This window comes from Camelus dromedarius, chromosome 15 (genome assembly GCF_036321535.1).
Source record: "Camelus dromedarius isolate mCamDro1 chromosome 15, mCamDro1.pat, whole genome shotgun sequence".
Classification (NCBI taxonomy): domain Eukaryota; kingdom Metazoa; phylum Chordata; class Mammalia; order Artiodactyla; family Camelidae; genus Camelus; species Camelus dromedarius.
In genome coordinates this window covers 4,103,796-4,247,974 of record NC_087450.1, presented here as the reverse complement: position 1 = coordinate 4,247,974, position 144,179 = coordinate 4,103,796, and the positions used below count along the sequence as shown (strand labels likewise).

Sequence of the window (144,179 nt, the reverse complement as noted above, 5' to 3'; positions counted from 1 at the left end):
TTCTAAATCTAGCTATCATGTGCATTTTTTTCTTTGCTTTTGTTTTCTTAACTGCTAACAGACATTTTTAATTAAAAAATAAAATAAGGCCCCAAATAGGATAGAACATTGAAGAGGAAACAAAATTAAAGGGCAAAGACAGAAAAATTATAATTACTCTACAAAGTTAATAGAAAACATACACTATGGATCAGATCAGCAATTCTCAGTAACAGCTAATTGAAACCTGACCATGAGGTAAAATGTCTCTCCTGTCAGGAGACGGCCAACAGAAAACAGAATTAAATCAACAAACTAAAATTCTAAGTCTGGCGAGGTAGAGAAGTCTACCAGCTAAATGTGTTTTCTTCTGGAAAAGAGGGAGACACACAAGATCTTTTCTGTGGAGCCTGAGCCCAGGTGAGGACGGTGAAGTGAGCTCTGTACGTACCCAATTAGCAAAGTGAGTGATGAATAAAGAGACATGAGCTTTGATGACAGAGATGATACTACTATTCACTTGTCCTGTAAGTATATCTTCACGTTCAATGATCAATACCTCGGCATCCTCAGGGATTGAGATTATAGGAAAATGCACAGCTCGGGCCTAGAACTCCTCTATGATTGGGGCACTGCACTTAGATGATTCAAGGGCACCTCCAACTCCACCTGCAAATAGCTGATTTCACGGTGCTCCTCCCATAGCCGTCCTGCCCAGGGCCCCTTGTCGGGGTCAAGGTCTCTCTGCCTCTCCCAGCTCAGTCCCATCACTCATAGATGTGACTGGGCCCCTCCTTCAGGGCCCAATTTCCTCAGTCAACGAGTCCCACCACCAGCACCTCACCTACCAGACTCTCACTGGCACTCCCTCAGCACTAACTCTGTGCTGGGGACCACACTGCACATTGCGCACACGTTATCTCACTGGATCTCCACAGAAGTCCTGGGAAGTCGGTATATCACTGCTTCAAGTAATAAGATAAATTGTTTCACTTCCTTGAGTGTGTCATCCAAAGTGACACGGCTACTGAGCCACAAACCTGGGACTGAAAATCACTTGAAAATTGAACACTGCTACACCTCGCAGCCACCCTACTCTGACTTATCACATCACCTCCTGCCGAGCCTTCTAAATGTTTCTAAGCATTCTACAAGACAAAAGTGATCTACGAGAGCACCCCTCTCCCCTAATTAAAATCTGACAATGACGTTCCACTTCCCTTAGGAGAAAGCCACACCGGGCCTGAGCACAGCCCAATGGCCCGGCATCCGCGTACCCTGCTCGGCCGCGCTGCCTCACCCACCACGCAGCGCTACATGTGCCGTGTCCAGGACAGGGATGCTGACTCCGTACAAACCGGGGCTCGTCTCACTCAAACAATGATCACCCTCTTCAGTGCTGACTCTCAGAAAATTGTTTTCTCTGGATGAATCAATATCTTTTTCCTTACAACTTCCCATCATTGATAATGAGCTCCCCCCAAAAGAGAGAAGAGCTAATCCTCAGACTCCTTATCTGTAAAGTGTGAATAACAAGGAAATATGAGAGGTGTTAAGCGAAATAATATTCATGTGAAGCTAAAGGACAATTCCCAACATACAGTAAGCACTCAATATGTGCTTACTTAATATTAATAAGAATATAATGCATTCCAGCAACCTTAAATCAATGCTTTATGGCTTTGTCCAAAAGACTACTGACAAACTATTGGACGAACACCTTTGAGCAGATCCGCCCAAGCGTACTGGGATAGGTAAGCCTTGACTCCAATTACAGCTGCAGCCAACCAGCACTACGGGGCAGGGGCAGTTTGCTCAAACTCGTACATGTTGCTTGAGCATTTAATTGTCACTAATGAATAAAGACAGGTGTTCTTTAGTCAAAACTCCTGAAACATAAATCTTCAAAGATTGATGCAAATTAGTTTCAAGTACAACACTCTCACTAGAAATTATTTGAAAATTATAGTCTTAGCTCCTCCACACATCGAAAGGGCATTTTCTTAATGTATCTGACTATATACACTGAGAGGATTGTTTAAAAGAAATTAAGATGAAGCCATAATGAATAAGCTTTCAGTATAATCTGCACAAAGCCCCACCCAAGGGTCTCACTTCTCACTTCCACATAGGTGTTCAGGTAGCTTAACCTGGGTCTTGGTTTCTTATGACACGGGGGTGGGAAGAATTGTGGATAGATTTATGAAGCAAATATAAATCTAGGGTATTTGATGTGTAGGAATGCTAGAAATAAATAAATTGATATATAGTCCCACCCTTAGGAAGCTCAGCCTTTCCAATTACAACAGCACTAAAAATAAAATGAGAGATACATTTATCAAAATTTTACAAGATTTGCACATTGAACATTTTGAAGTATCACCAAAAAAAATTAAAAGATCTACATATATGGAAGGCATCCCATGTTCATGGAATGGTAGACAATATTGTTAAAAATGTTAAGACTCCCCAAAATGATCTACAAATTTAATGGAATCCCTATCAAAATTCCAGCTGACTTCTTTGCAATAATTGAAAAACTGATGCCAAAATTCATATGGAAGTACAAGGGAACCAGGTCAGCCAAAACAATCTTGAAAAAGAAGAGCAAAGTTGGAGGACTCACTCAAATGTTACTACAAATCTATAGTACTCAAGTCATTATGTTACTGGCATAAGTTTGGATGCATAAATCTATGAGACACAATAAAAAATCCAGGGGGGAAAGTTACATTTACAGTCATTTTTCCAGAAATGTGCCAACAACACTCCATTGAAAGAATAGTCTATTCAACAAATGGTGCAGAGACACCTGGGTATCTGAAGGCAAAAGAATGAATCTGGAATCTGGACCCCTGTATTTTATTTAACAAATAAAATATTAATTCAAAATGGATCACAGACGGAAATGTAAAAAGTAAATGTATAAACTTTCTAAAAGAAGACATAGTTTAAATCTTTGTGGTCCTAGGATAGGCTATGGCTTCCTAGATACAATACCAAGAGCACAAGTGAAAAAAAAGAAAGATAAAATGGACTTCATCAAAATTAAAACCATTTGTTACAAAGGACATCATCAAGAAAGTGAAATGAAAGGGGAAGGGGTAGCTCAAGTGATAGAGTGCGTACTTAGCAAGAAAAATAAAATGAATAAATCTAATTACCTCCCCTAGAAAGAAATTGTTTTAATGTTTTAAAAAAGTAAAGTGAAACGACAATCTGCAGAATAGGAGAAAAATTTTGCAAAGCATATATCTAATAAGAGACTAGTATCCAGGATATAAAACAAATGCTTACAACTGACCAATACAAAGAAAATCGACCCAATTTTTAAATATGCCAAGTATTTAAATAGATACACAATTGGCCAATAAGCATATGAAAAGATGCTCAGCATCACTAGCGAAATCAACATCAAAATGAGATCTGATTTTACACTCACTAGGATGGTTATAATCAAAACATGGACAATAACAAGTGTCGGTCAGGAGGCAGAGAAATGGGAACCCTCAATACGCAGCCGTTGGAAAGGGGCAATGGTAGAGCTTCTTTGGAAAAGCCTGGTGTTTCCTCAAAAGGTTAGAATTATATGGCACAGCAATTCAACTCCTACATATAGAGTCATACCTCAGTATCCTCGGGATTTCGTTTCAGGAAACCCCCACCCTGGATATCATAATCCAAGGATGTTCGAGTCCCTTTACAATCAGACATCTGGATCCATGAAGTGGAAACTACAGATATGGCGGGCCAACTGTACAGCCAACAGAATGAAAATATATTCTCACAAAACTTGCACATCAATATTCATGGCAGTATCATTCAGAGTAGCCAAAGGTTACAAACAATATCCATCCATCAATGAACGGATAAACAAAATTACCAAGAATAGTCCCACAAACTTTTGGTCATTGAATCTTTGACAAAGGAGGTGAGAACATACAATGGAGTAAAGAGAGCCTCTTCAGAAAATGGTGTAGGGAAAACTGGACAGCTGCATGTAAATCAATGAAGTTAGGCTACTCCCTCACAGCATACACAAAAATAAATTCAAAATGGCTTAAAGACTTAAACATGTAGACAAGACACTATAAACCTCTTAGAAGAAAACATAGGCAAAACATCTGACATACATCTCAACAATGTTTTCCTAGAGCAGTCTACTCAAGCAATAGAAATACAAGCAAAATAATACAAGTGGGATCTAATTAAACTTACAAGCTTTTGCACAGAAAAGGAAACAAAAAGCAAAACAAAAAGACAATATATGGAATGGGAGAAAACAGTTGCAATAAATGAAACTGACAAGGGCTTAATTCCCAGAATATGTAAACAGCTTTTACACTTAATAAGAAAGAAAAACAAACAATTCAATTCAAAAATGGGCAGAAGTCCTAAAGAAACATTTCTCCAATGAAGACATACAAATGGCCAATAGGCACATGAAAAAAATGCTCAATATCATTATCAGAGAAATGCAAATCAAAACTGCAATCAAGTCTCACCTCTCACCAGTCCGAATAGCCATCATTCAGAAGTTCACAGATAAATGCTGGAGAGGCTGCGGAGAATTGGGAAGCCTCCTACACTGTGGTGGGAATGCAGTTTGGTGGAGCCATTGTGGAATACTGTATAGAGGTTCCTCAAAAGACAAAAAATGGACCTCCTATATGACCCAGCAATCCCAATCCTGGACATATATCCAGAAGGAACCCTAACTCAAAAAGACACTTTCACCCCAATGTTCACAGCAGCACTATTTACAATAGCAAGACATGGAAGCAACCTAAATGTCCACTGAAAGATGACTGGATAAAGAGACTGTAGTATATTTCTCCAATAGACTACTGTTCAGCCCTAAAATAATAACAAAATAATGCCATTTGCAGCAACATGAATGGACCTGGAGAATGTCATTCTAAGAAAAGTAAGCCAGAAAGAGAAAGAAAAATACCATATGAGATCGCACACATGAGGAATCTTAAAAAAAAAAAAAAAATCAATAAACAAAGACACAAAAAGATAAACTTATCTACAGAACAGAAACAGACCCAGAGACATAGAAACCAAACTATGGTTACCAGAGGGGAGAGGGTGTGGGAAGGAATATATTGGGAGTTCAAGATCTTCAGATACTGAGTATGTATAGAATAAACCGCAAGTTTATACTGTATAGCACAGGAGAATATATTTAATACCTTATAGTAACTTATGTTTAAAAAGAATATGAAAATGAATACAGTTATGTTCCTATTTAACTGAATTGTTGTGCTGTACACAAGAAACTGACACAACATTATAAACTGACTAGACTTCAATGAAAATATTTTTAAATAGACCAAAAACGAAAAAAAAGAAAAAGGATATTATGAAACCAAAAGAATAATGTACTGACTCAGGCTACAATATGGATGAACCTTGAAACTTTATGCTAAATTAAGCCAGACACAAAAGGACAAATAGTGCCCATTAAGGTGAACTGTTTCTAAGCGTTTACTGTACTACTTCTGTAAATTTTCCGGAGATTTGAAGTCTGTCAATATCAAAATAAAATGTACTATTCATTAAAATCATAAAACGCTTCCTCACAGGAGGGCTTTAATTATTAAATGCAGAAATGCATGTAAAGCTCCTGGAAAAACACTTTGCACGTCCACACACAGACACTGCTGTCACTGCTTCTCAGAGGGTGGTGCCAGCGCTGATGAAGGCTGCCTCCACTCGCTGCCCTGCAGACAGGAGTGAGGGCCTGGGCTCTGACAGGCAGGGTGAGCGTGACCCTGGGTCAGACACAGCCATGCCCCAGACTCTGCGTTACCCAACTTTCTTATACAAACTGCAACATGTAATGTAAACACGCTACAGGGATGTATCTTACAACACAGGGAATACAGCCAATGTTTACAGTAACTATAAAAGGAGCATCTATTGTACACCTGAAAAATATCATTTTAAATCAGCTATATCTTTGTAAAAAATTAAAAAATAATTTAAAAATGTTATCACTTTAATATTCAATTCGGTTTTTAAGTAACTACTAAACAGCTTAGAATGTATAAAAGCATTTAAGTGTGCTGTTTGTTTACATATTTATTTACTTTCAGCCTCCTGCTAGAAGAGAAATTAAACAATTTTTTTAAACACACCTTAACAACCATAACAACAAAAAGGCAAAACTGAGAGTGAAGAGAAATTGGAGATTCAATACTTAAATGAAACCTGGGGGAGGTAAAGTCATAAAAATGGATTCCCTGGAGTCAGGGCAAGTGTTAAAGGCCGACTAGAAATTCAGCTGTAAGATTCTTGGCAGCTACAGCAAAAAGAAAAGATCATGGGGGGGTGGTAGAGTGTGTGCTTAGCGTGCACGGGGTCCCAGGTTCAAGCCCCAGGGCCTCCACTAACAGATAAATACACCTAATTACCTACCCCCCCAAAAGAGTCCCAAAGAAAAGAAAAAGAGAGATTTCTTTCCAAAAAAACCTGATATTAAATTTGGATTAAATACTTAAAAAAAAAAAAGAAATATAGAAAAGATGAGTGACACTGTGAAGGAAAAGCCCAGCTGGGCTAACGAGCTAAGTCACAAATCTAAGTGTGATAAGTGTCGGTTTACTGATCTAACTATTGCTGGGCTAACTCGTAAATCTGAAGTTTAGTGTCACTTTACTGGGCTAATAACCTAACTCGTAAATCCAAGGTCAACAATTGTCAGTAACGTGATCTGTTCCAAAATCATAAGCTTCAGTGTACTGATTCCTTGCTTTTTGTTGTTTGAGCCTTATTGGCTAATAGACCCTTACTTGTAATTAACCCTATAGAACCTCATGTGCAGGTCTTGGAGGTGCTCAGAGCTTCGGAACAGGAGCCCCTCTGAGCCCGCCAGCATAATAAATCTCAGTGCTTGTTTCTTGGCTGGCCTGTTTTTTCCGTAACAACACAAGCGATAATGCCCTTGAGATAAATATGTGATGGCTGCTGGCAGGTCCCCATGTCTCAAGTGGCAAAATCTGAAACATCCTTCTCACCACTCAGAGTCATCATAAGCTCACTCCACACTTCCCGCTGTTAAATGCAGGAGCACAGGCAGGGCCCGGCCTTTGCTCTCTCTGTGTCATCACAGTGAGACAGGATGGAAGGGGACAGAGCACAGCCATTCAAGGAAGGCCACAGCAATTAACATCAAAATGGTGAAGGATTCAAACCCCAGTAGGCCTTGAGGCTCAGGATGAAGAGATTTAACTTCTAGCAGAGCTTGAGCTTCATTATACACCCATTGTAATAGTAACATGGTGAATAACATGCCCCAAGGTACCATGGCATTCCCAAGGCTAGCCACAAAATGTCAAAGGGTGGGAAATGGCCAACTACCCGGGAATCCCAGCCCCTTGCCCTTAGGCTGTTCCTTCTACATATTAGCAAATGAAACCACCAAGCCCAAGAAAACGAGCAACACAGCGCCACCTCGCGGTCACCCCTCTCTCTCCCTCTTCGGAGAAAGCCCACACTCTGTGGAGTGTGTACCTACTTTTAATCTGAGCACCCAAATCCCACACCTCGTGGACTTTCTGTTGCCTTTCAATGTGTCTCTGTGAATAAATCTACATTTTCTCAACACTGGCTTGCTCTTGAATACTTTACTGCACGAAGCCAAGGAACAAAATCTGGTGGGACACATCCCAGGGGCTCAACCAAAGCCTGGGACACAGCCCTTCTCATGCCCCACATCTGTTTTCTTGTATCAACAGGACTGGGTTGTGAAGGGAGCTCTGAGGCCCCAGCTAAGGGACAGAAGCCACCCCCACGGCTCGAATTGGCTGGCAGCCTCTTCCCCAGCAGGGGCCTTGGGGTCTGCCCGGTTCTCTGTGTTTCTCTGTTGTGCTGACTCCCCAGCCACAGAGCGTTCTCCCTAGGCCTGTCCCCACAAAACCCTTCTCTCCAAAATACAAGCACATCATGTCACAATCCTCTTGTTCAACCAGGAAATGCTTAACCCACTTTTTCCCTCCACAGTAAACTACCTAACTGTCCTCCCTCCCATCCCAACACTTCTTTCTTTGTGAGAACTCTGCACTCCCCACACACCATCCTGAACGCAGGTGCCTTGCTGGCTGGGACCGAGATGTTTCAGTCTCACACAGCGGGCATCCTTTCACTTTCCCCTTGTTACCATAAAAAAGCCTTTCCTGAGTCACCCACAAATCTGATTCTGAACTTCATAAAGTGCTGAGATTGCAGTCACTGTGTGCATAACTCCCAGGTTTTGACTAAGTTTCCTTCACGAGATCTTCATTAACGAGCTGCATCAAGAAGTCGAAAGAGGAATTATCTTACATCAGAGCGGAGGAGCCTGCAAGAAATTTAAATGGTTTTCAAGAGAGAGTTAACCAGGGACAGACAGGTCGCAGGTCCTAGTCAACAGTGTCATGAGGCAAAATGTTCTTCAAAGACTCAGAGTGGCTTCTGAACATGGAGTCGGCAGGGAGGAGGTGACACGCAGTGAGTGGGGTGAGTGACACAGGGTACGCTCCCCCAGCTGGGGAAGAATTGGATTTTGTTCTAGTTTTCCAAACAATTTCTTAATACCTTTTTCTCCTATTGTCACATACCATTTCCTATGATTTAAGAATATCAATGTCAGTCATTTGGGCCGCTTGGGAGAGGCAACATGATGCCATTCACAGGGCTGGGACATGACAGCCACACCAGTCTAGGTTGAAAGACCAGTGGGGGTATTTCCATGGTGATCACGGGCATGCAGCAAACTCCCCAGCTTCAATGACCTCATCTCAAAGGTGGGGCAATAAAACTACCAAGAAAAGTGCGTGATGATTATGGAAGACATCTGTTTACTAGGTAAGTGCCCGTGACAGCTGCAGCTTAATGGGGAATGAGTATGATTAACAAGGCCCTGTCTACCTGGCCACACGCTCCCTGCCTTCCTGCCTTGGTGCAGCAGCAGAGTTTGTTTAGCTGAGATGAACGCCCCCAGAGCAGCCCCGACGGGAAAGCTCGCAGCTCTGCATTGTGAGGCGTGTTCCTTTCCTTCTCAGTGCTGATCACAGTTTGCTGTCATCTGTTTTTATGTTTATCCCTTTTGTAACTTCCTCTCCTCCAGAGATTTTGCTCAAGCAGCGCAGGGCCAGGTGTGTCTTGCGGCCTGCCCGATATTCTGGGCTGGGAAACAGCCGACCATACATCTGGCTCTGGTGCTGAACGGAGAGGGCAGAAGGCCCTGGGGCCCATGCTGAACCGAGGCCCATGCACCCAAAATTATGGTCTGACTTTGGGCAAATTACACAGTCTTCTTTACCCTGAGATTCCTCATCTGTCCATGAAAATAACTGGCCATGGCACACAGAGTTACCAAGATTAAAGGAAATCACCAAATTCACAACATATTCAAGGGGCTACCAGTGCATCCTCAACAGACAAATGCTGCCTTTACGGCTCTGACACATGCCAAGCGGGGCGGCCACACACAGTGAACACTGCTAAGTGCTTCTTGTGTGCTACAATACTCTTTAGAACTTACAACAATCCCAGGAAGAAACGAATATTATCATGCCCATTTCACAGATTCACCAACAGGTTAAGAGAGGTTACATTCTACTCCAAGGCCGTATGGTGAGGAAATGGCGATTTATACTGGAATCTGGGCCCAGGCTTAGGCTCCATCTCTCTCCCATCCACCTGACCACTTGCCTATGAATTCCACCTGTCCAATACACAAGTTTGCAGCCGGCCAGCTCTTAAATGCAATGTGTGCCACCATTTGTCAATGTTGGTTAATTACCATAAACTGTTCCCAGAAACCACTACAGAAAAGAAACGTGGACTTAAGGAATTCTGCATTGCGTTCTCCTGTAATGTGCAGAAACCCTTCAATACACGACCAAATCCAAATGTATGCTTCCTCCATGTTTATGTTTGCACACGGCTTATTAAAGTAGAATATACCTGCAGTAATTTCATCTCGGTTGCTTTCCAAGGTTGCAGATTATCCATAATCAGTCCGTGAATGAAAATACTACAATGTGAATGAAAATACTGCAACCATATTCAGTAAACAAAGAATGCTGAAACCAAGTCATCAGCGGCTGCTGCCACCCCCCAGGGAGGGCATGCCTGCAGCCCAGCCTCTCAGCCACTCACAGTGGTGCCCTCTGAGTGGACTCAGAGTAAGAAAGGACAGGATACTGGCCCTAGATACCTAGGTACCTGCCAAAGGGATGAATTCAATGACACAAATATTTGCTTCCTCCCATACATAGAAAAGCACTAAATACTTGATCTTGAGATATCTGGTTTTCTTTAGATAACAAGCAATATTTTATTGTTCCAACTACCTGGTCTTTCTTGTAAAACTTCTATATATCCTAGCTCCTCCCCTACCTCTTGGGAGCAGTCCCTCAGAGTGATCTGAGAGGTTGCCATCCCGGATCGAGTCCTCCAGCCAAATAAAACATAACTCTTAACATTTAGGCTGAACGTTTATTTCAATGAAGTCCCGGAATAGACAGAACTCATCAATTCTGTAATGGAACACACTGGATCAGGAAACAAAAGCGTGTTTTAGTCTGGGAAAACTACGGTTTCCTCTTTCTTCCAGTCATTATACAATCCCACCAGAACTCATTAATTTGCTGTCTGCTCATCTGGCAACCAAACTCAGAGAAGAGTCAACTCAGCAGAGTGCTCTACTCGGGAGAACACCCCGCAGCAGCACTGCAGGCTACCTGTCCTCCTGCACGCTCTGCTGACCCTTGGTGTCCTCCGTGACGACCAGGACAACGGAGCTGTTCCCAACAGCTGCGAAGTCCCACACGTTAAATAAATCATTTTATTTTATACGATATTTTACGTATATACCCATCTCTGAAAACAGCTTTGCTAGAAGCCCAAATCTTCAGCATCAATCTGCAAAGGCAAATCCGGTCCGCAAGGGAAAACAAGACTTAAGACGAAGCTAAGGCGTCCAAAGTACTCTCAACAACCTAAGGCCTCCAAAGTCCCCTGCAGGACCTTCAACCAAACTGCCTGCAGGCCTGCAGCTGCAGGCGGCAACATGTCTGCTTTTAAAGCAACCCCTTCCTGCCCTCGGGCACTACAATGTCCCTCTACGCCCTCCCATCTCAGGGTAACAGCAGCCGCTGCAGAACCTCACAGGGCAGCACTGACAGGACTGGACAAAGAGGATCAGAGCTAAACTAAGCCTTCTGATGACACGAGCTTGTCACTCTGTCACTTTACAGATGAAGATATATATAGAGAGAGGTGGGGTGATCTTGCTCAAAGTCACACAGCTAATAAGTGGCAAAGTCTATAACTCTGCTCCTCCCTCCGGTGTGACGCCCCAGCTGGGACGCCCACAGGGTTCTCTCCTGCCTGCCGGACCAGTCCTTTACTGTCACTCATAAAACACCACAGGGTCTGACCCTAGCCTAATTTTCAGCATCTTTTCCCTGCAGTCTCGCAGGAACAAGGCGGTTCGGGCCATTGTATGACTTCTGGCTCCCAGAAGCCTCCGTGCTCAGGCTGGTCTTGCCTGTGCATCCAGCACCCTGCTCAGAGGCTCTTCCTCCCCGGCAGGAGGACGTTTCCACTCTCCGCATGACACCCCCTCAGGAAAGCCCTCTTCTCGCCCTCAGCTCAGCAGGTGTCCCAGGCCACATCCCGAGCTGCCCCATTAGGACTGCGGGTGCCCAGGTTTGCTAGTCAGACCAGCAGCCTCAGAGCCAGGGTTTATGCCCGGGTCACCCTGCAAACCTACTGCCCTCCTCACATCCCCCAGCCAGCAGGTCACCTGAAAGTCGCAGCAAGTGCCCCACCAAATCCCGAAGTCTCTTCATTTGCCAGCACCGCTGATGACTGGTCTCCAAACTTTGGTCAGTTTTGCACAAAACAGCAGCTTCCACTGTGAAGCAGGGGGTTTTCTCTTCTGCTCCCCATCCTTACTGGAAACGTCTAGGGAAATGAAAAGGCCTTTTCTCAACCCTTTTCTGATGACACCCACCCACCCACAATACTCACATGCTCAAGAGCTTTGGGTAAACCTGATTTTGTTTCCCTTATGCTAAGGGGCTCAAAACACTGCGGGATTCTTTCTCTTTTGAGGGTATTTTTACTCAGTATATCGGCTTTAATCTGTTTTTGTCTCTCTCTTCAATATCCCTAGAAGTTGCCACTTCTTATTCCCTTCAGCAGCCTCCCTCCCAACATCTAGTCTAGGAAATCAGCTGTGATGAGGGGCCCGGGGTCAGTCACAGAAGACGCAACTAAGGCACAGAGAGGTGACATAATTTGCCCGAGAAGATCAGCTTCAAGCCCCAACACTGTGTGTCATGTCCCTCTGTTTAACACTTATGGTAAGCAAGCGACCTTTTTGTAGATTATGGTTATAAACAGATGAGGTATGAAAATACATACATGGACACACATCAACTCTAAGATATTCATTAACTCCACTATTTTGTTTCTATTTATTTTATTTCTATTAAAAAAAATTAAGAACCTCTGCAGTCAATATAGCAAAATGTTACTGGGCTTTAAATACAGAATATAGAGGTTTTAAGTGTGTCATTACTCATCCTTATTTGTATGTTCACAACACAAACTGATTTGAAAGTCTCTCTCCCCTCCCCCTACTCACTACTGGCTCTCACCTGAGCTCCAAAACCACACATCTAACAGCCTTTCACTTTACACACAGCTGAACTTATCAGTTATCCCCCAGAACTCCCTCAACAGATTTCCCTCCTCAGAGCACAGCAGGACCATCATTTACCTCATTAATCCACCCAGAAACCTGTTGCTTACTCCATCCTACCTTCACAGACATCATTCATCCTTTCCTTTTTACCATCTAAACATGCCTTCAATCTGTTCGCTTTTACCCGCTGACCATCCAACCGCTCAAGTAGAAGCCACCAACACTGCCCACCTGGACTCACGAGTCTCCCAAGTGGCCCCAAAGCCACTCTCCCCTACTTGAGACAAATGGGATTGTGTCACTCCCACGCTTTTAGGACTGTTTTCAAACCCACTGTTCTTAGAAGAAACTCCAAGTTCTTCACCTGATGAATGTCTTTGCCATCAAATTGTCAGCTCAGGGAGGGGAGGACACGCCCTCTCCCCTAGGACCTGCCCTCTGCCAGAGCATCAGCTTGGGAGGACCTGCTGAGCTACACCAGCCTGTATTCTAACCCTGGTCTTGAGTTCTTAGCAAACTGCTTCAACTATCCATACAAATCCAAGGTAGATTAGAAAGATTTTAGTTGTTGAGCTAGACTATTGATTTGGGGATTTTGCACTAGCAACCTGCAAGTACATGTTCTAATGATTCTGTCTTCTTAAAACCACACCCAGATTTAAGTAGTATTTGTGGAATGTCTTCGGAGTAAAAGGGACTGTACTTTTGCAGAATTTATGTTTTATACCATGAACAACCCGGACAGGGTCACAAATGGAACCCCCTCACAAGTGACAGAAGACGGTGACAGGCATATAGCAACAGGTCACAAAGATGGTAAGAGCAAAGTTGTTTCTCCAACCCCCCAAAAAATTTTTGAAAGAACTGAAAACTCTGAATTTTGAAAGTAAAATACTATCATATAAAGAAATAAAATAATCCTCTTCATCAGTGTTTCAAGATCTGACTCCAGAAATTTTAGCATGCCATATTGAATCCTAGCACAGAAAAATCAGATGGACTAGTGGTGAGTAAGTTCCAGGAAAACTGCAGTAAGTCCTCCACTTGTAAAAGGACATAAACTCACCTGTCGAAGATGAATGTAAACCGCATTCTGGAGAAATTCGGAAGCTCCCAGGCTCTGCTTCTGGATGGCAAGGACACGGACAGCTTTGAAGCATGCTTCTAACTCAGTCACCAGCATTCTTACACTGCAGGGGGAAACGGAGGCCCTCAGTCAAGAGCAGAGGTGTTCCTGTCGTGTCTCGCAGGCCGTACCTCGGGGACTCAGTGCCCTGCAGCAGCCCGGCCCCAGGCGAGGACCCGCAGCATGGCCCACCCAAGCAGGAGGTGCACTGGGCTTGAGAAAGCCCATCCCCGATGGGGGCAAGAGTGGCTGGTGGGTTTGAGTGAACCTATAAATGCCCGTAGAAATATGCCTGCATTCATTCAAGTGATACAAGCAACAGTAGCAGGCTATTTAACAAAATTTCAACTGTCAGTGGAAATTTACCATTCCTTTCTGCTTGTCCCCTGCACTCTGAGACAGGCTTAGGCTCTCTCACACCGGCAGCTCTGATGCAATAGTTGTGAAGTCGTTTTACTTTGCTGCAAGTGTCCTCGCTCCCCGTGTGGCTGTGACTGTCATCTCTTAACACAGTCAGATGTCTTCCTGGATCTCTCCCTGCGTTCCTTGCTCCTGCTTCTCAGATCCTAAGATAAAGGGCAAGTGAAGACACATGACCAGAAAAGGCACCGTGGACTTGAACTAAGTCCTCAGTGATCCCCTAGGTGAGTGCTGCCCACCCCTTACCTTCGATTCTCAAGGTTCTGCCCAGGGTGACATCCAGACAGGAGAGCGTCCTGGGCCAATTAAAAGCTGTGTGACTTGGGCCCTGGGACAGGTGCAGGAGCTGGTTCCAGAGCCGTGCCCCTCCCCACCTCTGCTCCCCTCTCTCCCAAGGACCCACTGCCAAGCCCCCAGGTTCCCTGATATTCTGTCCTTCTCTTGTAATCTAATCCAAGCCCTTTTCCTCTTCCTTTATTCCCTAATTATCACCAGCTGAAGTGGTTTTTCAGTCACATCTGAAAAAATTTCCGGCAGCTGAAAAAGAGGTCTCCAGAGGTCAATGCCCATATGCTGGTTCCTGAAGAGAGCCCCTGGTTATGGGGTCCCTCACCAACACCCACAGGGCATCAGACATGTTGCAGAGTCGACCACCCCCAACAAGAGTTTGCTGTGACCCCAATGCCCGCACAGCATCCCTGCTCTCATAAATTTATTTGGCCCACTTATCCGTTACTAAGAAGCAAAAGTAAAAAAATTGCTCATGTTTCTTACTAAAATTATTTATGAGGTGGAAAAAGAAATTGTAATAGAAAAGAATAAATTTGACTGCATGTTAGATCTGTTCCTTTGGCTTTAAACCTTTGCTGTTTTCTAGGCTCAGACTTGGTAGCTCTGTACCTTTTGTAAAAGAAATTTGCCTTTAGGCTGAAATATCCAGGAGAGCCTATTCTCCGGGCTCTGATCTTTCACGATGTTAACTCTTCTGCACTTATATAGAGATGGCAAGTTGCAAAATAGAGAATCAACTTTGATTTTTTTTTGGAGGTATTAGAGGGGCACCATGATTTGACCCACGTGGACAGCTGCAAGAACAAAGATTTCCAAGGAGAAACAATTCGTACCGCAAGAAGTTTGCAACAACCAACCACATCCCCGCCCCTTTTTAGTATAGAAGCGGACTGATTTCTGACTTGGGGGAGACGGTTCTCCAGCATGTCATTCTGCCATCTTCTGGGTCTGCCAGCTTTTCAAATAAAGTCACTATTCCTTGCTCCAACACCTCAATCTCCCGATTTATTGGCCTGTCATGCAGCAAGCAGTACGAGTTTCGAATTGGTAACAAGATGACTGCATTGGAGGTAGTATGTCTCCACTCTTTCCTCGTTTCCAATATGTAACATGCACATCATTTATGATCTAGTGCAAATAATTCAACAAAGACTACCACAAAAAGAAACTACACTCACCTAGCTATCAACACTGAAGTCACAACCTATCAATTTTATATGCTGTTTAACAACACAACTAAAAAACCTAACATAGGGAATTGATTCCACAGAAATAAAATTATTTCTACTCCTTCAAAACCTTTTTTTCTTTTCTATTTTATTTTGTTTTGCATATTGAAAAGAAAAAAAAGACAAATCATTTTATTTCACGTATTTTGTTATAGCTACATAATTTAAATACTACAAAGAGATTTAAATTGCAATAAAAAATTGTTCATATATTGTACAAAGATATATACAGAATCAATGTGGATAAAGAAAGGAATGGACATTTACTAAAAATCCACTGCACATCCAGTCTTTTACAAGCATATCCTGGAATATAAGCTCTATGATCCAGGGGTCACCCACCTGCATTCTCACTGCTGAGTCCCTTAGTAATCTTCTACCAAGGCACCAGCATAGAACCGCACGATCAGTATTTTCGGTATAAATGAGTGAATTAGCTCATTCAATTCTAAAACAAAAACCCTAAAGTAAATACTGAACTTATTTACAGATAAAGAAAATTGGGCACAAACAAGTAGAGTTTCTTCCCCAAGTTCACAAAGCTAATAACTGGTAAAGGCAAGATTTGAACTCATCTGTCTGATTCTAAAAACTAAGGTGGAAATCCCTTATGACTGGGGAGGGTCCAGCAGCACAGCCTATCACCCTATCTTTGTTCAGATCTAGCCTTAGACAGCCTGAGACAGCACCCCATTCCTATGGAACTTGAGAGCAAATGATAACAATAAGGATTTTATATCCAGTAGTTTCTTAGGTATCATTTATATAAACTGTCAGCAGGACAGCAGAAAAACTCTGGGAAATATGAGTGGGTCCAGGGCTTTTTGCTGATTAGAAACTCAGTCTATCAGGACAGAGTGACCTTCCCATGAGAGGCCACACGGACCTAAACTAAAGGCAGCTGAGCAATGAAAACTAGCAAGACCCTGGAACTCAAGCAAGAAGGATCCCTGCCATCTCCCGCCCTGTTGCCTCTTCATCCACGTGGACACGAAGACAGAAGACCTAGGTTCTTGTCCAAGTTACACTATCATGAATTCTCACCCATAAAAAGTTACGACTCTATGCTGTCCTAAGTACTTTCCAACTCAAATATGTTGACACCAATATCTCAGCAGAATGTCTATGTCTCCACATCCTCTCTTCTATAAGGAGAATAGTTCTATGGCCACAAAGCAGAAATCCAATTAAAAACACCATGCACTAATCAAGGTGAAAATCTGCGTAAGAGACTTTTCTCTCATGCTCAGTGAATGAAAACTCAGAAAAATTGGTCCTTCTCCCTCAGCAAGTGGGAGGTAGGCTGATTGTGTGTGTGGGTGGGTGTGCGTGTGTGTGTGTAAATCAAATACAATGACGTCTGGTATCTGTACAGATTTTTTTTAAGTTACTATCATTTCATGAGGATGAGACACCCTTTAAAGTAATTTGAATCTAGTGTTCTGAGAGAGTCTCAGGATCTTTTGGTGGAGGAGGGGAAAGGAAAGGAGGAAAGAAGTAAATGAAGCAAAGGAGTAATAATACTGCAAGGGAAAGGCAAGACATTAATTTTGTTCCTACTTGCATCACAAACAAATTACGGACTGGCTTTGCCCCGATGTCCTGTCGAGCACTGAGTTGCAGATGAAGAGGTGACAGCACATTTCTCACTGAGATTGTGACTGTACGTGGCATCTTATAGAAACAAATCATTTATCCTGATCAAACACTCTAGCAGCAGGCCGTAATTCTCCTATTTTGAGAGACAAGAAAATAGGAGTTCAAAGAGGGTAGATAACTTGACAAAAGTCAGAGGACCAGTAAACAAGAGAGGATGAATTCAAACTCAGATCTGAATGCAGAGTCTGATCTTCCCACTCCCAGGACTGGAAAATCCTTAACACACAGACTCCCCAGCTCCCCTGCAGTGTTCCTGGCACCAAGCATTTCCCATGGTGATGGACTCCAGTTCTCACAGACACAGTGCTCTGTGCAGCCAATGACCTTGATCAGACCTTGATCATCTACCTGCCATGCCCAACAGGCTTCACCATAAAGGTAGGAAAGCTGGCTTTCAAGTGCATACAAAGCCACCCCTGGTCTAACATGGGCTCTTCTGGGGCTTCTCCAGCCTAAATGCAGCCATAAAAGTGCTCAGAGTTTGTACATGAGACACACTACCTCTCTCCATCTGTCTCCACACCTATACTTCTTAGCTATGACCATTTTGATAATATTGGAAACAAATTTTTAAAAACACAAAAGAAAGGATCCTCGAACAATTACTTAATACTTACAATTTTAAATGATTTGTTACAAAGTGAGTATTTACAAACCGAATCTGCCTTCCTAGGTGTCAGTTTAAACAGTTAAAAAATATAATAGCAAAAAATTCTCCCTTACAAAATTAACAAAAACATCAACAATAATCTGGAATAAACTCACAATTAATGCCCATGTTGTACATGGAGAAAACTACAGGACTGTAGTGAGGGGTAAATAAGAGGTGTGAATGTAGAGACATCAACATATTGCATGGAGGAAAACAGTTTTGTAAATATGGAAGTTCTCCAAAAAATAATTCAAAACTTAATAAAAATCCCATGAATACTCTTATCTGATTTATTTTTAACTTGAACAATATATTTTAGAATTCTTCAGGAATAATAAAGTCATAATAATAGCCAAGAAAGTTTGGGATGGAAGAAAAGAACAAAAAAAAAATATCGCACTGTCAGATAATAATTAATTTTTACAATATGTAAGATATAGCGCTGGAGTAAGGAAGTAAGATTGACAGAAATAAAGCATGAGCTCAAAAAGAGACTCTAGTGTACATAAGTATTTTATACATGTGGGATTTCAAATCAAAGAGCAAAGTATGAATTCAATAATTGTCCTGGGACAATCAGAGAATCACCTGGAAAGAACAAATTCTATTCCTGTCATAATGACCACAAAAATAATTACAGATAGTGATGTAAATATTAAAATACTAATAACAGCAAATACAACTCTTTGCTCACATTAATTCAACTTCTCCTCACTATAACAAGTACTATTATCATCTCCATCTTAGACATTAAATAAACCTACATAAGAGATTTATACCATTATAAGAAAGTATTTCTAAGAATAATAACAAAGATAAAACACAAAAGGAAGACATTTACTATCTTAAGAATATTTTGAGCCACAACAAAAATAAACCTACTGAACAAAATGAAACGAAAGAAATGACAAGGAAAAACTCTGTGATAGATGTTGATGAAGACAAGGGATTAATGTTCATAACATACAAAGAGCTGTCACAAAGCAAAAAGAATCTTCCTCACTTAAATTTGTGCAAAGGACAAAATGGATCATTCACTTTTCAAAAGTCAGATGGCTAATCAGTGAAAAATGCTCAATACTTCACTGGTCATCAAATGCAAACTAAAACAATGAAAAAGCACTTTTGCTCATCTTATTGGTAAATATTTTTAAAAGAAATTGTAGCTAGTGTCCATCTGTGGGAGAAAAAACTGTGAGCGACCTTTTTGGAGGATGACATGTCAATGGATATGTAAACTCTGAAAAACGTGTGTACACGCTGATTCAACCCCACTTCTAGGAATCGTTTCGTTTAGAAAAATAATCAGTTCAAATAGATATACTGTTTACACTGGTGGGAAGAAAAGCTGAAGTGAAATCATATCCAGCGATAGAGAATTGGTTACGTAAGTAATTCTACATTTCTCATTCCACACTGGAGAAGGAATTTCTAGTCACTTGAAAGTAGCCTGTGATGAAAGTAATTGTCACATCCAGGGACTAAGTTTCCAGAAGACTTAACTAAAGGCATGCTCATACAAGGTCACAGGAGTGTCTGTTAAAGAAAGATGCCAGTCAAACATCCTTTCTGACAGTGGAAAATGGAGAAAAGTTAAGTGTCCACCATCAAGAAAATGATGCGGTAAATCACGGTGAGCTGTGGGCACTGAGGGGGCCAGCGTTTCCCCGTGGCCCAGGGCCTTGTCCACAGCACTCTCCCACCAAAGGTGTCCTTGCACAAGAGACCACACCTGCACATCAGGAGACCCCTCCACTCTATCTGAAGGGACCGGGTGAGTCTGGAGTGGGAGGACGTCTATGATATACCCCTGAGTGAATAAAGCGAGCTGCAGAAAACATATAGTATGGCCTTATTTTTCAAAAAAGAATATATACACACATATACATAGATTTCTCATATGTATGTATGTATGGGTATATATATATGTCATAGGCATAAAGGTCATGAAATATATACACCACATTGGCAACAGCTTTTACACTCAGGAAATAAGGGGAAGGGAGGTAGGGCTCTTTCGGTACCACCACAGTTCTCTTTTCAGTATTTCAGTTAAGTACACTTGGAATTTAAAAGTTTATTTAAGCCCGAAGTAAAATGGACGATGCCTCCACAAGACATAATGCTATACTGGTCATTAAAAATCATGCCAGGGGAGATACAATATTGTAGAAAAAAACATGTAATAAGCCGAATGGAAAATGGAGGTCTCCACACAGTAAACAGGCACAGAGTGCTCACTTGTTTTTATGACAGAGCTGATACACACTGATGAAAAGAACAGAAAGTAGATGTTAAAGTGTTAATTATTATTTCTGACTAGTGGGACCTGGATAGCCGTTTTTGTCCCTTTTTTCAGACTTATTGCATTAAATATACATTATTTTTCATCTGAAAAAAGCATTTTTAGATGTGTAGTACCACACATTGAAGAATAATACACGAGTACTTACAGAAACAAATAACTAGGAGACACTGCAGCAGCGCCACACAATGTAGAACGGGCGATCCTGAATAACACCGCGCAGTTACATAAGGACACACAAAGTGAGAGCACCTGCTGTAACAGGGCGCGGCCCCCTTCTATTTGTCACCTGTGTCTTCAGGGCTGAGGCAGTTCTGAGCATGGCCAGTGTCAGTGTTGGTGTCTGGATGGATGCCACTGGATGTGAGGGCACCTGCAAGCCGAGAGGAATAACAGAAATCATCCTCTGCCTTTTCTGTCTTGTTTCTTTGTTACTTTAAAAGAGAGGCATAAATAAGATAAACTGTGTATCTTCCCTACTGAAATTTCAGTAATGATACCGTTTTCAAAGTGTTCACAACTTATATTCTGCCTATAACCGTCTTTTCATCAAAGCTTCATATTTATTAAATGTTAATTAACTCAGTTAATTAACTCCCTATTGAAACATTCTACTATAGAACATGAAATGCACTATGTGAAAGAACCACTCCTGCAGTGACTAGCTTGGCTGTCTTGACGGCAGTGCAGTCAGCCCCCAACATTCCGTGGCTCTGAGCTCCTGATGCTGCTAAGAGAGCACGCTGCCGCCTCAGATGGAGAGAAAGTGTGAAAGCATTTCCTGAAATCTACAGCACTGACAAAACATAACTGACAAATCCCAGGCTCCTTTGAAGCTGTCATTTTCGGTTTCTGGCCAACCCCAGTCAATGAGCAGAACCACCTCATTCCCGAGCAATGGCACTCACTTGGTAAGGAGTTCTGGAGAAATTTCCAGGTATAGAATGTAACCAACTATACGTAGAACTCTGACAAAAGAAACAATGCAATACCCTGATTTTGGAAGACACTCAAAATATTCTCCTAAGCCTTTGTAGCTGGAAAGGTTGGGCTTCTCCTGAGCCACTTATTTATTTCACAGCCAGTGAGCATCTCACACAAACCCTGTTAACCTGTGTCTGCTGGGAGCTTCAGGCACACTCTTGCTGTCGATCTTATAAGTCACAGGGCAGAGGTGTGTGTCTCACGGCTGCAACCCTCACACGGGCTCGCCTCCTAGCCTCACAGTTTGAACTTGGCCCCATTTTCTAACCTGTTTATTTGGTATCTGTTCTTCTGTAAGCTGCCTGAAATGCTTTTTGGAACAAGTCAGAAGAATGAGTGGGTAGATAAATGGACAGATGGGCAGGTGAGAGATGGGCAGACCGAAAGAGAGACTCCAAGAAAAGGGGAACAAATAAAATTTCCTGTGCAAAACCCTCTTCTAGTCAGGGAAGAAAACCACCACGGAGAAGAGTGAAGAGGCAGGTAGGTTAGGACTGTTTCCTGGATTCCATGAAAAGTCACACCAAGAGATGAGAGGGTATAACTATAAATAATAAAAGGAAAAAAGCACACATGCTTGAAAAATATATCTACAATATGTACTTTCTAAAGAATAGATTCAAATCAGCAGCGCCCAATACCACAATCTTTGGGTATTTACAGAAATGAGAATCCCATCTCCAAACCACAAGGCATCCCTTTGGAGCACTGAGAGTCTACACGGGGCAGTCATAAAGCCATCACCGCAAAATTTATGCTATCCTGCACTTACGAGGAACGAGCAGTTGTGCACGCGTGACAGTTACACCCCACAGCACCTCTACGGGGGAGGGAAGCTTAGCGAGCCCCATCTCTGCAGGACAGAAAACCAGTCCTGGAGAGCCTAAGCCATCCTACCAGTTCTCCATCTCACAGGACTGGTCACTCCAGAGCAGGACTCGAACTCGGACACAAGTCTGTAAGCACGATATTATCATGCTTTGTGTGATTTTTGTGTGTATAATACATTTGTTTCTGGCATGAAAGGATATTTAATAAATAATTGATTGTCTTGTCTATCTCGTTAGCTCACAATCAATCTTTATACTGTTGAATTGTACTCTTTTCCTCTGGAGAACAGAACGGAAAGAGCGGGGGTCAGAATGAGGTGGAGCTCCATTCTTTATCTGGTATTTCATCTCATCCAAGTCCCCAACCAGGGAGAAGGAGCCAATGTTCTCTTCATCTTTTAAAGAGAGGGCTCCACTGATGATGACTTACTCAACCCAAAAACCAAGGCTGGGGGAAGGGCACATGTAGCAACCAGAGCAGTATCAGATGTAGGAAAGTGAAAAGAGCTCACGGGAGGGCTCAGGGGGTCAGCCTGATATAATTTCAATCGATAAAAAATACCACACTGTAAAAATACTAGCATGAAATGGATTTGTTCTTTCTTGACAATTTTCCACAGCCCACATGTAACATTATCGTGAACCAGTGAAAGGAAGAGTCTACAGATAGGGAAAATCAATGCCACAGGCAGGCTGAAACCCAGGCTGGAGTTTAGGAAGAGAAAGGGCATAGTTAAGAATTGGGGAAAGGCTGGAGGAAAAAATCACAAGGACTCTCAAGCATCATCCTACAATCATATAATCATTCATTCAAGAGAGAGATACTGAGGTCCTATTTTGTGCAAGATTGTACACAAGGCAAAGCAAGAGCGCAGCGACCATGTTGGCAGCAACGGGAGGGGCTAAAATACACTTCTGATCCCGGTACCTTGCACACTTGTCCTCAGTATAAAGGCAAAGAAAAAAAGTAAAATAATATTCTGTAAACTCAAAGCATTGCTGAAAAAAAATTAAAGAAGACCTAAATACCTGGACAGACACGCCACGTACATTCCTGGATCAGAAGACAGTGCTCTTGGAATGGCAGTGCTCCCCAGAGTGATCCGTATATTCTACGTGGTCTCGATCACAATCCCAGCGGGCTCCTCTGCAAAAACTGATTAGCTGCTGTTATAATTCATATGGGAATTCGAGGGTCTCAGTAACCAAAACGATCTTGAAAAAGAAGAACAACATGAGAGGACTTGTAATTCTCAATTTGAAATTTTACAACTGTATCTCTAGGTGAGATTAGAGGCCATTTTTAAGTTATTACTGTGTTTATCCTTATTTTCTAAATTCTCTAGAATGAATATAATTGTTATAATAAGGAAAATAAAAAGTAAGGTAACTTTTAAAACATGCACACCGATTCATTCATTGGAAAAAATGTATTTTAACTATAAAGAGGTAAACAAATATCTAGTGTAAAAGGACTACTTAAAAACAAGAGAGCATTTAAATTTTTAAGAAATTGAAAACTGAAAAGCACAAACACATCAAGTTTCTAGGGAGACAAATACAACATATTAACACTTATTTTCAAAAATTCTAATTGAACAATGAAAACTCAAGAAATGGAAAATCGCGATTGACAGCCAACTGCAAACACATGGAGAGCAAAGGCCTAGAAATCACAGTTCCTTTAACTCTGCTACTACCTCAGTAGGGGAGGAAATTCCTCACTGAGGAGACAGTGGAATCCCATGCATAAGACAGGATACACAGTACAAACTGCGCTAGAATCGGGGGTGACTTTCTTAGAAGAATTCTAAAGTTAGAACATTGCTGAAAAACTATAAATACACTGACAGACAGATTAAAACACACAGTCATGTATATTATATAGAAACATATGAAGTCTGCTCCCATGTTACATAGAAATACAAACATATTTGTTCATTTATGTGCACTGATTACTTTTTCCCAGGAAGAATATTTCAACTAAAACAAATAATCAATAATACACGCCTCTTGTCAAATCTAGTTGATAAGTTACTCTGCTATGTAATCATAATATGCCTAAGATAGATCTAAAATAAGTGAAAAAGATCTTTGTATGGTTTCTTGAACTCTTCTCAACATTCCAAACTTAATTTTAAAATAGATCTGAGCAGTATTTCTATATTATCTTTTCCCTCGTGAAATGCCCAATACAGTCTGTTGTCAAAATTCTGTCCTTACAATGATTCACGAACACCGTATCCTCACAAAACTGCTGGACAGCAAGTCACTATCCAGACACTGTGACCAAACAAACGAAACACAAGGAAGACAGTGACCCTATTATGGAGGGCTTACCGTCTGCGTCAACACCGGGGTTTTTATTTGATTGGTTTGATTGGGTAGCAAAATAAAATCAATCAATTATTTTCTTCTCTGAGCATTCTGTAAGTCATGACTCTTTTCAGTGTCATGAGCAGGAAAGACTTAAGCATGACTTGATTAGGTCAAATAGCAACAATCATCACCGGAGAGTGAGTAATAAAGAAGTTAACTGATAGCAATTCTTCTGCCTACATGAGACCTAAAATAAACCTACATTGATATCCGAAAGGAAAATGAGGAGATGAGGTTCCCAATGAGAAAACAAACAAACAAGAAACCAAAAAAGGAAAGACTTTTTCATTAACGATTCCAGGCAGTAGTGGAGCATGGTGGTGAAGAGCACAGATGCTTGGGACAATCATGAGGCTCTGAACTCCCACAGCACTGGGTAGCTTTGACACTCATAAGTCAGTGAAATTTTCTGCATCTCAGCCTCCTATCCATGGACTGGGGATAACAACAGCACCCGTCTCCTAGGACGGTCCTAAAAATTAAGATATTTTATATGTAAATTTTAAATAAAATACCTCAGATTTTAAATATTGCCCCAAAAGCACAAGGAAAAAAGAAAACAGAGATAAAATTGAGTTCATCAAATTTAAAACTTTGCTTCAAAGGACACCATCCAAAAAGTGAAAAAAACATCACTCAGGAGAAAATATTTTCAAATAATTTATCTGATTAGGAATTTGTATCTCCAAATAAAAAAGAACTCCTACAATTCAACAAAAAAGACAACTAAATTAAAAAATGAATAAAGGATCTGAAACGGTGTTTTTCAAGGAAAATATACAAATGGCCAATAAGCACAATGAAACGATGTTCAAAATCATTAGCTGTAAGGGAAATCATGTAAAACTACTAGTAGAAACCACTTCACACTCACTACATTACGATATAATTAAAAAAAGAATAACAAGAACTAATGAGGACACACAGGAATCAGAGATAACAGCCCTTGCTGGTGAGATGTAACGCTGTGTGGCTACTTTGGAAAACAGCCTGGCAGGACCTCAGAGAGTTGAACAGTTGGTTTCTGAATGACCCAGCATTTCTGCTCTGTGGTCACACACGTAAGAGAACTGAAAACAAATGTCCACATAAAAACTCCTACAGGAATATTCATGGTGCCATTATTCATCACAGCCAAAAAGAAGAAACAACCAAAATGCCTATCACCTGATGAATGGGTAAACAGAGGGGCCCAGCCATACAGTGGAATATTATTCAGCAATAGCAAAGCATGGAGTACTGACCCAGGCAACAACATGGACAAACATTGAAAACGTTACTCAGTGTGAAAGAAGTCAGTCACAATAGACGGTTCCATTTACATGAATTGACTCGATTTACATGAAATGTCCAGCACAGGCAAATCCACAGAGAGAGAAGAGTGGCTCCCTGGGGCTGGGGGAGGATGGGGAAGATGGGAATGAGTGCTTATGCATATGGGGTTTCCTGTTAGGAGGATGAAAATATTCTAAGATTGACTGGCATGCACAATTCTTGGCATAGAGAAAAAACCGGTGTAAATATAAATGGGTGAATTGTATTAAAACTGTTAAGAACAAAAGCACCTCGGGCCAGTACCTTCCCATAGTAGATGCAAATTGCTAACTTTTATTACAGGAAGAAGAAACTGCCCTCAGCCTGAAAGCAGGAGATCAGCAAATGTGAGTTAACCGAAATTGGACAAGAGCAGTTTACTTGAAACAGTTGCTGAGTGTATACGAAATATTCAGAATGAAGAAAATCAGTTTGACATCAAGATGAAGCATTCTGCTTCAAATGCAGATCAAGGATTCGGCAAGCCACCTGCTAGAAATAACCAGAGAAGAAACCTGGTTCTTAAAACAAGCACCACATCCAACAAGGAAATGGTGGTGAGGAAAGCAGTCAGCCAAAAAACTGGAACAGTTTGCTACAAATAATTTCTCCACTGAAATTTCAAAAATAAAATGAAAGTGATGCAATGCTGTGCTGCCCTCACGTGAATGGGCTTCCTCCGGTGCTCGACAGTTCTGTAACCCCGAATGAGAGTCTCAGGAGAATCAGCATGGCCCCTGGGAGTCCCCAGGTTACTGCTCACCAGCACGCTGACCACCATCACATCTGCCAGGGTTGAATTGCAGAGAAGAGACCAACTTCTGAAAGGCACAGGAAATGACGGCAAGGGAAAAAATGGCTGAAATCAGTCCTGGGACAGAGGCCCTGGCAGCAGAGTCCAGAAGGCTGCAGGTGAACTGGAGTGGCCCTGGGGAAGGAAGGGGACCACAAGGGAGCAGATCTCAATTCACTTCTCTCTCTCCCTTGGGTAGGAGAGATAAAGCCTTCATCATTCTCACCTGGAACTGTGGGTTACGGCTGGCAGAAATCGTACCGACATGGAATGATTACTCAAGACTCTGTGGGAAAAGTCCAGAAAAAGAGAAGGAGTAGGGAGCCAACTCCACGAGCCTCTCAAATGCTCCTATATTTACTGTGTATAACGAAAGGAAAAAGTCATTAACAGTTGTGTGATAGTAAGTAGGAACTTGAGGAAAGACGGGAGGAGACAGAGATTGTAGAATCCACAATGAGTACAAAGGCTTAGTGTATCTTTAGGGAAGTCATGGGGTGAGGGGAATAAGATACATTCTTTAGATAAGTGAATTACAAAGCAGACCACGAGACCAGCCAGGTCCTTGTTTTGGGGATAATAGACTATCTAAAAGCACACAAGCCCAGCTTTTATAGCTGAGGGCCTGGGTCCTTGCTTTGAAATGAGCAGAGTTCTATCTAAAGCATCAACTATGCAAGCAAAGCATTGTCTCTGCTTTTTAAGGCAAGGAGACAGGAGTGAGGATGCACAGGCTCCTGCTTGCAAAGCAGTTACTAAGCACACATTTTTCTTCTGAACATTAACAGGCGGCTGGGGTCTGTTACAATTTGTTAACCTAATCTTAGGCTCCCACATGTAACCATTATGGAACCATTATGGAGGACACCCTAGGATAACAAATCCTAGCTCTGGGTCTTTTCCTGCCACCTTCAGTCACTCTAGCAGGATCTAGACACATCCCTGACTAACGATCCCACAGAACCACCCAGACTCTTAACTCCTGGCGCTTGAAACTTAATTTTAGCTCTACACAACTTAACAAAGAAAAGTTTCAGAAATAGAAGATATTACATTCTTTTATATCTCATCCTATGAACTAATTTTTCTGATTGCTCTAAGCTGCTTCTAATTGGCAAAGCACCTAATTCTGCAGGTGAATTCAGTACTTTCCATTGGGCATAACTTGCCAGTTTGGGCTCGCTGAATTCTATTGGTCAAATACTGATACACTTAATTGATTTCATTGTTCATCAGTTTCAGCCGGGAGGAGAGGGAGTGTCACTCTGTTCCTCAGCCCACCCTCAACTCTTTTCTCATCAGCAACTCAGGCCTCCTGAAAATAAAACAAAGAATTTGTTTCCCTTCTACGCTTTCCACAAACCCAACAGGAAACATCAGCCTGGAGAAAGAATTCAACAAAAATGTTCAAACAAAAATCTATAAAACCTGAAGCAACTCCATCTCCGGATCATGATACACAATGACATGAAAGTAAGTGTGTCAAGCACAAAGCATGCGTGAGCCTGACCACCTCATTTCTATTCTTCAAAGGAAGGAAGGTTTTCATATTTTTTATTATCACACTTTCTCATTGCTTCTGATTAAGCCAAAAATTAGTTTATGAAATAATTAAGCACTGCAATAACAGATTTTTGTTGTATCACTTATAGAAGGCATTCAGAGGGGATAGGAAAACCCACCTTTGTAAAAAATGTAAAATTTCTTCCCCTGTTAAAAACACGTATACAAAATGCAACAGAGAATTCAAATTCTTGCGGAGAGGAGCAAAATTCACAGAATCAAAGCAAAGTCATTACTATGAGTCAATTCAAAATTCACTAGACAAGCATGCTCAAAGCATTCAAAGAATTTTAAAGGCACACTGCAAACCATTCACTTAATGATCTGCAGGCTAGAGGAAGAATTTCCCTCTTTAACAGACAACAGAAATCAAAAGGGTGCCCCTCCAAACAAAGACAAAAGATCAATCAGGTTTTTAACAGTTCTGATAAATCAGCATGTTCTAAAGAACAAAATTCAGAAATTTTAAACATTCATTCAAACCACAATGAAACAAGCACTTAAAAAAAAAGAAAAAAACCCCAAAGAAACTAAGCACATTGATCATGCACTTGGATCAATGAGAACGTCTTTTACCCTTCGAAGAAAGAACAGGCTATAGCCTTTTACTTGAAAATTAACACTACTTTAAAGATAACTCCTAAAACGGATTTCATCATTCATGTTGCCTTGAAAACTCTGAGGCACTTGTATCTGATCAGAAAAGCAATTCTGAGTAATAGTATGTTACAATTCAGCGCCAGTTTGCTTTAGAAGAAAAAAGAAAAGCTACTGTTCCTCAAATCCTGCACAGAGTGTGAAGTGCCTCCCGGCCTCTTTCTCCTCCTGTTTTCAAACCTGATGCTCCCCAACCCTTCTGAAACAACTGTGAGAACCTCGTATTCCCACCAATATGTCAAATGACAAAAGAATATCAATTTACTTGTGTAAATATATGCCTACATCTTGAACTGGAGGAGGAAGGTATCAGAGGGCTACAAGGAACTTATTTCTACCTTCCTGAAATCACACACAAACACGTTCACACAGACACAAACACATACACACTGAATTACTGAGCACTTCACAAGCTTAGGAATTCCAACTTCTAGAAGATAACTTTGCAGTTAGTTTAAAATACAAAACTGTCAAGTTTTGAAAGACTTGATCATCTGCTAAATCATCCAAATATCAACGAGACCCAAGTTGCCTTCTCTGTAGAATGTAATTTCCCATGATGTCAAAGCAGTCCCTAAGAAGTACTGGATCCAAGACTCGTGTTTATCACTAGCTGTCATCGTTTGTAAACAAGTAAACAGATTCAGAAATGTATGTCCCAACATTTATTCTTATTGAAATAGCATATGTATTCCATTGTCTATACAGAAAATAGGTCCCATGATGGTGTTTAAGAGCTTTTTTGTGTATTGCAATATTTATTTTTAAGTGAAGACAAGGAGGGTGGGTATTACTCAGTTGTAGAGCACTTGCTTACCATGCACAATGTGCTGGCTTCAATCCCCAGTAACCCCCCCCCCCAAAAAGTGCTTATTTAAAAATAAGAAAAAAGTTATAAAAAAATGGAGACTAAAAACCACTGCAATGTAGAAGCCAGAACTATAATAAAAAACATGTGTTTCTATCAAATACTGACTATATGTCAAACACAGGGACAACCACAAATCACCCCTGACAACTATCACATGTGGTTCTCAGCAACCCTTCTAAGTAGACACGGATGAGAAGCCCAGCACTGCGGATGAGGAGACGGAGCTCGGAAGAGCCGGGGACGCTGACCGTCCTGCTCCCCGTGACAACACGTCAGCCCAGGACAAGTGCTGACAGAGCTGCAGTGAGGGGACATGCAGCTGCGTGGAAACTTCGGGAGCTGGGCGTCCCAGAAAACACGAAAAATTGTTCAGTGAAAAACCAGCTCAAATATATTACATTGTGCCACATCCTTTAAACAGGGAACATGACTGATACTTTTGATGCCTCCGTGTCCTTTCCGCCATCATAAATTATTTGCCCTCTCAGCGTGACCAGTGATGAACTGGACCCCATATGAAGTGCACTCAGATGGCAGAGCTTTTAAAGCTGTTTTATGAAGTTTGTAAGACTCTGTCTATGCCTCACACAGGCGGTCATCCATCACTTCTCACCGGTGTGGACGTATCACCTGAAATCACTCCTTTCTGCTTTTTAAAATCCCTTCATCTAATCCAGAATTTTCAACAGCAAAGAATCAGCTCAACCACAGACAGTGAACAGCTTTTCACCAAATGGACTCGAACAGCCCATCGGACTACCTGGAAGCCCTTTTCTTTTATTAAACCCACTTCCGGGTACTTCATCATTTTCTGATTGGTGGACTTGGCCGCTGGCTGGCCTACTCAGAGAGCTCCCAGCCTCACATACGGGGATGTTTGAGGGCCCTGCTGTTTGGAGAAATCAGTGAGGAAGGCGGACATCCTCCAGTCAGGACTGCACGTGTAGAAGTGCCACAACGTGCTCAGAAATTATACCGTCAGCACACCTGGGCTCCCATGGACTGGTTTCACATTAACCAAACTCACGAGACACTGATGCAAGAAAACCAGAAACTTAACTTATTAATGTAACAGAATATGTGAAACTATGAACCAGACTGAAATATCAGAGTTCAACCATGAGTACAGTTTCTCCTCCACGGCCTAATCCCGGGCAGGCAGTAACATGGCAAACATGGACAGAAGCAGAGCAAGAAGGGTTTCTAGATTAACTCAATGGACTAAATTTCTGTTATACCAACAGATCTACTGCCTGAAAAACAATTAAAGCTAATCACGGTGCACTCTTCGTGGACAGTGGTTGAGACACGACTGTGAGCACCTGTGTAACTCTCCTTTCACTGTCCTTATTGGGCAAACTGATGCACAGAGGTACAGAGATCCAGGGATGCAGATACCTCTAAACACCCAAAGCCCATCCCTGGGAGCTTCAAAACCAGACAGCCAGGGTTTAAATACCAGCTCTGCCACATACTAGCTCTGTGACCTTGGCCAACTTACACTCTGTGTGCCTCAGTTTCCACACTGTAAAACTGGGATAAAAATCAAACATTCCTTACTCGATTGTTGAGAAGATTGAAGGATTCATTTCTGTAAAACTCTCAGAAAAGAATGTAGCACATTATTGGTGCTCAACAAATGTCAACTTAATATTAAAGTGATTTACAAGTCTCCTTTCTAATCATCTTCTGTGTTTCCTGGCTAGAATAAGTCCCAAAGAAAATCCTTATTTCTCCTTTTATAAACTCTTGGGGAGCACCCTTCTGTTCCATACCACCACCTGTTTAAACTGAGGGAGGGGATGCCTCCTCCCCACTCCTCTTGGCCACGGAGAGTGCTTCTCCACACCACAGACCCATGGCCCACAGCTAGCCTTTATCACACTAACAGAGTGAGGTGTGAGTCCGGAGAGACAAGCAGGGTATGTGAAACCGTTCCTTTCCTTCCAGTGCTGGCCACACTTGGGAAGCACACGGGATGCTCAGCTCCATGGCAGGACAGCCCTGTGCATGATGGGGCAGGTCCTCTCAAGGGAAGGCTCGCTGTGGCCCAGTGTTACCTGGGACAGGGTGAGTCTCTAATTCTGGGACACAGTATAATGACACGCATTTTCCCACAGCCCTGAAGTTCATGGAGAACGTGGCTTCATCAGTAAAAATGAAGACATATATCGCCTGCATACTCTTTTCTGTCATCTCTCAGTTGGCTGCTGGAGACAACATGTGTATAAGTATTGGATCCCATTAAGCCCCAACATATTTGAAGTAACAAAAAATTCTGTGGCTTAACGTTGGTTCAGGGCGACTGTGTAACAGTTCTGACTTTGCTGATGCTAAATTATGGGTATAGGAACTATCGAACCTCCTCAAATATCTTTCATCATAAAACCAGCTTTCCTTATTTTCCTGTTTCTTAGTAATTGCCAAAGACTATCAAATGATGGCTTCTCACAAAACAGTAGCTAAAGTTTATGAGCCCTCTTGACATACCCACTGTGGTAAACACTTTACATAATTTCTAATTCTCACAATTCTACAAAGCAGATATGAGCATCCCCATCTCACAGACGAGGGAAATCTCAGAACGAACTGACTTAGGCTCACGTGGCTCAGTGGCAGCGTGTGCACGCAAACCCAAGTCAAAAAACTACACCCCTTCCTATATGTACCAAATCTCCTACCACTAATTAACACACAGCGGCGGGGTCAATACTCAGGGAACCCAGTACACTTTTCAGCTTTAAGGTGCTCCAGAGGCCGCTTCTAGCTGTTTTATAAATTCCCGGCTCACTGGTTTCTAGCACTGGAAGAAAAGTCCGATTTTGCCATTGTTTGCACAGCAAGTCTGAGATGTTCACAGCGAGATGACAGAATAAAACTAAGATATAAGCAGAACAATTTTTCCAGGTAGACAGACATAATGTAGACTGTGCTATTCTGAAGCATTAAGCAAAGAAATCAAAATAAAATAACGTTGTTTAAGCTTTCTTTAACAAATAGGAAAATTAAGAAGGTAAGAAGGTGCAACAGCGCCACCTATGGCTAAAAAGACCTTCCAGGTTGCCGGGAAACATGCAACACAAAATTGCCTGTAGGATCAGAAACGAGAATCAGATAACTAAAAGCTTCTGTAGCACATACTGCACTTTGTTTCAGGGTAAGGGAGGGGTATTCAATATTTAATCTGATATTGCTAATACTCCTGAATATAAACAAAAGACATAGGCTTATGGAAACTCATCTTAGAGGAGGAAAGAAACCAGTCCAGCCTCTTCAGTTTACAGGAGCGGAGACTGAGACCTGGGATATGTCCTCCTGGCAATCGGCAGCAAAGCTCTCCTAGGCCTCACGTCTTGCACTGTAGCAAAAACCAACAGATCTTTACTAGGCCTATATTCATAAAAGTAACGTCTGTATTTTTCCAACAGTAGGTAATCTAAGTATCTTGCAAAATACTTCTCAAAGAGCCAGGAAATCGTAAAAGTTTGTTGAAATACAAAAACCTTTATTTACATATTAAAACAGCATGAGATTTATTCTATTAAAAAAGTTACATGTCAAATCAATGTTTTGATATTTTAAACCTGTTAAAAGTGCAAGAAAAAAATCAAAATTTTCTTTAATCACAAAAGAGAGAATATTATTCCCTGAAAATGATAAATGTGGATTTTTTTAAACTTAATGGATCTGGTCAGAATCCACGAATTTAAATGTCTGAGTGGATGTTACATGGTAACATGAATTCTCAGTTGTAACAATACACATTATGTGTAAATAATCTTCAAGGTCGCCTGTTAAAGGCAATTTAACTAATCCCTGTCTCAATAGAATGATACAGATTTCATTAAAACTTCATAGTGCACTAAAAAATAAATGAATCCTTGTTACTTTAAGCCATATTCATATATATCATATATATACATATTGAATATGCATCAGAAATAAGCCACCCCCTTTAGTATTCAGAGTTGATCCTTCTAAAATACCTGTCATTGTGACAGCACATTTTTATTAAGCACCTTTTGGGTGCTTTGTATACAAGGCGTCTAAATCTCACAGACAAGGAAAACGATATTACTCAAATTTCACAAATGAGGAAATGTACTTAAGCCATAAAAACAACTTACCTATTCATCATTAGGAAAGAAAAGAGTAATGATTTTACTTACAATATTCACTGACAATCTTTTTTTCCATACTAAGACTACATAAAACCAATTCAGTCTTTCTAAGTATTTCTGTAATTAAGGGCCACTAGAGAAAAGCAAGTAACATCACTAGCAATGGTTGGACTTTCAAAGCCCACTTCTCTTTTACACTATAATTATTTTTATTGTTTTGTTTTTAGTGCTCACAGAGCACTAAAATTAAAAAAAATATTAACTTTTTAACTCATTGCCTGAGAAAGCAACATTTGTGAAAATGTACAATTTTAATTTATGCCACTCTGTCTCACATTCTCACTGGTATCTCTCCTTTGAAGTCCTCATCAGGCTGAGATCACTAAAATTGGCCATTTATGGAGTCACAGGAGTTCGGGAAACCACTCAACGGGAGGCTGATTAGAGGAGCAATTAAAAATGCATCCTGTGCAGCCAGGGTTCCAGCACTGAGCTAGCCACTGCCAGCTGTGTGTAATTTGGGACAAGCTGCTCCATCTCTCAATCCCTCAGCTGCAAAAAAGGAGACAATGATACCTAACATCATACACCTGCTATGAAGTAAAACATGAGGAAAGCATTTTAGCCTTAGGCAGGTGTCCATTCAGAGCGAGTTTGGTCATTATGATGATGAGGATGGGTGTTAATAAATTAAGCTAGACCAGAAAGTAGAAATCACCATAAAGGAGAAACATTTAAATCAATGAGCATTTTCTTTTGGATGGATTGCAGAATATTCTATTGATTTTTTTAATAAACCAAGATTTGTTCATTAATAATAGATTTACAGGTTCATGGACAAGTCTCCAGAAAAAGAATTAGAGGCCTCTAACCTCTGAATACTAAGAAAGTAAAGTTTAAAAAGAATTCTGGGGGAGATTATACCTCAATTGGGAGAGTATGTGCTTAGCATGTATGCGGCCCTCAGTTCAGTCCCCAGTAACTCCATTTAAAAACTTTTTTTTTAAGAAATGGAGAATTAAAGCAAACAGATAGAGGAATACAGAATTTTTTTAGAGACTCAACTCAGACTTCTGATGGGGAATAAAATATCCATTTCTCAGAGGAAATCTTGAAAACTATGTAAACTGGATCTGAGATGTCTAGTCTTTTAACATTATTCAAGAATTCATATTACCAAGACTTAAAACTACCTGATAACCCACAGTGGTGATAGTGATCATAACAGCTGCCAACACGGATCGAGCTCCGGCTAGGAATGCTCTGTTCTGACATCTCTGCCCCTGAGGCCTCACCAGGCTGAGAGCACTAACTTCGGACATTCATGAGCATCTCGTGTAAGTCCTCAATTTGTGCTTCTCACTCCCCCCTCACCAGGCCCTCTGAGGGAAACACTGTTATCATCTTCCCCACCCGCAGTTAAGGCCACTAAGGCACAGAGACTAAACCCGATCCAGGTCACACTGGCATTAAAGGACGTCTGTATTTCTGCTGTTTTGCTTTTGACAAAGGAATCTGAGATATCAATTCAAGGGAGACTGTTAAATAATAAAGTCTGTCTGGTCTCCACCTCAAAGAGCATATAATATAGATTCCTGATGTAGGATGAGGCTGCCGCCACAAACTGACTCAGCTTGAAATTAATATCCAAGATGAAGCAGCGAATACACGTAAATATTCACGATTGTCAACTCTACTCACGGGTCTGGGCCCTTCACTGCCTGAATGGCGGTGAAATCCCCACCCCTGTCAGGGAGGGAAGAGCGGCTCTTCCAGGTCGCACCCAGGCTTCAGGGGCTGTTTCCCCTCACAGACTGTCGTCAACGATTAAAAAGCTCTCAAGATTTTTACACCATGCAAAACTGAAAGTCATTTCTGCAGATGGAGCACTTTCTCAGGCTTAAACTATTTTTGCCTACACTCAGCAAGGGGGAGAAAAGAAACATGACTCTGCAAAGTCTCTGAGCCTCACCACTCACAGAAGTAGAACTGCCTCAGCACAAGATTACTGTTCACATTGCAGGGTGAGAACAAAATAAAGCCGCCCAACCACAGGCACTCCCAGAGACAGCGCTCAGCAGTCTTCTGCATACTCACGGTTGTGCAGCCCTCACCACCATCTATTTCCAGAACACTCCATCATCCCAGAAGAAATCCCCTGTCACTATCAGTCATTCCCTAAACCCCCTCCACCCAGCCCCTTGCAACCATCACCTGCTCTCTGCCTCTGCATGTGCCTATTCTGGGCATTTCAGATCACTGAAGTCAAAAATATGTTGCCGTGTGTGTCTGCTTCCTTTCACTTAACATGCTCTTGTCAAGGCTCGTCCATGTTGAAGTGGTATCAGCATCTCTTTTTTTTTTTTGAAAACGTTAAAGTTTATTAGAGGGTTGTAAGTACTATCAAAAAGAGTAGAGTGGAGCATAAGTGATTGTGTTTCAAAGATAAAAGGGCGGGTTGAGCAGTCAGAGTGGACTTCCCAGAAGGGGTGGCCTTTTTCATTTTCCTCTTTTTCTTTTTTATTCACTCTTACGTCTGAATAATGTTTCACTAAATGGAGATTCTACATTCTGTTCATCCATTCAGCAGCTATGTATGGACGAGTTCCAGAAGGATGAGTGTATGAGGCGACTTGCAGGGATGGCATTTAAGCAAAGGGCAAGATGTGCTTTCAAAAAAAGCCAACAAACAGAGGCGCAAGGAAATTCAGTGCGTTTCTGAGTAAAGTGCATGCTTGCTTCGGCAGGACAACCGTGCAGGGCTGGGGCGGATATTGGCAGGAATCACGGCGTGGGAGTCACCTGAGAAGACTCCCCACTGCACGCAGCTCAGCCAATTCTCCTCCCTCATCCTGTATTGTTAGAGCCATATTTCTAGGTTTCTCTTATTTCAAGTAATAGCACTTTAACTACATATCTGATCATTTGCATCAGACCACTTTACATCCAAGGCACAGAAAATTATTCACTAACCGGAGCAGCTCCAGGACATAACGGTGATGGATTAGGGAGTCCTGCAGCATCCCAGCCTGCATGCACAAACCCCACATGTGCCCTGGTGATGTCCGGAAAATTAAACGCATGGAAATATCTCACTGCTGCTACACGACATCTGCCCTCAAATTGCCACAAACTCATGCTGGCAAAGCACTACTAAGCCCTCTCACTACAAAGAAAAAAAAAATGCTAAGAAGGCAAATTTAGGCTCTTCCATTGAAAACCAGCAACCATCAATGCCAGTATCTGAGTTGGAATGCTCCTGACTTCTAAAACCACTGCGCCGTTACTTTTCAAATGTGGAAGTCATATATGTATTCCACGTAGATGATATTACAGTAGGATTTTTCTTTTCAAAATTTCCAGTTGCAACATTAGCACAAGAAAGTTTATGTTTCAGCTTTAAAAAAATCAATTATCTTCCACTTTCTTAATTTTGAACCTATTATTATTTTATAAATGGAGCTATGCTGCATAATATAAACAAACTGTTTGAATTCTGCAAACAAGACCTTTATGACCTCACTATTTCAGAGCAAACTTTAATGGTGTTTTGAGAGGTGGGGCCTGGGGTGCTCACTAACAGCTCACTAAGGATGTGCTATTAAGTAATGCAAAGGCTCTAACTCCACATTAGCTCAGAAACCAAAGAAACTACACCAAAGCCTTACTTTATAATTTTTAAATTTTGCTATTCTTTGGAATATTAAATTTCTTTAAAGATATGATTTTTTTTGAGAAAGACAACAGCTGTATTAAATTTCCTCTCACCAAGAAAGCAATCTTTATCAAGAATAAATACCCCATGGAAATCGAATTGACAGGAGGTTTCTAGCTAAGTGAACATGCAGATCTGAACAGAAATCTAAATCCTATCAGATCTCACTCGAACCAGCTCAACAAAGTCCTGGGCTACCCTAGAACTTAGCTCTTCTGTTCCAAAAGTTGGCTGAGCTAAGATCATCACACAAGGAAGGGAAGGAGAGAAGAGGAAAGTCCACCTGGCAGCCTCCATCTCTTTTCTTCCAGCCAAAAGTCGCCTCTCGGGCGACCCCGATAACAAGCCCTCCCCATAAGGAAATCCGGCATCCACACTGCCCCAGCCGTACCCAAGCAGCCCAGACGCCCCTCTCCCAGCCTGTGAATGGTGTTTTAGTGCCCCCCCCCCAGTTGGTGGCACCCTCCCCCTCTTCCCTGCTACACACACACACACACACACACACACAGCAACTGCAGCCTTCACAAATCACAAAGTTGATTACATCACCCCACTTCAAACCCTTCAGAGGCTCCCTGGTGGAATTCTAGCCCCGCCCCCAACACTGCTCACCCAGCCTCACCCCAGTTCCCAGGTCCCCAGTGACCTCAGGGACCCCCTGTCCTTCTCCTACTTCCCACTTACCTCCAGGCTCATTTTGATTGTTTCCCAAGGAAGACTTCCCTCCCTCCAACCTCCGCAACTTGTTCCTCTATTCCTAGAACATTCTAGGCTAAGTCAACTTCTGACACTGCTAAGCTCACAAGAAGCAAATACATTTTGCTTACTAATGTGGGTCCACCCACTCTCCCCTAGACACACAGAAGTGCGCGTGTTATGAATAAATGAATGACGGGGTGGGTCTCAAAGGGACAGACAGACCTGCTCTCGCCCGTCCCGACCCTTCTGTCTGTAGAATATCAGAAGCAAAACCAGAAGTACCTTTCCTGAGGGTCACTTCCTGCTGACACCCTTCACTACCTCCTGTGTCAGTTCTAGTAAAACCCAAACTCTTCGAAAGCCCTTCACCCCAGGCCCTCTCCAGTGTCCTCCCCAGCAGGGTCACCCACAACCCTGGACCACACATGGCACTCTCCCCGATTCCCCACTGCACAAGCCTCCAGGCCTCACCCGGGCTGCTCTGCCACATGAGCCACAGTCTTCATGCTTTCTACTGGCTGACCCTTACTCTGTCTTCACAAATGAATGTAGAGCCCATTTCTTCCAGGAAGTCCTCTCTGATAATATCCTTTAGGTCTTGGCAGGTCTCCCTCTATAGCAGCACTGCATGGTGACCAACTGGGTGTTTGCTTGCTCCTTTGGGACCACGACCTATTGGGGGCCACGTGGGAAGGAGTGAGAGATTACAAGAGGGGTGGGAGAAGCAAAAAGCAAAAATCACAGCTGAAGTCCCAAATTCAAGGATTCTTTCTCAGAAAAAGAATAAAACATTTCACACGAGTGCAATTTGGCTACTATTTTTGTGGCTTGCGGAAAGCTAGGGCTTGGTGTTCTAGTCCAAAACCCGGGTTACATGCAAAGAAATGTATATATTCATATCCAAAGGAAACCAGAGCTGCTCAACAACAGTTTCCAGTCAGAATTGAAAGGAATTTTGATAAAGGCAATGTCTCTCTCTCTCTCTTCTTTCTTTTCTGGCATCATATAATTTTAGAAGTATTTGCGTGACTAAGAGATGGCTACAGCCCGTGATTCTGCACTGGAGAGATTGGGCTGAGGAAGCCGAGATTACATTCACTGTATAAATGCAATCACACCAACAAACTGACAAGTTCCCTTGTGGAGGAGCTGATGTTCCAAAGGAGGCAAACTTATGCAGTAAGAAAACTCTAAATAAAAAGTAAGAAATTCAATGTTCTGTACTCAATTTCATTAGCTATATGGGCCATTACCTGATAGTATATCTTGTCTAATGAAACCCAAAAATAAATTGTGAACGTTGATTTTCTTCATCTGACTATTTTATGCTAAATTTGGATATCAAACCCACAATCCATACGGACAGCTCAGGCCTATGCTGCAGCACAGCTACATCCCGTAGAAGAAAGTCTACCAAGGGAGAACTGGAGAGTTTCCCTTCAGAAGCTGCTAAGTCTGGTTTTGCACCTATACATCATTTCAACCACTTCATCGTCAAAGGAGTAAGACCTTACCTCTGTGGGGCGTAAAGCACTGCGGTGCTTCAGAACTATCAAAGAACACTGAGCTTTGTGAATCAGTCCTGAGGCACTTAAATCGTACTTTTTCTGAAAGGCCCCAAAACTGACCCACTTCACCTTTTCAAGTACACCAGGGAGGTACCGGAATTAGTAGAGAAAACACGCCCTTGAAGTCTGACAAGACCCTGCTTGAATCCTGTTACAGTATTTACTACCCTCTAAACGGACCAATAACTTAACCCCTCTGAGAAGGCTTGCCAATCCGCAAAAGGGGGCTGCCACCGCCCACTTGGGAGGCATGGATGTGAATGCAACACGCAAGTAGGGCGGCCGACTGGTACCTGACACGGGGCCTGGCTAGTTTCCCTCCGCTGCCCTTGTCCCCCTTTAAACTTGTGCTGTTTTTCCGGTACCAAACGCCCGGAATAGACTGCCCGAATATTCTGTGTATCTCTGGATACATGCCTTACCGTTAGGAGGCCAGAAAAACAACTGCCTTCTCCCCAGTCACTATCAATATTCTGAAGATTCTGGATTTTTTTAACCTCTATTTTGCAGGGAGACTATTCCAGAATTTTTCAAGCACCATTCTCCAGGTTGGCTCCCCTCCCAGCGCCCATCCCTTCTCACCTCAGATCCTCTGTCTGCCTTCTGTTCATTGGAAAGCGAGTCAGGAAGAGCGGGGACTCCCTAGGCCTCCTTCCCTCCCTGATATGTTAGTGTGACTACCTTCAACACACACCCCACTCCAACTCCAGCTTCTGAGGAGTCTACCCTCCCGGACCCTGCAGACTCTGCAACTTCCCAAGACACACACATGGCCAAGACCCTCCCTTCAGATTTCTTCCTGGCTGGCCCTGCCCACCCCCCGGCCCCTTAAGGATAAATGACATTGCCCTGAAAAACCTAAACGCCACTGACTGACACACCAAAGCTGCATGGTCTGGGCTTTCCTCCAACCCAGGCACAGCCCTGCCCCCCCTCAGCCTCAGTCTGCAGCTCTCAAGATGATCTAATTCACATGCGCGGCTGTGAACACCAGCTAAGAATGACGCCTCCCAACGTGTATCTCTAGTCCGGCTCCTTCAAATCAGCCCTAGGCTCATAGACCCGAGTGCCTCTATGAAGTCCTAACTTGGATGAAAAATGGCATCTTAAAAATGCCTCATGTCCACCATTTACTCTGGAATTCAATTTCTGGCAGGTACCTCCCATGCTCCCCATTTTAGTAACAGACCCAGCACTCACCTATGTGTTTGAGGTCACATTCAATTTCCCCTGTTCCCTCCCTCCAGCCCTGGCCTGGAATATTAGTCCTGTCATTTCCGTTGCTAAGCCCATCTCAAGTCTGGTTCTGCAGGGACCACGGCCGGATCCCCACAAGCTCACAGCAAGGTGCACTGAGTCACAGTCCTCCGAAGGGTGCTTCCTGGAGGGGGAGGCATCTCCTGCCGCCGGTCACCACAGAAGGCACTGGATTCTCACAAAGGAGGCTCTGGAGAAGGGACTCAAGGTTCTCCCGTGATCTGAGATTTGATGGTCCCGAGGTCTGGCGGAGCTCCTATTAGCAGACACACTTGCCACTGAGCAGATGATGATGGAGGAGCCCAAGCAAGGCTGTCCTCACTCCGACCCCTGGGCTCTCGGGAGCCACGGGAAAGGCCTGTGTCCAGGGCACAGCCCAACAATCACAGATCCCAGCCTGCATTTGCCAACCCGGACAGCCTAGACTCCTACTTGCGAGATTACTTCTGTTCTGTTCCCCCCCAGAATGTGATGGACTCTTTCAGAATGTCTGGCCTGTCTCAAGCGAGACAAAGTGAAGAATGTAGTGTTCACATTTGGACTAGAGCATGAAAGGAGAAACAAGACCTCATGATCAGCATGATGGTGGTGGCCAAACTCTTCCCCTGGGTGAGATGAAAAAGGGTGGGGGTGAGAATCCAAGGTCTTAGATTGGCCAAAGCATCTTCCTTCATGGCTGACTGGGGGTTGGAAACACACTACCGCAAACTAACGACACGGCTGTCAGTGGGGGACGTCAGCTGCAACAAACACGGAGTCAGCTCTTTAATGCCAACATGGGTTAAAAGAAAAGGCCGGTGCAGGGAGGCCTGCACGGCTGCTGAGGCAAACCACAGACCCGGCTCTGAATGCCCACTGGCTGGAGCAGAGAGGAAGCTACGGTCCCTTTAACAGTCCCTGTGTCCACCAGATCCATGTAAGCCAGCTACTTAGGAGAAGTACATGTTGTCCTGATACTCAGAAAAACCAGCCTCGTAAAGGGAACAAAAGAGTGGCATGGATTTTAGACCCACTTCTGCCCCTTTATGAAGGCAAAATAAAGTAAATGGCAGGGGGAAGTTGAATGCAAAAAAAAAAAAAATTAAATAACCAAACGGTGACTGATTCCTCCAACAGTGTCCCCGGAAGCTGCTCACCCCCAAGCCTGCCACTTTCTCACCAGTGACCGCCGGTCAGGAAGCGCCGTCACGCACGTCACACAGAGACAGCCAGGAACGCGTGCTGAGCACGTTTGTGTAAAAGCAGGAACCGAGCAAGTTGCTGCAGACTTTGACTTGACAAGTTTAAATACTCCATGAAAAGAATCCCTCAACAGCCGCCTAAATCAATTCGCATCTCACTTCTTCAAACAATTAAACTAATTGAATAAGGGTGCCTTTGTCACCAAATATAAGGAGGACCAAACAGGTTCCTCAAAGTAAAGATTTTAACAGATATCAAACACCAGTGGGTGATGTGCTAACAAAGCAAATATTCCAAAAAATTAGAAAATAACAAGATGACTAGGATAATGCATGGATCAAGGCACCTGAAAAGTTTCTTCTCTTTAAAGCGATGGAGACAGCACGGAGGGCGATCTAGCTATTTCTAATGCAGGATATGCACAGCCACCTTTTTAGACGCAACTGCGCGGTACAAGAGAAAAAGGAATAAAGAAAAAGGAAAGGAGGAACAAGCGAAAATTAGAAACACACAAGAACAAAAATGACTTTGACAGCATGTACAAGAATTTACGTGAGTGTGTGAGGCCAGGGACGCAGGGACGGTGAGACCCACCCTCACCTCCTGCTCCAGGGAAGGCAGGGGCCTGAGGGGAGCGACGCTGCTTGGGGACACCAACGTGGTCAGCGCCCCTAACCAAAACTCAACATACATGCGTCTAGGCAGCTTTTAAGCCACAAAATGTGGTCGCATTACAGGCTGGACAGTTTTACTCACTCCCAACGTGAGTAGCAGGAGAGAATTAGTCTCTGCTCCTGCACCAAAGCATTGTTTTAAAAATTAATGACTGTGGAATAGTAAAAGCAACAATGGAGTAAAAGTGACTGGAGGAGAACGTGCTTGACCCGGGCTCACTGGCCGCGTTATCTCACTGACGTTCAGATGCTGGCTGAGCCCTTATGGTACCAAAACAGACAGATCCACCAGGAGGGAGTTTAATGCGCTGCTGTATTTTGATGCCGAGAGCCATGCCTGGTACACGAGGTTCTGGGTAAACAATGGTGACAGTGTCAACACTATGGGCTAAGCACACATCCAGCTACTCCGCCAAATCCCAAGGGCAGACTTCAAAAGGCAAATACAAGCGGGAATTCTCTGGTGGGTCTGCAGACTCAGAACCAAGCAGTTGCTGAGCAAAAATGTCACCAGTGCCTCCTATGACAAAAGAGGAGGCACTGTCCATGGGGCTTGGGCAGGGCTCCAGGCTTCCACTGCTCACCCACCAGTCTGTCCAGGGGGAGAACATGGTCCCTGCTTACGTTGCACTGATGCACCTACCTTGACTAACGCCTGGGGGCTCAGCAGGAGGTGACATGTGAGGTGAACGGAGCCAGCCTCTGTGTAGCCCGGTGCTGGCAGCTGTGCCCACAGCAGTGCCCAGGCACCTAAACCTGCCACCTCATCCCCAAGGAGCAGAAGGGTGTGCGGACGTCTAGATCACAGAGCCCTGCGAGGACAAATACAGATCATGGCCACTACATGTCTCACCCCTTACTAAAGTCATAGAGGTATGTCCGGGAGGAACAGAAAATTCATCCAGAGCCCGCCAGGCACCACACGCAGGTGGGAATCGGGCCCCATGTGCCTCTCACTCACAGGGCTGGTCTGGACTTTCTTTTTATCAATTCTCTGGCATCTTCTCCTCCAACTTACCAACAACCAGAAAGTAGGATTTGATCTTAGGTAAGTTCAAGAATCACAGAGCACTGCCTCCACAGTGGGCCCGTGCCAGGTCCTCCGACCGTCACCTGTGGTACCGCCATCAGCGCCCTCCAGACTCAAGGCCCGAGGCCGTAGGCCATGGGGGCACAGCTTCCCTCAATCTCCCCAGCAAAGGGGGACCACCTCTGGGCAAAGGCATCTCACCTCTTCTGCCCGAGGGAAAGCATGATAGATACACGGGGAAACAGAGCATAAGGTGGGGAGGTAGTAAGCCCAGGAGAGCTCGTCTGCACTTCCAAGGCAAAAGTGGGGCCGTTGACTTAATCACAGGGACAAAGTGAGGATGAATCTTTCCCTGCTTTGTCTCATACTCCGTGATACGCCTTTCCCTGCATAAGGAGTTCATCCGGAATTCCCTGGAGGTGTTTCTGATGTCCTAACTTGGCATGCTGGCTGTCGGGGAGGAAGAGAGGGCCTGAACCCAGCAGGTGCTGGGCCTGGGAGGCAGGAGACACCGGCTCCAGACACAGCTCAACCAGCATATCGTTCTGCCTCTCGGGATTCAGCATCTCATTTATAAGCAAAGGGATGAGACTGTCCCAGGACAGGCTGCCTAACAAAATTGAAATGAAAGCCATGTAAAGAAAGCTTTCCAGTTGCCACATTTAAAACGGTAAACAAAGAAACAATCAAACAAACAAAAAAACAGATACTAGAAACTAATTTTAAGAACAGATCTTACTTAATCTGCTGTATGTAAAATACTAACATTTTGACATGTAATCAGTATATGAAAGTAACAAGATTGTTTACATACTTTTTACTAGACAAGTCTCAGCGTCTGATGTGCATTTGACCTACAGCACATCTCAGCTCAGACCAGCCTCTTCCCCAGCGCTCATAGCATCAGTGTCTGTGGCTACTCTATTGGACAGCAACTCCAGGGGTCCCACCAGGGGTCTTGGCTGAAACGCGGGAGGAAGTCTCCACACTGACCCTAAAAGGATATCTCTGAAACAAAGGCAGATTCAATTTTAAATGTTTGTAAACCGTCGGGCTACACCTCCCTCCGCCCTTGGCTACAAGACAGCCCTCTTCCTTGCTGATCACTTCCTGGATGTAGGGAAGGAACCCGGCACACAGCCAGGGTGGCCGGGCCTACAGGTAGACTTACCTGCTGTCTGTGTCCAGTCCCATGAAGTCCTCCTTCTCAAACAAGTTGCAGAGGAGGGGGATCCTTTCCCCAGACTTGTCAGGGGCCCCATCCAGCCACTTGGACTTGAGCAAGATTAACAGTGACTCAGTGAAGTCCTCGATCCTCTTCTCCACCACCCGGCAGTCCTCGTAGTTTGAATGCCACGTTGGTGCGTGGCTGCTCGGCTACCTCCCCATGCAGCACAAAGACAAAGAGCTGAGAGTCATTAAGCGTGGTGCCATACAGCTCCTCTGTACATGGAGCTTCTCGAAGGCCTTGGCAGAGAGGCAATCGGTAATGGTGACAAGGCCCACGACAGTGCGGTGTGTCTGGAAGTCACTCCACGCATTCTCGAACGCATAGTGGTGCCTGTAGTGGATACAGAGTGCCCACTGGGAGCCGCACGGGCTGATCTGGCTCACCAAGGAGATTCGTTTATAGATGCAAAAGAAATTGTCCTCTGAAATGATCCCCACGGGTTGGACGACCACAGGGAGAGTCTCGTATTCCTCAGCACACTGCACGTAGTCAGGGATGCTCATGTTGCAGGCCCTGCCGAGAGGGGAGAGGAGATCAAGGTAAATACTGTGCTGTGGGCTGCGGGCGCCTCTGGGTTGCGGTGACCTGGTGTGTACAAGCCAGAAGGCAAGGGAAGCACAAGCAAAGCCGGGGGTACAGTTTGTCCTCAGAGTCTGTACATGGCTACCGTAGCTCGGATCACATTACCCAGCTTTTGGTCTAGGCTTCCTGCCCCCGCATAGAAGGGTCATTTCTTGTTTTATGTTTCCAAGCACCTAGCAAGACCCTGATGCAAAGTCAGTGCTCAACACTGGAATAAAGAAATGAACAAAGGAAATGCTTTCCCCACCCCCCTTCAGCAGATTATAAAGAAAAGAACCGCAGTAGGATCAAAAGATCTGGATTTCAACACCAATTTATTTGAACCCCTAAACTGCAGAATAATGGATAAGAAAACTTGCCTTGGGGAAGAGGGTACAGCTCAGTGGTAGAGCACATACATATCATGTACGAGGTCCTGGGTTCAATCCCCAGTACCTCATTTTAAAAAATGAAACAAATGAATAAACCTAATTACCCTTCTCAAAAAATATTTTTTAATTCAAAATTCAAAAAACACCTTGCAATTGACACAACATTGTAAACTTGACTATACTTCAATTTAAAAAAAAAATCCTTGCCTTACAAGAATATATCTGGATTATGGAAGTTTGCAAATGTAAAATGCTAGGGTACCACCTGCATAAAGAGGGGGGACTGTACAAATTTACTATCCCTCCTTTATGAGCTATATTTCCTTTGGGCGGTGTTATAAACACTCAGAGCTAATTTTCTCAGATTAAAAAAAACAAAACAATACTTGATTCTCAGTACTGCTGAAGAATCAGATAAGCCTGTGAAAGCATCTGACACACAGAGGTTACTCAATAAATGTTTGTTGAATGAATGAATAAACAAGCAAAGTGAATGCTGCTCCCTGCCACAGAACATCATAATGGTACTTCCTGGAAATCCCAAGCCCACGTTACACCCGACTACACACTAAACATGTGGGTGACCTTCGCAGGCCTGTGTGTTTCTCTAAGCCCCAGTTTAATCATAGATAGAAATGAGGGCGATAACACAAACCTCAAAGGGTTAGTGAGTCAGTAATGAAATGTACCCCAACTATGCAAGATGGAACCATTAAGGAAAATTGGGAAAAGGGTCCATAGGCCCTCCGTATATTATCTCCTACAAGTACAGGGGAACCTACATTACATCTCAAAATAAAAAGTCCAATATTTTAAAGAGGCTATTGAGGTTAAATGAGCTCATTGTCTCAAATAAGGGACACACAGTACAAGTACAACAATGCCTAGCCCATGAGATACACTAAGTTAACATTCCCACTGAACCCACTGGTCCCTCCAACTTCAGAGCATGAGGATGGGTCCTCGTGGACAAAGGCCACTGCACCTGAAGCTAACAAAGTTAATGGTCCCCACTTCCAAGAGCCCCTGTCACCACCCTTGTTCTAATTTTCTATTTGTAATATTTTTTTTTATTTAATACAAACCCCCAATTGCATAGCCTTCAGGTCACCAAAACCTGACCACAGAGATCATGATGGCAGCCCTCCTTGTTTAAACAATAAAATGAAAAGCCATTTGCACAAGACCTCTGTGTAAATATACTAGGGAACTTCATCTTGGACTGAGGAAGAGGACTGGGGAGGAGGGGGCAATCTGGGGGCACAGAGAACTATGGGCCACCTGTCCCACGATGGACTTTAGACTCAACCCTCACCCTCCAGGTAATTCAAAATACACACCGACAGAGAGCTATGGACAAGATTTTTTTTTAAAGGAAACCCTGACTCCCTAGCAGGTCTTGTTTCTACCGAGACACAGATGGCTTATGTGTATAATGTTTCACAAAAGCCTTAAAATATTATCACCCCAACTTGACACATTAAGAAACTGAGGTAGAGAAGTTTATCATATTGTACAAGATTAGAGAGAGGCCACGTCAGACACCGTATTTAAACCCAAGTCCCTGTTCCAGTGCTCACACTAGAAAGTGTGACACGCTGCCCCTTTCCTGCCCTCTCCCTGCAATAAATTTCTGAAGAGTCTTTTCTGTGCCACCTGGAATCACAATAACTTCAATTTTCCACAAAGAGCTATGTCACTCCCTGGAGGACATATCAAAATCTAAAGGGTTGGGATGGGAGGAGAGATTTGCATTTTCTGTTTCTCAAAGGAAACATGGCTGTAAAAGAAACTGAAAAGCACTTATCTAGTCTAAGCCCACATTGTGGAGAGAAAGATACGGAAGTTCAGAAGAGATGAGGAAAGGGACTTATTAACAAATATTGCTTCAGCGCAGCATCATGCCAGCCCTGGGCACTGCTGGGGGAGGATCTGGGAGGCCCAGGAGAATGAGTGTTAGAAAAAGGAAAGAGAAGAAGCATACAAGGCCCCGTCTCTACAACACCATACCATGAAATTCCACCAAATTTCCCAGTATGGGTGCAGCCAACATTAAGGTGGGCTAAACAGATTATAGAAACCTGGAAGTCTCAACCATAGTGCAAATTCCAACATTTACTCTGCTTTTTTCCCCAGTTCAAGCATCAACTCAGTGGGCACTCTGCTCCAGGGAGTACACGAGGCCTGGTGTTCTCCCAAGTACAAATCTCTATTAAGTGTGCAAACCACAAAAAGGCCCACCAGAAGAAAAGTGACCACAGATAAGATGGAATTACTGAAGCTGAAAGCAGTCAACCAGCGTATGTTACTAGGAAAAATGATGCTGCTAGAAATGGACTCATAGACTTAGAAAGCAAACTGTGGTTAGCAGGCAGGAAAAGGGGGATTAGCAGATACACATTAATAAATATAAAATAAATGACAAGGACCTACTATATAGCACAGGGAACTATATTCCATTTCTTGTAATGAGTTGTGCTAAAAACAATCTAAAACATATTTATATACATATGCATATGTTTATAACTGAATCTCTACTGTACACCTGAAACTAACATTGTAAATTGACTACACTTCATTAAAAATAATTTTAAAAAATAAGTACAAATAAAATCAACGCCATTAAGATAAAATTAAAGAACACTCTTACCCCTTAGCTGTAGGTGGCGAAGAATTCTGGTTACAAGCACCAAGTCCACTGGATCACTCCAGCACGGACTGTCACTCTTTCTGACCATCAGACAGTCACTTGGGTTCACTGAGGTTACTTTTCTCTTCTGTGAAAAGCTACAGTGACAACTAATGATGTATAGAATCTCATCATTCACAAGCCCAACAATTAGTGAGGACTTCCCATGGGCCAGGCTCTGGAGAGATGAAAATATAGGGTCCCAGATATATTCAAGGGTAGAAGAAGTTTGTGCCATAAAGACAATTATTCTTCATGTTTTGATAGACAGATTCAATGCAATTCTGATTAGAATTCCTACCAGACTTTTCATGGAATGTAACAAGTTAATTTATAGTCAGGAACAGCCAAGAAAGTTCTTTAGAACCACCACTGGGGAGGGGTGGATAGGTCATTCATTTACACTGTTCTTTCTGAAGTGATGAAAACGTTCTGGAATAATAATGGTTGCACCACTGTGAATATGCTAAAAGCTGCTGAATTGTACCATTTAAATGGGTGGAATTCATGGTGTGTGAACAATATCACAATAAAGCTGTTATATGAAAAAATATTCCTTGACAATTATTTTTCCCTCTATACAACTAGTCTACCCCACTATTTAAGAAAAACAAAAAACCAAAACAAACTAAACTGTGCCAGGAGCTTTTTAGGACTGCAATGTCCCTGGGTCTCCAACGCCTCTGGTGGTGCTGTTCCTGTTAACACACACTAGCTGGGCTGGGCTAGTTAGTGACTGTAACTATGTTTTTAAAATCGACGGTCACATGTTTCACCCTGGGAGACGGAAGGAAGGAGCATGTCACAGCCTCATGCCTTCAGCTCATTTTTAACTGAACCAAGCCCTGCTTTCAACACTGTAATCCCTGGCACTATAAAAACACGTGACATCAACAAGCACCGCCATCATAACACCTGAAATTGTTCAAGGTACTTACCTGGGGCAGAAACACTGAGGGGGGAGACGGAAACTCCCTCAGCACTGGCGCTCACTTTTCCAGACTCCATCAGGAGAAACTGGGCTTTACAGCTTGAGGCACTAAGCCCGGGAAGCAGCGCGCATGCCGCTGAGCTGGTCCTCAGGGAGCTGGAAAGGGAGAGGAGGGCAGCCCCGGGGTCGCAGGGCAGGGAAAGCGGGGGTGGGGACGCGGGCTGCAGCCCCGCTCTGAGGCCAGACCCAGCCCCAGCCGCCCGCCCCCGTTTGGGTCCGCAGAACCCGCCTACCCGGGACACAGCCCTCCCAGGGGCAGGGACGAGCCTGCGGCCAAGGTGAGGAAGCCCGGGAGGAGAGGACTCGTGGGCGGGAGAGGGGAAAAGGTCGCCAGCCTCGGACTGAGGGGAGCCCGGCTGGGGCGAGAGGCGGCAGGTGCACACCTGGCCCTGGACAGCTGTGGCCCTGGCGCCGGGGTAGGTGGCGCGGGCAGAGGGGTCTGGCCCGAGAAATTCAGCTGAACACAGGCTGACTCGCGCCCTCGCGGGCTTTGACGCGAGGACCGCCCTCCCGCAGACGCCTGACCCCTTTCCCGGGAGCCCCCCACCTTGCATTTCCACAGCCAGAGTCCCCGGCCCCAGGCAGGAGCTAAAGGCCTATCGGTCGACAGAGCTGAGAAGACTTTGGGGCCGATTCCCAGCTCGGAGTTGGGGCTTCCAAACCCCGGTCCAGCTGGCACCGACTGCCCATGAGCAGGAGGGCCAGAGATCCTCTCTTGGTTCTGTGATAGAGGCTGGGATATCAAGGGAGGGAGAAGATGGGGGGAGGAGGAGAGGAGGGGAAAAGTGGAGGGAGACAGATGGACAGGAGGAGCAGAGAGTAGGTAGGGATCTGGAGAGGGGAGGGGAGTAGCGGAGATATAGAGAAAAAGCTTTACATCTGGGGCACCCCGAAGGAGGCGGCCGACCTGACTCTGTACCATTCTGTAACCCTTCAAGGCCCTCAGCTCAAGTTTTACCTCCCTGGTCCAGCCCTCCAGGCGATGCCTCTGCTGAACCCCTACGGGGATCACACCCGTTGTCCCCACTTGGAGCTGGGTTTCCTGTTGCTCTGGGAACCAAGCACCAGCAGGTGTTGTCTCTCAGAACTACCTTGGGAAGTGTACATATTCCCCTTTTACAGGCTGGGAAAAAGGCAGGCACGATCTCTGCCTTAGCTCCACTGTCCCAGGTTTTGGCATTGCGGGGAGCGGGAGGTACAAGATCAGAGCCCCAGACAGAGCAGACTGCCTGAGTGTTGGTGCATAGTCCCATCCCTCCTGGGTAAAACACACCTAACTCAAGTGGAACCATCAAGGGCTCACAGTAGGTTCCTGGGTGTGGGAGAGCTGTCCTCAGTTCCAGTGCCCAGCTTGCTAGGTAGATAGGAGTGTTACCGAGTCCAAATTCATTCTCCTCAGTGAAGGACAGGCCAATAAGTTGGGAGACCCGCTGCTGGGGCATGGAAAAGCAAGTTTCTGTAGAGCTAGATGGCAAAATAATGTCCTGGAAAACCATCTCCCCAAGTCAGAATTCAGGCTCCTTTCCTACGTGCTTGGTTGTTGCAATCTTCCTGGTGTAGGAATTCCTTGTTGTTAGAATCATTTGTTCTTGCAGCTATCTGCCTGGGTCAAATCTCTGTAAACCTCCAACAAAACAAACGTTATTTTCTATTCTGTAATTTGTTATCTTTTTATGAATGGATAAGTGTTAAATATCCTTAAAGGTCAGAGCCTTCAGAATAGGCTCTTCTGTATATTTCAGGCTCTAGGCAACATTGTTTTACAAGCAAGATGAAGCCTAGGAGACAGAGCAAAGGGTTAAAGTCAAAGGAACAGATCTAATATGGAGTCAGGTTTGTTTTTTTCTATTACCGAGGCAGAATCCACTTGAGGATTTAAATCCCTTTAAGTTAAAAATAACTAAAACTTTAAAGGAATTTACATACATAGGTGGGAACGTGCATAGCATATCTGGAAAAGCACACAAAGGTTAGTAAACAGTGGCATCTCCAGGGATGGCTGGAAGAACAGGGGACGAGGGAAAACTTCTTTCACTTGTGTATTTTTGTGCTGTTTGAATTGTTTTTAACCATATGCATGTATTCCTTTTTCAGTTTAAAAAAAGTGTAATGGAGCAAAAGAGTAACAACTCAGCAAATACAGCAGCCATGGAATCACTGAGCCATCAATTTGATTTCAGTCAGGAAGCATTTATTGACTCTCTCCTATGTGCCCAGTGCTGTTTTAAAACTTCTTTTATTATTATTAATTTTATTATTATTAATAATATTATTATTGATTTTATGAATAATATTATTATTGATTTTATTTATTTATTATTCTTATTCTTATTCTTATTCTTATTCTTCTTCTTCTTCTTATTATTATTATTATTTTATAAAATAGCAACATGCTATCCCTCACCCCTGCCCATGGCTGGTGGAAAACCAACTGAGTTTTTATTGAGTTTTTTTCCAAGGAGTAGAGATGAGTTATAAACTGAACACATCTTCAGGGCAAAACAGGTGGAGTGGTTTTACAGCACGCCAGACAGCTATGAAGGGTTTTCAATAGAGGCACCCAGACGCTGAGAGAGAAATCCTCCAGGACCCTACAAAAAGCTGCCCAAACTTCTTTCTCCATGGTACTATTGAAATAGGAAAGAACAAATCTGACTCCATAGTAGATCTGTTCCTTTGACTTTAAGAAAGCCAAGTTAATACGCTCCGGTCTTTTCATGGGTTATGATGTCACAGAGGAGATGGACAGGTTAACAAGGGACGACTCTGCAGTGATCACGGAGCCGGGGAGCGGGATGGGCAGCAAGATGTTTGACGCAGCCGCAGCTGGGATCGCGCTTCTAGGCAGGAACCCACAGTCACCTCGACAAGGTGTCAAACACGTGTGTCCACATCCTCATCACCTGACATGTATTAACGAGAAATGGAAACCCATAAAATGACAATAACCTTGGTGGATATACTGTCCAAATTGCAAAGTCATAGTTTGACAACTGGCCATCCTGGTTCCCTGGGATTCATTCTTGGAGAACCTTAAAAACCACTCCTCTGTCCTCAAGAAGTGCTTTCTAGTTGTCCGATCTTTGGCTCAGGGATACAGCACTTTCAAGTGAACTTCAATGTCTGCACAGATTTGACTGTCTTTCACCAGTTTCACGTGTCCATTCTAAAGAGGCCTGAGCTAAGTCCATCCTCCGTAAGGTCGATTCCCTCCAGTGACTACTCATTGAGCCTGCAATTAAAAGTCAACTGAACAAGGCTGTCTGTCCTCAGCTAAAAAGGTCACCCACCCTTCACTGCTTTCTTAATCTCCTCTCCTGGCTAATTGCAACAGACTAACACCTCCCTCTACCAAGCTCCCCAACTATGTCAGTTTGTCTCCCCAAAGAGAAAGTAAGGTCCATAAAATAGGAGACAACTCCATAGTTGTTGCCGACGAAATGAATCACAGAGCTGCTGTGGTGCAAAATGTCTCCCGAGATTCGGGTTCCTTTATTTTTTATACCATCTACACAAAGGAGTAACTCTTGCCAAGCACAGACAGTAAACAGTTTTTAGGTTGACGCATGTGCACTACATCTAAGGCTACCTTATCTTAATTACACTGAGACTCTCCTGTTCCCAGGCCTGTTCCTTTTGAGGAACTAATAAACATTCTTGTCTGCAAGCAATGTTTCCCCTGGGAATGGGCAGAGTCCCTTGGCAGGAATTTCTGTTTGCAGATAAGTCCGGTCACTTCTGTGAAATGTCCCGCGTGCAGGCACATCCACAGCTTCTATGCTAAGTTTCCTTCACATAGTTACCTCTGAATTCCTAGCATATAGTAATGTCAATAAATAGAAATATGATTGTGGCTTCTTTCCTTTAAAACATTTCTGGTTATTTAAATGACCCTTGGAAGAGAGGTGTTTGCGGTCCAGTATCTTGATCCACAATACTCTGGAGGCCTTTTTCGGAATGGCTGTTCACTGATCCATTCAAAACACAACTTCTCATTCCAGGAATAGCTGTGCTTTTCTGCCAGGAGTTTGTGGTCACTCTCATGCCAGAACAGCTTTAAACTATATCCTTAATTTGGATTTGTTATTTTTCCCCTCTTCCAAAAATATTGACATTCCTTACTTTCTTGCCTTGAGGATTTTTTTTCCTAGTTCTACCTTTAGTAAACCAGGCTTCTCGGGATGGGCTTGCCCTTACAAATGATCAGCCATCCAACTCCCAGTGTGAGAGGAATCGGGCTCGCCTCCTGCCCTCCTGTCAGGGCAACTAAAACTCAGTTCAGGAGCCAACAGGCACCCCAGGGATTCTAAGGCTCGCTTATCTCCCAGAATCCCTGCTTTCTGGTTTGTCTTGGCTTCTGAGGATTTCCCCTCACTTTCATGACAATTAGCTGTGCAGCTTGAAAGATGAGGAAGGAAGGCTTTATTTCTTAATCAGCATTTCAAGGAACTTGTGTAATGAAGGTTTTCACGAGATTCTAGAACACTCCATTGCCGAGACAGAAAACACACTAGATATTTTCTAAATTTAGATATCATGTGCATTTTTCTTTGTTTTTGTTTTCTTAACTGCTAACAGACATTTTTTAATTTAAAAAAATAACGCCCCAAATAGGATAGAACATTGAAGGGGCATACAAAATTAAAGGACAAAGACAGAAAAATGATAAATACTGTACAAAGTTAATATAATACATACTCTATGGATCAGATCAGCAATTCTCAGTAACAGCTAATTGAAATATGATCATGAGGTAAAACGTCTCTCCTGTCAGGAGGTGGCCAACAGAAAATAGAATTAATACAACAAACTAAAATTCTAAGTCTGGGGAGGTACAGAATGCTACCAGCTAAATGTGTCTTCTTCTGGAAAAGAGGGAGGCTCAACAGCTCTTTACTGTGGAGCCTGAACCCAAGTGAGGGCGGTAAAGTGAGCTCTGTAAGTACCCAATTAACAAAGTGAGTGATGAATAAAGAGACGTGAGCTTTGATGACAGAGATGATACTACTATTCACTTGTCCTGTAAAGTATGTCTTCACGTTCAGTGATCAAACCTCAGCATCCTCAGGGATTGAGATTATAGGAAAATGCAAGGCCGGTCCCAGACCTCCTCTTTGAGCTCGTGACATTGCACTTAGATGTCTCAAGGGCACCTCAAACTCCACCTGCAAAGAGCTGACTTCATGGTTCTCCTCCAATAGCAGTCCTGCCCAGGGCCCCTGGTCGGGGGACAAGGTCTCCCTCCCTATCCCAGCTCAGGCCCATCACTCACAGATGTGACTGGACCCCTCGTTCAGGGCCCAGATTTCCTCAGTCATGGAGTCCCACCACCCATACCTGTCCTACCAGGTACTCAATGGCACTCACTCAGCACTGACTGTGTGCTGGGGACCACGCTGCACACTGCACACACGTAATCTCACTGGATCTCCACAGCAGTCTTGGGAAGTCGGTACATCACTGCTTTAATTGATTAGATAAATTGTTTCACTTCATTGAGTGCGTCATCCAAAGTGACACGGCTACTGAGCCACAAACCTGGGACTGAAAACCACTTGAAAATTGAACACTGCTACACCTCGCAGCCACCCTACTCTGACTCATCACATCACCTCCTGCCGAGACTTCTAAATGTTTCTAAGCATACTACAAGAAAAAAGTGATCTACGAGAGCACCCCACTCCCCTTCTAAAAATCTGTCAATGACGGTCCGCTGCCCTTAGGAGAAAGCCCCACCGGCCTGAACACAGCCCAACGGCCCGGCATCCGCGTCCCCTGCGCGGCCTCGCCGCCTCATCCACCACACAGCCCTACACGTGCCGTGTCCAGGACAGGGATGCTGACTCCGTACAACCCGGGGCCCATCTCAATCGAACAATGATCACCCTCTTCAGTGGTCACCCTCTTCATTGCTGACTCTCAGAAAAATATTTTCTCAGGATGAATCAATATCTTTTTCCTTACAACTTCCCGTCATTGATAATGAGCTCCCCCCAAAAGAGAGAAGACATAATTCTCAGTCTCCTTATCTGTAAAGTGTGAATAACAAGGAAATATGTGAGGTTTTAAGAGAAATAATATTCATGTGAGGCTGAGGGACAATTCCCAACATACAGTAAGCACTCAATATGTGCTTACTTAATATTAATAAGAATATATTGCATTCCAGCAACCTTAAATCAATGTTTTAAGGCTTTCTCCAACAGACTGACAAACTGTTGGACGAACCCCTTTGAGCAGATCAGCACAAGTGTACTAGGAGAGGTAAGTGCTGACTCCAGTTACAGCTGCAGCCAACCAGCACTACGGGGCGGGGGCAGTTTGCTCAAACTCTTACATGTTGCTTGAGCATTTAGTTGTCGTTATTGAATAATGACAGGTGTTCTTTAGTCAAAGCTCCTGAAACATAAATCTTCAAAGACTGATGCAAATTAGGTTTAAAGAACAACACTCTCACTCGAAATTATTTGAAAATTATAGTCTTAGCTCCTCTGCACATCAAAAGGCCATGTTCTTAATGTATCTGACTAAATACACCAAAAGGTTTGTTTAAAAGAAATTAAGATGAAGCCATCCTGAATAAGCTCTCAGTATCAACTGCACAAAGCCTCAACCAAGGGTCTCATTTCTCACTTCCAGATAGGTGTTCAGGTAGATTAACGTGAGTCTTGGTTTCTTATAACATGGGGGTCAGAAGAGTTGTGGATAGATTTATGTAGCAAATATAAACCTAGAGTATTCGCTGTGTGGGTATCCTAGAAATAAACAAATTGATATGTAGTCCCACCCTTAAGAAGCTCAGCCTTTCCATTTACAACAGCATTAAAAATTAAATGAGAGATACATTTAACAAAAATTTACAAGATTTGTACATTGAACATTTTAAAGTATCACCGAAATAAAATTTAAAAGATCTACATATATGGAAGAAATCTCATGTTCATGGAATGGTAGACAATATTGTTAAAAACGTTAAGACTCCCCAAAGTGATCTACAAATTCTGTGGAATCCCTATCAAAATTCCAGCTGACTTCTTTGCAAAAATTGAAAAACTGATCCCAAAATACATATGGAAGTGCAAGGGGCCCAGGACAGACAAAACAATCTTGAAAAAGTAGAGCAAAGATGGAGGACTCACTTTAAAGGGTACTAAAAAGCTATAGTACTCAAGTCAGTATGGTACTGTCATAAGTTTGGATTAATAAATCTATGAGACACTATAAAAACCCAGGGGGAAAAAACTTACATTTACATTCAGTTTTCCACAAGGGTGCCAAAAACACTTCATTGAAAGTAGAGTCTATTCAACAAATGGTGCAGTGACACCTGGGTATCTGCAGGGAAAAGAAGGTATCTGCAGGGAAAAGAATGAATCTGGAATCTGGACCCCCATATTTTATATAACAAATAAAATTAATTCAAAATGGATCACAGACAGAAACGTAAAAACTAAATGTATAAACTATTTAAAAGAAGACACAGTATAAATTTTTGTGGTCCTAGGATAGGCTTTGGTTTCCTAGATACAATACCAAGAGCACAAGTGATAGAAGAAAAAAGCAGATAAACTGGACTTCATCTAAATTAAAACTTTTTCTTACAAAGGACATCATCAAGAAAGTGAAATGACATTGGAGGGGGTATCTCAAGTGATAGAGTGCGTGCTTAGCAAAAAAAAATAAAATAAATCAATACATCTAATTACCTCCACTATAAAGAATTTTTTTTTAATGTTTAAAAATCTAAAGTGAAAGGACAATCTGCAGAATAGGAGAAAAAATTTGCAAAGCATGTATCTAATAAGAGAGTTGTATTCAGGATATAAAACAAATGCTTACAACTGAACAATACAAGAAAATAGACCCAATTTTTAAATTTGCCAAGGATTTAAATAGATATACAAATGGCCAATAAGCATATGAAAAGATGCTCATCATCACTAGCCAAATCAAAATGAAAATGAGATCGCTTTTTACACCCACTAGGATGGTTATAATCAAAACATGGACAATAATAAGTGTCGTTCAGGAGGCAGAGAAACCTCATATGCAGCCAGTGGAAAGGGACAATGGTGTAGCTTCTTTGGAGAATTATGGTGTTTCCTCAAAAGGTTAGCGTTATATGGTTCAGCAATTCCACTCCTACATATAGATTTATCCCTCAGTATCCTCGGGGGGTTGGATCAGGAACCCCCCACCCTGGATAACATAATCCAAGGATGTTCGAGTCCCTTTACAGCCATCTGGATCCATGAAGTGGAAACTACAGATATGGCGGACCAACTGTACAGCCAACAGAATGAAAACATACTCTCATAAAATCTTGCACATCAATATTCATGGCAGTATCATTCAGAGTAGCCAAAGTTACAAACAATATCCATCCATTAATCAACGGATAAACAAAATTACCAAGAATAGGCCCACAAACTTTTGGTCATTGAATCTTTGACAAAGGAGGTGAGAACATACAATGGAGTAAAGACAGCCTCTTCAGCAAATGGTGTAGGGAAAACTGGACAGCTGCATGTAAATCAATGAAGTTAGACTACTCCCTCAATGCATACACAAAAATAAATTCAAAATGGCTTAAAGACTTAAACATGTCGACAAGATAGTATAAAACTCTTAGAAGAAAACATAGGCAAAACTTCTGACATACATCTCAACAATGTTCTCCTAGAGCAGTCTACTCAAGCAATAGAAATACAAGCAAAAATATACAAGTGGGAAATAATTAATCTTACAAGCTTTTTCACAGCAAAGGAAACAGTAAACAAAACAAAAAGAAAACCTATGGAATGGGAGAATATATTTGCAATAAATGAGACTGACAAGGGCTTAATTCGCAGAATATGTAAACAGATTTACACGTAATAAGAAAGAAAAACAAACAATTCAATCCAAAAATGGGCAGAAGACCTAAAGAAACATTTCTCCAATGAAGATATACAATTGGCCAATAGGCACATGAAAAAGTGCTCAATATCATTATCAGAGAAATGCAAATCAAAACTGCAATCAAGTCTCACCTCTCACCAGTCAGAATAGCCACCATTCAGAAGTTCACAAACAATAAATGCTGGAGAGTCTGTGGAGAATAGGGAACCCTCCTACACTGTGGTGGGAATGCAGTTTGGTGGAACCATTGTGGAAAACAGTATAGAGGTTCCTCAAAAGACAAAAAATTGACCTCCCATATGACCCAGCAATCCCACTCCTAGGCACATATCCAGAAGGAACCCTAATTCAAAAAGACACCTACACCCCAATGTTCACAGCAGCACTATTTACAATAGCAAGACATGGAAACAACCTAAATATCCACTGACAGATGAATGGATAAAGAGGTTTTAGTATAATTGTAAAATAGACTACTATTCAGCCATAAAAGTATAATAAAATAATGCCATTTGCAGCAACATGAATGGAACTGGAGAATGTCATTCTAAGTGAAGTAAGCCAGAAAGAGAAAGAAAAATATCATATGACATCGCTCACATGTGGAATCTAAAGAAAAACAAAAAAGAAAAAACAAAAAAGAAAGAAACAAAAAGATAAAGTTATTTACAGAACAGAAACAGACACAGAGACATAGAAACCAAACTATGGTTACCAGAGGGGAGAGGGTGTGGGAAGGAATAATTTGGGATTTCAAGATTTGCAGATACTGACTATGTGTAGAATAAACAGCAAGTTTATACTGTATAGCACAGGAAAATATATTTAATATCTTATAGTAACTTATGTTTAAAAATAATATGAAAATGAATTCAGGTATGTTCCTATATAACTGAATTGTTGTGCTGTACCCAAGAAACTGACACAACATTATAAACTGACTAGACTTCAATGAAAATATTTTTAAATAGACCAATAAGGAAAAAAAAGAAAAAGGATATTATCAAACCAAAAGAATAAAGTACTGATTCAGTCTACAATATGGATGAACCTTGAAACTTTATGCTAAAATAAGCCAGACACAAAAGGACAAATAGTGCCCTTTTAGATGAACTGTATCTAAGCGTTTACTGTACTACTCCTGTAAATTTTCCGGAGGTTTGAAGTCTATCAATATCAAAATAAAATGTATTATTCATTAAAAACATAAAAGGATTCTTTAAAGGAGGGCTTTAATTATTAAATGCAGAAGTGCAAGTAAAGCTCCTGGAACAACACTTTGCACGTCCACAGACAGTCACTGCTTTCACTGCCACTCAGAGGGTGGTGCCAGCACTGATGAAGGCTGCCTCCACTCGCTCCCCTGCAGAGAGGTGTGAGAGCCTGGGCTCTGACAGGCAGGGTGACGGTGACCCTGGGTCAGACACAGCCATGCCCCAGACTCTGCGATAACCAACTTTCTTATGCAAACTGCTCCATGTAACATAAACACGCTACAGGGATGTAACTTACAACACAGGGAATATAGCCAATGTTTTACAATAACTATAAATGGAGCATAACATTAAAAATTGTGCATCTATTGTACACCAGAAACTTATATCATATTGTAAATCAGCTATACCTTTATAAAAAATTAAAAAATAATTTAAAAATGTTATCTCTTTAGTAGGTAATTTGGTTTTTAAGTAAATACTAAACAGCTTAGAATGTATAAAAGCATTAAAGTGTGATGTTTGTTTACATATTTATTTACTTTCAGCCTCCTGCTAAAAGAGAAATTAAACAATTTTTTTAAACACAGCTTAAAAACCATAACAACAAATAGACAAAATGAGAGTGAAGAGAAAATGGAGATTCAATAATTAAATGAAACCGGGGGGGGGGTAAATTCATAAAAATGGATGCCATTAAGCCAGGGTAAGTGTTAAAGGCCTACTAGAAATTCAGCTGTAAGATTCTTGGCAGCTGATGTGAAGGAAAAGCTCAGCTGGGCTAACGAGCTAAGTCATAAATCTAAGTGTGATAAGTGTCGCTTTAGTGATCTAAGTACTGCTGGGCTAACTCGTAAATCTGAAGTTTAGTGTTAGTTTACTGGGCTAACAAGCTAACTCGTAAATCCAAGGTCAACAATTGTCAATAACGTGATCTGTTCCAAATTGATAAGCTCCAGAGTACTGATTCCTTGCTTTTAGTTGTTTGAGCCTTATTAGCTAATAGCCCCATACTTGTAGTTAAACCTATAAAACCTCATGTGCACATCTTGGAGGTGCTCAGAGCTTCAGAGCAGAAGCACCTCTGAGCCCGCCGGCATAATAAATCTGAGTACTCCAACCCTCCGAGTGGTGCTTGTTTCTTGGCTGTCCTGTGGTTTCTGTAACATTAAAGCAAAAAGAAAAAGATGATGAGGCGGGCGAGAGAGCTCAGAGATAGAGCGTGTTCTTAGCATGCACGGGGTCCCGGGTTCAAGCCCCAGGGCATCGACTAACAGATAAATATACCTAATTACCTACCCCCCCCAAAAGAGACCCAAAGTAAAGAAAACGAGAAATTTCTTTCCTAAAAAAACCTGATATTAAATTTAGATTAAATATTTTAAGAAAAATAGAAAAAGATGAGTGACACAAGCGATAATGCCCGAGAGATAAATCCGCGGTGGCTGCTGGAAGGTCCCCATATCCCACGTGCAAAAATCTGAAACAACCTTCTCACCACTCAGAGTCATCCTCAGCCCACCCCACCCCTCTCCCTGTTAAACGCAGGAGCACAGGCAGGGCCTGGCCTTTGCTCTCTCTGTGTCATCACAGTGAGACAGGATGGAAGGGGACAGAGCACAGCCATTCAAGGAAGGCCACAGCAATTATCATCAAAATGGTGAAGGATTAAACCTCCAATAGGCCTTGAGGCTCAGGATGAAGAGATTTAACTTCTAGCAGAGCTTGAGCTTCATTATACACCCATTGTAATAGTAACACGGTGAATAACACGCCACCAGGCACCATGGCAGTCCCAAGGCTAGCCACAAAATGTCAAAGGGTGGGAAATGGCCAACTCCCCGGGAATCCCAGCCCCTTGCCCTTAGGCTGGTCCTTCTACTTATTAGCAAATGAAACCACCAAGCCCAAGAAAACAAGCAACACAGCGCCGCCTCGCGGTCAACATTCTTTCTCCCTCTTCGGAGAAAGCCCACGCTCTGTGGAGTGTGTACCTACTTTTAATCTGAGCACCCAACCCCCACAACTCGTGGCGATTCTCTTGCCTTTCAATGTATCTCTCTGAGTAAATCTACCTTTACTCAACAGTTGTCTGCTCTTGAATCATTTCCTACACGAAGCCAAAGACCAACATCTGGAGGGACAAATCCCAGGGGCTCAACTAATGCGTGGGACACAGCCCTTCTCATGCCCCACATCTGTTTTCTTGTATCAACAGGACTGGGTTGTGAAGGGAGTTCTTGGCCCCAGCTAAGGGACAGAAGCAGCCCTGGCGTCGGCCCGGTTCTCTGTGGTTCTCTGTTGTGCTGACTCCCAGCCACAGAGCGTTCTCCCTAGGCCTGTCCCCACAAAACCCTTCTCTCCAAAATACAAGAACATCATGTCACAGTCCTCTTGTTCAACCAGGAAATGTTCAGCCCACTTTTTCCTTCCCCAGTAAAAACCTAAATGTTCTCCCTCCCATCCCACCTCTTCTTTCTTTGTGAGGACCCTGCTCTCCACACAGACCATCCTGAACGCAGGTGCCTTGCTGGCTGGGGCCGAGATGTTTCAGTCTCACAGCCTGCGTCCTTTCACTTTACCCTTGCTACCTTAAGCCTTTCCTGAGTCTCCCACAAATCTGATTCTGAACTTCACAAATTGCTGAGGTTACAGTCACTATGTTCATACCTCCCAGATTTTAGCTAGTTTTCCTTCGCAATATCTTCACTAAGGAGCTGCATCAAGAAGTTTAAAGAGGCTATTCTTACATTTGAACTGAGGTGCCTGCATAAAATTTAAATGGCTTTGAAGAGAGAGTTAACCAGGGACAGAGTTGTCGCAGGTCCTAGTCAACAGTGTCACGAGGCAAAATGTTCTTCAAAGGCTCAGAGTGGCTTCTGAACACGGAGTCGGCAGGGAGGAAATGCCAGGCAGTGAGTGGGGTGAGTGACACTGGGTACGCTTCCCCAGCTGGGGAAGAATTGGATTTTGTTCTAGTTTTCCAAACAATTTCTGACTACCATTTTCTCTTATTGTCACATACCATTTCCTACGAATTAAGAAAATCAATGTCAGTCATTTGGGTCACTTGGGAGAAGCTACGCGATGCCATTCACAGGGATGGGACATGACAGCCACACCAGTCTAGGTTAAAAGACCAGTGGGGGTAATTTCCGAGGTATACAAGGGCATGCAGCAAACTCCCCAGCTTCAATGACCTCATCTCAAAGGTGGGGCCAATACAACTACCAAGCAATGCGCGTGATGATTATGGCCAACATCTGTCTACAAGGTAAGTGCCCGTGACAGCTGCCGCTTAATGGTGAATGAGTACGATCAGCGAGGCTCAGTCTACCTGGCCACACGCGCCCTGCCTTCCTGCCTTGGTGCAGCAGCAGAGCTTGTTTAGCTGAGATGAACGCCCCCAGAGCAGCCCCGACGGGAAAGCTCCAATCTCTGCACAGCGAGGTGTGTTCCTTTCCTTCTCAAAGCTGATCACAGTTTGCTGTCGTCTGTTTTTATGTTTATCCCTTTACTACCTGCCTCCCCTCCTGGGTTTTGCTCAAAAAGCACAGGGCCAGGTATGTCTTGCTGCCTGCTGGATATTCTGGGCTGGGAGACAGGCGAGGCCACACCTGCTGAACGGAGATTCCAGAAGGCCCAGGGGCCGATGCTGAACTGAGGCCCATGCACCCAAAATTATGGTCTGAGTTTGGGCAAATTACACAGTCTTATTTACCCTGTGATTCCTCATCTGTCCAAGAAAATAACTGCCCATGGCACATACAGTTACAAGGATTAAAGGAAATCACCAAATTCACAACATATTCAAGGGGCCACCAGTGCGTCCTCAACAGACACATGCTGCCTTTACGGCTCTGACACACGCTAAGTGGGGCGGACGGACGCAGTGAACACTGCTAAGTGCCAGTGTGTTAAGTGCTTCATGTGTATTATAATATTGTTTACAACATGCAACAAACTCAGGAAGAAATGAATATTATCATGCCCATTTCACAGATTCACCAACAGGTTAAGGGAAGTTACACTCTAGTCCAAGGCCCTTTGGTGAGGAAATGGCTATTTAAGCCTGAATCTGAGCCCAGGCCTAGGCTACTTCTCTCTCCAATCCACCTGACCACTTGCCTATGAAAGCCACCTGTCCAAAACACAAGTTTGCACAGGCCAGCTCTTAAATGCAATGTGTGCCACTGTTTGTCAATGTTGGTTAATTACCATAAACTGCTCTCCCAAACCGCTACAGAAAATACAGGTAGACCCACATCCCTGCCCACAAAGAAGAGGAGTTCTGTCATGCCTTCTTCTGTAGTGTGCAGAACACCTTCCCTACACCACCAAATCTTTTTTATATGCTTCATCCATGTTTATGTTTGCACACGGCATATTAAACTAGAAGGTAACTGCAGTAATTCCATCTCGGTTGCTTTCCAAGGTGGCAGATTATCCTTAATCAGTCCGTGAACGAAAATACTACAATGTGTATGAAAATACTGCAACCATGTCAGTAAACAAAGAATGCTGAAACCAGGTCAACAGCGGCTGCCGCCACCCCCCAGCGAGGACAGGCCTGCAGCCCAGCCTCTGCAGCCACTCACAATGGTGCCCTCTGAGGGGACTCAGGATAAGAAAGGACAGGATACTGGCCCTAGATAGCTAGGTGCTTGTCAAATGAATGAATTCAGTGAGCCCAAATGTTTGCTTCCTCCCATAAATATAAAAGCACTAAATTCTTTAACTTGAGATATCTGGTTTTCTTTAGATAACAAGCTATCTTTTATTGTTCCAACTACCTGGTCTTTGTTGTAAAGCTCCTATATATCTTAGCTCCTCCCCTAAGTCTTTGGAACAGTCCCTCAGAGAAATCTGAGAGGCTATCATCCCCGCTGGAGTCCTCTCACCGAATAAAACTTAACTCTTAACTTTTATGCTGAACATTTATTTCAGTCGACACAACTTACAACAAACCCAGGAAGAAGTGAATTTTATCATGCCCATTTTACTGATTCACCAACAGGCTAAGTGAGGTTACATTCTATTCCAAATTCCTATGGTGTGGAAATGCCGATTTAAACCTGAAGCTGGGGTGCCCATGCCTGTGCTCCTTCTCTCTCCCATCTACCTCATCACTTCTCTGTGAAATCCACCTGTCCAATACACAAGTTTGCAGCCGGCCAGCTCTTAAATGCAAAGTGTGCCACCATTTGTCAATGCTGGTTAATTACCATAAACTGCTCTCAGAAGCCGTTACAGAAAAAACAGGTGGACCCAATTCCCTGCCCACAAAGAAGAGGAATTCTGCCTTGCCTTCACCTGTAATGTGCAGAAACACTTCCCTACACCACTAAATTAAAACGTATGCTTCATCCGTGTGTATGTTTGCACAGGACTCATTAAAGAACAAGGTGTGTGCAATAATTCCATCTCGGTTCCTTTCCAAATATACAGATTAACCCAAATCAGATCCAGAACAGACACAACTCATCAAATCCGCAATGAAACACACTGGATTAAGAACAAAATGCTTGTCCTAGTCCAGAAAACTACGGGTCCCTCTTTCTTCCTGTCATTATACAAACCCACCAGAACTCAATAATTTGCTGTCTGCTCATCTGGCAACCAAACTCAGAGAAGAGTCATCTCAGCAGAGCACCCTACTGGGGAGAACACCCCGCAGCAGCACTGCGAGCTTCTTGCCCTCCCGCATGCTCTGCTGACCCTTAGTGTCCTCCGTGACCAGGCCAAAAGAGCTGTTCCCAACAGCTGCAAAGTCCCACACATTAAATAAAAGCATTTTATTTTAGACGATATGTTACATATATACCCATCTCTGAAAGCAGCTTTTCCAGGAGCTCAAATCTTCAACATTAATCTGCAAAGGCAATCCGGGTCCCCAAGGAAAAGCAAGTCTTAAGACGATGCTAAGGCCTCCAAAGTCCTCTCCAGAATCATCAATCAAACTGCCTGCAGGTCTGCAGCTGCAGGCGGGTACATGTCTGTTTTTAAAGCACCCCCCTCCTGCCTTCGTGTGCTACAATGTCCCTCTACGCCCTCCCATCTCAGGGTAAAAGCAGCCAATGCAGAACCTTGCAGGGCAGCACTGACAGTACTGGACACAGAGGATCAGAGCTAAACTAAGCCTTCTGATGACACGAGCTTGTCACTCTGTCACTTTACAGATGAAAATATATATATAGAGAGGTGGGGTGATCTTGCTCAAAGTCACACAGCTAATAAGTGGCAAAGTATATAACCCTGCTCCTCCCTTCAGCGTGACGCCCCATCTGGGATGCTCACAGTGTTCTCTCGTGCCTGCCTGACCAGTCCTTTCCGGTCACTGATAACCCACCACAGTGTCTGTCCGCAGGCTGCCTTTTCAACATCTTTTCCCTCCAGTTTCTCAGGAAAAAGGCTGCTCCGGCCACTGTATGACTTCCGGCTCACCGAAACCTCCGTGCTCAGGCCAGTCATGCCTGTGTATCCGGCACCCTGCTCAGAGGCTCTTCCGTCCCTGCAGGTGGATTTTTCCACTCTCTGCAGGACACCCCCTCAAGGGAGCCTTCCTCTCGCCCTCAGCATGGCAGGTGTCCCAGGCCACATCCCGAGCTGCCCCATTAAGAATGCTTGTGCCCAGTTCTGCTAGTCAGACCAGCAGCTTCAGAGCCCAGGTTTATGCCCGGGTCACCAGGCAGAACTACTGCCCATCTCCCAGCCCCTACCCAGCATGTCACCAGGAAGTCACAGTACGTGCCCCACCCAATCCAGAAGGCTGTTCACTTGCCAGCACTGATGATGACTGCTTTCCAACCTTTGGTCAGTTTCACACAAAATAGCAGCTTTCACTTTGAAGCGGGGGGGTTTTCCTTCTGCTGTCCATCCTTACCGGAAACATCAATGGAAACCAAATCGCCTTTTCTCAAATCTATTCTGATGACACATTTCCACCCACAATACTCACATACTGAAGAAGTTTGGGTCCACGTGGTTTTGTTTCCCTTACGCTAAGTGGCTCAAAAGACTTTGGGATTCTTTCTCTTTGGAGGGTATTTGTTTGTACTCAGTTTATCGGCTTTAATCTGTTTTTGTCTCTCTCGTCAGGGTCCGTGGCAGTTGCCACTTCTCTCTCCCTACAGCAGCCTCCCTCCCAACTTCTAATCTAGGAAATCAGCTGTGATGAGGGGCCCGGGGGAAGTCACAGAAGATGGATCTAAGGCACAGAGAGGCGACATAATTTGCCCGAGAAGATCAGCTTCAACCCCCAACAGTGTGTCACGTCCCTCTGTTTAACTCTTATGCTAAACTACTTAACTTTTAATAGATTATGGTTATAAACAGATGAGGTATCAAAATACATACAAGGACACACGTCAACTCTAAGATTTTCATTAACTCCACTATTTTGCTTCTATTTATTTTATTTGTATTAAAAGAATTAAGAACCTCTGCAGTCAATATAGCAAAATGTTAATGGGTTTTAAATCCAGAATATAGAGGCATAAGTGTATTACTCACACTTTTTTGTATATTCACAAGGTAAAATGATTTGAAGGTCTCTCTCCCCTGCCCCCTACCCACTACTGGCTCTCACCTGAACTCCCAGACCACACATCTAACAGCCTTTCATTTTACCCACAGCTGAACTCATCAGTTTTCCCGCAGAACTCCCTCTGCAGCTTCCCCTCCTCAGAGGGCAGCAGGACCATCATTTACCGTATTAATCCACCCAAAAACCCTGGCCTTACTCCATCCTACCCACACAGACATCATTCATCCTTTCATTTTACCATCTAACATGACTTCAATCTGTTCGCTTTTTCCCACTGACCGTCCCACTTCTCAGGTGGAAGCCACAAATACTTCCCACATGGAATCATGAGTCTCCCAGTGGCCCCCCAGCCACTTTTCCCTACTTGACACAAATGGGATTCTGTCACTCCCATGCTTTTAAGACTCTTTTCAAACCCACTGTTCTTAGAAGAAACTCCAAGTTCTTCACCTGGTGAAGGTCTTTGCCATGAAACTATCAGCTCAGGGAGGGGAGGACCCGCCCTTTCCCCTCAGCCCCACCCTCTGGCAGAGCTTCACCTCTGGAGGACCTGCTGAGCTACACAAGCCTGTATTCTAACCCTGGTCTTGAGTTCTTAGCAAACTGCTTCACTTATCCATACAAATCCAAGGTAGATTAGAAAGATGTTAGATATTTAACTAGACTTTTGATTTGGGGATTTTGCACTAGCAACCTGCAAGTACATGTTCTAATACTTCTGTCTTCTTAAAACCACACCCAGATTTCAGTGGTATCTGTGGAATGCTTTCAGAATAAAAGGAACTGTACTTTCACAGACTTTATGTTTTATAATATGAACAACCTGGACAGGGTCACGAATAGAACCGCCTAAAAAGTGACAGAAGACGGGTTAGAGGCATAAAGCAACAGGTCGCAAGGACAGCAAGAGCAAAGTTGTTTCTCCAAATCCACCCTAAAAAGTGAATGAACAGAAAATTCTGAATTTTGAAAGTAAAAGACTATCATATAAAAAATAAAATAATCCTCTTCATCAGGGTTTCAAGATCTGACTGCAGAATTTTTAGCAGGCCATACTGAATCCTAGCACAGAAAAATCAGATGGACTAGTGGTGAGTAAGTTCCAGGAAAACGGCAGTAAAACCTCCACTTGTAAGAGGACACACAACCACTTGTCGAAGGTGATTGTAAACCACATTCTGGAGAAATTCAGAAGATTCAGGTTCCACTTCCAGATGGTGATGACAAGGAAGAACCGCTTGGATGCACGCTTCTAACTGAGTCACCGGCATTCTAACACTGCAGGGGGAAAAGGAGGCCCTCAGTCAAGAGCAGAGGTGTTCCTGTCGTGTTTCGCAGGCCGCGCCTCGGGCACTCAGCGCCCTGCAGCAGCCCGGCCCCAGGCGAGGACACGCAGCGTGGCCCCCCAAAGCAGGAAGGGCACTGTGCTTGAGAAAACCCACCCCTGATGTGGGCAAGAGGGGCTGGTGTGGTTGAGTGAACCTATAAATGCCCACAGAAACACACCTGCATTCATTCAAGTGATACAACCAAAAGTAGCAGGCTATTTTGCAAAATTTCAATTGTCAGTGGAAATTTTACCATTCCTTTCTGCTTGTCCCCTGCACTCTGAGACAGGCTCAGGCTCTCTCACACCTGCAGGTCTGATGCAATAGTTGTGAAGTCATTTTACTTTGCTGCGATTGTCCTCGCTTCCCGTATCACTCTGTCTGTCCTCTCTTAACACAGTCAGATGTCTCTCCCTGAGTTCCTTGCTCCTGCTCCTCAGATCCTGAGATAAAGGGCAAGTGAAGACACATGACCAGAAAAGGCACTGTGGACTTGAACAAAGTCCTCAGTGACCCCCTAGGAGAGTGCTGCCTACCTGTCAACTTCAGTTCTCAAGGTTCTGCCCAGGGTGACATCCAGCCAGGAGAGTGGCCCAGGCCAATTAAAAGCTGTGTGGCTTGGGTGCGGGGACAGGTGCAGGAGCTGTTTCTGGAGCCGGGCCCCTCCACACCTCTGCTCCCCTCTCTCCCTAGGCCCAGCTGCCAAGCCCCCAGCCTCCCTGATATTCTGCATTTCTCTTCTACTCTACTCCAAACAATTTTCCTCTTCCTTTTTTCCCAAATTATCCCCAGCTGGAGTGATTTTTCAATCACAGTATCTGAAAAAATTTCCTGCAGCCGAAAAAGAGGTCTCCAGAGGTCAATGCCCATACGCTGTTTCCTGAATAGAGCCCCAGGCTGGGGGGACCCTCACCAACACTCCTGGGGGCATTAGACATGTTGCGGGGTCAACCACCCTCAACAAGAGTTTGCTGAGACCCCAAAGCCCGCACAGCATCCCTGCTCACAAAAATGTAGTCAGCCCACTTATCAGTTATTAAGAAGCAAAAATACAAAATTGCTTATGTTTCTTACTAAAATTATTTATGAGACGGAAAAAGAAATTGTAATAGGAAAGAAGAAATCTGACTCCGTGTTGGATCTGTTCCTTTGGCTTTAATCCTTTGCCCTGTTTTCTAGGCTCAGACTAGTTAGCTCTACACCTTTTTTGAAAGAAAGTTTACTTTAGCCTGAAATATACAGGAGAGCCTATTCTCTGGGCTCTGATCTTTAAGGATGTTAGCTCTTCTGCACTTATGTAGAGAGTTTCAAGTTGCAAAATAAAGAATAACCTTATTTTTGTTGAAGGTTTTACAGGGGCACCATGATTTCACCCACATGGACAGCTGCAAGGACAAAGGACACCAAGGACAAACAATTCGTACAGCAAGAAGTTTGCAACAACCAACCACACCCCCTCCCCTTTGCAGTATAAAAGGAGCATGAATTCTGACTTGGGGAAGAGGGTTCTCCAGGAAATCAGTCTGACATCTTCTGGGTCTGCCAGCTTTTCAGATAAAGTCACTATTCCTTGCCCCAACACCTCATCTCCCAGTTTATTGGCCTGTCATGCGGCAAGTAGAATGAGTTTGGACTCGGTAACAAAATACATTGGCGTTAGTATGTCTCCACTTCTTCCTCATTTCCAATATGTAGCATGCACATCATTTATGATCTAGTGAAAATAATTCATCAAAGACAACAATAATAAGAAACTCACCTAGCTATCAACACTGAAGTCACAACCTATTAATTTTACATGCCATTTAACAACAAAACCAAAAAACTTAATATAAAGGCTTGATTCCATGGAAATAAAATTATTTCTAGTCCTACAAAACTTTTTCTTTTCTATTTTCTTTTCTTTTCATTATTGAAAGGAAAATAAAAATCAAATCATTTTATTTCACGTATTTTTGTTATAGCTACATATTTTAAATACTACAAAGAGATTTAAATTGCAACACAAAAAGTTCACATATTAGTATAAATATATATATACAATCAATGGGGATTAGGAAAAGAATAGACATTTACTAAAAACCCACTGCACATCCAGTCTTTTACAAGCATATCCTGGAATATAAGCTCTATGATCCAGGGGTCCCCCACCCCCATTCTCATTGCCAACTCCCTTAGTAATCAACTACCAAGGCACCAGCATAGAACCACACAATCAGTATTTTAGGTATAAGTGAGGCAATTAGCTCATTCAATTCTAAAACAAAAACCCTAAAATAAATACTGAACTTATTTACAGATAAAGAAAATTGGACACAAAAAAGTTAACTATCTTCCTCAACGTCACGAAGCTATTAACTGGTAAAGGCAAGATTTGAACTCGTCTGCCTGATTCTAAAAACTAAGGTGGAAATCCCATTCCACTTGTGATGGTCCAGCAGCACAAACTATCACCCTATCTTTGTTCAGATCAAGCCTTAGACAGCCTGAGACAGCACCCCTTTCCTATGGAATTCGAGGGCAAATGATAAAAATAAGGGTTTTATATCCAGCAGTTTTCTTAGGTCTCATTTACATAAAGTGTCAGCAGGTCAGCAGAAAAACTCTGGGCAATGTGAGTGGGTCCAGAGCTTTTTGCTGATAAGAAACTCAATCTATCAGGATAGAGTGACATTCCCATGAGAGGCCACATGGACATAAACTAAAGGCAGCTGAGCAATGAAAACTAGCAAGACCCTGGAACTCAAGCAAGAAAGATACCTGCTATCCCACACCCATTTGCCTCTTCATCCATGTGGACACAATGTCAGGAGACCCAGGTTCTTGTCCAAGTTACACCATCATGGATTCTCACCCATAAAAAGTTACGACTCTATGCTGTCTTAAGTCCTTTCCAACTCAAATATGATGACACCAATATCTAAGCAGAATCTCTATGTCTCCACTTCCTCTCTTCTAGTAGGAGAATAATTCTATAGCCACAGAGAAATCCAATAAAAAACCATGCATGAAGCCAGGAGAAAGTCTGCTTAAGAGACTTTGCTCTCACACTCAGTGAATGAAAACTCAGAAAAAGTGGTCCTTCTCCCTCAGGAATTCAGAGGTAGCCAGATGTGTGTGTGTGTGTGTAAATCAAATACAGTCAAGTCTGGGATGTGAACAGATTTTTTTATGTCACTGTCATTTCTAGGGAATGAGCCAACTTTTAAAGTAATTTGAATCTAGTGTTCTGAGAGAGTCTCAGGATCTTTTGGTGGAGGAAGGGAAAGGAAAGGAGGAGAGGTAATGAAGCAAAGGAGTAAGTATACTGCTAGGGAAAGGCGAAACATTAATTTTGTTCCTACTGGCATAACATACAAATTAGGAACTGTCTTTCTCCCGATGTCTTGTCGAGCACTGAGTTGCAGAAGAAGCGACAGCCTATTTCTCACTGAGCTTGTGACTATACGTGACATCTTGTAGACACAGATAATATACCCTGAACAAATGCTAGCAGCAGGTTGTAATTCTCCTGTTTTGAGAGACAAGAAAACAGGAGTTCAAAGCGGGTAGATAACTTGACAAAAGTCAGAGGACCAGTAAACAAGAGAGGATGAATTCAAACTCAGATCTGAATGCAGAGTCTGATCTTCCCACTCCCAGGACTGGAAAATCCTTAACACACAGACTCCCCAGCTCCCCTGCAGTGTTCCTGGCACCAAGCATTTCCCATGGCAGAGGTCTCCAGTTCTCACAGACACAGCGCTCTGTGCAGCCAATGACCTTCATCGGATCTTGATCACCTACCTGCCACGCCCACAAGGCTTCACCATACAGGCAGGAAAGCTGGCTTTCAAGTGCATACGAAGCCACCCCCTGTCTAACCTGGGTTCTTCTGGGGCTTCTCCAGCCTAAAGGCAGCCATGAATCTGCTCACAGTTTGTACATGAGCCACACTACCTCTCTCCATCTGTCTCCCCACCTATACTACTTAGCTATGACCATTTTGAGAATCTTGGAAACAAATTTTTAAAAACACAAAAGAAAGGATTCTGTAACAAGTACTTAATACTTACAATTTTAAATGACAATTTACAAAGAGAGTATTTACAAACCGAATCTGCCTTCCTACGTGTCAGTTTGAACAGTTAAAATATATAATAGCAAAAAATTTTCACTTACAAAATTAACAAAAACATCAACAATAATCTGGAATAAACTCTAAAACAATGCCCATGTTTTACATGGAGAAAGTACAGGACTGTACTGAGTGGTAAAGTAAGAGGTGTGAATGTAGAGACATCAACATATTGTATGGAGGAAAGTAGTTTTGTAAAGATGTACGTTCTCCGAAATATAATTCACAACTTACTAAAAAATCCCATGACAACTCTTATCTGTTTTTTTTTTAACTTGAAAAAAGTATTTTAGTATTCTTCAGGAATAATAAAGTCATAATACTAGCCAAGAAAATTAGGGATGGAAAAAAGAATCTAAAAAAATCGCATTGTCAGATATTAAATAAATTTTTACAATATGTTAGATATAGCACTGGAATAAGAAAGTAAGATTGACAGAAATAAACCATGAGCTCAAAAAGAGACTCTAGTATACATAAGTATTTTTTACAGGTGGGATTTCAAATCAAAGAGCCAAGTATGAACTCAATAATTGTCTTGGGACAATCAGAGAATCACCTGGAAAAAACAAATTCTATTCCAGTCATAATGACCACAAGAAAATTTACAGATAGTGATGTAAATATTAGAAAGTACTAATAACAGCAAATATAAATCTTTGCTCATATTAATTCAACTTCTCCTCTCTATAACAAGTACTATTATCATCTCCATCTTAGAGATTAGAAAAACCTACAGAAGAGATATATACCATTATAAGAAAGTATTTCTAAGAATAAAATCAAGGATAAAACCCAAAGAGAAGACATTTACTATCTTAAGATTATTTTGGGCCACAACAAAAATAAACCTACTGAACAAAATGAAAGGCAAGATATGACAAGTAAAAGCTCTGTGATACATGTTGATGAAGACAAGGGGTTAATGTTCATAACATACAAAGAGCTGTCACAAAGCAACAAGAAGCTCCCTCACTTAAATGTGTGCAAAGGACAAAAGGGATCATTCACTTTTTAAAAGTCAGATGGCTAATGAGTGAAAAATGCTCAATACCTCTCTGGTCATCAAGTGCAAACTAAAACAAAGAAAAAGCACTTTTGCTCATCATATTGGCAAATGTTTTTAAAAGATATTCTAGCTAGTGTCCATCTTTGAGAGAACAAACTGTTAGCGAACTTTTTGGAGGACGACATATCAATGGATATGTAAACTCTGAAAAACGTGTGTACACACACACTGAACTCCACTTTTAGGAATCGTTTCACTTAGAAAAAAAAATCAGTTCAAAAACATGTACTCATCAGAGCATTTACACAGCACTTTTTACAATGGTGGGAAGAAAAGCTGAAGTGAAATCATATCCAGCGATAGACAATTGGTTACATAAGTTATTCTACATCTTTTCATTCCCCACAGGAGAAGGAATTTCTAGAGTCACTTGAAAGCAGCCTGTGATGTATGTAATTGTCACATCCAGGGACTGAATTTCCAGAAACCTTAACTAAAGGAATACTCATTCAAGGTCACCGGAATGTTTGTAAAAAGAAGGATGCCAGTCAAACATCCTTTCTGACAGTGGAAAATGGAGAAAACTTAAGTATCCACCATCAAGACAATGATGCCGTAAATCAAGGCGAGCTGTAGGCACTAAGTGGCCAGCGTTTCGGCGTGGTCCAAGGCCTTGTCCACAGTACTCTCCCACCGAAAGTGTCCTTGCACAAGAGACCAAACCTACATATCAGGAGACCCCACTACTCTATCTGAAAGGACCGGGTGAGTCTGGAGTGGGAGGAAGTCTATGATATACCCCTGAGTGAATAAACTGAGCTGCAGAAAACATATAGTATGGCCTTATTTTTCAATAAAGCATATATACACACACATATAGATAGATTTCTGATATACGTGTATTTATGAATATGTATATATATATGACACAGGCATAAAGGTCATGACATATATACACCACATTTTCAGCAGTTTTTACTCTCAGGAAAAAAGGGGAATGGATGTAGGGGCTTTTTGGTACCACCACAGTTCTCTTTTCAGTACTTCAGTTAAGTACACTTGGAACTTCAAAGTTTATTTAAGTCCGAACTAAAATGGAAGATGCCTCCACAAGACAGAATGCTATACTGGTCATTAAAAATTATGCTAGGGGGGATAGAATATTGTAGAAAAACGTGAAATAAGCACAATGGAAAATGGAGGTCTCCACACAGAAAAAGGCACAGAGTGCTCGCTGGTTTTTATGACAGAGGAGATACACAATGATGAAAAGAACAGAAAATAGATGTTAAAGTGTTAATTATTATCTCTGAGTAGTGGGATCAGGATAGAATCTTTTGCCACTTTTTTCAGACTTTTATATTAAATACACATTATTTTTCATCTAAAAAAAGCATTTTTAGATGTCTAGTACCACACATTGAAAAAAATACACGAGTACTTACAGAAACAATAACTAGGAGACACGGCAGCAGCGCCACACAATGTAGAACGGGCGATCCTGATTAAAACCACGCAGTTACATAAGGATCCACAAAGTGAGAGCACCTGCTGTAACAGGGCGTGGCCGCCTTCTATTTGCCAGTTGTGTCTTCAGGGCTGAGGCAGTTCTGAGCACGGCCAGTGTCAGTGCTGGTGTCTGGATGGATGCCAATGGAGGTGAGGGCACCTGCAAGCCGAGAGGAAGAACAGAAATCATCCTCTGCTTTTTCTGTCTTGTTTCTCTGTTACTTTTAAATAGAGGCATAAATAAGATAAACTAAATCTTCCCTACTGAAATTTCAGTAATGAAACCGTTTTCAAAGTGTTCACAAATTATATTCTGACTATAACTGTCTTTTCAACAAAGCATCATATTTATTAAATGTTAGTTAACACAGTTAATTAACTACCTGTTAAAACCTATTAAAGAACATGAAATGCACTACGTGAAAGCACCACGCCTGCAGTAACTACCTTAGATGTCTTCACGGCAGTGCAGTCAGCCCCCACCATCCCGTAGCCCTGAGCTCCTGATGCTGGTAAGAGAACACGCTGCCGCCTCAGATGGAGAGAAACGGTGAAAGTGTTTTCTGAAATCTACAGCACTGACAAAACATAACTGACAAATCCCAGGCTCCTTTGAGGCTGTCATTTTATGTTTCTGACCAACACCCATCAATGAGCAGAACCACCCCATTTCCGAGCCATGGGACTCACGTGGGAAGCAGTTTTGGAGAAATTTCCAGGTATAGAATGTAACCAACTATACATAGAACTCTGAAAAAATAAAAGATTCAATACCCTGATTTTGGAAGACACTCAAAATATTCTCCTAAGCCTTAGTAGCTGGAAAGGCTGGGCTTCTCCTCAGCCACTTATTTATTTCACAGCCAGTGAGCATCTCCCACAAACCCTGTTTCCCTGTGTCTGCTGGGAGCCTCAGGCACACTCTTGCTGTCGATCTTATAAGTCACAGGGCAGACGCGTGTGTCTCACGCCTGCAACCCTAACACAGGCCCACCTCCTAGCCTCACAGTTTGAACTTAGCCCCATTTTCTAACCTGTTTATTTGGTATCTGTTCTTCTGTAAGCTGCCTCAAATGCTTTTTGGAACAAGTCAGAAGAATGAGTGGGTAGAGAAATGGACAGTTGGACAGGTGAGAGGTGGGCAGACAGACAGAGAGACTCCAAGAAAAGGGGAACAAAGAAAATTCCCTATGCAGAACCCTCTTCTATTCAGGGAAGAAAACCGCCACGGAGACGTGTGAAGAGGCAGGTGGCTTAGGGCTGCTTCCTGGATTCCATGAAAAGTCACACCAAGAGATGAGAGGGTAGAACTATAAATAATAAAAGAAAAAAGCATGCATGCTTGAAAAATATACCTACAATATGTACTTTCTAAAGAATAGATTCAAATCAGCAGGGCCCAATTACACAATCCTTGGGTATTTACAGAAATGAGAATCCCATCTCCAAACCACAAGGCATCCCTTAGGAGCACTGAGAGCCTTCACGGGGCGGTCATAAAGCCGTCACCGCAAAAGCTATGCTCTCCTGCACTTACGAGGAACGAGCAGCTGTGCTAGGGCTGCCCACGTGTGTCACTTACACCCCCCAGCACATCTATGGGGGGACGCCTAGCGAGCCCCGTCTCTGCAGGACAGAAAACTAGTCCGAGAGACGCTAAGCCTGCCTACAAGTTCTCCATCTCACAGGACTGGTCATTCCAGAGCAGGACTCGAACTCGGACCCACGTTTGTTATCACGGTTCTACCGTGCTTTGTGTGCTTATTTTGTGTATAATACATTTGTTTCTGGCATGAAAGGACATTTAATAAATGATCGGTTGTCTTGCCTATCTCTTTAGCTCACAATCTTTATATTTTTGAATTGTACTCTTTTCCCCTGGAGAAAGGAACGGAAAGAGCAGTGGTCAGAATGAGCTGGGGCTCAATTCTTTATGTGTTACCTCATCTCATCCAAGTCCCCAACCAGGGACAAGGATCAAATGTCCTCTTCATCTTTTAAAGAGAGGTCTCAAGTGATGGTGACTTACTCAACTCCAAAACCAAGTCTGGGGGAAAGGCACATGCAGCAACCAGAGCAGTATCATGTATAGCAAGGTGAAAAGAGCTCAGGGGGTCAGCCTGATTTAATTTCAATCGATAAAAGAATACCACACACTAAAAATACTAGCATGCAATGGATTGGCTCTTTCTTGACATCTAGCAAGTTTCCACAGCCCATATGTAACATTATCGTGAACTAGTGAAAGGAAGAGTCCACAGATAGGGATAATCAATGCCACAGGCAGGCTGAAACCCAGGCTGGAGGAAAGGAAGAGAAAGGGCATAGTTAAGAAAAGGGGAAAGTCTGGGAAAAAGATATCATCACAAGGATTCTCAAGCATCATTCAGCAATCATAAAATCATTCATTCAAGAAAGAGTTACTTAGGTCCTATTTTGTGCAAGATTTTACAGAGGGCAAAGAAAGACCGCAGGGTCCATGGTAGCAGCAAGTGGCGGGGCTATAATACAGTTCTCATTCTGGTACCTTGCACATTTTTACTCAGTATAAAGGGAAAAAATAAAGTAAAATAATACTATGTAAACTCTACACATTGTTGAAATAAAATTAAAGAAGACCTAAATACCTGGACAGACACACCACGCACATTCCTGGATCAGATGACAGTGCTCTTGGAATGTCAGTGCTCCACAGAGCGATCCATATATTCAACGTGGTCTCGATCACAATCCCAGTGGGCTCCTCTGCAGTAACTGACTAGCTGCTGCTACAATTCATATGGGAATTCGAGGGTCTCAGTAACCAAAACGTACTTGAAAAAGAACAACGTGAGAGGACATGTAATTCTCAATTTCAAACCTTACAACTGTATCTCCAGGTGAGATTAGAGGCCATTTTAACTTATTACTGTGTTTATCCTTATTTTCTAAATTCTCTACAACGAATATACCTGTTAGAATAAGAAAAATAAAAAGTAAGGTATCTTTTAAAACATGCACAACGATTCATTCATTGGGAAAAAAAATTGTTTTAACTATAAAGAGATAAACAAATATCTATTGAAAAAGGACTACTTAAAAAAAGGGTGCATTTACATTTTTCATAAATTGAAAACTGAAAAGCACAAACACATCAAGTTTCTAGGGAGATAAATACAACATATCAACACTTATTTTCAAAAATTCTAATTGAACAATGAAAACTCAAGAAAGGGAATATCGTGATTGACAGCCAACTACAAACACATGGAGAGCAAAGGCCTAGAAATCACAGTTCCTTTAAATCTGCTACTAACTCAATAGGAGAGGAAATTCCTCCCTGAGGGGACAGTGGAATCCCATGCATAAGACAGGATACACAGTACAAACTGCACTAGAATCTGGGGTGATTTTCTTAGAACAATTCTGAAGTTACAACATTGCTGAAAAACTATAAAAACACTGACAGACAGATTAAAACACACAGTCATATATATTATATAGAAACATATGAAGTCTGCTCCCATATTACATAGAAATACAAACATATTTGTGCATTTATAGGCACTGATTACTTTATCTCAGATAGAATATTTCAACTAAAACAAAAAATCAGTAATACACACCTCTTGTCAAATCTACTTGATAAGTTACTCTGCTATGTAACCATAATGTGTCTAAGATAGATCTAAAATTAGTGAAAAAGATCTTTGTATGGTTTCTTGAATTCTTCTCAAAATTCCAAGCTTAATTTTAAAATAGATCTGAGCAGTATTTCTATATTATCTTTTCCCTTGTGAAATGAACAACATAGTCTGTTGTCAAAATTCTGTCCTTACAATGATTCACGAGCACCGTATCCTCACAAAACTGCTGGACAGCAAGGCGCTATCCAGACACTGTGACCAAACAAATGAAACACAAGGAAGACAGTGACACTATTCTGGAGGGCATATAATCTGTGTCAACACCGGGTTTTTATTTGATTGGTTTGATTGGGTATCAAGATGAAATCAATCAAGTACTTTCTTCTTTGAGCATGCTGTAAGTCATGACTCTTTTCAGTGTCATGAGCAGGAAAGAGTTAAGCATGACTTGATTAGGTCAAATAGCAACAATCATAACCGGAGAGTGAGTAATAAAGAAGTTAAATGATAGCAATACTTCTGCCTACATGAGACCTAAAATAAATCTACACTGATATCCGAAAGGAAAATGAGGAGATGAGGTCCCCAAAGAGAAAACAAACTAACAAGAAATCAAAAACGGAAACAGTTTTTCATTAACGATTCCAGGAAGGAGTGGAGCATGTTGGTGAAAAGCACAGATGTTGGGGACAAACATGAGGGTCTGAACTCCCACAGCACTGGGTAGCTCTGACACTGATATGTCAGTGAAATTTTCTGCATCTCAGTCTCCTATCCATAGACTGGGGACAACAACCGCACCCATCTCCTAGAACGGTCCTACGAATTAAGTTATTTTATATATAAAATTTTAAATAAAATACCTCAGATTTTATATAATACCCCAAAAGCACAAGGAACAAAGAAAACAGAGATAAATTGGAGTTCATCAAAATTTAAAACTTTGCTTCAAAGGGCACCATCCAGAGACTGAAAAACCAATACACAGGAGAAAATTTTTTCAAATCATTTATCTGATTAGGAATTTGTATCTCCAAATGAAAAAAAAAAAAAAACCCTACAACTCAACAATAAAAAGGCAACTCAATTAAAAGGTGAATAAAGGATCTGAAAAGGTATTTTTCAAGGAAAATATACAAATGGCCAATAAGCACAATGAAACGATGTTCAATATCATTAGCTCTAAGGGAAATCAAGTCAAAACCACTAGAAGAAACCGCTTCACACCCACAATAGGTTATAATAAAAAAAAAAAATAACAAGCACTAATGAGGACACAGATGAAGCGGAGCAGGCAGCAGTTGCTGGTGAGGACGTAACACAGCGTGGCCACTTTGGTAAACAGCCTGGCAGGTCCTCAGGGAGTTGAACATTTGGTTTCTGAATGACCCAGCAATTCTGCTGTCTGGGCACACACGTAAGAGAACTGAAAACAAATGTCCACATAAAAACTCCTAAAGGAATGTTCGCGGCGACACTACTCATCACAGCCAAAAAGCAGAAACAACCCAAATGCCTATCACCTGATGAATGGGTAAACAGTGGGGCCCAGCCATACAGTGGAATATTATTCAGCAATAGCAAAGCATAGAGTACTGACCCAGGCCACAACGTGGACAAACATTGAAAACGTTACTCAATGTGAAAGAAGTCAGTCACAATAGACGGTTCCACTTACATGAAGTGACTCGATTTAAATGAAATGTCCAGTACAGGCAAATCCACAGAGAGAGAAGAGTGGCTCATTGGGGCTGGGGGAGGATGGGGAAGATGGAAATATCTGCTTATGCATACGGGGCTTCCTGTTGGGGGGATGAAAATGTTCTAAGATTGAATGGGATGCACAATTCTGGGCATAGAGTAAAAACCGCTGTACATTTTAATGGGTGAATTGTATTAAAACTGTTAAGAAAAAAAGCACCTCGGGCCAGTACCTTCCCATAGTAAATGCAAATTGCAAAATTTTATTAAAGGAAGAAGAAACTGCCCTCAGCATGAAAGCAGGAGATCAGCAAATGTGAGTTAACCGAAATTGGACAAGAGCATTTCACTTGAAACCGTTGCTGAGTGTACACGAAATATTCAGAAATAGGAAAATTAGTTTCACATCACAAAGAAGCATTCTGCTTCAAATGCAGATCAAGGATTCGGCAAGCCAAGCTGCTAGAAATGACCAGAGAAGAAACCTGGTCTGTAAAACAAGCACCAGAGCCAGCAAGGAAGTGGTGATGAGGAAAGCAGGAGGCCGAAAATCTGGAACAGTTTGCTACAAATAATTTCTCTACTGAAAATTCAAAAATAAAATGAAAGTGATGTAATGCTCTGTTGACCTCACGTGAATGGGCTTCCTTCGGTTCTCGACTGTTCTGTAACCCCGATTGAGAGACTCAGGAGAATCAGCATGGCTCCTGGGAGTCCCCAAATGACTGCCCACCAGCACGCTGACCACCATCACATCTGCCAGGGTTCAATTGCAGAGAAGAGACCTACTTCTGAAAGGAAATGTTGACAAGGGAAGAAAAGGCTGCAGTCAGTCCTGGGACAGAGGCCCTCTGAGCAGAGGTCAGAAGGCTTCAGGTGAACTGCAGTGGCCCTGGGGCAGGAAGGGACCACGGGGGAGCATATCTCAATTCTCTCCTCTCTCTCCCTCGGGTAGGAAAGATAAAGCCTGCATACTTCTCACCTGGAACTGTGGCATCTGGCTGGCAGAAGTCTTACCAGCACGGAATGATTATTCAAGACTCTGTGTAAAAAGTCAAGAAATCGAGAGGGAGTAGGGAGCCAACTCCACGAGCCTCTCAAATGCTCCCATATTTATTGTGTATAATCAAAGGAAAAATTCATCAACAGTTGTGAGATAGTAAGGAGGAACTTCGGGAAAGACGGGATGAGGCAGAGATTGTAAAATCCACATTGAGTACAAAAGATTAGTGTATCTTTAGGGAAGTCATGGGGTGAGGGGAACAAGATACATTTTTAGATATGTGAATTACAAAGCAGACCACCAGACCAACCAGGTCCTTGTTTTGGGGATAATAGACTATCTAACAGCACACAAGCCCAGCGTTTATTGCTGAGGGCCACGGTCCTTGCTTTGCAACCAGCAGAGTGCTATCTAAAACCTCAAGTATGCAAGCAAAGCATTGTCTCTGCTTTTTAAGGCAAGGAGACTGGTGTGAGGATGCACAGGCACTTGCTTGCAAAGCAGTTTCTAAGCATATTTTTTTCTTATCAAAGTTCACAGCCGGCTGGGGTGTGCTACAGTTTGTTAAACCAATCATGGGCTTTCACATGGAACCATTATGGAGGACACCCTAGGATGACAAATCCTGCCTCTGGGTCTTTTCCTGCCATCTTCAGCCACTCTAGCTTGGTCTAGGCACATCCGTGAATAACGATCCTACAGAACCACCCACACTCTTAAATCCTGGTGCTTGAAACTTAATTTTAGCTCTACACAACTTACCGTAGAAAAGTTTCAGAAATAAAAGATATGATATCCCTTTTATATCTCATCATATTACTTACTTTTCTGATTGCTCTAAGCTGCTTCTACTTGGTAAAGCACATAATTCTACAGGTGAACTCAGTAATTTCCATTGGGCATATCTATCCATTCTGGGTTCGCTAAATTCTATTGGTCAAATATCGATACACTTAATTGATTTATTTGTTTATCAATTTCAGCCGGGAGGAGAGGGAGTGTCACTCTTTTCCTCAGCCCACCCTCAACACTTTTCTCATCAACTCAGGACTCCTGAAAACAAAACAAAGGATTTGTTTCCCTTCTACTCTTTCCACAAACACAACAGGAAACATCAGCCTGGAGAAAGAATTCAACACAAATGTTAAAACAAAAATCTACAAACCTGAAGCAACTCCATCTCCGAATCATGATACACAATGAAATGATAGTAAGTGTGTCAGGCACAAAGCATGCGTGAGCCTGACCACCTCATTTCTATTCTTCAAAGGAAGGAAGGTTTTTGTATTTTTTTTATCATTCTTTGTCATTGTTTCTGATTATGCCAAAAAATAGTTTATGAAATAATTATGCACTGCAATAACAGATTTTTATTGTATCAATTATAATGGCATTCAGAGGGGATAGGAAAACCCAGCTCTGTAAAAAATGCAAAATTTCTTCCCCTGTTAAGAACACGTATACAAAATGCCACAGAGAATTCAAATTCTTGTGGAGAGGAGCAAAAGCCACAGAACAAAAGCAAAGTCATTACAATGAGTCAATTCAAAATTCACTGGACAAACATGCTCAATGCATTCAAAGAATTTTAAAGGCACACTGCAAACCATTCACTTAATTATCTGCAGGCTAGAGGAAGCATTTCCCTCTTTAAAAGACAACAGAAATCAATAGGGTGCCCCAACAAACAAGGACGAAAGAACAATCAGGTTTTTAACGGTTTTCATAAATCAGCATGTTCTAAATATCAAAATCCAGAAATTTTAAACATTCATTCAAACCACAATGAAACAAGCATTTCAAAAAAAAAAAAAAAAAAACCAAAGAAACTAAGCACACTGATCATGTACATAGATTAATAAGCATGTCTTGTACTGCTGGAAGAAAGAACAGGCTATAGCCTTTTACTTGAAAAATAAAACAACTTTTAAAGATAACTGCTAAAACACATTTCACCATTCATGTTGCCTTCAAAAATCTGAGGCACTTGTATCTGATCAGAAAAGCAATTCTGAGTAATAGTATGTTACAATTCAGCGCCAGTTTGCTTTAGAATAAAAAAGAAAAGCTACTGTTCCTCAAATCCTGCACAGAGTGTGAAGTGCCTCCCGGCCACTTTCTCCTCCCGTTTTCTAAGCTCATGCTCCCCAACCCTTCTGAAACAAGTATGACAACCTCTTATTCCCAATATGCCAAATGACAAAAGAATATCAATTTATTTGTGTAAATATATGCCTACACCTTGAACTTGAGGAGAAAGGTATGAGAAGTCTATATGGAACTTATTTCTACCTTCCTGAAATCACACACACAAACGTTCACACAGACACAGACACATACCCCCTGGATTACTAGACACTTCACAAGCTTAGGAATTCCAACTTCTAGAAGATAACTTTGTAGTTAGTTTAAAATACAATTCTGTCAGCTTTTGAAAGCCTTGATCATCTGCTAAACCATCCAAATATCAAAGAGACCCAATTAGCCTTCTCTGAAGAATGTAATTTCCATTGATGGCAAAATAGACCCTAAGAAGTACTGGATCAAAGACTCGTGTTTATCACTACCTATGATCGTTTTTAAGCACATTAACAGATTCAGAAATGTATGTCTCAACAACATTTATTCTTATTGAAATAGCATACGTGTTCAATTGTTTATACACAGACTAGGTCCCATGATGGTGTTTAAGATCTATTTTGTGTATTGCAATATTTATTTTCAAGTGCAGACAAGGAGGGTGTGTATTACTCAGTTGTAGAGCACCTACTTAGCATGCACAATGTCCTGGCTTCAGTCCCCAGTACCTCCAAAAAAATAAATAAAAATAAGTGCATATTTAAAAATAAGAATAAAGTTATAAAAAAATACAGACTAAAAATCACTGCAATCTAGCTGCTACAATTATACTAAAAAAACAAGGCTTTCTATCAAACACTGACTAAATGCCAATCACAGAGACAATCACAAATCACACATGACAACCATCACGTGTGATTCTCAGCTAACCTACTAAGTAAACACGGATGAGCAACCTGGCACTGCGGATGAGGAGACGGATCTCGGGGGAGCCGTGGACGCTGACCGTCCTGCTCCCCGCGACACCACGTCAGCCCAGGGCAAGCGCTGACAGAGCTGCTCTGAGGGGACACCCAGCTGCATGGAGCCTTGGGGCACTGGGGAGTCCCAGAAAACACTAAAAATTGTTCAGTGAAAAACAAGCTCAATTATATTACATTGTGCCACATCCTTTAAACAGGGAACATGACTGATACTTTTTGATGCCTCGGTGTCCTTTCCGCCTTCATAAATTATTTGCCCTCTCAGCGTGACCAGTGATGATCTGGACCCCATATGAAGTGCACTCAGATGGCAGAGCTTTTAAAGCTGTTTTATGAAGATTGTAAGACTCTGTCTATGCCTCACACAGGCGGTCATCCATCACTTCTCACCGGTGTGGACGTACCACCTGAAATCACTCCTTTCTCCTTTTTAAAATCCCTTCATCTAATCCAGACTTTTCAACAGCAAAGCAGCAGCTCAACCACAGACAGTGGACAGCTTCTCAACAAATGGACTCGAACAGCCCATCGGACTACCTGGAAGCCCTTTTATTTTATTAAACCCATTCCGGGTACTTCATCATTTTCTGATTGGTGGACTTGGCCACCGACTGGCCAACTCATAGAGCTCCCAGCCTCACATCGGGGGTGGGAGAGGACCCTGCTGTTTGGAGAAATCAGTGAGGAAGGCGGACATCCTCCAGCCAGGTCTGCACGGGTAGAGGTGCGACAGTGTGCTCAGAAATTATACCGTAAGCATCCCTGGGCTCCCATGGACTGGTTTCACATTAACCAATCTCATGACACACTGATGCAAGAAAACCAGAAACTTATTAATGTAACAGAAGAAGTGAAACTATAAACCAGACTGAAATATCAGAGTTCAACCATGAGTACATTTTCTCCTCCACAGCCCAATCACGGGCAGGCAGTCTCATGGCAACCATGGACAGAAGCAGAGCAGGAAGGGTTTGTAGATTAACTCAATGGACTAAATTTCTGTTATACGAACAGATCTACTGCCTAGAAAATAATTAACACTAATCACAGTGCACACTTCATGGACAGTGGCCGAGACATGACAGTGAGCACCTGTGTAACTCTCCTTTCCCTGTCCTTTCTGGGCTAACTGATGTAAAGTGGTACAAATATTCAGGGATGCAGATACCTCTAAACACCCAAAGCCCAACTCTGGGAACCTCAAAACCAGACAGCCTGGGTTTAAATACCAACTCTGCCACTTACTAGCTCTGTGACCTTGGCCAACTTACTTACCCTCTCCGTGCCGAAATTTCCACACTGTAAAACTGGGATAACAATCAAAACTTCCTTACTCACTTGTTGAGAAGATTGAAGGATTCATTTCTGTAAAACTCTCAGAAAAGAATGTAGCACATTTTTGGTGTTCAACAAATGTCAACTTAATATAAAAGTGATTTACAAGTCTCCCTTCTAATAATATTATGTGTTTCCTGGCTAGTATAAGTCCCAAAGAAAATCCTTATTTCTCCTTTTATAAACTCTTGGGGAGCACCCTCCCATTCCAACCCACCACATGTTTAAACTAGGGGGGGGATGCCTCCTCCCAACTCCTCTGGTCCATGGAGTGTGCTTCTCCCTTCATACCCCTGGCCGCTGGATCACAGCTAGCCCTCGTCACACTAACAGGGTTAGGTGTGAGTCCGGAGAGACAAGCAGGGAATGTGAAACCCTACCTTTCCCTCCAGTGTTGGTCACCATTGGGAAGCACCTGGGATGCTCAGCTCCATGTCAGGACAGCCCTGTGCATGAAGGGGCAGGTCCTCTCAAGGGAAGGCTCGCTGTGGCCCAGAGCTACCTGGGACAGGGTGAGTCTCTAATTCTGGGACACAGTATCATGACACACATTTTCCCACAGCCCTGAAGTTCATGGAGAACGTGGCTTCATCAGTAAAAAAGAAGACATTTATCGCCTGCCTACTCTTTTGTGTCATCTCTCAGTTGGCTGCTGGAGACAACATGCATATAAGTATTGGATCCCCATAGGCCCCAACATATATGAAGTAACAAAAAATTCTGTGGCTTAACGTTGGTTCAGGGTGACTGTGTAACAGTTCTGACTCTGCTGATACTTAATTATGGGTATAGGAACTATGGAACCTCCTCAAATATCTTTCATCATAAAACCAGCTTTTCTTGTTTTCCTGTTTCTTAGTAATTGCCGAAGACTATAAAATGATGGCTTCACACCAAACAGCAGGTAAAGATTATGAGCCCTCTTGACATACCCACTGTGGTAAACACTTTACATAATTTCTAATTCTCACAATTCTACAAAGCAGATACCAACGTCCCAATCTCACAGACGAGGGAAAAACTCAGAACGAACTGACTCAGGCTCACATGGCTCAGTGGCAGCGCGTACACGCAAACCCAAGTCAAAAAACTACACCACTTCCTATGTGTACCAAATCTCCTACCACCAATTAACACACAGCAGCGGGGTCAATACTCAGGGAACCCAGCACACTTTTCAGCTTTAAGGTGCTCCAGAGGCCGCTACTAGCTGTTTTATAAATTCCCGGCTCACTGGTTTCTAACACTGGAAGAAAAGTCCGATTTTGCCATTGTTTACACAGCAAGTCTAAGATGTTCACAGCGAGATGACAGAATAAAACTAAAATATAAGCAGAACAATTTTTCCAGGTAGACAGACATAATGGACATTGTGCTATTCTGAAGCATCAAGCAAAGGAATCAAAACAAAATAACGTTGTTTAAGCCTTCTTTAACAAACAGGAAAATTAAGACGGTAAGAAGGTGCAACAAGCGCCACCTATGGCTAAAAAGACCTTCCAGGTTGCCAGGAAGCATACAACACAAAATTGCCTGTAGGATCAGAAACGAGAATCAGATAACTAAAATCTTCTGTAGCACATACTGCACTTTGCTTCGGGGAAAGCGAGGGTAACTCAGTATTTAATCTGATATTGCTAATACTCCTGAATATAAACAAAAGACACAGGCTCATGGAAACTCATCTTAGAAGAGGAAAGATTCCAGTCCAGCCACTTCATTTTACAGGAGGGGAGACTGAGACATGGGATCTGCCCTCCTTGCAATCGGCAGCAAATCTCTCCTAGGCCTCATGTCCTGCACTGTAGCAAAAACGAACAGATCTGTACTAGGCCTATATTCATAAAAGCCGCGTCTGTATTTTTCCGAAAGTAGGTTATCTAAGTATCTTGCAACATACTTCTCAAAATCCAGGAAATCATACGTTTGTTGAAATACAAAAACATTTATTTACATAATAAAACAGCATGAGCTTTATTGTCTCTATTAAAAAAGTTACACGTCAAATCAATGTTTTGATATTTTAAACCTGTTAAGAGTTCAGGAAAAAAGATCAAAATTTTCTTTAATCACAAAAGAGAGAAGCTTATTCCCTGAAAATGATCAATGTGGATGTCAGAAACCAACGAATTTAAATGTCTGAGTGGATGGTTACACGGCAACATGACATCTGAGTTCTAACAATACACATTCTGTGTAAATAATCTTCAAGGTCGTCTGCTTAAGGCAATTTAACTAGTCCCTGTCTCACTAGAATGATACAGATTTCATTAAAACTTCATAGTGCACTAAAAAATAAATGAATCCTTGTTACTTTAAGCCATATTCATATATATCATATATATACATATTAAATATGCATCAGTAATAAGCCACCCTCTTTAGTATTCAGAGTTGATCCTTCTAAAATATCTGTCATTGTGACAGCACATTTTTACTAAGCACCTCTTGAGTTCTTTGTATACAAGGCTACTAACTCTCACAGTCAGACAAGTTAAACGATATTACTCAAATTTCACAAATGAGGAAATGTACTTAAGCCATGAAAACAACTTATATATACATCATCAGGAAAGAAAAGAATAAAGATTTTCTTAAAATATTCACTGACAATCTTTTCTTCCATATTAAGACTACATAAAACCAATTCAGTCTTTGTAAGTATTTCTGTCAATAAGGGCCACTAGAGAAAAACAAGTAACATCATCAGCAGTGGTTGGACTTTCAAAGCCCCCTTCTCATTAGCACTATAATTATTTTTAATGTTTTGTTTTTAGTGCTTACAGAGCACTAAAATAGATAAAAATTAACTTTTTATGCCACTACCTGAGAATTAAACATCTGTGAAAATGTACAATTTTAATTTATGCCACTCTGTCTCACATTCTCACTGGTGTCTCCCCTTTGAAGGCCTCATCAGGCTGAGATCACTAAAATCGGCCATTTATGGACTCACAGGAGTTCGGGTAACCACTCAACGGGAGGCTGATTAGAGGAGCAATTAAGAATGCATCCTGTGCAGCCTGGGTTCCAGCACCGAGCTAGCCACCGCCAGCTGCGTGTGATTTGGGACAAGCTGCTCCATCTCTCAATCCCTCAGCTGCAAAAAAGGAGACACTGATACCTACCGTCAAACACCTGCTATGAAGTAAAACATGAGGAAAGTATTTTAGCCTTAGGGAGGTGTCCACTCAGAGCGAGTTTGGTCATTATGATGATGAGGATGTCTGTTAATAAATTGAGCTAGACCAAAAAGGAGAAATCACCTTAAAGGAGAAACATTTTAAGCCAATGAACATTTCCTTTTGGATGGATTGCAGAATATTCTATTCATTTTTTTAATAAACCAAGTTTTGTCCATTAATAATAGATTTACAGGTTCATGGACAAGTCTCCAGAAAAAGAATTAGAGGCCTCTAACCTCTGAATACTAAGAAAGTAAATTTTAAAAAAAATCAGGGGGGAGATTATACCTCATTTGGGAGAGTATGTGCTTAGCATGCATGAGGCCCTCAGTTCAGTCCCCACTAACTCAATTTAAAAACTTTTTTTTTTAAGAAATGGAGAATTAAAGCAAAAAGTTGGAGGAATACAGAAATTTTTTAGAGACTCATCTCAGATTTAAGATGGGGAAAAAACCATCCATTTCTCAGAGGAAATCTTGAGAACTATGTAAACTGAATCTGAGATGTCTAGTCTTCTAACATTATTCATGAATTCATATTACCAAGTCTTAAAACTACCTGATAACCCACAGTTGTGATACTGATCACAACAGCTGCCAACACGGATCTTGCTCTGGATAGGAATGCTCTGTTCTGACATCTCTGCCCCTGAGGCCTCACCAGGCTGAGAGCACTAAATTCAGTCATTCATGAGCATCTCCTGTAAGTCCTCCCTTTGTGATCCTCACTCTCCCTTCACCAGCCCCTCTGAGGGAAACACTGTTATCATCATCCCCAACCGCAGATAAGGCCACTGAGGCACAGAGACTAAACCCTTTCCAGGTCATATTGGCATTAAAGGACGTCTGTATTTCTGCTGTTTTGCTTTTGACAAAGGAATCTGAGATATCAATTCAAGGGAGACTGTTAAATAATAAACTCTGTCAGGTCTAAACCTCTAAGAGCAGATACTATAAATTCCTGATGTAGGATGAGGCTGCCGCCACAAACTGACTCAGCTTGAAATTAATATCCAAGATGAAGCAGCGGATACACGTAAATATTCACGATTGTCAACTCCGCTCACGGGTCTGGGCCCTTCACTGCCTGAACTGGGGTGAATACTCCACCCGTGTCAGGGAGGGAAGCGTGGTTTTTCCAGGTCTCCCCAAGGCTTCACGGGCTATTTCCCCCCACAGACTGTCCTCAACAATTAAAAAGCTCTCAAGGTTTTTACTCCATGCAAAACTGAAATACATTACTGCAGATGGAGCACTTTCTCAGGCTTAAATTTATTTTGCCTACACTCAGCAGGGGGGGTTAAAAAACAAGACTCTGCAAAGTCTCTGATTCTCACCAATCACACTAGTAGAAAGGCCTCTGCACAAGATGTCTCTTCAGAGGGCAGGGTGAGAAGAAAATAAAGCCGCCCCCAACCACAGGCACTCCCAGAGACAGAGCTCAGCAGTCTTCTGCACACTCACGGTTGTGCAGCCCTCATCACCATCTATTTCCAGAACACTTCATCACCCCAAAAGAATCCCCCTGTCACTAGCAGTCACTCCCTAACCCCCCTCAACCTAGCCCTTTGCAACCATCACCTGCTCTCCGCCTCTGCATGTGCCTATTCTGGGCATTTCAGATCACTGAAGTCAACAATATGTGGCCGTGTGTGTCTGCTTCCTTTCACTTAACATGCTCTTGTCAAGGCTCGTCCATGTTGAAGTGGTATCAGCATCTCTTTTTTTTTTTTGAAAACGTTAAAGTTTATTAGAGGGTTGTAAGTACTATCAAAAAGAGTAGAGTGGAGCATAAGGGATTGTGTTTCAAAGATAAAAGGGCGGGTTGAGCAGTCAGAGTGGACTTCCCAGAAGAGGTGGGCTTTTTCATTTTCCTCTTTTTCTTTTTTATTCACTCTTACGTCTGAATAATGTTTCACTAAATGGAGATTCTACATTCTGTTCATCCATTCAGCAGCTATGTATGGACGAGGTCCAGAAGGATGAGTGTATGAGGCGACTTGCAGGGATGGCATTTAAGCAAAGGGCAAGATGTGCTTTCAAAAAAAAGCCAACAAACAGAGGCGCAAGGAAATTCAGTGCGTTTCTGAGCAAAGTGCATGCTTGCTTCGGCAGGACAACCGTGCAGGGCTGGGGCGGATATTGGCAGGAATCACGGCGTGGGAGTCACCTGAGAAGACTCCCCACTGCACGCAGCTCAGCCAATTCTCCTCCCTCATCCTGTATTGTTAGAGCCATATTTCTAGGTTTCTCTTATTTCAAGTAATAGCACTTTAACTACATAGCTGATCATTTGCATCAGACCACTTTATATCCAAGGCACAGAAAATTATTCACTAACCGGAGCAGCTCCAGGACATAACGGTGATGGATTAGGGAGTCCTGCAGCATCCCAGCCTGCATGCACAAACCCCACATGTGCCCTGGTGATGTCCGGAAAATTAAACGCATGGAAATATCTCACTGCTGCTACACGACATCTGCCCTCAAATTGCCCCAAACTCATGCTGGCAAAGCACTACTCAGCCCTCTCACTACAAAGAAAAAAAAAATGCTAAGAAGGCAAATTTAGGCTCTTCCATTGAAAACCAGCAACCATCAATGCCAGTATCTGAGTTGGAATGCTCCTGACTTCTAAAACCACTGCGCCGTTACTTTTCAAATGTGGAAGTCATATATGTATTCCACGTAGATGATATTACAGTAGGATTTTTCTTTTCAAAATTTCCAGTTGCAACATTAGCACAAGAAAGTTTATGTTTCAGCTTTAAAAAAATCAATTATCTTCCACTTTCTTAATTTTGAACCTATTATTATTTTATAAATGGAGCTATGCTGCATAATATAAACACACTGTTTGAATTCTGCAAACAAGACCTTTATGACCTCACTATTTCAGAGCAAACTTTAATGGTGTTTTGAGAGGTGGGGCCTGGGGTGCTCACTAACAGCTCACTAAGGATGTGCTATTAAGTAATACAAAGGCTCTAACTCCACATTAGCTCAGAAACCAAAGAAACTACACCAAAGCCTTACTTTATAATTTTTAAATTTTGCTATTCTTTGGAATATTAAATTTCTTTAAAGATATGATTTTTTTTGAGAAAGACAACAGCTGTATTAAATTTCCTCTCACCAAGAAAGCAATCTTTATCAAGAATAAATACCCCATGGAAATCGAAATGACGGGAGGTTTCTAGCTAAGTGAACATGCAGATCTGAACAGAAATCTAAATCCTATCAGATCTCACTCGAACCAGCTCAACAAAGTCCTGGGCTACCCTGGAACTTAGCTCTTCTGTTCCAAAAGTTGGGTGAGCTAAGATCATCACACAAGGAAGGGAAGGAGAGAAGAGGAAAGTCCACCTGGCAGCCTCCATCTCTTTTCTTCCAGCCAAAAGTCGCCTCTCTGGCGACCCCGATAACAAGCCCTCCCCATAAGGAAATCCGGCATCCACACTGCCCCAGCCGTACCCAAGCAGCCCAGACGCCCCTCTCCCAGCCTGTGAATGGTGTTTTAGTGGCCCCCACAGTTGGTGGCACCCTCCCCCTCTTCCCTGCTTCACACACACACACACACACACAGAGCAACGGCAGCCTTCCCAAATCACAAAGTTGATTACATCACCCCACTTCAAACCCTTCAGAGGCTCCCTGGTGGAATTCTAGCCCCACCCCCAACACTGCTCACCCAGCCTCACCCCAGTTCCCAGGTCCCCAGTGACCTCAGGGACCCCCTGTCCTGCTCCTACTTCCCACTTACCTCCAGGCTCATTTTGATTGTTTCCCAAGGAAGACTTCCCTCCCTCCAACCTCCGCAACTTGCTCCTCTATTCCTAGAACATTCTAGGCTAAGTCAACTTCTGACACTGCTAAGCTCACAAGAAGCAAATACATTTTGCTTACTAATGTGGGTCCACCCACTCTCCCCTAGACACACAGAAGTGCGCGTGTTATGAATAAATGAATGACGGGGTGGGTCTCAAAGGGACAGACAGACCTGCTCTCGCCCGTCCCGACCCTTCTGTCTGTAGAATATCAGAAGCAAAACCAGAAGTACCTTTCCTGAGGGTCACTTCCTGCTGACACCCTTCACTGCCTCCAGTGTCTGTTCAAATAAAACCCAACGTCTTCCAAAGCCCTTCACCCCAGGCTCTCTCCATGGTCCTCCCAAGCAGGGGAACACTCCACCCTGGACCACACAGGACACTCTCCCCAGGTCCCCACCCCACAAGCCTCCAGGCCTCTGCCCGAGCTGCACCTGCCACCTGAGCCACACTCTTGACTCCTTCTCCTGGCTGACACTTACTCTGTCCTCACGATTGAACGTAGAGCCCATTTCTTCCAGGAAGTCCTTTCTGATAATGTCCTTTAGGTCTTGGCAGGGCTCCATCTATAGCAACAGTACATGGTTACCAACTGGGTGTTTGCCCACTCCTTTGAAACCACGAACACTTGGGGGCCACGTGGAAAGGAGTGAGAGATTACAAGAGGGGTGGGGGAAGCAAAAAGCAAAAATCACAGCCCAAGTCCCAAATTCAAGGATTCTTTCTCAGAAAAAAGTATAAACTATTTCACACCTGTGCAATTTGGCTACTATTTTTGTGGCTTGTGGACAGCAAGAGCTTGGTGTTCTAGTCCAAATCCCGGGTTACATGCAAAGAAATGTATATATTCATATCCAAAGGAAATCAGAGCTGTTCAACAACAGTTTGCAGTTAGAATAGAAAGGAACTTTGATAAAGGCAATCTCTCTCTCCCTCTTCTTTCTTTTCTGGCATCATATAATTTTAGAAGTATTTGCGTGACTAAGAGATGGCTACAGCCCGTGATTCTGCACTGGAGTGTTTGGGGCTGAGGAAGCCCAGATTACATTCACTGCGTAAATGCAATCACACCAACACACTGATAGGTCCCGTGGTGGTGGATCTGATGTTCCAAAGCAGGCAACCTTACTCTGTAAGAGAACTCTAAATAGAAAGTAAGAAGTGCAATGTTCTGTACTCAATTTCATTCGATATATGGGTCATTAACTGATAGAATATCTTCACTAATGTAACCCAAAAATAAATTGTCAACGTCGAATTTCTTCATCTGACCGTTTTATGCTAACTTTGGTTATCAAACCCTCACTCCATATGGAAAGCTCAGGCCTATGCTGCAGCAGTTACATCCCGTGGAAGAAAGCCGATCAAGGGAGAACTGGAGAGTTTCCTTTCAGAAGCTGCTAAGTCTGGTTTTGCACCTGTACGTCATTTGCAACCACGTCATCGGCAAGGAGTAAGACCTTACATCTGTGGAGCGAAAAGCACTGCGGTTCTTCTGAACCATCAAAGAACACTGAGCTTTGTGAAACTGTCCTGAGACACTTAAATCGTATTTTTTGTGAAAGGCTCCAAAACGGACCCAATTCACCAATCCAGGTACAACAGAGAGGTACCGAATTAGTAGAGAGAACATGCCCTTGACGTCTGACAAGGCCCTGCTTGAATCCTGCTACAGCATTGACTAGCCGCTAAACGGACCAATTCCTTAACCCCTCTGAGAAGGCTTCCCAATCCGCAAAAGGGAGCTGCCATCGACCACCTGGGAGGCATGGATGAGAATGCAACACGCAAGTAGGGCTGCCGACTGGTACCTGACACGGGGCCTGACTAGCTTCCCTCCGCTGCCCTTCTCCCCCTTTAAACTTGCACTGTTCCCCCTGGTAAGGATCAAATCCCTGGAAAATTCTGCCCGAATGTTCTGTGTATCCCTGAATAAATGCATTACCCTTAGGAGGCCAGAAAAACAACTGCCTCCTCCCCAGTCACTATCAATGTTCTTAAGAGTCTGGGTATTTTTAACTCAATTTTTCAGGGAGACTATTCCAGAACTTTGCACGCACCATTCTCCAGGTTGGCTCCCCTCCCAGTGCCCATCCCTTCTCACCTCAGATCTTCTGTCTGATTGCCTTCTGTTCATTGGAAAGCGAGTCCAGTACGGTGGCGACCCCCAAGGACCCCCTCCCTCCCTCACAGGTGAGTGTGACTACTTTCTCCCCAATCCAACTCCAGCATCTTAGAAGTCTACCCTCCCGGACCCTGCAGAATCTGCATCTTCCCAAGACACACACGTGGCCTCTACCCTCCTATCAGATTTCTTCCAGGCTGGCCCTGCCCAACCCCCGGCCCCTTAAGGATAAATGGCATTAGTCTGAAAATCACAAACGCCGCAGACTGACACACGAAAGCTGCATGGTCTGGGCTTTCCTCCAACCAAGGCACAGCCCTGCCCCCCCTCAGCCTCAGTCTGCAGCTCTCAAGATGATCTAATTCACATGCGCGTCTGTGAATACCAGCTAATAATGACGACTCCCAACGTGTATCTCTAGTCTGGCTCCTTCACCTGAGCCCCAGGGCCATAGAACCGAGTGCCTCTTTGAAGTCCTAACTTGGATGACAAATGGCATCTTAAAAATGCCTCATGTCCGCCATTTACTCTGGAATTCGATTCCTGGCAGGTACCTCCCATGCTCCCCATTTTAGTAACAGCCCCAGAACCCACCTATATGTTTGAGGTCACATTCAATTTCCACTGTTTCCTCCCCCAAGCCCTGCCCTGGAATCAGTCCTGTTATATCTGTCACTAAGCCCATCTCTAGTCTGGTTCTGCAGGGACCACGGCCGGAACCCCACAAGCTCACAGCATGGTGCACTGAGTCACAGTCCTCCAAAGGGTGCTCCCTGGAGGGGGAGGCATCTCCTGCCACTGGTCACCTCAGAAGGCAGTGTATTCTCACAAAGGAGGCCCAGGAGAAGGGACGCAAGGTTCTCCCATGGTCTGAGTTTTGAAGGGCCCGAGGTGTGGGGGAGCTCCTAATTAGCAGACACAGTTGTCAGTAAGCAGACGAGGATGGAGGAACCCAGGCCAGGATGTTCTCACTCCGACCCCTGGGCTCTCGGGAGCCACGGGAAAGGCCTGTGTCCAGGGCATAGCCCGGCCATCACAGATCCCAGCCTGCATTTGCCAAGCCGTACAGACTAGACTCCTTCTACTTGCGACATTTACTTCTGATCTGTTCCCCACCCACAATGTGATGGACTCCTTCAGATATTCTCTCCTGTCTGAAGCGAGACAAATTCAGTGAAAAATGAAGTGTCCACATTTGGACCAGAGCATGAAAGGAGAAACAAGGCCTCATGGTCAGCATGATGGTGGTGGCCAAACACATTCACCGGGTGAGATGAACCATGGTTGGGGTGTGAATCCAAGGTCCTAGGTCGGCCAAAGCATCTTCCTTCACAGTTGGCTGGGGTGTTGGAGACTCACTACCGCAAACTAACGACAAGGCCGACAGTGGTGGACGTCAGCTGCAACAGACACGGAGTCAGCTATTTACTGCCAACATGGGTTAAAAGTAAAGGCCGGTGCAGGGAGACCTGCACGGCTGCTGATACAAACCACAGACCTGGCTCTGAATGCCCACTGGCTGGAGCAGGGTGGAAGCTACGGTCCTCTTTAGCAGTCCCTATGTCCACCAGATCCTGGTGAGCCAGCTACTTAGGAGAAGAACATGTTGTCCTGATACTCAGAGAAACCAGCCTCGTAAAGGGAACAAAAGAGTGGCATGGATTTTAGACCAACTTCTGCCTCTTTGTGAAGGCAAAGTAAAGTAAATGGCAAGGGAAGTAAAATGCAAAAAAAAAAAAATTAAATAACAAAACGGTGACAGCTTCCTCCAACAGCTGCTCACCCCCGAGCCTGCCACTTCCTCACCAGTGACCGCCGGCCAGGCAGCGCCGTCACTCACGTCACACAGCGACAGCCAGGAACCGAGTGCCAAGCACGTTTGTGTAAAAGAAGGAATGTAGCAAGATGCTGCAGAATTTGACTTTACAAGTTTAAATACTCCATGAAAAACATCCCTCAGCAGCCGCCTAAATAAATTCGCAACTCACTTCTTCAAAACAATCAAACAAATTTAATAAGGGCACATTTGTCACCAAATATAAGGAGGACCAAACTGGTTTCTTAAAGCAAGGATTTTAAGAGGTATCAAACACCAGTGGGTGATGTGCTAAAAAAAATTAGAAAATAAAAAGATGACAAGCATAATACATGGATTAAGGCAGCTGTTAAGTTTTTTCTTTTTAAAGCGATGGAGACAGCACGGAGGGCGATCTAGCTATTTCCAATGCAGGATGTGCACAGCCCACATTTTCAGACGCAGCAACATGCTCACAGGGCAGTACAAGAGAAAAAGGAATAAAGAAAAAGGAAAAGAGGAACAAGAGAAAATTAGAAACACACAAGAACAAAAATGACTTTGACAGCACGTACAAGAATTTACGTGAGTGTGTGAGGCCAGGAACGCGGGGATGGTGAGACCCACCCTCACCTCCTGCTCCAGGGAGAGCAGGGGACTGAGGGGAGCGGCGCTGCCGGGGGACACCAACGTGGTCAGCGCCCCTAACCAAAACTCCACATACATGGGTCTAGGCAGGTGTTAAGCTACAAACTGTGGTCACATTTCAGGCTGGACAGTTTTACGCACTTCCACCAAGAGTAGCAGGAGAGAATTAGGCTCTGTTCCTACACCAAAGCATTGTTTAAAAAATTAATGTCTGAGGAATAGTAAAAGCAACAATGGAGTAAAAGTGACTGGAGGAGAACGTGCTTGACCCGAGCTCACTGGCCGCGTTTTCTCACTGACGTTAAGATGCTGGCTGAGACCTTACGGTACCAAAACAGACAGACGCACCAGGAGGGAGGTTTAATGCGCTGCTATATTTTGATGCCGGGAGCCATGCCTGGTACACGAGGTTCTGGGTAAACAATGGTGACTGTGTCAACCACTATGTGCTAAGCACATATCCAGCTACTCCTCCAAATCCCAAGGGCAGACTTCAAAAGGCAAAAACAAGCAGGAATTCTCTGGTGGGTCCGCAGACTCAGAGCCAAGCAGTTGCTGAGCAAATATGTCACCAGTGCCTCCTGTGACAAAAGAGGAGGCACTGGCCAGGGGGCTGGGGCAGGGCTCCAGGCTTCCACTGCTCAACCACCATTCTGTCCAGGGGGAGAAGGTGGTCCCTGCTTACGTTGCACCGATGCACCTACCTTGACTGACGCCTGGTGGATCAGCAGGAGGTGACATGTGGGGTGAACGGAGCCAGCCTCGGTGTAGCACGGTGCTGGCAGCTGTGCCCTCAGCAGTTCCCAGGCTCCTAAACCTGACACCTCATCTCCAAGGAACAGATGGGGAGCGCGGGCATGTAGATCACAGGGCCCTGTGAGGACAAGAACAGATCATGGCCACGACATGCCTTGCCCCTTCCTTAAGCATGTCCCGGAGGAACAGGAAATTCATCCAGAGCCCGCTAGGCACCTCACGCTGGTGGGACTCGAGTCTTCTTGCCTGTCACTCACAGGGCTGTTCTGGATATTCTTTTTATCAATTCTCTGGCATCTTCTCCTCCAACTTACCAACAACCAGAAACTAGAATCTGATCTTAGTTAAGTTCAAGAATCACAGAGCACCGCCTCCACAGCGGGCACGGCAGCACGTGCCAGGTCTTCCGACCATCTCCTGTGGGACCGCCATGAGCCCTCTCCAGACTCAAGGACCGAGGCCGTAGGCCGGGGGTACACAGATTCCCTCACTCTCCCCAGCAAAGGGGGACCACCTCTCGGCAAAGGCATCTCACCCTCTTCTGCCCGAGGGACAGCACAATAGATACACGGGGAAACAGAGCAGAAGTTGGGGGGTTAGGCAGCCCAGAAGAGCTCGTCTGTAATTCCGAGGCAAAGTGGGGCCGTTGACTTAATCACAGGGACAAAGTGAGGATGAACATTTCTCTGCTCTTTCCCATACTCCGTGATACGCCTTTCCCTGCATAAGGAGTTCATTCGGAGGTCCCTGGCGGTGTTTCTGATGTCCTAACATGGCATGCTGCCTGTCGGGCAGGAAAAGAGGGCCTGAGCTGAACAGGTGCTGAGCCTGGGAGGCAGGAGACACTGGCTCCAAGCCAGCTCAACCAGCGCCTCGTTCTGCCTCTCGGGATTCAGCATCTCATCTATAAGCAAAGGAATGAGACTGTCCCAGGAAACGCTGCCCAACAGAAATGAAATGAGAGCCATGTAAAGAAAGTTTCCCAGTTGCCACATTTAAAACGGTAAACAAAGAAACAAACCAACAAACAAAAAACAAGTACTAGAAACTGATTTTAAGAACATATCTTACATAAGCTACTGTATGTAAAATACTATCATTTTGACATGTAATCAATAGAGGAAGTAACAAGATAGTTTATATGCTTTTAGTAGACAAGCCTCAGCGTCTCATGTGCATTTGAACTACAGCACATCTCAGCTCAGACCAGCCTCCTCCCCAGTGCTCCTAGCATCAGTGGCTGTGGCTACTCTATTGAACAGCAACTCCAGGGGTCTCACCAGGGTCCTGGCTGAAAAGCAGGAGTAAGTGCTCTAACACTATCACTAAAAGGATCTCTCTGAAACAAAGGCGGATTCACTTTTAAATGTCTGTAAACCGGCGGGCTGCACCTCCCTCCCCCCTTGGATACAAGACAGTCCTATTCCGTGCTGATCCCTTTCTGGATGGAGAGAAGAAACCCGGCACACAGCCAGGGTGGACTGGCCTCCAGGTAAACTTACCTGCTGTCTGGGTCCACTCCCATGAAGTCCTCCTTCTGAAACGGCATGCAGAGGAGTGGGATCTTGTCCCCAGACTTGTCAGGGGCCCCATCCAGCCACTTGGACTTGAGCAAGATGAAGAGTGACTCAGTGAAGTCCTCGATCCTCTTCTCCACCACCCTGCAGTCCTCGTAGATTGAAGGCCACGTCGGTGCGCGGCTCTTTGGCTTACCTCCCCATGCAGCACAAAGACAAAGAGCTGAGAGTCATTCAGCGTGATGCCATACAGCTCCTCTGCACGTGGAGCTTCTCGAAGGCCTTGGCCGAGAGGCAGTCGGTAATGGTGACAAGGCCCACAACCATGCGGTGGGTCTGGAAGACGCTACATCCATTCTTGGGCGCATAGTGGTGCCTGTAGTGCATACAGAGTGCGCCCTGGGAGCTGCACGGTCTGATCTGGCTCACCAAGGATATTCGCTTATAGATGCAAAAGAAATTCTCCTCTGAGATGATCCCCACTGGTTTGACCACCACGGGAAGAGTCTCATTGTCCTCAGCACACTGCACGTAGTCAGGGATGCTCATGTTGCAGGCCCTGCCGAGAGGGGAGAGGAGATCGATGTAAATATTGTGCTGTGGGCTGTGGGCGCCTCTGGGTTGCGGTGACCTGGTGTGTACCAGCCAGAAGGCAGGGGAAGCGCCAGCAAATCCAGGGGTACAGTTTGTCCTTCAGAGCCTGCACATGGCTACCCTAGCTCGGATCACTTTACCCAGCTTTAGGTCTAGGATTCCTGCCCCTGCAGAGAAGCGTCATTTCTTGTTTTCTGTTTCAAAGCACCTAGCAAGGCCCTGATGCAAAGTCACTGCTCAAAAATGCTGAATAAAGAAATGAAAAAAGGAACTGCTTTCCGCAACCCCCTTCAGCAGAATATAAAGAAAAGGACAACAGTAGGAACAAAAGATCTGGATTTCAATTCCAATTTATTTGTAACCCTAAGCTGCAGAATAATGAATAAGAAAACTTGCCTTGGGTAGGAGGGTACAGTTCAGTGGTAGAGCACATGCTTATCATGTACGAGGTCCCAGTACCTCATTTTAATAAATGAAACAAATAAGTAAACCTAATTACCCTCCTCAAAAAATACTTTTTAATTCAAAATTCAAAAAACACCTTTCAATTGACACAACATTGTAAACTTGACTATACTTCAATTAAAAAAAAAAATCCTTGCCTTACAAGAATATATCTGCATTACGGAAGTTTGCAAATGTAAAATGCCTAGGGTACCACCTGCATAAAAAGGGGTGACTACAAATGTACTATCCCTCCTTTATGAGCTATAATTCCTTCAGGGGGGTAATAACCTCTCAGAGCTAATTTTCTCAGATTTAAAAAAAAGTAAATATTACCTGATTTTCAGTACTGCTGAAGAATCAGAATACCCTATGAAAGCATCTGACCCACAGAGGTTACTCAATAAATGTTTGTTGAATGAATGAATAAAGAAGCAAAATGAATGCTGCTCCCTGCCACAGACCATCATAATGGTACTGCTTGGAAATCCCAAGCCCACGTTTCACCCGTCTCTACAATAACCATGTGGGTGACCTGGTCAGGCGTGTGTGCTTCTCTAAGCCCCAGTTTAATCGTGAATAGAAATGATGGCAATAACACAAACCTCAAATTGTTAGTGAGTCAGTAATGAATCGTAACCCAACTTTGCAAGATGGAACCATTAAGGAAAACTGGGAAAAGGGTCCATAGGCCCTCTCCATACTATCTCTTACAACTAAATGGGAATCTACATTATATCTCAAAATAAAATTTCTACTTTTTTAAAGAAGCTATTGAAGTGAAATGTGCTCACTGTCTCAAAAAAGGAACACATAGAAAAAATAGGACAATGCCCAGCACATGATATACACTCAGTTAAAATTCCCACTGAACCCACTGGTCCCTCCAACTTCAGAGCAAGAGGATGGGTCCTCGTGGCAAGAGACCACTGCACCTGAAGCTAACAAAGCTAATGGTGCTCACTTCAAAGAGCCCCTGTCACCACCCTTGTTCTAATTTTCTATTTGTAATTTTTTTCCTTTTTATTATAGAAACTCCCAATTGCATAGCCTTCACCTGACTAGACAGCAAGATGGCAGCCCTTCAAAATCACAGAGATCATGATGGCAGCCCTTCTTGGTGAAACAATAAAATGAAAATCCATTTCCACAAAACCTCTGTGTAAATCTACTAGGGAACTTCATCCTGGACTGAGGAAGAGGACTGGGGAGGAGGGGGCAATCTGGCTCATAGAGAACTATGGGCCACCTGACCCACGATGGACTTTAGACTCAACCATAACCCTCCAGGAAATTTAAAATACACAGCGACATAGTGCTATGGGCAAGAATTTTTTCTTTTTTTAAATCCCTGAATCCCTTGCAGGTGTTGTTTCTACTGAGACACAAATAGATTATGTGTATAATGTTTCACAAAAGCCTTAAAATATTATCAACCCAACTTGACACATTAAGAAACTGAGGTAGAGAGATTTGTCATATTGTGCAAGATTAAAGAGAGGCCACGACAGACACCATATTTAAATCCAAGCCCCTGCTCCAGTGCTCACACTAGAAAGTTTGACATACTGCCCCTTTTCTGCCCTCTCCCTGCAATAAATCTCTGAAGAGTATTTTCTGTGCCACCTGGAATCACAATCACATCAATTTTCCACAAAGAGCTATGTGACTCCTTGCAGGAAGTAACAAAATCTAAAGTGTTGGGATGGGAGGAGAGATTTGCATTTTCTGTTTCTCAAAGGAAACATGGCTTTAAAAGAAACTGAAAAGCACTTATCTAGTCTAAGCCCTCATTGTGCAGAGAAAGAAATGGAGGGTCAGAAGAGATGAGGAAAGGGCCTTATTAACAAATATTGCCTCAGCACAGCACCAAGCCAGCCCTGGGCACTACTGAGGGAGGTTCTGGGAGGCCCAGGAGAATGAGTGTTAGAAAACGGAAAGAGAAGAAGCATACAAGGCCCTGTCTCTACACCACCATACCATGAAATTCCACCAAATTACCCAGTATGGGGGCAGCCAATAATAAGGTGGGGTAAACAGGTTACAGAAACCTGGAAGTCTCAACCATAGTGGAAATTCCAACATTTACTATGTTTTTTTTCCCAGTTCAAGCATCAACTCAGTGGGCACTCTGTACCAGGGACTACACGAGGCCTGGAGTTCTCCCAAATACAGATCTCTATTACCACGTGTGCAAACCACATAAAGGCCACCAGAAGAAAAGCGCTCACAGATAACATGGAATTACTGAAACTGAAAGCAGCTAAAGAGCATATATTACTAGGAAAAACGGTGCTGCTACAAATGGACTCATGGACATAGAAAGCAAACTGTTCTTAGCAGGCAGGAAAGGGGAGATTAACAGATACACGTTAATAAATATAAAATAAATGACAAGGGCCTACTATATAGCACAGGGAACTATATTCAATTTCTTGTAATGAGTTCTACTAAAAACAATCTAAAACATATGTATATACATATGCATATGTTTATAACTGAATCTCTGCTGTACACCTGAAACTAAAATTGTAAATTGACTACACTTCAATAAAAAATAAATTAAAAAAATAAGTAAAAATAAAAGAAACGCCATTAAGAAAAAAAAAAGAATACTGTAATCCCCTTAGCTGTAGGTGCTGGAGAATCCTGGTTGCAAGCACCAAGTCCACTGGATCACTCCAGCACTGGCTGTCACTCTTTCTGACCATTAGAGAGTCACTTGGCTTCACTGAGGTTACTTTTCTCTTCTGTGAAAGGCTACAGTAGCAACTAACGATGTATAGAATCTCATCATTCACAAGCCCAACAATTAGTGAGGACTTCCCATGGGCCAGGCTCTGGAGAGATGAAAAGATACAGTCCCAGATATATTCATGGGTAGAAGAAATTTATGCCATAAAGACATTAATTCTTCCTGTTTTGATACACAGATTCATTGCAATTCTGATTAGAATTCCTACCAGATATTTCATGGAATGTAACAAGTTATTTTATGGTCAGGAATAGGCATGAAACTTCTTTAGAGACACCACTGAGGAGGGGTGGGTATGTCACTCATTTTCACTGGTCTTTCTGATGTGATGAAAACGTTCTGGAATAATAAATGTTGCACCACTGTGAATATGCTAAAAGTTGCTGAATTGTACCATTTAAATGGATGGACTTGATGGTGTGTGAACAATATCACAATAAAGCTGTTATATGAAAAAATATTTCTTGACAATTATTTTTCCCTCTATACTACTAGTCTGCCCCACGATTTAAGAAAAACAAAAAACCAAAACAAACCAAACTGTGCCAGGAGCTCTTTAGGACTGCAGTGTCCCTGGGTCTCCAACGCCTCTGGTGGTGCTGTTCCTGTTAACGCACCCTAGCTGGGCTGGGCTAGTTAGGGACTGTAACTATCTTTTTAAAATCGACGGTTACACGTTTCACACTGGGAGTGGGAAGGAAGGAGCATGTCACAGCCTCATGCCTTCAGCTCATTTTTAACTGAACCAAGCCCTGCTTTTAACACTGTAATCCCTGGCACTATAAAAACACGTGACATCAACCAGCACCGCCATCATAACACCTGAAAGTGTTCAAGGTACTTACTTGGGGCTGAAACACTGAGGGAGGAGACAGAAGCTCGCTCAGCACTGAGGATCCAATTTCCCGACTCCACCAGAAGCTGGGCTTTACAGCCGGAGGCTCTCAGCCCAGGGAGCGGCGCCCACGCCGCTGAGCTTGTCCTCAGGGAGCAGGAAAGGAAGAGCAGGGCAGCCCCGGGGTCGCGGGGCAGGGAAAGCGGGGGTGGGGGGTTGGTGGAAACGCGGGCTGCAGCCCCGCTCGGAGGCCAGCCCCAGCCCCAGCCGCCTGCCCCCGTTCGGGTCCGCAGAACCCTCCCGCCCGGGACACAGCCCGCCCAGGGGCGGGGACGGGCCGGCGGCCAAGGAGAGGCAGCCCGGGAGGAGAGGACTAGCGGGCGGGAGAGGGGAAGGGGACGCCAGCCACGGACTGAGGGGGGCCCGGCTGGGTGAGGGGCTGCAGGTGCACACCTGGCCATGGACATGTGTGGCCGGGGCGCCGGGGTAGGTTGCGCGGGCAGAGGGGTCTGGCCAGAGCAATTCAGCTGAACACAGGCAGACTGGCGACCTGGGGGGCTGTGACATGCCGACCGCCCTCCCGCAGCCGCCTGACCCCTTTCCCGGGAGCCCCCCACCTTGCACTTCCACAGCCAGAGGCCCCGGCCCTGGGCAGGAGCTAAAGGCCTACCGGTCGACAGAGCTGAGAAGCCTTTGGGGCCGATCCCCGGCTCGGAGCTGGAGCTTCCAACCCGCGGTCCAGCTGGCACCGACTGCCCATGCGCAGGAGGGCCAGCGATCCACTCTGGGTTCTGCGAGAGAAGGTGGGGCAGCGAGGGAGGGAGAAGATGGGAGGGGGAGGAGAGGAGGGGAAAAGTGGAGGGAGACAGATGGACCGGAAGAGCAGAGAAAAGGGATGGATCTGGAGAGGGGAGGGTCGTAGCGGAGATGGAGAGAAAAAGCTTTACCTCTGGGGGCACCCCGAAGGAGGCGGCAGTCCTGCCTCTGCACCATTCTGTTACCCTTCAAGGCCCGCAGCTCATGTTTTACCTCTCTGATCCAGCCCTCCATCCGATGCTTCTGCAGAACCCCTATGGGTATCACACCCGTTGCCCCCACGCGGAGCTGGGTTTTCTGTTGCTCTGGGAACCAGCACCCGCAGGTGTTGTCGCTCAGAACTACCTTGGGAACAGTACCTATTCCCCTTTTACACGGTGGGAAACAGGCAGGCATGATCTCTGCCTTAGTTCCTCTCTCCCAGGTGTTGGGCTGGCGGGGAGAGGGGTGGTACAAGATCAGAGCCCCAGACAGAGCAGACTGCCTGAGTGTTGGTGCACAGTCCCCATCCCTCCTGGGTAAACCACACCCCACCCTAGTGGAACCATCAAGGGCTCACAGTAGTTCCCTGGGTGTGGGAGAGCTATCCTCATGTAAAGGAAAAGCCCAGCTGGGCTAACAAGCTAAGTCACAAATCTAAGTGTGATAAATGTCGGTTTACTGATCTAAATTCTGCTGGGCTAACTCGTAAATCTGAAGTTTAGTGTCAGTTTACTGGGCTAACAAGCTAACTCGTAAATCCAACCTCAACAGTTGTCAGTAACGTGATCTATTACAAGTTGATAAGCTCCAGTGTACTGATTCCTTGATTTTTGTTGTTTGAGCCTTATTGGCTAATACCCCTTACTTGTAATTAACCCTTTAAAACCTCATGTGCATGTCTTGGAGTTGCTCAGAACTTCGGAGCAGAAGCCCCTCTGAGCCCGCCGGCATAATAAATCTGAGTACTCCAACCCTCCCAGTGGTGCTTGTTTCTTGGCTGGCCTGTTGTTTCCATAACACTCAGTTCCAGTGCCCTGCTTGCTAGGTAGATAGGAGTGTTACCGAGTCCAAATTCATTCTCCTCAGTGCAGGACAGGGCAATAAGTTGGGAGACCAGGTGTTGGGGCAAGGAATAGCAAGTCTCTGTAGACCTAGAAGACAAACTATTCCAGTGCCCAGGTTGCTAGGAAGATAGGAGTGTTACTGTGTCCAAATTCATTCTCCTCAGTGCAGGACAGGCCAGTAAGTTGGGAGACCAGGTGTTGGGTCATGGAATAGCAACTTTCTGTAGACCTAGATGGCAAAATAATGTCCTGGAAAACCATCTCCCCAAGTCAGAATTCAGGCTCCTTTCCTACGTGCTTGGTTGTTGCAATCTTCCTGGTGTAGGAATTCCTTGTTGTTAGAATCCTTTGTTCTTGCAGCTATCTGCCTGGGTCAAATCTCTGTAAACCTCCAACAAAACAAACGTTATTTTCTATTCTGTAATTTGTTATCTTTTTATGAATGAAAAAGTGTTAAATATCCTTAAAGGTCAAAGCCTTCAGAATAGGCTCTCCTGTATATTTCAGGCTCTAAGCAACATTGTTTTACAAGCAAGATGAAGCCTAGGAGACAGAGCATAGGGTTAAAGTCAAATGAAAGGATCTAATATGCAGTCAGATTTGTTCTGTTCTATTACCCGGGCAGAAGCCAGTTGAGGATTTAAATCCCTTTAAGTTAAAAATATCTAAAACTTTAAAGGAATTTACATACATAGTTGGGAATGTGCATACCATATCTGGAAAAGCACACAAAGGATAGTAAACAGTGGCATCTCCAGGGAGGGCTGGAAGAACAGAGGATGAGGGTAAACTTCTTTCACTTGTGTAGTTTTGTGCTCTGTTGGAATTTTTTTTAACCATTTGCATGTATTTCTTTTTCAGTTAAAAAAAATGTGTAATGGAGCAAAGGAGTAATTAGCTCAGCAAATACAGCAGCCATGGAATCACTGAGTCATCACTTTTGACTTAAGCCAGGAAGCATTTATTGACTCTCTCCAATGTGCCCAGTGCTGTTTTAAGAGTTCTTTTACTATTATTATTTATTAATATTATTACCACTATTATTATTATTGTTATTTTTATTTTATGAAATAATAACAAGGTATTCCCCACCCCTGCCCATGGCTGGTGGGAAACCAACTGAGTTTTTATTGAGTTGTTTTCCAAGGAGTAGAGATGAGTTATAAACTGAACACTTCTTCAGGGCAAAACAGGCGGAGTGGTTTTACAGCACTCCAGACAGCTATGAAGGGTTTTCAATAAAGGTGCCCAGAGGCTGAGAGAGAAATCCTCCAGGGCCCTAAAAAAGCTGCCCAAACTGCCTTCTCCATGGCACTACTGAAGTAGGAAAGAACAAATCTGAATCCATATTTGATCTGTTCCTTTGACTTTAAGAAAACCACGTTAATATGCTCCGGTCTTTTCATGGGTTATGATGTCACAGAGGAGACGGACAGGTCAACAAGGGACCACTCTGCCGTGATCACTGAGCCGGGGAACGGAATGGGCGGCAAGATGTATGACGCAGCCATAGCAGTGCCCGTGCTTCTAGGCAGGTAACCAAAGTCGCCTCGACAAGGTGTCAAATATTTGTGCCCACGTCCTAATCACCTGACGTGTATTAAAGAGAAATGGAAACCTATAAAAGTCCAATACCCTTGGTGGGTACACCGTCCAAAGAGCAAAGTCACAGTTTGACAACTGGCCATCCCGGCTCCCTGGGATTCATTCTTGGAGAACCTTAGAAACCACTCCTCTGTCCTTAAGAAGTGCTGCATATTTGTCCTATCTTTGGCTCAGGGATGGAGCATGTTCAAGTGAACTTTAATGTCTGCACAGATTTGACTGTCTTTCTCCAGTTTCACGTGTCCATTCTAAAGAGGCCTGAGCTAAGTCCATCCTCCATAAGATCTATTCCCTCCAGTGACAGCTCATTGAGCCTGCAATTAAAAGCCAACTGAACAAGACTGTCTGTCCTCAGCTAAAAAGTTCACCCACCCTTCACTGCTTTCTTAATCTCCTCTCCTGGCTAACTGCAACAGACTAACAACTCCCTCTACCAAGCTCCCCAACTATGTCAGTTTTTCTCCCCAAAGAGAAACTAAGGTCCATAAATGAGGAGTCAACTCGATAGTCACCTCTGAATTCTTAGCATATAGTAATGTTAATAAATAGAACTATGATTATGGCTTCTTTCCTTTAAAACATTTCCAGTTATTTGAATGAGACCTTGGAAGAGAGGTGTTTGCCGTCCAGTATCTTGATCCACAAGACTCTGGAAGCCTTTTCGGAATGGCTGCTCACTGATTCATTCAAACCACAGCTTCTCATTCCAGGAGTAGCTGTGCTTCTCTGCCAGGAGTTTGTGGTCACTCTCATGCCAGAAGAGCGTTAAACTTTATCCTTACTTTGGATTTGTAATTTTTCCCCTCTTCCAACAAAATTGACTTTCCTTACTGTTTTGCCTTGAGGAATTTTGTTTTCCTAGTTCACCCTTTAGTAAACCATGCTTCTCGGAATGGGCTTGGCCTTACATATGATCAGTCATCCAACTCCCAGTGTGAGAGGCTTCGGGCTCACCTCCTGCCCTACTGTCAAGGCAACTGAAACTCAGTACAGGAGCCAACAGGCCCCCCAGGGCTTCTAAGGCTCATGTATCACCCAGAATCCCTGCTTTCTGGTTTGTCTTGGCTTCTGAGGATTTCCCCTCAGTTTCTTGACAATTAGCTGTGCAGCTTGAAAGATGAGGAAGGAAGGTTTTATTTCTTAATCCGCATTTTAAGAAACTTGTGTAATGAAGGTTTTCATAAGTTTCTACAACCCTCCATTGCCAAGACAGAAAACACACTAGATATTTTCTATGTTTAGATATCATGTGTATTTTTCCTTTTGTTTTCTTAACTGCAAACAGACATCTTTTAAATAAAAAAAAATTAAGGCCCCAAATAGGATAGAGAAAGGGCATACAAAATTAAAGGGCAAAGACAGAAAAATGATAAGTACTCTACAAGTTTAATATAATACTTATTCTATGGATCAGATCAGCAATTCTCAGTAACAGCTAATTGAAATATGACCATGAGGTAAAAGGTCTCTCTTGTCAGGAGATGGCTAATAGAAATTAGAATTAAATCAACAAACTAAAATTCTAAGTCTGGCGAGGTACAGAAGGCTACCAGCAAAATGTGTCGTCTTCTGGAAAGGAGGGAGGCTCACCAGCTGTGGAGCCTGAGCCCATGGGAGGTCGGTGAAGTGAGCTCTGTAAGTACCCAATTAGCAAAGTGGGTGATGAATAAAGAGACGTGAGCTTTGATGACAGAGATGATACTACTATTCACTTGTCCTGTAAAGTATGTCTTCACGTTCAGTGATCACTACCTCAGCGTCCTCAGGGATTAAGATTATAGGAAAATTCACAGCCTGGGCCCAGACCTCCTCTTTGAGCTCGTGACACTGCACTTAGATGTCACAAGGGCAACACCAACTCCACCTGCAAAGAGCTGACTTCATGGTGCTCCTCCCATAGCCGTCCTGCCCAGGGCCCCTGGTCGGGGGGCAAGGTCTCTCTGCCTCTCCCAGCTCAGGCCCATCACTCACAGATGTGACTGGACCCCTCCTTCAGGGCCCAGATTTCCTCAGTCACCGAGTCCCACCACCCACACCTGTCCTACCAGATACTCACTGGCACTCAGCTCTGACTCTGTGCTGGGTACCATGCTGCACACTGTGCACACGTTATCTCACTGGATCTCCACAGCAGTCCTGGGAGGTCGGTACATCACTGCATTTATTGATTAGATAAATTGTTTCTTTTCCTTGAGTGCATCATCCAAAGTGACACGGCTACTGAGCCACAAAACTGGGACTGAAAACCACTTGAAAATTCTACACTCCTTCACCTGGCAGCCACCCTAATCTGACTCATCACATCACCTCCTGCTGAGCCTTCTAAATGTTTCTAAGCATTCTACAAGACAAAAGTGATCTACGAGAGCACCCCACTCCCCTACTTAAAATCTGTCAATGACTGTCCACTGCCCTTAGGAGAAAGCCCCACCGGGCCTGAGCACAGCCCAACGGCCCGGCATCTGCGTTCCCTGCGCGGCATCGCCGCCTCACCCACCACGCAGCTCTACACTGGCTGTGTCCAGGACAGGGATGCTGACTCCGTACAACCCGGGGCTCGTCTCAATCGAACAATGATCACCTTCTTCAGTGTCCACCTTCTTCACTGCTGACTCTCAGAAAAATGTTTTCTCAGGATGAAACAATATCTTTTTCCTTACAACTTCCCGTCATTGATAATGAGCTCCACCCAAAGAGAGAAGACTTAATTCTCAGTCTCCTTATCTGTAAAGTGAGAATAACAAGAAAATATGTGAGGTTTTAAGAGAAATAATATTCATGTGAGGCTGAGGGACAATTCCCAACATACAGTAAGTACTCAATATGTGCTTACTTATTATTAATAAGAATATAATGCATTCCAGCAACCTTAACTCAATGTTTTATGGCTATGTCCAACAGACTACAGACAAACTGTTGGACGAACCCCTTTGAGCGGATCAGCACAAGCATACTGGGAAAGGTAAGCGCTGACTCCGGTTACAGCTGCAGCCACCCAGCACTATGGGGCGGGGGCAGTTTCTCAGACTATTACATGTTGCTTGAGCATTTAATTGTCACTAATGAATAAAGACAGGTGTTCTTTAGTCAAAGCTCCTGAAACATAAATCTTCAAAGATTGATGCAAATTAGATTTCAAGTACAACACTCTCTCTAGAAATTATTTGATAATAGTCTTAGCTCCTCTGCACATCAAAAGGGCATGTTCTTAATATATCTGACTACACCGAAAGTGTTGTTTAAAAGAAATTAAGATGAAGCCATCCTAAATAAGCTCTCAGTATCATCTTCACAAAGCCCCACCCAAGGGTCTCATTTCTCACTTCCACATAGGTGTTCAGGTAGCTTAACCTGGGTCTTGGTTTCTTATAACATGGGGGTGGGAAGAGTTGTGGATAGATTTATGTTGCAAATATAAACCTAGGGAAGTTGCTGCGTAGAAATCCTAGAAATAAACAAATTGATATATAGTCCTACCTCAAGAAGCTCAGACTTTCCATTTACAACAGCATTAAAAATTAAATGAGAGATACATTTAACAAAAATTTACAAGATTTGTACATTGAATATTTTGAAGTATCATCAAAACATTTTAAAAGATCTACATATATGGAAGACATCTCATGTTGATGGAATGGTAGACAATATTGTTAAAAATGTTAAGACTCCCCAAAGTGATTTACAAATTCAGTGGAATCCCTATCAAAATTCCAGCTGACTTCTTTGCAAAAATTGAAAAACTTATCCCAAAATTCATATGGAAGTGCAAGGGGCCCAGGACAGCCAAAGCAATCTTGAAGAAGCAGAGCAAAGTGGGATGACTCACTTTAAAGTGTACTAAAAATCTATAGTACTAAGTCAGTATGGTACTGGCATAAGTTTGGATAAATAAATCTATGAGACACAATAAAATCCCAGGGGGAAAAAACTTACATTTACAGTCAGTTTTCCACAAGGGTGCCAACAACACTCCATGGAAAGAATAGTCTATTCAACAAATGGTGCAGGGAAAGCTGGGTATCTGCAGGCAAAAGAATGAATCTGGAATCTGGAACCCCATATTTTATATAACAAATAAAAATTAATTCAAAATGGATCAGAGACAGAAACGTAAAAACTAAACCTATAAACTTCCTAAAAGAAGACACAGTATAAATCTTTGAGGTCCTAGGATAGGCTTTGGTTTCCTAGATACAATACGAAGAGCACAAGTGATAGAAGAAAAAAGCAGATAAGCTGGACTTCATCAAAATTAAAACCTTTTTGTTACAGAGGACATCATCAAGAAAGTGAAATGACAGGGGAAGGGGGTATCTCAACTGATAGAGGGCGTGCTTAGCAAGAAAAATAAAATAAATCAATACATCTAATTACCTCACCTGTAAAGAAATTGTTTTAATGTTTAAAAGAACTAAAGTGAAAGCACAATCTGCAGAAGAGGAGAAAAATTTTACAAAGCATGTAACTAATAAGAGACTAGTATTCAGGATATATAACAAATGCTTAAACCTGAACAATACAAAGAAAATCGACCCAATTTTTAAAATTTCCAAGGATTTAAAAAAATACACAAATGGCCAATACGCATATGAAAAGAAGCTCAGCATCAGTAGCCAAATCAAAATGAAAATGAGATCTTATTTTACAACCACCAGGATGGTTATAATCAAAACATGCACAATAACAAGTGTTGTTCAGGAGGCAGAGATACCTCATATGCGGCCAGTGGAAAGGGACAATGGTGCAGCTTCTTTGGAGAAGTCTGTTGTTTCCTCAAAAGGTTAGAGTTATATGGCTCAGCAATTTCACTCCTACATGTAGAGTCATCCCTTAGTATCCTCGAGGGGTTGGTTTCAGGAACCCCCCATCCTGGATTCCATAATCCAAGGATGTTCGAGTCCCTTTACAATCAGCCATCTGGATCCATGAAGTGGAAACTACAGATATGGCGGGCCAACTGTACAGCCAACAGAATGAAAACATATTCTCACAAAAACTTGCACATCAATATTCATGGCAGTATCATTCAGAGTAGCCAAAGGTTACAAACAATATCCATCCATCAATGAACGGATAAACAAAATTACCAAGAATAGTCCCACAAACTTTTGGTCATTGAATCTTTGACAAAGGAGGTGAGAACATACAATGGAAAAAAGACAGCCTCTTCAGAAAATGGTGTAGGGAAAACTGGACAGCTGCATGTAAATCAATGAAGTTAGACTACTCCCTCACAGCATACACAAAAATAAATTCAAAATGGCTTAAAGACTTAAACATGTAGACAAGACACTATAAACCTCTTAGAAGAAAACATAGGGAAAACATCTGGCATACATCTCAGCAATGTTCTCCTAGAGCAGTCTACTCAAGCAATAGAAATACAAGCAAAAATATACAAGTGGGATGTAATTAAATTTACAAGCTTTTTCACAGCAAAGGAAACAGTAAGCAAAACAAAAAGACAACCTATGGAATGAGAGAAAATATTTGCAATAAATGAGACTGACAAGGGCTTAATTCCAAGAATATATAAACAGCTTTTACACTTAATAAGAAAGAAAAACAAACAACTCAATCCAAAAATGGGCAGAAGACCTAAAGAGACTTTTCTCCAATGAAGACATACAAATGGCCAATAGGCACATGAAAAAATGCTCAATATCATTATCAGAGAAATGCAAATCAAAACTGCAATCAAATATCACATCTCGCCAGTCCGAATAGCCATCATTCAGAAGTTCACAAACAATAAATGCTGGAGAGTCTGTGGAGAATAGGGAACCCTCCTACACTGTGGTGGGAATGCAGTTTGGTGGAGCCATTGTGGAAAACAGTATAGAGGTTCCTCAAAAGACAAAAAATTGACCTCCCATATGACCCAGCAATCCCACTCCTAGGCACATATCCAGAAGGAACCCTAATTCAAAAAGACACCTACACCCCAATCTTCACAGCAGCTCTATTTACAATAGCAAGACATGGAAAAAACCTAAATGTCCACTGACAGATGACTGGATAAAGAGGTTGTAGTATATTTGTACAATAGACTACTATTCACCATTAAAAAAAAAAAATAAAATAATGCCATTTGTAGCAACATGAATGGACCTGGAGAATGTCATTCTAATTGAAGTAACTCAGAAAGAGAGAGAAAAATACCATATGAGATCGCTCACATGTGGAATCTAAAAAAAAAAAAAAAAAAAAGAAAAAACAACCAAACAAAAAGATAAACTTATCTACAGAACAGAAACAGACACAGAGACATCGAAACCAAACTATGGTTACCAGAGGGGAGAGGGTGTGGGAAGGAATAATTTGGGAGTTCAAGATTTGCAGATAGTATGTATAGAGTAAACAGCAAGTTTATACTGTATAGCACAGGAGAATATATTTAGTATCTTATAGTAACTTATGTTGAAAAAGAATATGAAAATGAATACAGGTATGTTCCTATATAAATGAAGTGTTGTGCTGTACACAAGAAGCTGATGCAACATTATAAACTGACTAGAATTCAATGAAAATATTTTTAAATAGACAAAAAACAAACAAAAAAAAAGATATTATCAAATCAAAAGAAAAAATTACTGTTTGAGGCTACAACATGGATGGACCTTGAAAGTTTATACTAAAATAAGCCAGACACAAAAGGGCAAATAGTGCCCTTTTAGGTGAACTGTCTCTAAGCGTTTATTGTACTATTCCAGTACATTTTCTGGAGGTTTGAAGTCTATCAAAATCAAAATAAAATGTATTATTCATTAAAAACATAAAATGATTCCTCACAGGAGGGCTTTAATTATTAAATGCAGAAATGCATGTAAAGATCCTGGAACAACAATTTGCATGTCCACAGACAGTCACTATTGTCACTGCCACTCAGAGGGTGGTGCCAGCGCTGATGAGGGCTGCCTCCACTCGCTCCCCTGCAGAGAGGAGTGAGGGCCTGGGCTCTGACAGGAAGGGTGACCATGAACATTGGTTAGACAGAGCCACTCCCCAGACTCTGCGTTACCCAGCTTTCTTATACAAACTGCTCCATCTAACATAAACACGCTACAGGGATGGATCTTACAACACAGGGAATATAGCCAATGTTTTACAATAATTATAAATGGAATATAAAAATAAAAATTGTGCAACTATTGTACACCTGAAACATATCATATTGTAAATCAGCTATACCTTTATAAAAAATTAAAAAATAATTTAAAAATTTTATCACTTTAGTATTCAATTCGGTTTTTAAGTAACTACTAAACAGCTTAGAAAGTATAAAATATTTAAGTGTGATAAGTTTATTTACATATTTATTTACTTTCAGCCTCCTGCTAAAAGAGAAATTAAACAATTTTTTTAAACACAGCTTAACAACCATAACAACAAAAAGACAAAAGTGAGAGTGAAGACAAAATGGAGATTGAATACTTAAATGAAACCAGGGGAAGGTAATGTCATAAAAATGAATGCCATGAAGTTAGGGTAAGTGTTAAAGGCCGACTAGAAATTCAGCTGTAAGATTCTTGGCAGCTAAAGCAAAAAGTAAAAGATGATGTGATGGGTGGTAGAGCTCAGTGGTAGAGCGTGTGCTTAGCATGCACGGGGTCCTGTGTTCAAGTGCCAGGGCCTCCACGAACAGATAAATACACCTAATTACCTACCCCCTAAAGAGCCCCAAAGAAAAGAAAAAGAGAAATTTGTTTCCTAAAAAAACCTGATATTAAATTTAGATTAAATACTTGAAAAAAAAAAAGTAAAATAGAAAAGATGAGTGACACAAGCGATAATGCCCGTGAGATCAATCTGCAGTGGCTGCTGGCACGTCCCCATGTCCCACGTGGGAAAATCTGAAACATCCGCCTCACCACTCAGAGTCATCCTCAGCCCACACCACCCCTCCTCCTGTTAAATGCAGGAGCACGGGTAGGGCCCGGCCTTTGCTCTCTCTGTGTCATCAGAGTGAGACAGGATGGAAGGGGGCAGAGCACAGCCATTCAAGGAAGGCCACAACAATTAACATCAAAATGGTGAAGGATTCAATCCCCAATAGGCCTTGAGGCTCAAGATGAAGAGATATAACTTCTAGCAGAGCTTGAGCTTCATTATACACCCATTGTAATAGTAACATGGTGAATAACATGCCCCAAGGCACCATGGCCATCCCAAGGCTAGCCACAAAAGGTCACAGGGTGGGAAATGGCCAACTCCCTGGGAATCCCAGCCCCTTGCCCTTAGGCTGCTCAGTCTACTTATTAGCATATGAAACCACCAAGCCCAAGAAAACGAGCAACACAGCGCCACCTCGCGGTCACCGCTCTCTCTCCCTCTTCCGAGAAGGCCCATACTTTGTCTGTGGAGTGTGTACCTACTTTTAATCTGAGCACCCGAACCCCACAACTCGTCCCCATTCTCTTGCCTTTCAATGTGTCTCTGTGAATAAATCTACCATTACTCAACAGTGGCTTGCTCTTGAAACCTTTCCTGCATGAAGCCAAGGACCCACGTCTGGTGGGGCACATTCCAGGGGCTCAACCAAAGCCTGGGACACAGCCCTTCTCATGCCCCACATCTGTTTTCTTGTATCAACAGGACTGGGATATGAAGGGAGTTCTGAGGCCCCAGCTAAGGGACAGAAGCAGCCCCCAGGGCTCAAAATGGCGGGCAGCCCCTCCCCCAGCAGGGGCCCTGAGGTCGGCCCTGTTCTCTGTGGTTCCCTGTTGTGCTGACCCCCTAGCCAGACAGCGTTCTCCTAGGCCTGTCCCCATAAAACCCTTCTCTCCAAAATACAAGCACATCATGTCACAGTCCTCTTATTCAACCAGGAAGTTTTCAGCGCACTTTTTCCTTCCCTAGTAAAGAATCTATCTGTCCTCCCTCCCATCCCACCACTTCTTTCTTTGTGAGAACTCTGTACTCCTCACATACCATCCTGAACGCAGCCGCCTTGCTAGCTGGGACCGAGATGCTTCAGTCTCACACAGCCTGTGTCCTTTCACTTTCCCTTTCTACCTTAGAAAGCCTTTCCTGAGTCTCCCACCCCTCTGATTCTGAACTTCATAAAGTGCTGAGTTTGCAGTCACTGTGTGCATACCTCCCAGGTTTTGGCTAGTTTTCCTTCGAAAGATCTTCACTAAGGAGCTGCATCAAGAAGTTTAAAGAGGCTATTCTTACATCTGAGCTGAGGAGCCTGCATAAAATTTAAATGGCTTTGAAGAGAGAGTTAACCAGGGACAGAGAGGCCGCAGGTCCTAGTCAACCGTGTCATGAGGCAAAATGTTCTTCAAAGGCTCAGAGTGGCTTCTGAACACGGAGTCGGCAGGGAGGAGATGCCAGGCAGTGAGTGGGGTGAGTGACACTGGGTACGCTTCCCCAGCTGGGGAAGAATTGGATTTTGTCCTAGTTTTCCAAACAATTTCTGACTAACTTTTTCTCTTATTGTCACATACCATTTCCTACGAATTAAGAAAAATCAATGTCAGTCATTTGCGCCACTTGGTAGAAGCTACACGATGCCATTCACAGGGCTGGGATATAACAGCCACACCAGTCTAGGTTGAAAGACCAGTGGGGGTATTTCCAAAGTTATTCACGGGCATGCAACAAACTCCCCAGCTTCAATTACCTCATCTCAAATGTGAGGCCAATAAAACTACCAAGCAAAGTGCGTGATGATTATGGCCGACATCTGTTTACTATGTAAGTGCCCGTAAGAGCTGCCGCTGAATGATGAATGAGTATGATCAACGAGGCCAAGTCAACCTGGTCACACGCGCCCTGCCTTCCTGCGTTGGTGCAGGACCGGAGTTTGTTTAGCTGAGATGAATGCCCCCAGAGCAGCCCCGAAGGGAAAGTTCCCAGGTCTGCGTGGCGAGGCGTGTTCCTTTCCTTCTCAGAGCTTATCACACTTTGCAGTCTTCTGTTTTTACATTTATCCCCTTAGTTCCTGCCTACCCTCCGGAGTTTTGCAAAGCAGCACAGGTCCAGGTTTGTGTTGCTGCCTACTGGATATACTGGGCTGGGAGACAGGCGACCCCACGTCTGGCTCTGGGGCTGAACGGAGAGGGCAGAAGGCCCAGGGGCCCATGCTGAACCGAGGCCCCAGCACCCAAAATTATGGTCTGACTTTGGGCAAATTACACAGTCTTCTTTACCCTGAGATTCCTCACCTGTCCATGAAAATATCTGCCCATGGCATATACAGTTTCAAGGATTAAAGGAAATCACCAAATTCACAACCTATTCAAGGGTCTACCAGTGCATCCTCAACAGGCACATGCTCCCTTTACGACTGTGACACACGCTAAGCGGGGCGGACAGACAGAGTGAACACTGCTAAGTGCCTGTTTGTTAAGTGTTTCATGAGTGTTATAATACTGTTTACAACTTACAACAAACCCAGGAAGAAACGAATATTATAATGCACATTTCACAGATTCACCAACAGATTAAGGGAGGTTACACTCTAGTCCAAGGCCCTTTGGTGAGGAAATGGCGATTTAAACCTGTATCTGAGCCCAGGCCTGGGCTACATCACTCTCCAATCCACCTGTCCAATACACAAGTTTGCACAGGCCAGCTCTTAAATGCAAAGTTTGCCACCATTTGTCAATGTTTGCTAATTACCATAAACTGCTCTCAGAAACCGCTACAGAAAAGACAGGTGGACCCACATCCCTGCCAACAAAGTAGAGGAATTCTGCCTTGCCTTCTCCTGTAATGTGCAGAAACCCTTCCCTACATCACCAAATTCAAATGTATGCTTCATCCGTGTTTATGTTTGCACACGGAATATTAAAGTAGAAGGTACCTGCAGTAATTCTATCTCGGTTCCTTTCCAAGTTTCCAGATTATCCACAATCAGTCTGTGAATGAAAATACTACAATGTGAATGAAAATACTGCAACCATGTCAGTAAACAAATAATGCTGAAACCAAGTCATCAGCGGCTGCCGCCATCCCCCAGCGAGGACAGGCCTGAAGACCAGCCTCTACAGCCACTCACAACAGTGCCCTCTGAACAGAATGAGAATAAGAAAAGACAGGATACTTGCCCTAGATAGCTAGGTGCTTGTCTAAAGAATGAATCCAGTGAGCCCAAATGATACATAGAAAATCACTAAACTCTTTAACTTGACATACCTGGCTTTCTTTAGATAACAAACAATGTTTTATTGTTCCAACTACCTGGTCTTTGTTGTAAAGCTCCTATATATCCTAGCTCGTCCTCAACCTCTTGGGAGCAGTCCCTCAGAGCGATCTCTGAGGCTGTCATCCCGGCTTGAGTCCTCCCACCAAATAAACATAACTCTTAACTTTTAGGCTGCACATGTATTTCAGTCAAGAGTTTTGGACACCATGAAGGGACCCAGAGCAGACTTTCTCCACCTGAACTCTCCGAGTAACCGGAGCCTTGGTACCAGCAGTGGCCCTTTGTGCCCATCCACCTCCTCGGGGAGTCCAGATGAATTTGGGTGAGTCTATCTTGGTTCTCAGATCTCCCATATTGGGTGATAATCCTGAGTTTTATTTGGCGGTGTATCCAGGTACCTGGCCCTCCAGTTGAAAGATACTGGGGGGGAATAACCCACCAAGTGGAGACATACTGTGTGGGGCCTGGTTGAAAGATAACGGGAAACACCCATCTTTAGGAGACGTCCAAGGTGGGGCTGGTTGAAAGATACCAGGAAAATACCCAGTGGAGACATCCAGAGTGGGTCCATGTTGAAAGACACTGGGGTCAGGACTGAGTGGTTAGGTAAGAGGCTGGTCTAATGTTTTCCTCAATTTGGTTACCTCCATTGAATTTTTCACAATAAAAGTAAAACTCTTATGAGGAACCTTTCAACTCCAAAAATGGGACCCTCTTCCTGGCTGGTAACAGTTTTCTCGGATGACTGAGAAACTTGCAGGAGTGGTATAGGCAAAGACTTCATGCCACAGATTTGTCCCTGCGGGAAAACCTACTAGCAATTTTATTCTGACAACCCTACCTTAGAATGGGGAATAGAACTTTCAAAAAAAAAAAAAAAAAAAAAAGGAAGAAAGAAAAGGAAAAAAAGAAAAAGAAATGACAGATTGCCAGCCTCCAACTAATAACCCAGCCAGGTTTATATACATGCAAAACTTACAAATTTAATTGGGAATTAAAAAAATTTCACTCTTAAAGTAACTAACCAGGCCTGATAAAAACATTTTTTGGAATTCTGGACTTATAAAAACCAAAACCCTTTTAGGGGGAACTTGGATTTCTCTTCCTGTGTCCTTGAAATATAAACGTTTTATCTTTCGCTGGGTGTTTTATGTGTGTGTATGTATGTATACATGTGTTTCCTTTTTGTTTTTAATGGAAAATTTGGACTCTGCCATGCAAAAGGTACAAGTATTGTGTACATATGTTGGCCACACAAATGAATTGGGATTCTCAACAATCCTTTGTACCAATTTTCAGGCATTTTGCCGTCTTAACCTTTGTTGCATCAGTCTGGACCATGAATTGCTTTACCTTTTGGAGAGTAAACTTTTGAATTTTATTTAGGCAGCACCCCTACTCTCATTTGGAAAAGCCTCTTCATCTTATTCGTTTAAAATCACTATATATATATATATAAATTGATGGCCATCTAATGGATCCCTTAATTTGGAAATTCTTTTAAATTGGTGAGAGTTGAAAGAGCTCTCATTATAAACAGCGGTTTTATTGGTACCTATTAAAATCAAGTTTAAAGGTAGAAAATATATCTAATGGTTAATCTAAGAACTTATTTTAAAAAAAACTGGTTTAAAAAGCTACATTTATGTTTTTCCTTTCCCATTAATGGTTTTAGAGATGTTAATAAAATCTTAGAATAATTAATGTTAATTAAGTTGAGTAACTGGAAAAAAGAATGTAAAAATGTCGAAAGATTTTTTTCTTAACGGAAAAAAAAAAAAAAAGATAAGGGGCTTATCCAAAATGGGTAAATTTTTTTGATGGTTATTTTGAATGAGATAAATAAAATGGAAATTTTTTTATTTAGAGACAAGGTTTTAATACTACACTACGTAAAGTTAAAAAAAAAAGTGGCCAAAGAGATCACCTACTGCCCCCCAAAATTAAAGTTCAAACAATTCCGTTTTATTTACCCCAGTTTAAAATGTATGTATTTATAGGGATAGATACATATAATATATTTAGACTGTGATATTTGATCAATGACTGGGGCAACAGACCAATTAATCAAATTAAAAGTTGAGAAGGGCCTAAGTTCTTTGGCTCAAACTTGGGGATCCCAGAGACTTTTCTATAAAATTAGATACAGTGAAAAAAAAAAAAGAAAGAAAAGAAAAGAAGAAAAAGGCTTCTGGCATTCCTTCCAGAAATAAAAATTATTGATTAAACCTAATAAATATTAAAATTAAAGGTATAAGGGTTACTAAATTTGAGATAAAAGTTTGTAAAATTGGTATGTTTAAATGGGCTTTATATAAACTTTTTGCTTAATTATATTGTGGGATAGATATGTTTCAATGTAGAATCGCTTCCTCTTCTTGGTATTACAAGGCTGGGCACATTTCTGTCTCTCAGAAAATATTAATTGAACAAAATAAAGGAAACCAATAGAGTTACATGAGCCGTCCAATATAATGTAAAACTAAAAACTAATATTCAGTGGCTAATAGAAAAATATAATAAGAGGTTTACCCTGGGTTTAACTTATAACTCAAGGAAAAGAGACCTTACTAAATGCCTTATGCAAGCTTTGGAAGACAAGATAAATTGAACCTTAAAGTTTTAAAACATGGAATTCTTTGTTTACAGCTCTTCTCACTGATACAAAAAAGCCAAATAAGGAGATACAATTGGGCCTGCGTGACAGAGCAGTTCTCTGGGGAACTGGAAGTGTCTGTCATTGTCTTGCAGATCAGAAATGTATATACAGCAAACAGTGACCTAGAACTGAGCCTAATTAGCTCAATGAGAGAAAACTTAAGGCCAAAGAAATTTTTGGCATTTTAGAACCCAGAACTCTGATGGGTCCGTCAGACTTTGTCAAGAAATCTTAAATGTCTTTTTCATAAATAGTAAGCCTTAGTGATTTGAGCAAGCAAATTCAGCTTACTCCAACTATTATTATACCTATCTTATAAGTAAGCTATGTGAAAGTGAAGCTATGAGATCTCTAGCTTTGGTCTGTTTATAAGCCTGAGTACACATTATAGATGTGAGATACTTCTACTGCTAAAAAAATAAAAACAAAGTCAAAGAGCTCTGCTTAATTGACGTAAAAAGTAATACCTTACAAATTAAGTATTTTTAAAATAAAAACTGACTAAGTTGACCTTCAGGTTCACGTGAACTGGAAAATATTCAATATTAAGATAACACTTGGTATTGTTTAGTTTATGTATGTTCTAATTAATATAGACATCTTTAAAGTCATCAATATTAAGTATAATATCTTTACTGTACCTAGGTTTAATGAAAGTCAAATAAGATCCTGTTATATCTGTTACAGATTTGTTAAAAAAATAATAGTAATGTGGTGTGATAAAATTTGAAGTAAATTAAATGCAAATGAGAAGAGAATTTTGGGTAAATTTTTTTAAATATATATTTAAAATGTATGCTTAAGATAATCACTAAATGTTTGGTATCTAAATTCTAGAGTTGTGGTAAATTAAGTTAAGTGATAGGATTTTATTTAATAGCTGTACCATTTTCAGATAAAATAAGATTGAAATATGAATTACTTAACATATGACTTCCTCTTACAGAGAAACTAAAGGTGTTTAGAAATATTAATAAATGCTTGGTGCCACTCTGAAATAGTCTCTATTATTAAGGGAAAGATCTCAGTATCCTAGGAAGGTAAGATAAATGTGTAAAGGAAGATATAAGGAATGGAATTATATTTTGTTAATGAAAAATAGTGACTTTGTCCTGAATCTGGTTACTTCTGAATGGAAGAAAAAATAAGGGACACACATATAAGAGTATAGAAAGCTGGGGAAGGATTGTGGAAGAGGAACCCTGAGGAAAGAGTTTTGTACGTGGTCAGAATTGGCTAAGTTTAGAATCAATTTGGTCAAAGTAAATGAATCTTAGAAGTAAGCTGGTACAAGACTAGATTTGGTTTTCTCTCTGTTAAGGGGACAAAATTTTCTTAAAATATTAATCCACCTTCAGTAACAAATTGTAAAGCTTCTTATGCGACTTAAGTGATCTGTTGTGCCTTTACCTTTGAAATATTTTCTTGTTAATGAGTAAGTACTACTTTACAGTGATCTATACGTTTATCTGACCAAGTGTTTTGAAAACTTTTAACAAGCTCCCCAAATATCAATTTCTCATTAAAATTCTTTTAGTCTCCAGTTAACTATGGGATGCTACAAAGGGTCCCTGAAACATCTCAAAGAGAGATTTTAAAGTAGTAAGTTTCATTTGGCATGTTAACTAACATGGGAAGTATTGTCAAATGAATAGTAAATCTTCTTAGGTTATATTGTATGAGAAAATATTATTAATATAGATATTCTAGAAATTATATGGACTCCCTAACATTCTGGTATATCTGAAATGTTACCAGTCATAATTCTGGTTATTGTGACCAGGTTTCTTTATAGATTACAGTGTAATATTGTTTAACCATGCTGTTAATTCTGTTGTCATTTATAGGCAGGTAATTGTTTTCTTCTGATGATTTTGCAAAATACTCTCTCTTCAAGGAGATTTACTGATTTCTAATAAATTTCAAACTATAGCACTGAAATAAACTGGGTAAGAAATTTTAAAGGTCTAATGAAAACTCTGATTAAAAGAATTAGTTACGTGGGACTGAGTAAACTGATGAATATGGTTAAAATTTTTGATTTTGTCTGAAATACTACTGGCTTTTAACCTGTTTACCAGACATAAAGAAACTCTTCTCCTTAAACTAGTTATGATTCACATCAATTTGATAAATTATACCTATGTAAGCAGACTTAGAACAGTTATCTTTTCTCTCTATCTGATCTCTCAAGAGACTAAAATCTTTAAGGTCCCCAGTGGCTCTATGAGATAAATTAGGAAGATCGTCTCCTAACAGGTATAGGAACCTCAAGGTATTTTAAGGACTTCAAAAAGAAAAGAATTTACCTAAATCTGTTAGGCAGAAATCTATGACAAGCCCTTGACGGGGCTTTCCTGGCCTTAGCAAACCTTATTAACATTCTAGCTTAAAAGTCCTTATTAAAAGTTCCAACACAGCCAATTTAAAAGAGCCTATATGATCAAATAATCAGACTTAACTTGTAAACAAATTCACCTTGATTTGACTATATTTGATAAAAATGAGGGAACTTTAGAGAGAAAAAGATTATATTTTAGTAGATATTAAATTCTCGTTTTGTTAATTGAGGTCTATATTTAGTAAGACACTTCCCAGATCATTCCTTGCTGTCATGTTACATTGCTGCAAAGTTTAATTGAATTATTAAAAGGACACTGTATGTTTCTTTCTGAAGCTTAGTAATATATCCTTGGGTAAAGATCCAATGCCCCATGACATGCGGCCAGGGGATTATACATACTGGAACAGGCATGACTTAAAAAACTGTCTCCAACATGAATGGAAGGACTCTATCAGGTACTCTTAACTAGACCATACACAGCAAAGCTGAAGGAAACTGACTTTCAGATTCATTTCCAATCAGAAAGAGCCCCTGCAGTGCACTGGCCTATAGAGCACTGCTCACCTTAAAACAAGGCCCAAATGGAGAAAAAGCTACCAGGCCAGGATGAGAAGACGACGACATGAGTTAGACAGCTGACCCAAGACACCAGACCAGGCCTGTATACCAATTACTTTGATAATTTCTCCTACCTTTGATTATGAACTACTCCAATTGTTAAGTTTATGGTAAATTACCTATGTCTAGTACTTCTGTGTTACCTTGGTGGGTTTCCCTACTCCAAGGCTCTAACTAGATAGCCCTCAGAAACGTTATTCTAAAAAGGAAATTATAGTTCTGTTTAGGCCACTGTTGATCTTACAAGGTGGGAGACCTCACCTGGCCAATTAATACCTGCTCGAAGCCTGACCATAAATACGAACTTTCTCGTAAGATCACTCAAACTCAGTCAGAAACACAAGAAAAATTTTAACCCAAAAATATAACTTCTTGACTATTAAATTCTTAATCGTGACTTTATTAACGTTACTAGCTCTATTACTTATATCCTGTCTATTTTATAAGATTGTTTTCTCTTACATTTCCAAAGTGTAGCTAGGCCTACAACAAGATTGATGATGGCAAATCATATTGAAGAAATACATAAAATTTATAACCCTGCATAAAATAATTATAGCAGTGTGATTCTAGGTATGGGAATGAGCAACGAAGGGTAAACATTTCCTGGATCATAACAGACTAGTAAGACAGGCCATCCAGAGAACTTTTAGTATCAACAGGGCCTGATAAAAACACCTAACACCTTGAATGGCAGGTCAGAAGTTTCTTCAACCTGAACTAGGAATGAAACTTCATAGCACCCTGGGACAAAATTGGTCATGAAATGTCTCTCAAATTATTGGTCGAATTTAGGACCAAGGGGGAGCACTGTGAATGAAAATACTACAATGTGAATGAAAATACAGCAACCATGTCACTAAACAAAGAATGCTGAAACCAAGTCATCAGCAGCTGCCACCATCTCCCAGGGAGGACAGGCCTATAGCCCAGCCTAGGCAGCCACTCAGAATGGTGCCCTCCGAGGGGACTCAGAGAAAGAAAGGACAGAATACTGGCCCTAGATAACTAGGTGCTTGTAAAAGGAATGAATTCAATGAGCCAAAATGTTTACTTCCTCCCATACAAAGAAAATCACTAAATTCTTGAACTTGAGATGCCTGGATTTCTTTAGATAACAAGCAATCTTTTATTCTTCCAACTCCCTGGTCTTTGTTGTAAAGTTCCTATATAATCCTAGCTCCTCCCCTACTTCTTGGGAGCAGTCCCTCAGACAGATTTGAAGGCTGTCATCCCGCCTCGAGTCCTCCCGCCAAATAAAGCATAACTCTAAACTTTCAGGCTACACATTTCTTTCAGTCGACAAGTTCCAGAATAGACACAACTCATCAATTCTGTAATGGAACACACTGGATCAGGAACCAAAAGCATGTTCTAGTCCAGAAAAACTATGGGACCCTCTTTCTTCCTGTCATTATACAATCCCACCAGAACTCATTAATTTGCTGTCTGCTCATCTGGCAACCAAACTCAGAGTAGAGTCAACTCAGCAGAGTGCCGTGCTGGGGAGAACACCCCGCAGCAGCATGGCTAGCTGCCTGCCCCCCGCACGCTCTGCTGACGCCTAGTGTCCTCCGTGGAGACCAGGCCAACAGAGCTATTCCCAACAGCTGCAAAGTCCCACACATTAAATAAAAGCGTTTTATTTTATACGATATGTTACGTATATAACCATCTCTGAAGACAGCTTTGCAAGAAGCCCAAATCTTCAACATTAATCTGCAAAGGCAAATGCTGCCCCCAGGGGAAAACAAGTCTTAAAACGATGCTAAGGCCTCCAAAGTCCTCTCCAGGACCATCAATCAAACTGCCTGCAAGCCTGCAGCTGCAGGCGTCTACATGTCTCTTTTTAAAGCAACCCCTTCCTACCTTCGTGTGCTACAATGTCCCTCTACGCCCTCCCATCTGAGGGTAAGAGCAGCCAATGCAGAACCTTGCAGGGAAGCACTGACAAGCCTGGACAAAGAGGATCAGAGCTAAACTAAGCCTTCTGATGACACGAGCTTGTCACTGTGTCATTTTACAGATGAAGATATATAGAGAGAGGTGGGGTGATCTTGCTCAAAGTCACACAGCTAATAAGTGGCAAAGTCTGTAACCCAGCCACAACCTCCGGTGTGACGCCCCTGCTGGGACGCCCACAGGGTTCTCTCGTGCCTGCCGGACCAGTCCTTTACTGTCACTCATAACCCACCACAGGGTCTGACACTAGCCTGCATTTTCAGACTCTTCACCCTCTAGTTTCTCAGAAACAAGGCTGCTCGGGACACTGTGTGACTTCCAGCTCCCCAAACCCTCCATGCTCAGGGTGGTCTTGCCTGTGCATCCAGCACCCTGCTCAGAGGCTCTTCCTCCCCTGCAGGAGGATGTTTCCACTCTCCACAGGGACACCCCCACAGGGAAGCCCTCTTTTCGCCCTCAGCATGGCAGGTGTCCCAGGCCACATCCCGAGCTGCCCCATTAGGACTGCTGGTGCCCAGATTTGCTAGTCAGACCAGCAGCCTCAGAGCCAGGGTTTATGCCCGGGTCACCCTGCAAACCTACTGCCCGCCATACAGCCCCCAGCCAGCAGGTCACCTGGAAGTCACAGCAAGTGCCCCACCCAATCCCGAAGTCTCTTCATTTGCCAGCACCGCTGATGACTGGTCTCCAACCTTTGGTCAGTTTTGCACAAAACAGCAGCTTCCACTGTGAAGCAGGGGGTTTTCTCTTCTGCTCACCATCCTTATTGGACAAGTCAAGGGAAACCAAAAGGCCTTTTCTCAACCCTTTTCTGATGACACATTCCCACCTACAATATTCACATGCTCAAGAGCTTTGGGTCCACGTGGTTTTGTTTCCCATACGCTAAGTGGCTCAAAACACTGCGGGATCCTTTCTCTTTTGAGAGTATTTGTTTGTACTGAGTTTATCGGCTTTAATCACTTTTTGTGTCTCCCTTCAGTGTCCCTAGCAGTTGCCACTTCTTACTCCCTTCAGCAGCCTCCCTCCCAACATCTAGTCTAGGAAATCAGCTGTGATGAGTGACCCGGGGGCAGTCACAGAAGATGGAACTAAGGCACAGAGAGGCGACATAATTTGCCTGAGAAGATCAGCTTCAAGCCCCAACACTGTGTGTCACGTCCCTCTGTTTAACACTTATGCTAAACTAGTTAACTTTTCATAGATTATGGTTGTAAACAGATGAGGTATCAAAATACATACAAGGACACACATCAACTCTATGATATTCATTAACTCCACTATTTTGTTTCTATTTATTTTATTTCTGTTAAAAAAAAATTAGGAACCTCTGCAGTCAATATAGCAAAATGTTAATGAGTTTTAAATCCAGAATGTAGAGGCGTAAGTGTATCATTAATCATGATTATTTGTATGCTCACAAAATGATTTGACAGTCTCTCTCCCCTCCCGCTACTCGCTACTGGCTCTCACCTGAGCTCCCAGACCACACATCAAACAGCCTTTCACTTTACACACAGCTGAACTCATCAGTTTTCCCCCAGAGCTCCCTCTGCAGCTTTCCCTCCTCAGAGCACAGCAGGACCATCACTTACCTCATTAATCCACCCAGAAACCTGGGCCTAACTCCATCCTACCTTCACAGACATCATTCATCCTTTCCTTTTTACCATCTAAACATGCCTGAAGTCTGTTCGTTTTTTCCCAGTGACTGTCCACTGACTGTCCCACCGCTCAGGTGGAAGCCACCAACACTGCACACCTGGACTCACGAGTCTCCCAAGTGGCCCCACAGCCGCTCTCCCATACTAGACACAAATGGGATATTGTCACTCCCGTGCTTTTATGACTCTTTTCAAACCTACTGTTCTTAGAAGAAACTCCAAGTTTTTCACCTGGTGAAGGTGTTTGCCATGAAACTTTGAGCTCAGGAACGGCAGGACCCCCCTCATTCTTGGCCCTCCCCTTTCCCCAAGGCCCAGCCCTCTCCCCCTCAGCCCCACCCTCTGGCACTGCGCTGGCTCAGGAGAACCTGCTGAGCTACACCAGCCTGTATTCTAACCCTGGTCTTGAGTTCTTAGCAAACTGCTTCACTTATCCATACAAATCCAAGGTAGATTAGAAAGATTTTAGATGTTGAGCTAGACTATTGATTTGGGGATTTTGCACTAGCAACCTGCAAGTACATGTTCTAATGATTCTGTCTTCTTAAAACCACACCCAGGTTTTAGTAGTATTTGTGGAATGTCTTCGGAGTAAAAGGGACTGTACTTTAACAGACTATATGTTTTATAACATGAACAACACGGACAGGGTCACAAATGGAATCGCCTCACAAGTGACAGAAGACAGGTGAGAGGCACAAAGCAACAGGTCTCAAAGATGGTAAGAGCAAAGTTGTTTCGCCAACCCCCCAAAAATTCCTGAAAGAACCAAAAATTCTGAATTTTGAAAGTAAAAGGCTATCATATATAGAAATAAAATAAATGATCCTCTTCATCAGTGTTTCAAGATCTGACTCCAGATATTTTAGCAGGCCATACTGAATCCTAGCACAGTAAAATCAGATGGACTAGTGGTGAGTGAGTTCCAGGAAAACGGCAGTAATTCCTCCACTTGTGTAAATACATACACTCACCTGCCGAAGGTGAATGTAGAACGCATTCTGGAAAAATTTGGAAGCTTCCAGTGTCCGCTTCTGATTGGCAAGGACACCGACAGCTTGGGAGCATGCTTCTAACTCAGTCACCGGCATTCTTACACTGCAGGGGGAAAAGGAGGCCCTCAGTCGAGAGCAGAGATATTCCTGTCGTGTCTCCCAGGCCGCGCCTCGGGGACTCAGTGCCCTGCAGCAGCCCGGCCCCAGGCGAGGACAGACACGCAGCGTGGCCCACCCAAGCAGGAGGGGCACTGTGCTTGAGAAATCCCATCCCCGATGGGGGCAAGAGGGGCTGGTGGGGTTGAGTGAACGTATAAATGCCCACAGAAATATGCCTGCATTTATTCAAGTGATACAAGCAACAGTAGCAGGCTATTTAACAAAATTTCAATTTTCAGTGGAAATTTTGCCATTCCTTTCCACTTGTCCCCTGCACTCTGAGACAGGCTTAGGCTTTCTCACACCTGCAACTCTGAAGCAATAGTTGTGAAGTCATTCTACCTTGCTGCAAGTGTCCTCGCTCCCCGTGTCACTGTGTCTGTCCTCTCTTAACACAGTCTGATATCTTCCTGGATCTCTACCTGAGTTCCTTTCTCCTCCTCCTCAGATCCTGAGATAAAGGACAAGTGAAGACACATGACCAGAAAAGGCACTGTGGACTTGACCGAAATCCACAGTGACCCCCTAGGTGAGTGCTGCCCACCCCTTACCTTCGATTCTCAAGTTTCTGCCCAGGGTGACATCCAGCCCAGAGAGGTGGCCCAATTAAAAGCTATGTGGCTAGGGCACGGGGACAGGTGCAGGAGCTGGTTCCGGGGCCAGGCCCCTCCCCAAGTCTGCTCCCCTCTCCACCGAAGCCAAGCTGCCAAGCACTCAGGCTCCGTGATCTGATGTCCTTCTCTTCTACTCTACTCCAAACCCTTTTCCTTTTCCTTTTTTCCCTAATTATCCCCAGCTGGAGTGATTTATCAATCGCAGTATCTAAAAAATTTCCTGCAGCCGAAAATGAGGTCTCCAGATATCAATGCCCATATGCTGGCTCCTGAAGAGAGCCGCTGGCTAGGGGGACCCTCACCAACACTCACGGGGCATCAGACATCTTCCAGGGTCGGCCACCCCCAACAAGAGTTTGCTGTGACCCCCTATGCCCGCACAGCATCCCTACTCACAAAAATATAGTTGGCCCACTTATCGGTTATTAAGAAGCAAAAATACAAAATTGCTCATGTTTCTTACTAAAATTATCTATGAAGTGGAAAAGGGAATTGTAATAGAAAAGAACAATTTTGACCCCATGTTAGGTCTGTTCCTTTGGCTTTAACCCTGTGCCCTGTTTTCTAGGCTCAGACTTGCTATCTCTGCAACATTTGTAAAAGAAAGTTGCCTTTAGACTGAAATATCTAGGACAGCCTCTACTCCTGGCCGTGATCTTGAAGGATGCTAACTAATCTGCACTTATGTAGAGATGGCAAGTTGCAAAATAGAGAATAACTTTGTTTTATTTTTGGAGGTTTTACAGGGGCAACATGATTTGATCCACATGGACAGCTGCAAGAACAGCGGATTCAAAGGACAAGCAATTCATACAACAAGAAGTTTCCAACAACCAACTGCAGCCCCACCCCTTTTTAGTATAAAAGGAGACACAATTCTGACTTGGGGAAAATGGTTCTCCAGGACATCAGTCTGCCATCTTTTGGGTCTGCCAGCTTTGCAAATAAAGTCACTATTCCTTGCTCCAACACCTCATCTCCCAGTTTATTGGCCTGTCATTTGGTGAGCAGAATGAGTTTGGACTCGGTAACAAAATGACTGCATTGGAGGTAGTATGTCTCCACTCTTTCCTCGTTTCCAATATGTAACATGCACATTATTTATGATCTAGTGCAAATAATTCATCAAAGACAACCACAAAATGAAACTATGCTCACCCAGCTATCAACACTGAAGTCAAAACCTGTCAATTTTATATGCTGTTTAAGAACACAATGGAAAAACCTAACATAGAGATTCGATTCCACGGAAATATAATTATTTCTACTCCTTCAAAACTTTTTCTTTTCTATTCTATTTTATTTTGTTTTGCTTATTGAAAAGAAAATAAAAGTCAAATCATTTTATTTCACGTATTTTTGTTATAGCTACATACTTTACTACAAAAAGACTTAAATTGCAATAAAAAATTGTTCATATATTAGTATAAAGCTATATACACAATCAATGGGGATTAGGAAAGGAATGGACATTTACTAAAAATCCACTGCAATCCAGTCTTTTACAAGCATATCATGGAATATAAGCTCTATTATCCAGGGAGCCTCACCCACATTCTCACTACTGAGTCCCTTAGTAATCAACCACTAAGTCACCAGCATAGAACCATGTGATCAGTATTTTAGGAATAAATGAGGGAATTAGCTCATTCAATTCTAAAACAAAAACCCTAAAATAAATACTGAACTTATTTACAGATAAAGAAAATTTGTCCCCAAAAACGTAAAGTTTCTTCCTCAAGGTCACAAAGCTAATAACTGCTAAACGCAAGATTTGAACTAATCTGCCTGATTCTAAAAACTAAGGTGGAAATCCCATTCGACTGGGGAGTGTCCAGCTGCACAGCCTATCAAACTATCTTTGTTCAGAGCTGGCCTTAGACAGCCTGAGACAGCACCCCATTCCTGTGGAACTCGAGGGCAAATGATAACAATAAGGATTTTATATCCAGCAGTTTCTTAGGTCTCATGTATATAAAGTGTCAGCAGGACAGCAGAAAATCTCTGGGAAACATGAGTGGGTCCAGACCTTTTTGCTGATTAGAAACTCAATCTATCAGGATAGAGTGACCTTCCCATGAGAGGCCACATGGACATAAACTAAAGGCAGCTGAACAATGGAAACTAGCAAGACCCCGGAACTCAAGCAAGGGTCCCTGCCATCCCCCACCCAGTTGCCTCTTCATCCGCGTGGACATGAAGACAGAAGACCCGGGTTCTTGTCCAAGTTACACTATCATGGATTCTCACCCATAAAAAGGTACGACTCTATGCTGTCGTAAGTTCTTTCCAACTCAAATACGATGACACCAATATCTCAGCAGAATATCTATGTCTCCACTTCCCCTCTTCTAATAGGAGTCTATTTCTGTGGACAAAAAGCAGAAATCCAATTTAAAAAACCATGCAAGAAGCCAGGCGAATTTCTGCTTAAGAGACATTGCTCTCACGCTCAGGGAATGAAAACTCAGAAAAAGTGGTCCTTCTCCCTCAGCAAATGGGAGGTAGCCTGATTTTGTGTGTGTGTGTGTGTGTGTGTGTGTGTGTGTGTGTGTGTGTGTGTAAATCAAATATAATCATATCTGGGACGTGTACAGATTATTTTTAATTTCACTGTAATTTCATGGGGATGAGCCAACATTTAAAGTAATTTGAATGTAGTGTTCTGAGACAGACTCAGTCTCTTTTGGTGGAGGAGGTGAAAAGGGAGAGTAAAGGAGGAAAGAGGTAAATGAAGCAAAGAAGTAAGAATACTGCTAGGGAAAGGCAAGACGTTAATTTTGTTCCTCATTGCATCACATACAAATTAGGGACTGGCTTTCCCCCGATGTCTTATCGAGCACTGAGTTGCAGACGAAGAGGCGACAGCCCATTTCTCACTGAGATTGTGACTGTACGTGGCATCTTATAGACACAAATCATTTACCCTGAGCAAACACTCTAGCAGCAGGCTGTAATTCTCCTGTTTTGAGAGACAAGAAAACAGGAGTTCAAAGCGGGTAGATAACTTGACAAAAGTCAGAGGACCAGTAAACAAGAGAGGATGAATTCAAACTCAGATCTGAATGCAGAGTCTCATCTTCCCACTCCCAGGGCTGGAAAATCCTTAACACACAGGCCCCCAGCTCCCCTGCAGTGTTCCTGGCACCAAGCATTTCCCATGGTAATGGTCTCCAGTTCTCACAGACACAGCGCTCTGTGCAGCCAATGACCTTGATCAGACCTTGATCATCTACCTGCCACGCCCACCAGGCTTCACCATACAGGCAGGAAAGCTGGCTTTCAAGTGCATACAAAGCCACCCTTGGTCTAACCTGGGCTCTTCTGTGGCTTCTCCAGCCTAAAGGCACCCATGAAAGTGCTCACAGTTTGTTCGTGAGCCACACTTCCTCTCTCCATCTGTGTCCCCACCTATACTACTTAGCTATGAACATTTTGAGAATCTTGGAAACAAATTTTAAAAAACAGAAAAGAAAGGATTCTGGAACAAGTACTTAATACTTACAATTTTAAATGACAAGTTACAAAGTGAGTATTGACAAACCGAATCTTCCTTTCTAAATGTCAGTTTTAAGCATTTAAAAATATAATAGCAAAAAATTCTCACTTAAAAAATTAACAAAAACATAAACAATAATCTGGAATAAATTCAAAAATAATGCCCATATTCTAAATGGAGAAACTTCAGGACTGTACTGAGGGTTAAAGTAAGAGGTATGAATGTAGAGACATAAACATATTGCATGGAGAAAAGCAGTTTTGTTAAGATGTATGTTCTCCTAAGAATAATTCAAAACTTACTAAAAAATCCCATGAAAATTCCAATCTGATTTTTTTTAACTTGAACAAAATATTTTGGAATTCTTCAGGAATAATAAAGTCATAATACTTGACAAGAAAATTTGGGATGGAAGAAAAGAATCAAAAAAAATCAGACTGCCAGTTATTAAATAAATTTTTACAACATGTAAGATATGGTGCTGGAGTAAGGAAAGGAGATTGACAGAAGGGAACCATGAGCTCAAAAAAGACTCTAGTGTATGTAAGTATTTTGTGCAGGTGGGATTTCAAATCAAAGAGAAAATTATGAATTCGATAATTGTCCTGGGACAGAGAATCACCTGGAAAGAATAAATTCCATTCCTGTCATAATGACCACAAGATAAATTGCAGATAGCGATGTAAATATTAAAAAGTACTAGTAACAGCAAATACAACTCTTTGCTCTTATTAACTCAACTTCTCCTCACTATAACATGTACTATTATAATCTCCATCTTAGAGATTAAATAAACCTACAGAAGAGATTTATTCCATTATAAGAGAGTATTTCTAAGAATAATGTCAAAGATAAAACCCATAAGGAAGACATTTACTATCCTAAGAATAGTTTGAGCCACAACAAAAATCAAAAAAATTCCTGAACAACATGAAAGGAAAGAAATGACAAGAAAAAGCTCTGTGATACATGTTGATGAATTCACGAAGTTAATTTTCATAACATACAAAAAGCTGTCACAAAGCAACTAGAAGCTCCCTCACTTAAATGTGGGCAAAGGACAAAAGGAATCATTCATTTTAAAAAAGTCAAATGGCTAATGAGTGAAAAATGCTCAAAACTTCACTGGTCATCAAATGCAAACAAAAACAATGAAAAAGCACTTTTGCTTATCATATTGGCAAATATTTTTAAGATATACTAGCTAGTGTCCATCTGTGGGAGAACAAATCATGAGCGACTTTTTCAGAGGATGACATATCAATGGATTTGTAAGCTCTGAAAAACGTACATACACACTGACTCAACTCCACTTCTAGGAATCGTTTCCTTTAGGAAAAAAAATCAGTACAAAAAGATGTACCCATCAGGGCATTTACACAGCACTGTTTACAAAGGTGGGAAGAAAAACTGAAGTGAAATCATATCCAGCGATAGAGAATTGGTTACATAAGTAATTGTGCATTTTTTCATTCCCCAATGGAGAAGGAATTTCTAGTCACTTGAAAGGAGTCTGTGGTGAATGTAAATGTCACATCCAGGGACTAAATTTCCAGAAGCCTTAACTAAAGAAATACACATACAAGATCACAGGAATGTCTGTACAAGAAGGATGCAACTCAAACATTCTTTCTGGCAGTGGAAAATGGAGAAAACTTAACTGTCCACCATCAAGACAATGATGCGGTAAATCAAGGCGAGCTGCGGGTACTGAGGGAGCCGGCGTTTCGCCGTGGTCCAGGGCCTTGTCCACAGCACTCTCCCACCAAATGTGTCCGTGGACAAGAGACGACACCCGCACATCAGGAGACCCTTCCAATCTATCTGAAAGGGCCGGGTGAGTCTGGAGTGGGAGAACGTCCATGATATACCCCTGAGTGAATAAATCGAGCTGCAGAAAAACATATAGTATGGTCTCATTTTTAAATAAAGCATATATACACACACCTATACATTGATTTCTCATATGTGTATATATATGTATCTCATAGGCCTAAAGGTCATGAAATATATATACCAAATTTTCAACAGCTTTTACTCTCAGGAAATAATGGGAAGGGAGTTAGGGGCCTTCCTGTACCACCAAAGTTCTCTTTTCAGTATTTCAGTTAAGTATACTTGGAATTTAAAAGTTTATTTAAGTCCGAAGTAAAATGGACCATGCCTCCATAAGACAGAATGCTACACTGGTCTTTAAAAATCATGCCAGGGGAGATAGAATATTGTAGAAAAACATGTAATAAGCCGAATGGAAAATGGAGGTCTCCGAACAGTAAACAGGGACAGAGTGCTCACTCGTTTTTATGACAGAGAAGATACACACTAACGAAAAGAACAGAAAATAAATGTTAAATTGTTAATTATTATCTCTGAGTAGTGGGACCAGGATAGAATCTTTTGCCCCTTTTTTCAGACAGATTATATTAAATGCACATTATTTTTCATCTGAAAAAAGCATTTTTAGACGTGTAGTACCACGCAGTGGGGAATAATACATGAATACTTACAGAAACAAGTAACTAGGAGACACCGCAGCAGCGCCACACAATGTAGAACGGGCAATCCTGATTAACACCGCTCAGTTACATAAGGATCCACAAAGTGCGAGCACCTGCTATAACAGGGCGTGGTCCTCTTCTATTTGTCAGTTGTGTCTTCAGGGCTGAGGCAGTTCTGAGCACGGCCAGTGTCAGTTCCGGTGTCTGGATGGATGCTACTGGAGGTGAGGGCACCTGCAAGCAGAAAGGAAGAACAGAAACAATCCTCTGCCTTTTCTGTCTTGTTTCTTTGTTACTTTAAAAGACAGGCATAAATAAGATAAACTGTATCTCCCCTACTGAAATTTCAGTAATGAAACCATGTTTAAAGGCTTCAGAGCTTATATTCTGTCTATAACTGTCTTTTCAACAAAGCGTCATATTTGTTAAATGTTAATTGACTCAGTTAATTAACTCCCTGTTGAAACATTCAAGTAAAGAACATGAAAGGCCTTACGTAAAAGAACCACACCTGCAGTGACTAGCTCAGCTGTCTTGACGGCAATGCAGTCAGCCCCCACCATCCCGTGGCCCTGAGCTCCTGATGCTGGTAAGAGAGCACGCTGCCGCCTCAGATGGAGAGATACTGTGAAAGCATTTTTTGAACTCTACAGTACTGACAAAACATAACTGACAAATCCCAGGCTCCTTTGAAGCTGTCATTTTCGGTTTCTGGCCAACCCAAGTCAATGAGCAGAACCACCCCATTCCCGAGTCATGGGACTCACGTGGGAAGAAATTTTGTAGAAATTTCCAGGTACAGAATGTAACCATCTATATGTAGAACTCTGACAAAAGAAAAGATGAAATACTCTGATGTTGAAGACACTCAAAATATTCTCCTAAGCCTTAGTAGCTGGAAAGGCTGGGCTTCTCCTCAGCCACTTATTTATTTCACAGCCAGTGAGCATCTCCCACAAACCCTGTTAACCTGTGTCTGCTGGGAGCCTCAGGCACACTCTTGCTGTCGATCTTATAAGTCACAGGGCAGACACGTGTCTCTCATGCCTGCCACCCTCACACAGGCTCGCCTCCTAGCCTCACTGTCTGAACTTGGCCCCATTTTCTCACCTGTTTATTTGGTATCTGTTCTTCTGTAAGCTGCCTGAAATGCTTTTTGGAACAAGTCAGAAGAATGAGTGGGTAGAGAAATGGACAGTTGGACAGGTGAGAGGTGGGCAGACAGACAGAGAGACTCCAAGAAAAGGGGAACAAAGAAAATTCCCTATGCAGAACCCTCTTCTAGTCAGGGAAGAAAACCGCCACGGAAACGTGTGAAGAGGCAGGTGGCTTCGGGCTGTTTCCTGGATTCCATGAAAAGTTCCACCAAGAGAGAGGGTAGAAATATAAATGATAAAAGAAAAAAGCATGCATGCTTGAAAAATATATCTACAATATGTAATTTCTAAAGAATAGATTCAAATCAGCAAGGCCCAATTACACAATCCTTGGGTATTTACAGAAATGAGAATCCCATCTCCAAACCACAAGGCATACCTTCGGAGCCCTGAGATTCTACACGGGGCTGTTATAAAGCCTTCACCACAAAAGCTATGCTCTCCTGCACTTACGAGGAACGAGCAGCTGTGCTCGGGCTGCCCATGCGCATCATTTGCACCCTACAGCATCTCTATGGGGGAGGGACGCCTAGCGAGCCCCATCTCTGCAGGACAGAAAACAAGCCCGGGAGAGGCTAAGCCGACCTACCAGTTCTCCATCTCACAGGACTGGTCACTCCAGAGCAGGACTCGAACTCGGACCCACGTTTGTAATCACGGTACTACCGTGCTTTGTGTGCTTTTTGTGTGTATAATACATTTGTTTCTGGCATGAAATTATATTTAATAAATGATCGGTTGTCCTGTCTATCTCATTTGCTCACAATCAATCTTTATAGTGTTGAATTGTACTCTTTTTCCGTGGAGAAAGGAACGGAATGAGCGGGTGTTAGAATGAGGTGGGGCTCCATTCTATATCTGTTACCTCATCTCATCCAAGTCCCCAACCAGGGAGAAGGAGCAAATGTTTTCTTCATCTTTTAAAGAGAGGGCTCCACTGATGGTGACTTAACTCCAAAACCAAGTCTGGGGAAAGGGCACATTCAGCAGCCAGAGCATTATCACCTGTAGGAAGGCAAAAACAGCTCACGGGAGGGCTCAGGGGGTCACCCTGATTTAATTTCAATCGATAAAACAATAATGCACTCTAAAAATACTAGCATGCAATGGATTTGCTCTTTCTTGACATCTAGCAAGTTTCCACAGCCCACATGTAAAATTATCGTGAACCAGTGAAAGGAAGTGTCTACAGACAAGAAAAATCAATGCCACAGGTAAACTGAAACCCAGGCTGGAGGAAAGGTAGAGAAAGGGCATAGTAAAGAAGTGGGGAAAGGCTGGGGGAAAAAAATCATCACACGGACCCTCAAGCATCATCCAACAAGCATATAATCATTCGAGAGAGAGAGTTACTGAGGTCCTATTCTGTGCAAGATTGTAGAGCGGGTGAAGCAAGAGCGCAGCGACCATGGTGGCAGCAAGTGGCGGGGCTCAAATACACTTCTGATCCCGGTACCTGGCACACTTGTCCTCAGTATAAATGCAAAAAAAAAAAAAAAAGTAAAATAACTCTTTAAACTCAAAGCATTGTTAAAAAAAAAAATTAAACAAAACCTAAATACCTGGACAAACCACGCACATTGCTGGATCAGAAGACAGCGCTCTTGGAATGGCAGTGCTCCCCAGAACGATCCGTATATTCAACGTGGTCTCGATCACAATCCCTGCGGTCTCCTCTGCAGAAACTGACTAGCTGCTGCTACAATTCATATGGGAATTCGAGGGTCTCAGTAACCAAAACGTACTTGAAAAAGAAGAACAATGTGAGAGGACTTGTAATTCTCAATTTCAAACCTTTAACTGTATGTCTAGGTGAGATTAGAGGCCATTTTAAGTTATTAATATGTTTATCCGTATTTCCTAAATTCTCTACAATGAATATAACTGTTACAATAAGAAAAATTAAAAGTAAGGTATCTTTTAAAACATGCACAAGGATTCATTCATTGGGATAAAAATATTTTAAGTATAAAGAGGTAACCAAATATCTAGTGAAAAAAGACTACTTAAAAACAAGTGTGTATTTACATTTTTCATAAATTGAAAACTGAAAAGCACAAATACATCAAGTTTCTACGGAGACCGGTGCAACATATTAATAGTTATTTTCAAAAATTCTAATTGAACAATGAAAACTCAGGAAAGGGAAAATCGCGATTGACAGCCAACTGCAAACACATGGAGAGCAAAGGCCTAGAAATCACAGTTCCTTTAACTCTGATACTAACTCAATAGAAGAGGAAATTCCTCCCTGTGGGGACAGTGGAATCCCATGCATAAGACAGGATACACAGTACAAACTGCACTAGAATCTGGGGTGATTTTCTTAGAAGAATTCTAAAGTTACAACATTGCTGAAAAACTAAAAACACTGACAGACAGATTAAAACACACAGTCATATATATTATATAGAAACTTATGAAGTCTGCTCCCATGTTGCATGGAAATACAAACATATTTGTTCATTTATGGGCACTGAATATTTTATCCCAGGTAGAATATTTCAACTAAAACAAATAATCAATAATACACACCTCTTGTCAAATCTACTTGTTAAGGTACTCTGCTATGTAACCATAATGTGTCTAAGATAGATCTAAAATTAGTGAAAAATATCTTTGTATGGTTTTTTGAACTCTGCTCAAAATTCCAAGCTTAATTTTAAAATAGATCTGAGCAGTATTTCTATATTAACTTTTCCCTCGTTAAATGAACAGCACAGTCTGTTGTCAAAATACTGTCCTTACAATGATTCACGAGCACTGTATCCTAACAAAACTGCTGGACAGCAAGGCACTATGCAGACACTGTGACCAAACAAATGAAACACAAGGAAGACAGTGACCCTATTCTGGAGGGCTTACCGTCTGTGTCAACTCTGGGGTTTTTATTTGATTGGTTTGATTGGGTAGCAAAATAAAATCAATCAAGTACTTTCTTCTTTAAGCATTCTGTAAGTCTTGACTCTGTTGTTAGTGTCATGAGAAGGAAAGACTAAAGCAAGACTTCATTAGGTCAATTAGCAACAGCCATCACTGGGGAGTGAGTAATAAAGAAGTTAACTGATAGCAATGCTTCTGCCTACATGAGACCTAAAATAAACCTACACTGATCTCTTTTAGGAAAATGAGGAGATGAGGCCCCAATGAGAAAAACAAAAACTAACAAGAAATCAAAAAAGTAAAGACTTTATCATTAACGATTCCAGGAAAGAGTGGAGCATGGTGGTGAAGAGCACAGATGCTGGGGACAAACATGAGGGTCTGAACTCCCACAGCACTGGGTAGCTTTGACACTGATAAGTCAGTGAAATTTTCTGCATCCCAGTCTCCTATCCATAGACTGGGGACAACAACAGCACCCGTCTCCTAGATCGGTCTTAATAATTAAGTTATTTTATATATAAAAGTTTAAATAAAATACCTCAGATATTAAATATTACCCCAAAAGAACAAGGAAAAAGAAAACAGAGATAAATTGGAGTTCATCAAATTTTAAAACTTTGCTTCAAAGGACACCATCCAGAAAGTGAAAAAACAACACACAGCAGAAAATTTTTTAAAATCATTTATCTGATAAGGAATTTGTATCTACCAAAAAAAAACAAAGACAAAAACAAAAACAAAAACAAAAAGAACCTCCTATAACTCAACAATAATAAGGAAACTCAATTAAAAAATGAATAGAGGATCTGAAATACATTTTTCAAGGAAAATATACAAATGACCAATAAGCACAACGAAACGATGTTCAATATCATTAGCTGTAAGGGAAATCAAGTCTAAACCACTAGGAGAAACCGCTTCACACTCACTACAATAGGTTATAATCAAAAAAAGGTTAACAAGCACTAATGAGGACACAGAAGATGCAGAGGTCGCAGCCGTTGCTGGTGAGGATGTAACACAGCCTGGCCACTTTGGAAAAACGCCTGGCAGGTCCTTAGAGAGTTGAACATTTGGTTTCTGAATAACCAGGCAATTTTGTTTCCTGGGCACACACGTAAGAGAACTGAAAACAAATGTTCACATAAAAACTCCTACAGGAATATTCACGGTGCCATTACTCATCACAGCCAAAAAGCAGAAACAACACAAATGCCTATCACGTGATGAATGGGTAAACAGAGGGGCCCAGCCATACAGAGGAATACTTTCAGCAATAGCAAAGCATAGAGTACTGACCCAGGCCACAACGTGGACAAATATTGAAAACGTTACTCAGTTTGAAAGAAGTCAGTCACAATAGATGCTTCCACTTACATGAAGTAACTCGATTTACATGAAATTTCCAGCAGAGGCAAACCCACAGAGAGAGAAAAGTGGCTCCCTGGGGCTGTGGGAGGATGGGGAAGATAGGGGTGTCTGCTAATGCGTAAGGAGCTTCCTGTTGGGGGGATGAAAATGTTCTAAGATTGAATGGGATGCACAATTCTGGGCATAGAGTAAAAACCACTGTACATTTTAATGGGTGAATTGTTATTAAAACTGTTAAGAACGAGAGCACCTCGGGCCAGTACCTTCCCATAGTAAATGCAAATTGCTAAATTTTATTACAGGAAGAAGAAACTGCCCTCAGCATGAAAGCAGGAGTTCAGCAAATGTGAGTTAACCAAAATTGGACAAGAGCATTTCACTTGAAACAGTTGCTGAGTGTACACAAAATATTAAGACATGACAAGGAAAATCAGTTTGACATCACGAAGAAGCATTCTGCTTCAAATGCAGATCAAGGATTCGGCAAGCCCAGCTGCTAGAAATGACCAGAGAAGAAACCTGGTTCTTTAAACAAGCACCAGAGCCAACAAGGAAATAGTGGTGAGGAAAGCAGGCGGCCGAAAATTTGGAACAGTTTGTTACAAATAATTTCTCCACTGAAAATTCAAAAATAAAATGAAAGTGATGTAATACTGTGTTGACCTCACGTGAATGGGCTTCCTCCGGTTCTCGACAGTTTTGTAACCCCGAATGAGAGACTCAGGAGAATCAGAATGGCTCCTGTGAGTTCCCAAATTACTGCCCACCAGCACGCTGACCACCATCACATCTGCCAGGGTGGAATTGCAGAGAAGAGACCAACTCCTGAAAGGCACAGGAAATATTGACAAGGGAAAAAAAGGCTGATGTCAGTCTTGGGACAGAGGCCGTGAGAGCAGAGGCCAGAAGGCTGCAGGTGAACTGGAGTGGCCCTGGGGCAGGAAGGGACCACGGGGGAGCAGATCTCAATTCTCTTCTCTCTCTCCCTCGGGTAGGAGAGATAAAGTCTGCATCCTTCTCACCTGGAACTGTGGGTTCTGGCTGGCAGAAGTCTTACCGACATGGAATGAATGACTCAAGACTGTGGAAAAAGGAAAGAAAGCGAGAGGGAGTAGGGAGCCAACTCCAAGAGCCTCTCAAATCTCCCATATTTATTGTGTATAATTAAGGAAATAGTCTTTAACAGTTGTGTGATAGTAAACAGGAACTTGGGGAAAGACAGGATGAGACAGAGATTGTAGAATCCACAATGAGTAAAAAGGCTTAGTTTACCTTTAGGGGAGTCATGGGGATAGGGGAACAAGATAAATTCTTTAGATATTCATTACAAAGCAGACCACCAGTCCAGCCAGGTCCGTGTTTTGGGGATAATAGACTATCTAACAGCACACACGCCCAGCATTTATAGCTGAGGGCCTGGGTCATTGCTGTGCAATGAACATAGTGCTATCTAAAACCTCAAATATGCAAGCAAGGCATTGTCTCTGCTTTTTATGGCAAGGAGACAGGAGTGAGGATGCACAGGTGCTTGCTTGAAAGCAGTTACTAAGCACAATTTTTCTTCTTAAAGTTGACATGCGTCTGGTGTCTGTTAAATTTGCTAACCCAATCATGGGCTATCACATGGAACCATTATGGAGGACACCCTAGGATGACAAATCCTGGCTCTGGGTCTTTTCCTGCCAGCTTCGGCGATTCCAGCAGGGTCTAGACACATCCCTGAATAACGATCCCACAGAACCACCCAGACTCTTAACTCCTGGTGCTTGGAACTTAATTTTAGCTCTACACAACTTAACATAAAAAAGTTTCAGAAATAATAGATATTATATTCTTTTTATATCTCATCATAGAACTGATTTTTCTGATTGCTCTAAGCTGCTTCTACTTGGTAAATCACCTAATTCTGCAGGTGAATTCAGTACTATCCATTGCGCATAACTAGACAGTCTGGGCCCTCTGACTTCTATTGGTCAAATAAATACCGATACACCTAATTGATTTCATTGTTCATCAATTTCAGCCTGGAGGTGAGGGAGTGTCACTCTGTTCCTCAGCCCACCCTCTACTCTATTCTCTTCAGCAACTCAGGCCTCCTGAATACAAAACGTAGCATCTCTTTCCCTTCACCTACACTTTCCACAAACGCAACAGGGAACATCAGCCTAGAGAATGAATTCAACACAAATGTTAAAACAAAAATCTACAAACCTGAAGCAACTCCATCTCCGAATCATGATACACAATGACATGAAAGTAAGGGTGTCAGGTACAAAGCACGCGTGAGCCTGACCACCTCATTTCTATTCTTCAAAGGAAGGAAGGTTTTCATGTTTTTTATTATCATTCTTTGTCATTGTTTCTGATTAAGCCAAAAAATACTTTATGAAATAATTAAGCACTGCAATAACAGATTTTCGCTGTATCAA

General features: G+C 42.6%; 1 protein-coding gene and 1 long non-coding RNA gene across 6 annotated transcripts; both read right to left on the bottom strand.

Moving 5' to 3' along the window:
* Positions 1-49,973: 49,973 nt before the first annotated feature.
* On the bottom strand, positions 49,974-139,532 carry LOC135323024 (uncharacterized). Of its 5 annotated transcripts, XM_064494275.1 has the most exons (16): positions 139,056-139,531; positions 138,359-138,498; positions 136,848-137,163; positions 136,346-136,570; positions 133,143-135,729; positions 132,590-132,707; positions 130,068-130,176; positions 129,546-129,669; positions 112,881-113,126; positions 112,103-112,190; positions 110,751-110,893; positions 104,713-105,603; positions 100,060-100,633; positions 98,506-98,675; positions 75,535-75,655; positions 49,974-50,702 (listed from the first exon to the last, which is right to left on the bottom strand). In XM_064494275.1, exons 13-16 carry the CDS (start codon positions 100,148-100,150, stop codon positions 50,101-50,103), a joined length of 984 nt encoding a protein of 327 aa, XP_064350345.1. In that variant the 5' UTR covers positions 100,151-100,633; positions 104,713-105,603; positions 110,751-110,893; positions 112,103-112,190; positions 112,881-113,126; positions 129,546-129,669; positions 130,068-130,176; positions 132,590-132,707; positions 133,143-135,729; positions 136,346-136,570; positions 136,848-137,163; positions 138,359-138,498; positions 139,056-139,531; the 3' UTR covers positions 49,974-50,100. The 5 variants fall into 5 exon arrangements, 4 of the variants coding, with proteins under 4 accessions (XP_064350345.1, XP_064350343.1, XP_064350344.1 ...); XR_010384102.1 differs by lacking the exon at positions 49,974-50,702 and adding exons at positions 66,192-68,810; positions 78,123-78,308 and having other exon boundaries at positions 75,432-75,655; positions 130,068-135,729; positions 139,056-139,530; XM_064494273.1 differs by lacking the exon at positions 112,881-113,126 and having other exon boundaries at positions 130,068-135,729; positions 139,056-139,532.
* On the bottom strand, positions 80,390-83,067 carry LOC135323023 (uncharacterized). Its single transcript, XR_010384101.1, has 2 exons — positions 81,452-83,067; positions 80,390-80,923 (listed from the first exon to the last, which is right to left on the bottom strand). It is a non-coding gene; the product is annotated as an uncharacterized LOC135323023 (long non-coding RNA).
* Positions 139,533-144,179: the final 4,647 nt, after the last annotated feature.

Bases quoted from the DNA above. Each gene is read 5' to 3' on its own strand.
- LOC135323024 (XM_064494273.1), bottom strand. From the start codon at position 100,150: ATGGGGCCCCTGACAAGTCTGGGGACAAGATCCCACTCCTCTGCATGC. The intron at 75,656-98,505 runs GTAGGTGCATCG...CTCGGCTTGCAG, and splicing joins TCCACCAGGCGTCAGTCAAG to GTGCCCTCACCTCCATTGGC. The intron at 50,703-75,534 runs GTGCTCTCACTT...TCCCCTCTCCAG, and splicing joins GCCACGCCCTGTTACAGCAG to ATCCCTACCTACTCTCTGCT.